Source organism: Camellia sinensis, chromosome 11, assembly GCF_055761805.1.
Source record: "Camellia sinensis isolate YWXY chromosome 11, ASM5576180v1, whole genome shotgun sequence".
Lineage (NCBI taxonomy): Eukaryota > Viridiplantae > Streptophyta > Magnoliopsida > Ericales > Theaceae > Camellia > Camellia sinensis.
The window spans coordinates 41,855,295-41,999,473 of record NC_138971.1 but is presented as its reverse complement, the minus strand read 5'-3'; the positions used below and the strand labels follow the sequence as shown (position 1 = coordinate 41,999,473).

The 144,179-nt window shown below is 37.4% G+C and overlaps 2 protein-coding genes across 11 annotated transcripts; one reads left to right on the top strand and one right to left on the bottom strand.

Annotated features, from left to right (window-relative positions):
* The first annotated feature begins 33,292 nt into the window (after positions 1 to 33,292).
* LOC114255802 (calcium-dependent lipid-binding family protein) lies at positions 33,293 to 114,666 on the top strand. Of its 7 annotated transcripts, XR_014343781.1 has the most exons (67): positions 33,293 to 33,508; positions 34,302 to 34,339; positions 34,437 to 34,520; positions 37,139 to 37,220; positions 40,345 to 40,448; positions 42,647 to 42,742; positions 42,876 to 42,923; positions 46,666 to 46,716; positions 47,478 to 47,581; positions 47,728 to 47,845; positions 48,198 to 48,299; positions 48,463 to 48,663; positions 49,290 to 49,447; positions 49,640 to 49,798; positions 50,318 to 50,410; positions 50,582 to 50,930; positions 51,326 to 51,439; positions 52,848 to 52,943; positions 53,098 to 53,165; positions 57,061 to 57,181; positions 57,265 to 57,465; positions 57,618 to 57,845; positions 57,944 to 58,053; positions 58,252 to 58,348; positions 59,396 to 59,494; positions 59,609 to 59,749; positions 59,903 to 59,971; positions 61,139 to 61,618; positions 61,725 to 62,051; positions 68,996 to 69,127; positions 69,251 to 69,364; positions 70,177 to 70,361; positions 71,547 to 71,655; positions 71,739 to 71,882; positions 75,924 to 76,199; positions 76,342 to 77,016; positions 78,683 to 78,898; positions 82,219 to 82,322; positions 83,835 to 84,130; positions 84,321 to 84,405; positions 85,124 to 85,831; positions 85,928 to 86,246; positions 86,405 to 86,563; positions 86,665 to 86,828; positions 86,977 to 87,157; positions 87,259 to 87,528; positions 87,626 to 87,832; positions 89,850 to 89,904; positions 90,709 to 90,839; positions 90,949 to 91,950; positions 92,062 to 92,138; positions 92,353 to 92,806; positions 92,924 to 93,010; positions 107,841 to 107,996; positions 108,101 to 108,285; positions 108,746 to 109,276; positions 109,482 to 109,659; positions 109,751 to 109,893; positions 109,992 to 110,118; positions 110,888 to 111,109; positions 111,753 to 111,811; positions 111,993 to 112,349; positions 112,981 to 113,139; positions 113,247 to 113,534; positions 113,731 to 113,835; positions 113,944 to 114,018; positions 114,178 to 114,666. XR_014343781.1 is itself a non-coding variant. In XM_028195344.2 (66 exons), exons 3-66 carry the CDS (start codon positions 34,506 to 34,508, stop codon positions 114,241 to 114,243), a joined length of 12,555 nt encoding a protein of 4,184 aa, XP_028051145.2. In that variant the 5' UTR covers positions 33,293 to 33,508; positions 34,302 to 34,339; positions 34,437 to 34,505; the 3' UTR covers positions 114,244 to 114,666. The 7 variants fall into 7 exon arrangements, 6 of the variants coding, with proteins under 6 accessions (XP_028051145.2, XP_028051144.2, XP_082749907.1 ...); XM_028195344.2 differs by lacking the exon at positions 111,753 to 111,811 and having other exon boundaries at positions 86,977 to 87,139; XM_028195343.2 differs by lacking the exon at positions 111,753 to 111,811.
* Positions 114,667 to 117,832: 3,166 nt separating this feature from the next.
* Positions 117,833 to 120,873, bottom strand: LOC114255803 (uncharacterized). Of its 4 annotated transcripts, none has more exons than XM_028195349.2 (3): positions 120,678 to 120,873; positions 119,555 to 119,938; positions 117,833 to 118,610 (listed from the first exon to the last, which is right to left on the bottom strand). In XM_028195349.2, exons 2-3 carry the CDS (start codon positions 119,821 to 119,823, stop codon positions 118,010 to 118,012), a joined length of 870 nt encoding a protein of 289 aa, XP_028051150.2. In that variant the 5' UTR covers positions 119,824 to 119,938; positions 120,678 to 120,873; the 3' UTR covers positions 117,833 to 118,009. The 4 variants fall into 4 exon arrangements, with proteins under 4 accessions (XP_028051150.2, XP_028051151.2, XP_028051153.2 ...); XM_028195350.2 differs by having other exon boundaries at positions 119,555 to 119,933; XM_028195352.2 differs by having other exon boundaries at positions 119,555 to 119,874; positions 120,678 to 120,864.
* Positions 120,874 to 144,179: the final 23,306 nt, after the last annotated feature.

Sequence of the window (144,179 nt, the reverse complement as noted above, 5' to 3'; positions counted from 1 at the left end):
CTAAGATTGTTTATCAATACGATATTTTATATGAATAATTTATATATAGAGATCTATAAGATGACTAAGCGAATTATAAAATGTGGATTGAATAATAATAATAATAATAATAATAATAATAATAATAATAATAATCAACAGTGGTGGAGTGGTTGCGGTTATAAAAGCGTGGTTACGAACCACGCTTTCCTTTAAAACTGAATTTTGGTTAAAAGCATGGTTATGAACCACGTTTTCTGAAAAAACTAAATTTTATTTAAAAGTGTGGTTCCTATCCACACTTTCTATACAAAACAAATTTGCTTAAACGCGTGGTTTCTAACCACATTTTCTTAATTAAAAGCGTGGTTTGTAACCACGCTTTTATGATTTTCCCAATTTTCCGCAGCTGGGCCACAAAAATGGTGAAAGCGTGGTTTGTAATAGCGTTTCAGCTTATTTTGGGAATTCCGCCGAAACTAAGCCTAGTTTGGGAAATAGGTTGCTATTTTAGCTTATTTTGAGAAAAGGCCCAGGGAAACATGTAGTGGGTCCACGACCACAGAATTAAACCAGTCACGGGAGGTGGGACAAAAAAACTATGGTCGCATCTCTAATGTTGTGCCATTGGAGCTATTATTGTCAAAATTATGGCAACAGTTGATAAAAGACATCTTTAATGGCAACTTTTAACAGCTACTAAATTTGGCAAATGTCAAAACTTGTGTCAAATATGGCACAAGCTTTGGCACCTGCCAAAGCTGCCAACCAACCGTTTCCTCCTTTCCTCTCTCCATTTTTCATCATCCTTTCCAAACATAGTTTCAATATTCATACACCAATAATCACAGAAATTTCCAAATTTCCGAACAATATTCACCCAACAATTTCCAAATATCCAAAATCACACAAATTTCGAAATTTCCAAAATTCACCCAACAATTTCCAAACACAAAAAATTAGAAAATCAATTTCACCAATTTGAAGCAAACAAAATTTGAAAAAAAAAAAGAAAATCAACACAGTGAGGGAAAAAAAATACCTGACAAAAATGGGTTGATCTTGTTTGTTCTTTGGATGATCTTCTTTGTGTTCATCATTAGGGTTTCAATCTTCTTCATCGCCAATCCATTGCAGGAGTCAGATGGAGAGTGACAGAGAGGAGTGAGAGAAACAGAGGGTTTTAATCTTCTTCATTGCAAATCGAAGAGAAAGAGAAGAGGGTAAGAGGGATCGAGACCATCGCGACTAGAACAAAGAGAGAAGAGAGATGAATCTGAGAGTGAGAGAGAGAGACACAGAGACTGAGAGGGACAGAGATGAGAAAATGGTGAGAGAGAGAGAGAGAGAAGAGAGTGAATCTTCTTCATTGCCGATCGAAGAGAGAGAAAGAAGAGAGTGAGAGTGAGAATATTCAATCTTTTTCATCGCCGATCGAATAGAGAGAGAAGAGAGATGAATCTGAGAGTAAGAGAGAGAGAGAGAGACGGAGACTAAGAGGGACAGGGAGGAGGAATGACAGAGACTGAGAGGGAGAGAAAGAAAATGTTGGATGATTCTACACAAATCATCTCAACCATTTATGACCAACACGTGGACGGTGGTGATGACAATTGATAGAGCCGTTGTGCTCTGTTTGGCTTTAAAAAAAAATTAATTAAAATAAACACCAGCTTGTGTCAAACGGTCATGTCTTCAAACAACTATTATATTGAAACGGTAATATTTTGAATTTTTATAAATAGAAACTCTTCATCTAATTTTTTTTTCACAGCAACCATTGCACATTTCAATTTTCTTTTCTCCTCTCTTCATCTCAGTTTGATTTCACAATAAACTTTCGAAATTATATTATTTTTAGTTTTTTCACACAATCACTATGGAAGGTTCATCAAAAACAAAGAGAGGAAAATCTTTCACTACTAAAGAAGATGTGGCAATTTGTAGAGCTTAGTGTCACATTACTAAATATTCAATTGTTAGGAATTCGCAATCTCATGCTCATTTTTTGGGAAGAATTTTTGAAAATTATTGCTCGCTACAAAATGATCACTCAAGAACACAAGTGTCAATCTCATCTCTATGGGGTGTAATCATGAAATGTTGCAACAAATTTTGTGGGTGTTTGGCACAAGTCGAAAATCTACACCCAAGTAGAATGTCTCAAGTTGACATAGTAAGATTTCATATTCATTTATTTATGTTAGTTTATTTATTTTGTCTTATTTAAAAATAAAATAATTAATTAATGTAATAATTTATTGATACAGATGTTTCAAGCAAAACTGTTATACCAGCAAAATGAAAACAAACATTTTACTTTTGAACATTGTTGGCCAATCTCACAAAATAATATCAGGTGGCAAGATGTAACTCCTACAAACACAGTGAAGTTAAAGATACATACATCATTTTCCCCTAATTCAGTCCCCGATTCTCCTATGAATAACTGCATTTCTCTTGAAGATGACACCAGTCTAAGTGTTGGTAACAATTCAACTGTTGGTGAGGGCAGTGTCTCTGCAAGGGGGTAAAAGGCCTATGGGTAGGAAAGCTTCAAAAGAATTATTTCGGAGAAATCAAGTCATTGAAGCTGAACTCCAAAAAATGAGCATACAATTTGAGACATTTAACCAATACCTTGCTAAAAAGGAAAAGAAAAAAGATGAAAGAGAAGAAAAAAGGATTCAAGCACTGCAGAAGATGAAAGAACTTGAGATCAGAAAACAAGAACATGAGATAATGACTATGGACATTACTCATTTGGACCCTCAGGCAAAAGCACATTACACAATGCGAAAAAATGAGATTTTCACCAAGTGGTCCTCAAATGTCAGCAGCCCAAATTACGATTTCACTATACTTCCTGATGAATAATTACTGGATAATGTATTTTTTTGCAATGTCATTTATTTTTTAATGTAATTGTTAGTCTTTATTTGCAATGTCATTTTTTTATTTTGTAATGAAATTTCATTTTTTCTTTTAATTTTTGAGTATTTTCTACAACAGAATGTAATATTATTTTTGCAATGTATAATGTTGATTTTTTAGTATAATTTAAAATTTTCAATAAAGTATAATGAAAAAATAAATATATTTTTTGAAATGAAGGCAATAAAAAGATAAACTACATTAACTGACATTAAGGGGTTGTTTGGGGTGTCCTAAATAAGTGCACTTTTTTACTTTTTGGACTAAAAAGTTGAGGAAAAAAATATGATTGTTTGGGTTAACTTTTTGACTTTTTATGAAAAAATGTGTATTAAAAAATTGTATAAATTAGTGTGTAGGAGAAGATTAGAGTGTGAGTTTACGGCTATCATGTTTGCAAAGGTGGAATAGATGCTAAGAAGTAATTGTCTTATAGCGATCCCGGATTTACCCTTGTTGTACAGTGATCCGGACATGTGTCCGTGGATGTTGGTAGCTGATTATTATCTTGTTTACATCCTTTTTACTTCGTATTGAATTATAGGATGTGTTGGGCAGGTTTGTTACAGGTTGGTTGTGTTTGGGAGCCTAGTGCTGCTGCCCAGATTTTTGGACCTTCGCTCGAGCGAGGAGTTGGTCGCTCGAGCGAGATTTGAGTTCGTGTCTGGTGGGTCGAGCCAGAGTGGCTTCGCTCGAGCGAGCGATTGCGCCTGGTTCTGGACCTAAGAGTTGCATTTCTTGGCTCGAGCGAGCTTCCTTCGCTCGAGCGGTCTAGTTTGTTCTTCGCTCGAGCGAGAAGTCTGTCGCTCGAGCGTGCTTCTGGTTGCAGACCTGAGGGTTGGAGTTGTTGGCTCGAGCGAGCATTCTTTCGCTCGAGCGCACTTCTGAGTTTTCGGCTCGAGCGAGAACTTCTTGGCTCGAGCGAGAGTTTTCTGTGTCTGGTCGCTCGAGCGACAAAGGCTTCGCTCAAGCGAGCGTGTTTTATATCAGCGGACAGTAGCGTTTTTGAACATCAGTTTTTCACTTTCTTTTTCTTTCAAACCCTAGATCCGAGACTCTCTCTCTCTAAACTTACACTCTCTCCAAGAATTGATCTCCCTAGAGTGTGAATCTAGCCTAGGGCCTTTGTTAAAAGGATAGAGGGCGTTGAGAGCTTCGATTTAATCTGAAAAGGTTTGGATTTGGAGCACGTTGATCTTCGAGTCTTTATCTCCTTTTTGGCTCAAACTTCGAGGTAGGGATATCCTACTCCTCTCTATGGGTTTTGTCTTTAAATTTTAGTATTTTGAGATGTTGGGGTTGGTTTGGTAATTTTGTGAAAGTTCGGGGCTTTTGTGTAATTTTACAAAAGTTGGGGTTTTATTCATAATGAACCTAGATGCATGTTTGGCATAGAGAAATGGAATAAATGTTGAATCATTAATGAAAATGGGACCTAAGGGTTGTAATGTTAATTGTGGGAATTGACCTAATTACATTGTTTGATTAATTGGGATAATTAATTGTGAGAAATGAGGAAATGAAATGTTGATTGAATATCCATTTGTGCATTTATTTTCTGTATAGAAATAACTGTTTTGGGCTATCGGTGGAGGATAGTCGTGATTGTTGTAGACAATGCATGATGATTAGGCAAACGGAAACTAATCAATGGAATGTGTCAAGGAATTTGACGGTTGATAGAATACATTAACTGTATGTATTGAGTGATTGTATATAGAACCAATGTGTTTGTATACGTTATGTGTAGAGGAGGAGATGGGGGATGTACTCCGCGGTTTAGGGGAAGATGGGGGATGTACCTCTAAACCGGATAGTATTGGGAGAAAATAGGGGATGAACTCCGTAGATACAGCTCATATGCTTGTCTAGAGAAGTGAAGATAGAGCTCATATGCTTATCTTTGTGAAGTGTGGATACAGCTAATATGCTTATCTGTGAATGTGGGATATAGTTTTTATACATATCTGTTGAAATGATGATAGAGCTAACATGCTTATCTGTTGAAAAAGGGAAAATCAAAAGTAACTTGGACTCTTAAATCGTATGACATAAACTGTGATTTATGTGGATGTATCAGTGTTGGCCATCTATCAATTGCTAATCTTTTAGTCATTGTTCATGGTTGGTTTAGTGTATTTCTACTGGGCTGTGGCTCACCCTATATGGGAATATCATTTTCAGGTACAGGTAGCATGCCACCTCCAAGGACATAGCTTGGGAGGCTAGAGGCGGACATACTTTTGTCGTTTTATTTTGATGTATTACATGTAAATTCAAGCCAAGGGCTTAATGTGTAAATGAGTTAGTACTCTTTTGTTGTAACCAAGTGTTAACTTGGAAAGCTGTAAGCCCATAGGGCATGTGCTTTAGTTGTTAACATGTAATACTTTTTGTAATGAAACTCTGATGAATAAAAGAATGTGGTTAGTTCATATGTCAATGCATGTCTTATTTGATGGGTTTAATGTTATTATTTTGAGGGCGTTACATGTCTACTTTTTGGGCATTGCACTGGACGATGTTGTTCGGCTCGTGAGGGCCATCACGGGTTCTGTTTTAATAATCTAAACCGTTCAATGTGTAGAACTCGTTGAGTACTATATGCTATAAAAAATTACGTTGATCGGATATCGATAGCTATCGGATTAGATTTGTTTTCTTCCAATTGTTAATTATAACAACTTTATTTTTTTTATATAAAACTGATTTGATCATGCAGTTATCGATATCCGATCAATGTGATTTTTTACAAATGTATAGTACTTGATGAGTTCTACACATTGAATGGTTCAGATTATTAAAACGGGACCCATGATGGGCTTCATGGGCCAAACAGCAGTGTGTTAAAATTGCACCCCAACTGTGCAATTTTTGTTACACAACGCAGCACAGATCTGAGGCTGTCAGATTGATGTGTTGTAATTTTGTGTGTAAAATTAATTTTTTAATATTTTTTTTTTGTTGTGAATAGTGATAACTTTTTAACTTTTTGAGTAATTTTTTAATTTTTTGTCTTTTTTGTGACATGCCAAACTTGGCCTAAAAATGAAGATAATTTTATTATAATAAAAAGACATTAAATATATTTTTTTCCCAATTTTTTCATTTTTTATATTTGTCTAGTCAGGAATAATATAATATAATTTTTTTTACAAACAGTTAAAAAAAGGTCACAAAAGACAAAAAATAAACAAAAATAAAATTACAAAAAAACCTATATCCAAACAACACCTACAAACTTGGTGGGAAAGTTGGTTGAGATTTGCCAAAATAACAAATGATCATTGGAGCACCATTGCTATAATTTGACAAAATAACACTATTCATTATCAAATTATTGCAATAGTAATGGCAATATAGCAACAATCATTGGAAATGCTCTTTACACTGCGTTTGCCAATAGAATGATTTAGTCAAAAAAAAAATATTCAAAAATTTAAGATATTGCACAAAAAAAAATTAAAGATTTACTTTTTATTTTCTTTACTTTTTTTATACATTTTTTTTTATAAAATAACAAAAAATCATTCCCAAAATTTAAATTTTTTTGCATCATGTTTAACCAAAAAATTACTAAAAAAAAGTCCCTTCTCAAACCAACTCAAAATACAAACCACCCATCATATATATATTATTTAATCAAATGTTTTCTTTTTATATTATAGAATTTTTCATTATTTTTTTTTTCAAAAACAAAAATTTTGATACAAGTGGAAATCATAATTTTTGATAAACTTGATTAATACAAATGAGAATTTGATTTTAGATTGAGAATGCAATTTTTTTAAAAAATTTTGAAAGAAATTATTTTTATGAGCCTTTTACATAAGATCATACGTACAGTGACAAAAAATTTCATAAATCATTAAAATATTTATTTGTATTTGACTTTCAATTATTAAAATTTTATAAACATAAAATATAAAAATTCAAAATCAATTTTCTATTTTCTATTTTCTATTTTAAAAATAAATTTTTGTGCATCTTATGGGTCAACTACTATTCATATATGAAATGAGAAAACTAAGAAAAAAGAACCCACATCCAAATCTACTTTCTTGTCTTCCATGGCACATTAGCCCAGTTTGTTTTCCGGTGTAGTAGTCCGCTCCGGGCTGTGATGCATGAACATTGAGCTTGCTCACGTTTGTTTTGTTTTTGACCCTCCAGATTGATATTCCGTTCGAATTAGGATAGGTAGTTTGGGCGGAGAGGTGGTATTAAGAAAATAGTCCGTCGGCTTAGTGAGTTATTGGTCGTCCGCCAGGACGTCTCGGTCGGGTCAACCGATCAACTACAAATTTATTATTATTATTATTATTGTTATTATTATTATTATTATTATTATATGTTGGGCATTTTTTTTGAACATTAATGTCTAAAGATTTTATATTTTTGGTTAAGTAAAAATCATTATTTTATTATTTTATATAATAATAATTTAACAATCCCCACACTACCAACCATCATCAAAATAAACACAATTTTACTAATTCCCTCACAATCAATTCCCTCCATTCTATCTCTGAAAATAAACGGGACCATTAGTTACACCAAGTTTGGAAGCTTCTTACAATAGTTAAAAAGTTGAACAGTCTATTAAAAAATTAAAAAGTTAAATAATTATTTTTTTCCCATTTTAATGAAATAAGAAATTCTTAGCCTACTTGAAATGGCATCTGGTAGATGCTTAGCTCACATTGATAATGTGTTAGTGATGTAGTATATATTCAAGTTTAGGTTCCTAACTATTATAAAGTTAGATATTGGATATTTTCATTGGTAGTGTTCTTGCTTGAAGTCTATTTTACTTCAAGTATTGCTTAGGGTGCTGCTCGTGCTCTATCATAGTTATACACAAATGATGAATTTTTAGAATTCTATTAAGCCTAAACTAGTTTTAATAAGGCATTTTTCCAATTTTGTAAGTCAAAAAATAAAGTTTGGCCTTTGTTTTTGTATGAAATTGAACATAGTTGAAGAAGAAATTTTGAAATTGGGAGGGCTATATGAAATTGATCTGAGAATAGTATTTAAGAAGTAATTTTGAAATTGTGTTTGGAAACAGCTATAAAAAAGGTAGGAGTTATTTTCTCATTGGGTAGCTGCAATGACCGTGCAAAACAACTTCATGCTTCTCCTAAAGGTTTCTCTTCTATTTTTTCTCCCTTCTTATTCTCATGACTTTGGAACTGAAGGATGCTACTGTTTTATATGGGTAATGCTATTTAACAGTATTATAATTTAGAGTCACAACAGCAAATCATAAGTGATATGATGTTATAAAGTTTCTTTCTGGTATAGTATTAGTTTAAGGGAAATAGCATTTGTCAAAATGTTCTTTATTGTGATTGGCAGTTAGCTCCAACATGCTACTTGTAACGCCCTCAAAATAAACCCAAAAACAGACATCCATGATACAAGAAAGAGATATTACATTTCATAAATCAGAGTATTCTTACAGAATGTATTACATGTTCACAACAAAAGTAAATGCCCTACGGGCTTACAACTTTCCAAGCCAACACTTGGTTACAAAAGGGAGAGTACTAACTCTGCACAAAATAAGCCCTTAGCTTAATATACATGTAATACAAAAAGCAATCAAAAGGTCTCTCAACCACTAAGCCTCCCAAGTTACGTCCTTGGAGGTGACATGTCACCTGTACCTGAAAATGATGTCCCAAATAGGGTGAGCCAACGCTCAGTAGAGATATGCTAAACATAATATGAGCAATAACTAAAACATTAGCACTTAATAAATGTTTAACTCATATAAACCAACATATAGTACAATCCAGTTCCATAATCCTTTACTTATCCAATTCTCAACTTATAAACACAGCTTAGAACCTGGCCAAACAACTTAGATGAGACTACATCTCATGCCAACAATACATCAAACTGCCATTTTACGAAAATTGCGTCTGCGGAATTCGACACCCACGTGTAATTATTTTCTTGTGGCCATTTTACGGAAATTTCATCCGCGGGACTCGGCACCCATGTATAGATATTTTCGAATTGCCATTTTACGGAAATTTCATCTGCGAGATTCGGCACCCATGTGTAATTATTTTCGAACTGCCATTTTACGGAAATTTCATCCACGGGATTCGGCACCCATGTGTTCAAATACTCATCATATACAATGACCAACCAATACACATATTCGTTGTATTATTCCAACCGTCATAGTCAATGACATACTCAAATTGATTAGTTTTAATTCACCTAATCATCATGCAATGCCTACAACAATTAAGACTATCCTCCACCGATAGCCCAAAACCGTTATTTCTAAACAGATAATAAATACACCAACAGATAAATTATCAATAATTCTCCAAGGTGAGCGATTAATCAATCCAACTCCACCAGTCTTTCTCATAACTTCCCAATTTCACTATTTCACAATAAAAGTCATTAATTACACTAATGACCCGCTAAAACCCAAATATGGCATTTCTCCCACTTTTTTCCAATATTGAACCAAAGGCCTAAGTATTATTATTAAACAATTACAATCTCATTTTAGGACCCAAATACACATGTATTGGCCCAAAAGAACAAAACCCCTCTTTAAACAATTGAAACCCTAACACCTAAAATTACCCAACTTCAACATTATATCAAAAATGACTAAACGTTTATGTCAAAGACCATAAAAGTGAGTAGTTATCCCTACCTCAAATTCGGAGCTCAAAGGAGAAGACGAAGAAAACTCGAAGTGCTCTAAACACCAAATTTTTCGGATCAAAATGTAGCCCACACCAAGATCAATACTTTTTACAAAGGCCCAAAGGTAGGAGATTACTCAAACAAGATCAAACCCTAGAGAGAAGTTGAAGTTTTAGAGTGAGGTGCTCTCCAATAGAGGTTTTGAAAAGTTAGAGAGAGAAAGGAAGTTGAAAAGTGATCCAAAAAGTCACTTTTCAGATTGATATAAAAGTCGCCCCGCTCAAGCGTGGAACTCCCTGCTCGAGCGTCAAACACAAACTCACGCTCGAGCGTGAAAAGCGCCGCTCGAGCGTCGATTGCACACTTTCAAAAGTTTTGCAGACCATGGTCCTCACTCGAGCGTCAGAATCCCCGTTCGAGCGGAGGGACAAAATCAAAGGAGTCCGCTCGAGCGTCAAAACTCCCACTCGAGTGTACGACGACCTGTAGAGGAAAAATACTGGGAGGTGAATATTCACGCTCGAGCGTCAAAACTCCCGCTCAAGCGGAGAAGCAAAAACAAAGGGCCCGCTCGAGCGTCAAAATCCCCGCTCGAGCGTGAAGGCCAAAATCTGGGCAACAACCTTTGATTTCTAGACACAACCAACATGTTCCAAACCTGCCCAACACAACCCAAGACTCAAATACAAAGAGTAAAGAATGAAAATGAGAATAAGACAACAACATAACCACGGAACCAAGTCCGGAATACAATAAACAAAGGAAGGGAAAACCAAGATCGCTATAACCTCCCCCCCTTAAGGAATTTCGTCCTCGAAATTAGATACAAGTTTCAAAAACAAGTTTTCCTCAATTCTCAAAAACATTACCAACCAACATTCCATAACCTGACCCATCACCGGTCATCCCATCTCTATCCCAGAGGCAAATTACAATATAATCTCCAACATGCATTATCAACATGCATCTCAAAACATTTTCAATGCCAATATTATATTTTCATTTATAAAACAGAATTAACATATGCAATGTTAAAATAAACTTCCATAAACCGAAACATTTACAATATTTTACAACTTAAGAGATATTCAATGCTCTTAAAGTTCATCAACATTACCGAATTACTGATACATGATTACACATTTACAAACAAGTCTGGATATTTCTCACGGACCTCCAACTCACGCTCCCAAGTGGCTTCTTCCACTCCGTGATGCTTCCACAAAACTTTCACCAAAGGAATGGTCTTGCCTGACAAGACTTGATCCCGCCTATCCAAGACCCGAACCGGTCTCTCCTCATACGAGGCATCTTCATCCACCTCTAAGTCGGTCCAATCCAATAGCGATGGATCTGGCTCGTACTTCTGAAGCATACTAACGTGAAACACATCATGCACCCCGGACAACTGCGGCGGTAAAGCTAAACGGTATGCAACCTCCCCAATCCTCTCAAGGATCTCAAAAGGACCAATAAACCGAGGGGGCAACTTCCCACTCTTCCCAAATCTCATCAGACCCTGCCTAGGTGATATTTTCAGAAAAATATGATCACCCGCCTCAAATGCCAAAGGCCTCCTCCTATGGTCAGCATAACTGTTTAGGCAACTCTGGGCTGTAACAAGCCTCCTACGGATAAGCTCAACTTTTTCCGTCGTTTCCCTCACCAAATCCGGACCCAACAAAGGTGCATCACCCACCTCGGCCCAACATACTGGAGACTTACACGGTCGGCCATACAAGGCCTCAAACGGTGCCATACCGATGTTCGACTGGGAACTGTTGTTGTAGGCAAACTCCACCAAGGGTAAGTGCCTTTCCCACGACCCACTAAAGTTAAGAACACAACCTCGAAGCATTTCCTCAAGGGTCTAAATAGTACGCTCGGACTGCCCGTCAATCTGAGGATGGTAAGCTGTGCTAAAGGTCAATCTAGTGCCCAAGGCACTCTGCAAACTCTGCCATAACCTAGCAGTAAAACGTGGATCACTATCTGAGACGATCGACACTAGAACCCCGTGCAACCTCACTATGTCCCGAATATACAAGATGATCTACCGAATCTCTCACGCGCATAGGAATGAAGTGCGCCGACTTAGTCAACCGATCTACAACCACCCAAGTAGCATCACTACCCCGCTGAGTCCTTGGAAGACCTACAACGAAGTCCATAGTGACATGCTCCCACTTCCACTCGGCAATAGGCAAGGGTTGCAACAAACCCGCTGGCCTCTGATGTTCGGCCTTCACTTGCTGACAAGTAAGGCACTTAGACACACAAACTACCACATCTCTCTTCATACCCCGCCACCAAAACTGGTGACCCAGATCACGATACATCTTAGTGCCTCCAAGATGCATCGCAACGCGCGAATGGTGAAACTCTCAGAGTACCTCCTCTCGGCAAGACTCCGGCACAAACAAACGGTCTCGGTATCTCACACTCAGGTCGGGATACACAGTTAAACCCTTCTCAGCCTTCCCACTGGAAATCTACTCTCGGAGGGATTCTACCTCAAGGTCACCTCTCTGTGCCTCTAACACTCGACTCACAAGTGTGGGCTGCGCAACTACAAAAAACAATGCCTCAGCCTCAATGGATTCACCCAAAAGCAAATCAAACTCGCCAAGTGCACCCAACATCTTCCACTCCCGGATGGCTATACAAGCTACATCACTAATGGATTTCCTACTAAAGGCATCAGCCACAACATTGGCCTTTCTTGGGTGATAGTGCAACTCGAAATCGTAATCCTCAATAAACTCCATCTATCTCCTCTGCCTCAAATTCAAGTCTTTCTGTGTAAACAGGTACTTCAGACTCTTATGATCCGAGAATACCTTGAATCTCTCTCCATAAAGATAGTGCCTCCAAATCTTCATGGCAAAAATCACGGCTGCTAACTCAAGGTCTTGTATAGGGTAATTCTTCTTGTGTATTTTCAACTGACGTGAGTCATAGGCTACTACTTTCCCTTCTTGCATCAACACACAACCCAAACCCTCTCGTAAAGCATCACAATAAACCGTATAACCCAAACCTCTCTCCGGAATAATCAACACTGGGGCGGTAGTAAGTCTAACTTTCAACTCCTGGAACGACTTTTCACAAGTCTCACTCCACACAAATTTGACCCCTTTCCGCGTCAATCTAGTTAACGGTGAAGCTAGTCTGGAGAAATCTTTCACAAACCGGCGATAGTACCCAGCTAATCCCAGAAAACTGCGGATCTCAAAAACACTCTTAGGCTGTACCCAATCCTGCACTGCCTCTATATTGGATGTATCAACAGACACCCCTTCCCCAGAAACTACATGGCCTAAGAACTTAACCTCTCTTAGCCAGAATTCACACTTCTCAAATTTAGCATACAGTCTATGGGCTCTAAGCAACTCAAGCACCACTCTCAAGTGTTTCTCGTGCTCCTCTTCCGAAGATGAATAAATCAGAATGTCGTCGATGAAAACGACTACAAAACGATCTAAGAATTCCCGGAATATTCGGTTCATCAAGTCCATAAACACTGCCGGTGCATTGGTGAGCCCAAAAGGCATCACCAGAAACTCATGGTGGCCATACCGCGTATGGAATACCGTCTTCGGAATATCCTCCTCCCTGACCCTCAACTGATGATAACCCGATAGGGGTGTTCGCGGTTCGGATTTGGACGGTTTGCGAATCGGTTTGGACCCGCCCGCATTTATGCGGTTTGGGAAAAAGACAACCCGCAACCGCCCGCAGTGCGGTTTGCGGTTTGTGCGGGTAGGGTTCGCGGATGTGCGGGCGGTTGCGGGCGGTTTGCGGATTGGACTTTTTGCTTCAAAAAATTATTTTTGAGCCTTATTTTTTTCTCATTTTGTAAATATTTATTTTGGGTCATTTTCTCCCCATTTTCTAAAATGCTCCAACATTAATAATTAATGAATTAAAACTTATAAAATTAAAATACAACAAAATCAATTCGTAATACAAATAAATCATTCAAAATCTTAAATCAATTCATAAACTAACACAAGCATATATTTCAAAATCCTAAACTATAACTCCATATTCATTAAGGAATTTAAAATTTCAAATCACACTTCATCCGAGACAAGTTCAGTTATATAACCATAATAATATGATTAGTATTTATTCAGTTTCAGTTGATATAAGATTATTAGCAAATGTAATGCTAGAGTAAGTTTAAAAAATAAAGGGTGTTTTGTTTTGGACAAAAATATTTAGGTGGGATATAAAAATGTAAACAATAGTTAAGATAAAAAAATAAAAAAAATAATAAATAAATAAAGTGCGGGCGGTTTCTTGCGGGTGCGGGTTAAACCCGCAACCCGCAAAGATGCCATATTTCAAACCGCATCCGCCCGCATTGTATTTGCGAAACCGCCCATTTGTGTGCGGATTGGGCGGGTTGGGCGGTTTTTGCGGATCGGATAAACCGTTGCCCACCCCTATAACCCGATCTCAAGTCTATCTTAGAGAAACAACAGGATCCTTTCAACTGGTCAAACAAATCATTTATACGGGGCATAGGGTATTTGTTCTTAACCGTAGCCCGATTCAATTTCCGGTAATCGATACAAAGTCTCAAGGCACCATCTTTCTTTTTAGCAAAGAGGGCCGATGCTCCCCACGGCAAAACACTTAGGCGAATAAAGCCCTTATCTAGCAACTCCTGGAGTTGGATCTTCAACTCACTCAACTCGACTGGGGCAAAACGATAAGGTGCCATAGAAATCGGTGCCGTGCCAGAAACTAAGTCAATGAAAAACTCGATCTCTCGATAGGATGGCAAACTAACAAGATCCTCAGGAAAGACGTCCGAGTACTTACACACCACTCTCGGCAATACAGCCTGGGTCTCATCACACTCACCACTCATAAAGCTAACGAGAAGACCACTAAGCTCACTCCGTCCTCGCAAGTCATACACCAGTGGCAACACTCTACTAACCCGATCCCCCGAGAAATGGAAACAATCCCCGCTCAAGGTACAAACAGTGACCCTCTGGTGGTAGTAATCAATAACTGCCCGGTATGACAATAACCAGTCCATACCCAAAATCACATCAAAACCCGACATAGCCATAACTACAAAACAGAATGGAAGACGGCGGTCGGCGACCTCTATGTCATAACCTCTACATCCTTGTTTCAAAATCAATTCGCCCCCAACAGGTGATACAACACAAATAGGAGATGCTAACTGCGCCAACTCCAATCCCAAAATAGATGCAAATGCAGCAGATCTAAAGGAATGGGATGCACCCGTATCAATCAACACATTGGCAACTGAGTTGCAAAACAAAAAGGTACCTCTCACAACAGATGGAGCCGGTACTAGATCCTACGCGGTAACAGCATACACGCGCCCAATAGGTCTCTGGTCAATCTGCTCACCTCTCGGAGCAAAAGACTGCTGCACAGACTGAGACGATGAAGCCCCTTGATTGGCCCTAGAGGCCTGAACAGACTGTGCTGGCTGCGAACTCTGCGTCTGTCTCGAACCAGACGCACCGGGTGTACCACCCAACTATGGGCAGAACCTCTTCAGTTGCCCCGCCTGACCACACTGGTAACAGGAGGACGACCGGCCTCTGTCCTGACTCTGGCTCTGAGGTCGAGCTGAAGATGAAGTTGCTCCCTGACCTCCTACCCTCTGCGGGCAAGCTGGAGACTTGTGGCCCAGCTGACCACATTTGAAATAGGTAAAGTCTCTCTAGCTGCCTCTCCCAGAACCTAAATTCGGCATTGGAAAGGTAAATCTCACCAAAGCACTTTGGGACTGCTGAGGGTTAGAACCTCTCTGCCTCCTATCATCCCCCTGGCCATCCTGACTCTTCTTGGAGGCCCTCATCCTCTCTTCCTCCTTCTACATCACAGTCTCCATATGGGTCACAATATCTACAAGACGTCCATACTCCCGAATCATCGATCCCCCAACTCTGGTCTTGAGCCCATGCCTCAACTTCTTCTCGAACTCAAGACAACGGCATTCCTCAGACGCCACAAGCTCAGAAGCAAACCTGGATAAACTGGTAAAAGTGGCCTCAAACTCGGCCACTAGCATACTCAACTGCTTGAGCTGACAAAATTGGTCCCTCAGCTTCTCCCTGACAGCTGGAGATAAGAACTTCTCCTGGAAAGCATTTACAAAAGCCTCCCATGTGCCACCAATACAACCCCTCATGAATTTCCACCACTGACCCGCATCTCCCTTAAGCTGGAAAGATGCCAAGGTCACATTCAAAACCCCGTCTTCGATGCCAAGCATCTCAGATGTCTTAATCATCTGCTTTAGCCACTCATCAGCCTTAAGTGGCTCTTTCGGATCACCGACAAACTCATCTGGATTTGACCAGAAGAACTCCTTTTTTAGAAAAGAAGGCCCTGTATCAACAACCTGGGCCAGGACTTGAGTCTCAGCTCTGAGAACGCCCATGGATTCCCTCAAAGCTCCTGCTACCCCGCAGGCTAAGGCGCACATGGCCTGCTGCCCTGCTGGCTCGGCCACATTGGCCTAACCAACACTCTCCTGCTGTGCCGAAATCTCATCCGATATAGGCATCTCCTGCCTCCTAAGCCTACCTCGCCTACTACCACGTCCTCGTCCTGACATCCTAATAAAGGTAACGAAGAACATTAGCACATTCACAAATGTGCCGAAGTTATAACACTCGCGTCCTAATGCAATGGACAACCGTAATTCACTCCACGTAAGCACATAATCACATAAGCACTTACGAATTTCATTTCTGGATAATGATAGTCCCGAGGCGTTACTAGAGTTCCGGTTAGAAACAGCATTGATCAAGTGCTTTTCCAACAAGACTCACAGAAACCCAATGATCCAATCAACATCCTAGAAACTAAATCCCATACCCATATAGCCACATAAACATGTTATCACATAAGCACATAACACTACATCTAAGTCTCTAACAAATGAGACAAACCCATTGTGATACTAATCACTTCCCACGTACCCAAAGTATTCAAACCTGGTACGCTCTGATATAAAATTGTAACGCCCTCAAAATAAACCCAAAAACAGACATCCATGATACAAGAAAGAGATATCACATTTCATAAATCAGAGTATTCTTACAGAATGTATTACATGTTGACAACAAAAGTAAATGCGCTACAGGCTTACAATTTTCCAAGCCAACACTTGGTTACAAAAAGGAGAGTACTGACTCTCCACAAAATAAGCCCTTAGCTTAATATACAAGTAATACAAAAAGTAATCAAAAGGTCTCTCAGCCACTAAGCCTCCCAAGTTACGTCCTTGGAGGTGACATGTCACATGCACCTGCAAATGATGTCCCAAATAAAGTGAGCCAACGCTCAGTAGAGATATGCTAAACATAATATGAGCAATAACTAAAACATTAGCACTTGATAAATGTTTAACTCATACAAACCAACATATAGTACAATCCAGTTCCATAATCCTTTGCTTATGTAATTCTCAACTTATAAACACGGCTCAGAACCTGGCCAAACAACTTAGATGAGACTACATCTCATGCCAACAATACATCAAACTGCCATTTTACGGAAATTGTGTCCGCGGGATTTGACATACATGTGTAATTATTTTCCTGTGGCCATTTTACGAAAATTTCATCCGCGGGACTTGGCACTTGTAACGCCCTCAAAATAATACGTAAAACCCATAATTTTAGACATGCAATGATATAAGAAAATAACCATCTTTCCATTCATCAAAGTAGTTCTTACAAAAGTATTACATGTTAACAACAAAAGCAAATGCTCTACGGGCTTACAACTTTCCAAGTTAACACTTGGTTACAAAAAAAAAGAGTGCTAACTCAATACATATTAAGCCCTTAGCTTGAATTTACATGTAATATATCAAAAGAAAGCAAACAACAAAAGCAGTCTATCTGCTTCTAGCCTCCTAAGCTATGTCCTTGGAGGTGGCATGCTACCTATACCTAAAAATGATGTCCCATATAGGGTAAGCCACAGCCCAAATGGACCAAATGGATACAATATCAACATTTCAGCTAGGTGACTGATAAATGATCCAACTACACCCTTTAATCCCACACATTCCCAGTCTCAACATTTTCAATTCAATTTCTCATTTCTCAAAATTAATTTCACAAATTAATTTATCCACAATTAGGGCTTTCTCCCATAATTACAACACCAACCCTAAGGTTCCATTTTCATCAATAATCCCGACATCAAGTCCATTTTCCAATGTATTACATACTTAAAGGTTTTAAACTTTGAAAACCCCTCTTTTGAAAATTACCCAATGACCCCAAACTTTCTTGAAATCACCCAACAACCCCCAACATATCGAATTACCAAAATTCAAAGACAAAGCTCATAAGATGGAATAGGATATCCCTACCTCGAAGTTAGAGCTCAAACGGGGAAGTTGAAGAAAACCAAAATGCTCCAAATACCAAGATCCACGGATCAAAACGAAGCACTCGACGATCAACACCCTTTTTACAAAGGCCGAAGGATAGGGGGACACTAACTAGATCAAACCCTAGAGAGAAGGGAGATCCTAGAGAGAGAAGCTCTCAAAAAGTGTTTTTAGAAAATAAGAGAGAGAGAGAATGTAAAAAGTGATTTTAAAACGCCTAGCTGCCAACTGATATACGACATTCCCGCTCGAGCGGAGAATAGAACGCTCGAGCGTTAAGAACAAAAACCTGGACACGCTCAAGCGCAAGGAGTCCCGCTCGAGCGCCAAGAAACAAAAGCAAAACACATCCGCTCGAGCGCGAAGAATCAGTCCGCTCGAGCGTAGATTTTCACCTCTCAAAACTTTTTCAGAAAAGAACTACCCGCTCGAGCGCAAGAAGCCCGCTCGAGCATAGAAAACACACCTGCAGAATTTTTGCAGGGACACGAAATGCTGGAAGGGTGTAAACCCCACTCGAGCGCAAAATGACCCGCTCGAGCGGACCATTCAAAAACTGGGCAACAATAATGGGAGCCAAAGCTCTACCAACCTGTAACAACCAAGCCCAACACATCCTAAAACTCAAACAAATGGATTTAAAGGACGACAACAAGATAGCTACAACTACTAACTCCACGGAACCAAGTCCGGAATACAATTGAACAGTAAAGGGACAACCGAGATCGCTATAACCTCCCCCCCTTAAAGAATTTTGTCTCCGAAATTAAATATAAGTTTTCAAAAACAAGTTTTTCCTCAATTCCCAACAATATTATAACACAACATTAAACAACCTAACCCATTACCGGTCAATCTCATCTCTTTTCAAGAGGCAAAACGCATTATATATATCAACCTGCATTATCAACATGCATTCCCTTGAAATTTACCAATTCCAACACATTTTCTACAATTCTACCACATTTGCAACATTAATGTCATGTTTGCATTTCCACAATATACTTAGCATACACGATGTTAAAACAAACTTCCATTTTAAGGCAAGTTCCACAACATTTCCATAAACCAAAACATCACTATGTTTTACAACTTAAGACATATACAATGCTCTTAAAGTTCAATAATATTACAAAATCTCAATACAGAATTATACATCAACAAACAAGTCTGGATAATTCTCACAGACATCCGCCTCACGTTCCTAAGTGGCTTCCTCCACTCTGTGATGTTTCCACAAAACTTTCACCAAGGGAATGGTCTTGCCTCGCAAGACTTAATCCCTCCTATCCAAGACCCGAACCGGCCTCTCCTCATATGAGGCATCCTCATCAACCTCTAAGTCGGTCCAATCCAATACATGTGATGGATCCGACTCATACTTCCGAAGCATACTCACATGAAACACGTCATGAACTCCGGACAACTGCGGCGGCAAAGCCAAACGATAGGCAACCTTGCCAATCCTCTCAAGGATCTCAAAAGGGCCAATAAACCGAGGGGACAACTTCCCACTCTTCCCAAACCTCATCAATCCCCGCCTTGGTGATATCTTTAGAAAGACATGGTCACCCACCTCAAATACCAAAGGTTGCCTCCTACGGTCGGCATAAGATCTCTGGCGACTCTGGGCTGTAACCAGCGTCCTACGGATAAGCCCAACTTTCTCCGTCGTTTCCCTCACCAACTCAAGACCCAACAAAGGTGCATCACCCACCTCAGCCCAACAAACTAGAGACTTACACGGTCGGCCATACAAGGCCTCAAACGGTGCCATACCGATACTCGATTGGAAGCTGTTGTTGTAGGCAAACTCCACCAAGGGCAGGTGCCTCCCCCACATCCCACTAAAGTCAAGGACATAACCTCGAAGCATATCCTCAAGGATTTGAATAGTATGCTCGGACTGCCCATCAGTCTGAGGATGATAAGCCGTACTAAAAGTCAACTTAGTGCCCATGGCACTCTGCAAACTCTACCACAACCTAGCAGTAAAACGAGGATCTCTATCTGAGACGATCGTCACTGGGACCCCGTGCAACCTCACTATGTCCCGAATATACAAGTCGGCAAGATGATCTACTAAATCTCTCACGCGCATAGGAATGAAGTGCCCCGACTTACTCAACCGGTCTACAACCACCCGAATAGCATCACTACCCCGCTGAGTCCTCGGGAGACCTACAATGAAGTCCATAGTGACATGCTCCCATTTTCACTCGGCAATAGGCAATGGTTGTAACAAACCCGCTGGCCTCTGATGTTCGGCCTTCACTTGCTGACAAGTAAGGCACTTAGATACGAAAACTGTCACATCTCTCTTCATACCCTGCCACCAAAATTGGCGACCCAAATCCTGATACATCTTAGTGCCTCCCAGATGCACCGCAAGGCGTGAATGATGAAACTCTCGCAGTACCTCCTCTCGGCAAGACTCTGGCACAAACAAACGGTCCCGGTATCTCACACTCTGGTCAGGATACACCGTCAAACCTTTCTCAACCTTCCCACTGGAGATCTTCTCTCGGAGGGATTCTACCTCAAGGTCACCTCTCTGTGCCTCTAACACTCGAGTCATAAGTGTAGGCTGAGCAATAACAGAAAATAAAGTCGTAGCCTCAACGGATTCGCCCAGAAGCAAATCAAACTCGCCAAGCGCACCTAACATCTCCCACTCCCGAATGGCTATACAAGCTACATCACTAATGGATTTCCTGCTAAGGGCATCGGCCACAGCATTGGCCTTCCCTGGATGATAGTGCAACTCGAAGTCGTAATTCTCAATAAACTCCATCCACCTCCTCTGCCTCAAGTTCAAGTCTTTCTGTGTAAACAGACATTTCAAACTCTTATGATCCGAGAACACCTCGAATCTCTCACCATAAAGGTAGTGCCTCCAGATTTTCAAGGCAAAGATCACTGCTGCTAGCTCTAGGTCATGTGTAGGGTAATTCTTCTTGTGTATTTTCAACTGACGTGAGCCATAAGCTACCACTTTCCCCTCTTGCATCAACACACAACCCAAACCCTCTCGTGAGGCATCACAGTAAATCGCATAACCCAATCCTCTGTCTGGAATAATCAAAACCGGAGCGGTGGTCAATCTAACTTTCAACTCCTGGAACGACTTTTCACAAGTCTCACTCCATACAAACTTGACCCCTTTCCGCGTCAACCTAGTCAACGGCGAAGCTAGCTTGGAGAAATCCTTCACAAACCGGCGGTAATACCCAGCTAATCCCAGAAAATTGCGGATCTCAAAAACGCTCTTAGGCTGTGCCCAATCCTGCACTGCCTCAATCTTGGATGTATCAACAGACACCCCTTCCCCGGATACCACATGGCCTAAGAATTTGACTTCCCTTAGCCAAAACTCACATTTCCCAAACTTGGCATACAGCCTATGGGCTCTAAGCAACTCAAGCACCACTCTCAAGTGTTCCTCGTGCTCCTCCTCTGAAGACGAATAAATCAGAATGTCGTCCACGAAAACGACTACAAAACGGTCTAAGAATTCCTGGAAGATCCGGTTCATCAAATCCATAAAGATTGCCGGTGCATTGGTGAGCCCAAACGGCATCACCAGAAACTCATAGTGGTCATACCGCGTACGGAATGCCGTCTTCGGAATGTCCTCTTCCCTGACCCTCAACTGGTGGTAACCTGATCTCAAGTCTATCTTAGAGAAACAATGGGAACCCTTCAACTGGTCAAACAAATCATCTATACAGGGCATAGGGTACTTATTCTTGACCGTAGCCCGATTCAACTTCCGGTAGTCGATACACAGTCTCAAGGCACCATCTTTCTTTTTAGTAAAGAGGGTCGGTGCTCCCCACGGCGAAACACTTAGGCGAATAAAGCCCTTATCCAGCAACTCTTGGAGCTGAACCTTCAACTCAACTAACTCGGCTGGGGCAAAACGATAAGGTGCCATAGAAATCGGTGCCGGGCCGGGCACTAGATCAATAAAGAACTCAATCTCTCGATGAGGTGGCAAACTAACGAGGTCCTCGGGAAAGACGTCCGAGTACTCACAAACCACTCTCGGCAACACAGTCTGGGTCTCACCGCACTCACTACTTGAAAAGCTTGCAAGTAGACCACTAAGCTCACTTCGCCCTCGCGGATCATACACCGGTGGCAAAACACTACCAACCTGGTCCCTCAAGAAATGGAAACACTAAGGTGCATACGGTGACCCTCTGGCGGTAGCAATCAATAACAGCCCGGTATGACGATAGCCAGTCCATACCCAAAATAACATCAAATCCCGACATGGGCATAACTACAAAAGGAAACGGAAGCCGGTGATCGGCGACTTCTATATCACAACCCCTACATCCTTGTTTCAAAATCAACTCACCCCCAATAGGTGACACTACACAAATAAGAGATGCTAACTGTGCCAACTCCAATCCCAAAACATATGCAAATGCAGCAGATACAAAAGAATGAGATGCACCCGTATCAATCAATACACTAGCAACCGAGTTACAAAACAAGAAGGTACCTCTCACAATTGATGGAGCAGGTACAAGATCCTGCGCGGTAACAGCGTACACGCGCCCTGTAGGCCCCTGATCCAGCTGCTCACCCCTCGGAGCAAACGACTGCTGCCCTGATTGGGATGACGAAGCTCCCGGATTGGCCCTCGAGGCCTGCACAGACTGAGCTGGCTAAAAACCCTGCGTCTCCCTGGAACCAGACGCGCCCGAAGTGGCACTCAACTGTGGGCAAAACCTCTTCAACTGCCCAGGCTGACCACACTGATAACAAGACAAGGGCTGGCCTCTGCCCTGACTCTGGCTCTGCGGTCTAGCTGAAGATGAACTAGCTCTCTAACCTCCTCCCCTCTGTGGGCAAACTGAAGCCTTGTGGCCCAGCTGACCACACTTGTAACAGGTGAAATCTCCCCGAGCCTGCACTCGACACTGGAAAGGTCGATCCAGCAACACCCCCCTGAGACTGATGAGGATTAGCACCCCTCTATCTCTTGCCATCACCCTGACCATCCTGGCTCCTCTTGGAGCCTCTCTGTCCCTCCTCTTCCTGCATCATGATCTCCATATGGGCTGCAGCATCAACCAAGCGCCCATAGTCTTGGATCATCGAACCTCCAACTCTCATCTTGAGGCCGCGCCTCAACCTCTTCTCGAACTCGATACAGCGGCGTTCCTCGGACGCCACAAGTTCAGTTGCGAACCTGGACAAGCTGGTAAAAGCAGCCTCATACTCGGCTATTGAAGAACTCAACTGCAAAAGCTGACAGAGCTGGTCTCTTAGCTTCTCCCTGACTGCTGGAGATAAATACTTCTCCTAAAAGGCCTCCACAAAAGCCTTCCACGTGCCAGCAATACGGCCCCTCATGTATTTCTACCACTGACTCGCACCCCCTTTTAGCTGGAAGGATGCCAAGGTCACTTTCAACGCTCCATCCTCGATACCAAGCATCTCGAACGTCTTACTCATTTGCTCTAACCACTCGTCAGCCTTCAGCAGCTCCTTCGGATCCCCAATAAACTCGTCCGGGTTAGACCGGAAGAACTCCATTTTCAAAAAGGAAGGCCTTGCCTCAACAATCTGGACCTGCACTGGAGCCTGAACTGGATTCTCAACTCTGAAAATACCCACAAACTCCTTCAAAGCATCGGCTATCCCTTGGGCTAAAGCGCCCATAGCCTCCTGACCTGTTGGCTCAGCCACATTGGCCTGGCCAACCCCCTCCTGCTGTACCGGAACATCATCCGGTAAGGGCATCTTCTGCCTACCACGTCTGCCACGTCTACCACCTCTTCCTCATCCTGACATCCTAATAAAGATAACGAAGAACGTTAGTACATTCATAAATGTGCCAAAACTAAACACTCGCGTCCTAATACATAGACAACTGTAATTCACTCCACGTAAGCACATAAACACACAAGCACTTACGAATTTCATTTCCGGATAATGATAGTCCCGTGGCGTTACTAGAGTTCCGGTTAGAAACAGCATTGATCAAGTGCTTTTCCAACAAGACTCACAGAAACCCAAGGATCCAATCAACATCCTAGAAACTAAATCCCATACCCAAGTAGTCACATAAACATGTTATCCAACAAACACATAATGTCACACATAAGTCTCTAACAAGCGAGACAAACCCATTGTGATACCAATCACTTCCAACGTACCCAAAGTATTCGAACCCGGTACGCTTTGATACCAAGTTGTAACGTCCTCAAAATAATACGTAAAATCCATCATTTTAGACATGCAATGATATAAGAAAATAACCATTTTTCCATTAATCAAAGTAGTTCTTACAAAAGTATTACATGTTAATAACAAAAGCAAATGTCCTACGGGCTTACAACTTTCAAAGTTAACACTTGGTTACAAAAAAAAACAGTGCTAACTCAATACATATTAAGCCCTTGGCTTGAATTTACATGTAATACATCAAAAGAAAGCAAACAACAAAAGCAGTTTGTCTGCCTCTAGCCTCCCAAGCTATGTCCTTGGAGGTGGCATGCTACCTGTACCTGAAAATGATGTCCCATATAGGGTGAGCCACAGCCCAGTAGAAATATACTAAACCAACTATGAACAATGACAAAAATAACAGTATTCGATAGATAACCCACACTGATATTCCCACTTATAACATATCACAGTATCATGACACTCAAGTCCATGTTACATTTCACTTCTCACTTCCTTTCAACTTTAAGTTTGAAAACAAGGCTCAGAATCTAGCCAAATAACTCAATGAAATTATGATCCATCGTTAAAACACTTTTGGAATTCATGATGGATACACATTTTGATGCTGTATCAATAACACATAAACCACTTCCGTCCTTCACGAAGGATACACATTTTGGTGCTGTATCAATATAACATAGAAATACTTCTATACTTTACAATTGATAACGATATACATTTTAGTGCTATATCAAATCAATTTAAACACTTCCATAATCAACACTTGATACACATTGTAGTGCTGTATCAATTTCACACACAATCCGGTTTATAGGTCCATCCCCCATCTTCCAATAAACCGTGGAGTACATCCCTCATCTCCTCCCACACAATACAATGTATAGAAACGATCATCATATACAAATTCAATCAATCAATACACATTTTAGTGCTGTATTGTACCAACCACCATATTCAATGGCTTACTCAATTGATTAGTTTTAGTTTGCCTAATCATCATGCATTGTATACAACAATCAAGACTATCCTCCATCGATAACCCAAAACGGTCATTTCTAAACAGAAAATAAATGCTCCAAATGGATACAATATCAACATTTCAGCTAGGTGACTGATAAATGATCCAACTACACCCTTTAATCCCACACATTCCCAGCCTCAACATTTTCAATTCAATTTCTCATTTCTCAAAATTAATTTCACAAATTAATTTATCCACAATTAGGGCTTTTTCCCATAATTACAACACCAACCCTAAGGTTCCATTTTCATCAATAATCCCGACATCAAGTCCATTTTCCAATGTATTACATACTTAAAGGTTTTAAACTTTGAAAACCCCTCTTTTGAAAATTACCCAATGACCCCAAACTTTCTCGAAATCACCCAACAACCCCCAACATATCGAAATACCAAAATTCAAAGACAAAGCTCATAAGATGGAATAGGATATCCCTACCTTAAAGTTAGAGCTCAAACGGGGAAGTTGAAGAAAACCAAAATGCTTCAAATACCAAGATCCATAGATCAAAACGAAGCACTCGATGATCAACACCCTTTTTACAAAGGCCGAAGGATATGGGGACACTCTAACTAGATCAGACCCTAGAGAGAAGGGAGATCCTAGAGAGAGAAGCTCTCAAAAAGTGTTTTTAGAAAGTAAGAGAGAGAGAGAGAATGTAAAAAGTGATTTTAAAACGCCTAGTTGCCAACTGATATACGAAATTCCCGCTCGAGCGGAGAATAGAACGCTCGAGCGTTAAGAACAAAAACCTGGACACGCTCGAGCGCAAGGAGTCCCGCTCGAGCGCCAAGAAACAAAAGCAAAACACATCCGCTTGAGCGCGAAGAACCAGTCCACTCGAGCGTAGATTTTTACCTCTCAGAACTTTTTCAGAAAAGAACTACCCGCTTGAGTGCCAACAAGCCCGCTCGAGCGCCAATAAGCCCGCTCGAGCGCAAGAAGCCCGCTCGAGCGTAGAAAACACCCCTGCAGAAGTTTTACAGGGTCACGAAATGCTGGAAGGGTGTAAACCCCGCTCGAGCGGACCATTCAAAAACTGGGCAACAACAATGGGAGCCAAAGCTCTACCAACCTGTAACAACCAAGCCCAACACATCCTAAAACTCAAACAAATGGATTTAAAGGACGACAATAAGATAGATACAACTACCAACTCCACGGAACCGAGTCCAGAATACAACTGAACAATAAAGGGACAACCGGGGTCGCTATAACACCATGTATAAATATTTTCGAATTGCCATTTTACGGAAATTTCATCTGCGGGATTCGGCACCCATGTGTAATTATTTTCGAATTGCCATTTTACGAAAATTTCATCCGCGGGATTTGGCACCCATGTGTAATTATTTTTGAATTGCCATTTTACGAAAATTTCATCTGCGGGATTCGGCACCCATGTATTCAAATAGTCATCATATACAATGACTAACCAATACACATATTCATTGTATTATTCCAACTTTCATATTCAATGACATACTCAAATTGATTAGTTTTAATTCACCTAATCATCATGCAATGTCTACAACAATCTGGACTATCCTCCACCAATAGCCCAAAGCAGTTATTTCTAAACAGATAATAAATGCACCAACAGATAAATTATCAATAATTCTCAAAGGTGAGTGATTAATCAATCCAACTCCACCATTATTTCTCATAACTTCCCAATTTCACTATTTCACAATAAAAGTCATTAATTACACTAATGACCCACTAAAACCCAAATATGGCAAACTTCTAGTTTATGACATAGTAATATTACTTTCTTTTTAATTATTAACAAGAAAAGCTTAAAGGAATATTTAAATCTTAAGCTTAATATGCCATGAACCAATTTGATAATGGCATTGTTGATAGGCTAAAACGTTCAGGGAAGTTGAAAGCATTTAAAAGAAAGGATCGATTGACCCACAAATTTTTGAAGGTGGAGTTAATTTTTAAATGCATGTGGTGTAGTGAAGAACATAGTAATTGATTTGGAGTGTGTAGACGCGCCCCCGGGGGGCTTCATGCTACAGTTCGGACTCAAATGTCACGGTTCTGAATCTAATCCCGCAAAGTGCAATGCGAGACTGATAAATCACCAAAGAGTCCAAATTCGGCAAATCGTTTTGGAAAACTGATTTTTAAGAAAGAAGTGCCAAACATGGACTACTTTGCCAGATATAGAGCCACCACCTAAATATTTTATTTTTAGGAAAATTTAGGAAACCCTGACTCGTGCCAGGCCACGTGTCCGTCATCACCAAAGTTGCCTCGGCTCGGGAACTTGGATACGATTGGGGAAGGTCAGCTATGAGCACCCCCGCTCGCCCGATCAAAGATCGGCCACTACTAAACAAGATATTTTGTTTTGAAGACATATGTGTTCTTATTCCGGTTAATTAGCTAGAAATACTATGTGATGCGCACAACACACAAGTATAGACTAAATCGCCTAATTTGGAATATAACATCGCATATCCGTTTGTTTGGAAATGGTTTAGAGTTTGTTACTCGCAAGTAGGCTAAAACACGAATTTTAATGAATCATTCCAATCTAGGCAATCCAACCTTTACCCATAGGCATTTAGGCAGTTATATCACATAAGCAGATAGCCTCATGGTAAGCATGCTATCATGGCAATACTCACACTTATGCAAGATGCTAAAGCATAAAAGCTTACCTAGTACTCCGAGCCAAAATAAGAAACTAGCTAGAAATTATGCGCGATCCTAGTTCATGTTAAGATGGCTAATACAACACATGCAAAATGCAACTAGAATACGCTCGGCTATTCTAAGAATGGCATGTGAAATGCGACAACTCGATACACGTATTCAAGTTGGAATTGAAATACTATGCGATTAGTATGATGCGCTGAGCCCGGTGCGTGCAATACGAATGAATGTCTGCAAACATGCTAACATAAGGTATGCTAATTGAAACATGATCTAAAACTAACCACCAAAAGCAGGTAAGTAAAAGGGAGAAAGACGTGGGGTTGGAAGACATTCACACACGAATGCACACTTATTACAAATTCGCCCTCTCGACGGAGGGTCCGAATAATACAAACTGAATAATGAATCAACTATCCTAGCTAATTAATTATTACAAACTCTTAATTAATTAACAAATTAATTACAAAACAATCTAAGTATGAAACTAAAGAGGCCGCCGCAGCTCTGCCTCGGGATGGTTGAATGATGCATGCTTGGTCGCCTCGCTCGAAAACCCGTTGCCATGTCGCATGTTGCCTCTGCTTGCACTGTTTTGCATCTCTGAAAATTGTGAAAATCCTTAGAATGCTTCTGAACCACTCCCTGAGCACTGTGGGAGGTCACCGGCCAAGAGATAAAGCCACCAGCCAGGGGAAGCTGATCATTGACCAAAAGTGGAGCTCTCGGCCAGGTTAAATTAGCCGGCCAGCACTGAAGATGGCCGGCTGGCCATCTCTTATTGCAGAATACTATTTTTGCTGCAGTAGAGGACATACAATGCATGGCAAGGCGTTTACGAGACAATGTGTGCACGACCACCCCTCCCTATCATACTATGAACTCAAGGGAGTATGGCTCTTGACCCTCGGACCACCAATTACGCATTTCAATGCATGATGGCCAAAGGTGCCAAGTGTGCAAATCAATGTGGAGTGAATGCAACAAAAGATATGAATGCCTTGAACTCTATCATGTTTGATCAAGAGCGTCGGCGACCAAGGATTGAGGTACGTTTCGTTACTTCAAGTATGAACATCCCTCATTGCTCATGTTTGGTTTGACACCCCAAAACCAAACACGATGCAATGTGCGTATGCCAAATGTAATGCAATATGGAAAAGCAATGCTATGCAACCTGAGCATGCCAAATGCAATAGGACTTAAGTATACACACAAGACTAAGATAGCAAGCATGCCAAATGCAATGCAACCTAAGCATGCAATTTTAAGCTAATGTGACATGGGTACGCCAAGTATACAATAATGCTATGTAATGCAATTAGCTAAATGTCATGCGATATACCAAACATGCAAACATGATACAATACAAGCATGAAAATACCATGAAAGCAAACATGCTCAATGGACTTAAACTAAAATGGGCAGACCTCAGTCGTGCTAAAACAGTGGCCAAAGTGCCAAGAAATGGTGGACAAAACACACCCAAACATGCGCATGTAAAAGTCCGACACTTAGGCACAAAAGGTCGACTCTTAAGCACATTTAAAAGAGACAAATATGGACAAGTAACAAGCATGATAAGCTCTGAAAATATGCAAGGGATGATGCCAAATCAACCAAGCCATGCAAGTAAAGCATACAAAGGAGCCTAAAACTTGAGACTAGCCAAGGGGCCCAAGCTATGGCTATGTGAAGCAAGCCCCAAAGGGCCAAGAGGACCTAAAATAGTCCCGAGGGAGGTCCAAGCAAGACCAAAAGTGAGCTCAAAGCTAGCCAAAACAAGCTAGAATACAATGCCAAAACAAAGGGGCATGCAATGCTATCAAAGAGGTATTATACTACGTCTAACACAACCAAACATGGCATGATTTTAGCAATGGAAAACAGAGTCATGGCATGTTGAAACAAACTCAAAACCCACTTAGATGGTATCTAAATGGTCTAAGCATAGAGGTATGCACAAACGGCCCAATCTTGAAGCATAAAACACAAACCTTCTAATGCATGGAAAATATTATGAATGTGAATGCATGACCACATTATATGGACTGAAATTTCATGTGAAATGATGCCAAATCATGAAAATAAGCCAAGTAATGTAATCATGCGACTTAGGCCTTCAAAGCTAACAAGTTAGGATGAACTAAGGCTATACAAAACATGACATATATGATCAAAATGACACCAAACAGAGTTTTAACATGCTGAAATATGACTAAAAGTTCCTTTGGATCAAGTCAAAATACGCAAGCATGATAGTCCAAATGTAAGATACATGTTATGGAAAATGAGAGGATTGCAAGGCAAATGTATGGTGTATGCATGAGGCCATCAAACCAACATGAAACAGAGGTACAACATGACCAAACACCAAATACTTGCTAAAAAGGAGTTAAAACAAACTAAGTAAATATACTACCATTATGAGCCTATAAGGCAAGTAAATAAGACATAAGGAGAGAGGGGTGTTCCTCCCCTATTCAAGACCTTAAAACCACTTCTCCACCACTGAAAATTCTCTAGATTTCAGTGGTGAGAAGGTTGAAACAAGAAAGGTTCCAAAGCCAAAAGGAAGAGGCACAAAATGAGGGCAAACAAGGCCTAAGGGGGGGTAGACAACCCTCAACACAAAAGTGACCTTAATGAAACATCTCAAGCATGAAAATGCAGAATTTTTTTATGTAGGACACTAAGCTTAAAACAGCATGCAAGTATTGCTAAAAGCTTAAGCAAAAATGGAGAATAAAAGAGTAGTTTCTCACCCTTGAAGAACACCTCAAGAACACCAACTCCAGCACCTCATTTTGATCAAAACCAACTCTGAAAACAACTCATTAGCACCTCAGTAACCAAAGGATAGTGTAACACTAGGTGCCTTAGTACAAAAATATGAACAAAAACACCCTTTAGAACACTATTACACACACAACTATCTAGAGAGAGAGAGAGTGATATATATGCTCTATATCAGATTGCTCAACCTCTGGAAAGGGAGGAGGGGCCCTCCTCTTATAGAAAATCCAATTCCAAGCTTCCAAGGAAAGCTAAGTGTAAGGATGAAATCCCTCCATACACGTGTATGGAGGGCAGAGTCTATGCTTACCAGCTGGCATAGCTGGCATGCATAATGCCTGAAAAAGGCAAAGAAAATGCCTCGGCCAGAAAAAGTGGCCGATCGACCAAAACAATGGCCGCCCGACCAACTAAAGTGCCGACCGACCAATACACTTGGCCGGTGAAAAGAAAACAAGGCCGGTGGCCTCAGGCCATGGCCGGTGAGTTGAGGGGATGGCTAACAGGCCACTTCCTACCCTTAGAAGCCAAAAACACAAGTGTTTGGTCCACAACCAATCACAAAACAAACAAGTTGAGAGATCTTGAGGCAAGGAGCGCAACCGAGACTTCCGACAACTCAAAATGAACACAAACATGGATAATCATTGAGTGTTCAAACAATGATGTCCAAATCTTGAGGACGATCAAAAATGGGGTGTCTGCAGAGTGGTTAGTGATTATTCGTAGACAGAGCTGGCATAATCTTTTGATAACTTTCCAAATTATGCAACTTGTGTTTAAGCTCCAGATAATAATTATTTTCATAGGTTACATTGCAAGGTTTTAACCCCACTTTAACATAATTTTTTTTGCCTGGCTGCATTTTTACCTGTCCTGGATTTGAATCAGTTAAAATATATAAACCTTCGGAAAGATTGAGTAAGGGGGTGCTCAAGTTAACTCCATTTTTAAATTTTATCATTCTGTTGTATGTAGAACAGAAGGATGTATGAGCTTGTCTCCCTGCCCTACCATCCTTAAATTAAAAAGGCTTTCGACTACTGCAGAACCCTACAAAGTACAAACACTCAGCTGAATACTAATTTCCTTCCAAACCAATTTAACTGATTCATGAGTGACATGTTTGATTAAAGGAAAACTCTTTTCAGAAATTTACCTATTGGCATACTTTTGTTTGTGTTTTTCAAAGATGTTAAAAATTTAACATGCATTGTTTGCCTTTATCTTTTATTACATCTTACCTTTCTAATCTATATCTGTTGTGCATTTCTTGTCTTGCACTTTTATGCGCTAAATACAGGAAAGCTGCTAACTGCACTGATATGTGAATACTTGTACTAGGCACAACTGGGCCACACACAAAAACTTTATTTGCCAGAGTGTAATTTAGTAATCATGTACTGTCCAATAATGTTGCCAATTTTATTACAATAATTCTTATATGTGTTTTAGTCACCTTCTAATTTTTCTTGTAATGGATTTTTATTAATTTTAACTTCAATTGCAGCAAAAGGATTCCTGGAAAGCTGAGTTAAAAGAATTTAGTAGCAACAACGGATATGATCTTAACAAGAATGGAGATAGTGCCCCTTTGCTTTTGGATGTTCTTGAAGGATTCTTGAAGTATGAGGTTTGGTATTAACTCATTCTTTTATTATTATTATTATTATAACTTTCATTTTGGATATTAGATTTTCTATGATAAAGTCATAAGTTAATGTGCTTTTGGTAGAGTAATCTTCTAATTTGATCAGGCCATTTGGTGAAATTGTTTGCTCTTTAGGCATATATTACCTTTTATGCTTCACTACTCCCCAATTTGTACTTTTACTTTTATTGAAGTTATATTCGACACATTCACTTTTAACCACTTATTTTAGATCCTCTGATTCCAAAGCTTCACTTTGAACTTATAATTTTAAAATTTATACATTCTTTATTTGATTGATTAAGACAGTATTATCAGTCTCTTATGATTCTGAACATTCATTTTTTGTTTTTGTTTTTATTTTTTATTTTTGTTTTAAATCAGTTTAATGGCGTGGTTGAATAACTCAAAGGGGTTTTAAGGACCATAAGAGTTTCAGAGGTAGAACAATTTGATAAAATTTGGGTTATTTTTGGTAAAAGGACATTTGATATGCCACCAGTTATGGCACAAAGTTTTAGAGCAGGCAGATCATCATTAATCTCTAGTAACGGATATGACATTATTAGAAATATGATTTTTTGTGTTTATTTTTTTGTGATTGATTGTTTGACCGTCGCAAAATATCATTTTTTACATCAAAAATCTCATTTTACTTGATCCAATCATATTCTTAACTAAGGTTTCATTTGGCAAGTTAACATTTTAGTTAAAAAGTGAAAAAGTTCTTAAAAAAGTCAAAAAACCTATAACATATACCAAAAATTTAAAAATTCTATTTTTTTTTTTAACTTTTTACATATTTTTTCGTAAAAAAATTAAAATATTATTCCAAATATTTTAATTTTTTTATAATATACTTTAATTACAAATAAAAAAATAAAAAAATTACTAAAATAAATTGTTTATGTAAGAGGCCTAAAATTAAAAAAATAAACCAAATCAGGGAAAACTTGACCTATGTCCATTTTTTTTTAATGCTTATTTCCCAAATCTCTCTCTCTCTCTCTCTCTCTCAAAATCTGTCTCTCGCTCGACTCTCGCTTTGATGAAGGTTTGAAGATTTTGATCGATTGTTGACGAAGATTTGAAGATTTCAATCTGCTGTTGATGAAGATTTCGATCGATTCATAAACGAGATTCATAATCGGTAAGCCTAAACACTTCTCTCTCTCTCTCTCTCTCTTTATGCATTTCATATTTTTATTTTAATTTATTTTTCAATTTAGTGTTTGTGTTTTCATTCTCCGAACTGTTTCTATTTTTGATTTTGTGAATCACACTTAGATGTAGAACTATTTGATGCTCCAAACTCTGTATTTTGCTCGAATTGATAGAATTTTGTACTTCCAATTGATTCTAAGTGATATCATGTACAACTCACATATCACATATATGCATATGCATATGTATTTACGTGTTTATGCGTTCATATGTACGAAATTTAAAACTGAATCGATATTTTATTTCTTTACTGTTGCCTTCGGATATTCAAATTAAGAAATTCAGAGTCGAATGGAGGTTTTAAATGTGTTTTCTGAATTTAATTTAAAATTTTAAAAAACTGAGAAGAGGAGAAGGAAATGATGAAGAATTATTGATTTAAACTTGACATCCTTGATTTTTTGTGAAGGTTGACCTGTTAGAGATGTTTTATGTGGAGCTCTGTATGCATGAGCTTTGAATTTTTGTATATAGCTCTTCTTTTTGGCCATGAGAATGCTGTTTTTGGTTTGGTAGCCTAATTTCTTCTTGTCCTCTGTTTTTTTTTTTTGTGCAAGTTTCTTTCATTATTTTAAGCTAATTTTTTATTATTTTCTCATAATTTTATAGACTTATAGCTGTCTAATTTGTATTCGTTATTGATCCATCTAAACTCCTTTTAGGCTATTCAGACAATTATAATTAAATAAAAACTCAAAATTACTATCTCTGGATTGCAGCTCGCTTTGAAGTTAATCGATACTGAGCAGTTTCGAAGGTAAGTCTGATTTTGACAATGTAAATTATTTTATTTTATTTTATTTTATTGTTGTATATATTGGAATGTATAAATTGGACTGGACTTTGTGAATTAGAATTATTGAACAATGAAGCTGGGTTGAATTTCAACACACAACGATCGCACTTTGATCCATCAATTCACCATGTTCGAAGCTCACGTAAGGGATTTTAATTCCAATTATTTGATTCCATTTCTTGCTGCACTTTTCAAATGTTTCATTTATGATTTATAATTGCGTAAAAGAAATTTAATTTCATCAAATTTTTTTTTTGGGAGATCATGCATTATTATTGCATTGTTGCAAATTCAGTCTGGTGTGTTTGTTATGTTTTGTTCTTTTGGAAATATATGCATATGTATAATTGACTTGTTAATTAGTTGGTTTTGTGTACTGTTGGACACTGGTTTTAAATTTAGGGCAGTAACTATATTTGGTGAGGATGTGTTGTTTCCTATAGTTCTTACGGCCAATGTCATTGAAAGCATAATGGCTGTTGAAAATTTTCCCATATTTTTGGTAAATGTTAACTTGAAGTGATGGAATTGGAATGCTATACTTTTCCTCATAGTCCATGTCTCATGTTGCTCAATGCTCATCTAGTGGGTTGAATATGAATCTTTGGAGATTTATGTGTCCTATGGTGTGTGCCTGTAGAGGGGTATTAGAAAAAGTTGGGATGATTTCTAGTGTCCTTTGAGGTTTGTGGTGGGTGACGGGTAGAACCAGCTTCCGTCATGAGCTGCATGATTGGGAGGTGGAAGTGTTGGTGAATCTTCTTGGACAGCTTGATGAGATGAATATTCCGAGGTAGGAGGAGGATGCCCTGTTTTGGGTGAGGTTGAGCCCGGGAAGTTCGAGGTAAAATCTTACTATGGTGCTTTATTGGGCAATAGAGATGGTCCTTTCCTTTAGAGAGCCACAAAAGCACCATCTAAGCTGAATAATTTTGTCCGGAAAGAGGCTAATGGCAAGACTTTCACAATCGATAATCTAATTCAGTGGAGGCAAGTCCATGTCAATTGATGTTTCATGTGAAAGCAAGATGGTGAATCGGTGGATTACCTTTTTAATTCACTGTTAAGTGGCTGGGAACTTTGTTCTTTATTTTTGGGAGTGTTGCCAAATGCCCCCCACTTTTTTTTTAGGACACCCACTTCGAATCCCCGTCACCAACATTTGCACCCACCTTCTTCTTCTCTGCACCCCCACCATAATCTCCGAAATGCCTTTGGACCCCCACCCGTTCAGCCTTCCTCCAGCAGCCCCCACCCCCACCTCTAGTGACCTTCCAATAGCCCCCCTTCCCCAACTCCTTTCTCCCTTTAACAACCCCTTCCCCCTCCGGCTACTCTCCTCTAACCCCTCTCCCACATCGGACACCCTCTTCTCCACTTCAACCACCACCTCCATTGGTGTCACCAACCCCTCTCTCTCTCTCTCTGTCCGTCTTGTCACTATGCCTCTCATTGTCAATCTCTCTCTATCCTAATTGGGGGTCGTGGGAATTGGATCCCAAGGGTTAGGCGTTGTGGGTGGCAGCTTCTGGGTTGGGCTGGGTCGAGGGATGCTGGGGGAGGGACAAGGATGGCAGGTTTGGGCTAGGCTGGACTGGGATAAGCAATGGTGGGGAGGAGGGTGCCAACCGGAGTTGGTGATGGTGGGGGAGGATGCCAACCGAAGTGGGGGTGGGTTAAAGCTAGGCTTTGGTAGCATAGGAATGGGGACAAAATTGGAATAAAAAAAATGGAAAGGGTGGGGTGGTTCTAAGAAATAAGTGAGGGGCATTTAGCATCACGCTATTTTTGGCCGTATTTAACATGAATTGGGTCTTCTCACCTATAGTTTTGGAGCTCTTGTTTACTTGGAAGGGAGCTAGAGTCAATGGGAGGAAGAGGAGGTCTTGGTGTTTGGCCCTTTCCCCATTGGTTCTGTCACTCTAATGTGGAGCATTTGGAGGGAGAGTGATATAAGATGTTTTGATGAAGTTGAGACTCCTATTTTTTGTTTGAAGAATTAAATTTTGGTAATTTTGTATGATTGATTTTCGGGTGGGGTTGATCCATCCTTGAAGTAAATTTTGGATTTTGTTGAGCATTTGGATTAGGCTTTGTATAGAAGTCTTGTTGTTTGCTTTGTATATGGGTGGCACCCCCTTGTTGCTCCTTTTTTTTTATTTTTATTTTTTATATTATATTTTATACTCTTTACTGATAAAAAATCGTTTGGCATACTTTATGGGAACAAAAAATATAAATGCTCTTGCTATTCATGGACAAAATCAACAGAAAAAGAGTTGACACTAGTCAAACGTTTTCCTCGTAAGTTTTAATTTTCTTTTTGCTTAAAGCAGAAACGGAAGAAACAACCGTAGTATATTGGGCCCTCGTATTTAATTACGTTATTATTATAAGTTGATGCAAGTTGATGAGTACATTTTTGTTGGGCATTTCCTGTTTTGTATTAAATGCTGATGACAGCTACACATGTTGACAATTGATGCATTGTTATTTCGGATTGTGGTGGCCAGAACTGATGGAATCATGTGAGACCTTCCTTGTGTTTTGATTAGATTGATTTTTTTTGGAACTAAGACAGTTGATTTTGGGTAAATGCTAAAATCTGCACTTATCTACTATGTTAAGAAATGTTCATCAAGTAGCTTGCCATTTGGAAACTTATGTATGAATGCTGGTTTTTTGTTGAATGGTATGTTTTGAAAAAATAATTCCTATATTATGAAAATCAAGCAGCTTTTGAGATTCAAATGATTGTAGGTTCTGCATTTGCTTCGAAGATATTTGGGTGAATATGTCCATGGACTTTCAGCAGAGGCTCTAAGAATCAGTGTCTGGAAAGGTTTGCTTATTTGATGTTTGTTCCTTATTTTATGATCCTTTTATCCTATCAATTTGAGCTTAGATAGACACATTATTGAGAATGATTTTCTATAGAAATGATCTGCATTTTGAAATCCACCATAAAAAAGTACTGCATTTCAGAAATGTGAATTTATGGGTAAAAGATGTTTGCTATTTGACTTACTGAAATGATTTTGGTGAATGATCCTTTTATCCTATCAATTTGAGCTTAGATAGGCACATTATTGAGAATGATTTTCTATAGAAATGATCTGCATTTTGAAATCCACCATAAAAAAAGTACTACATTTCAGAAATGTGAATTTATGGGTAAAAGATGTTTGCTATTTGACTTGCTGAAAGGTTTGCTTATTTGATGTTTGTTCCTTGTTTTATGATCCTTTTATCCTTTCAATTTGAGCTTAGATAGGCACATTATTGAGAATGATTTCCTATAGAAATGATCTGCATTTTGAAATCCACCATAAAAAAAGTACTGCATTTCAGAAATGTGAATTTATGGGTAAAAGATGTTTGCTATTTGACTTGCTGAAATGATTTTGGTGAATTTCCAAAGCAGTTGTTCAAGCATTTGTTTTGTTTTGTTCTTTTAATTTTCCTGTTGATGGGGGTGCTCATATTTCACTTTGAATTATTTATGGGTTTTATAGGTAATATGAATAGTAACTAGGGGTTTAGCTCTCTCTCTCTCTCTCTCACACACACACACACACACACACACACACACACACATCTCTACACCATCAGTCCACTTGGGACCATATCTTCTTAAGAATAAAGAGAGGTTCAAATGGCATATGTTGGAAAGTGGATGGGCTACTTTGTTTTTACTTTTTATGTAATGTGAAACATCACACAACACCAAAACCACTGGTTTTGAAACACTGATGCAGGAACTTCCAAGAGTTATTGAGAAAACCATGAAGGCCCCTCGCTGCTTGATCTAGCCATGTTATCATTCATTTTTGTTGGTTTCTATGTGTTGCTTTTTAAGTTCTAGTATTTATCTAGATCAAGAAAAAAGATCATGTCATGTGAATTTTTTTGGTTTGGTTGTATTTTTTTAAAAGTTTAATTAAGGTAACACAAAACTGATTATGGGAGGAGCCTGTTGTTATTCTTATTTGAAAAGTTCCACTAATAGACTTTCTTGGTTCTTGTTTAAACCATATAAATGTATATTCTTGGTTCTTGTTTAAACCATATAATTGTATAAAATCTTGTTCCTATTATACTAATTTTTGGGATTTTGACTGTTTCTAGATATCGTGACCCATTTTTTTTAAGGAAAATTGTATGGCACACCACAGTACATACCATTCATGCCATTCGGATATAAAGTTCTGAACAAAAGTCAAATGTTCGAACATATACTTCTGAACGAAAAACAGTTGTTCGAATATAAACTATTGAACGGAATGTCTATTTGAACAATTCATTTTTGTTTGTCTGAATCTTTGACTTTTGTTCGTAAGTTTATACCCGAACGTCACAAATCGTGTGTATTGAGATTTTATGTGGTGTGCAAATATATTAACCTATTTTGTTTTGGCTTTTAGGTTTTTTGCTTATCGGTAGTGAAGCTTTCAATTTATAGTAGTGGTTGTGAAGACTTGTGGGATCACTTTTTTAAGATCAAACACCATTCAGTGTGGTTCGTTTCAATTTTCTGGATTCAATTTTCTGGAAATTATGTTTTTTATTTTTCGTGTTTTTCTTGTTTTTAATGAATATTTTTAAAATTTTAAGCATTTTTTTAAAAATTTTTTTAGATGCACCTTACTTAGATGTATCTAAAAAGTAAAATATTTGTAAAAAAAAAATATTTTAAAAAATCAATAAATACATAAGAATACGAAAAATGTACTGAATTCTCGTTTTTTTTTTTTTTTTTTTTTTTGTATTTTTGGTATTTAGAGAATTTTTTAAAGATTTTTTTTTTCACAAACAGTATACTTTTTAAGTGTATTTATGTTAGGTGTATCTAAAAATTAAAAAAGTTTCTTAGAATATTAAAAAAATTTAGTGAAAACAAAAAAATACGGAAAACAAAAAAATTCAATTTTTTGAAAAGTGAATCCTGAAAATAGGGACCAAACAAGCTTATTTTTATTACAAAATGCTGTAATTACTCAAATTATATTCAGTGGTTCTTCTAGGTAGTACGGATTGGGGGTCAGGGATTAACTAGAGAGTGGAAACACACATTGCCGGCATCGAGGACAGCAAGGATGTCCAGGTGAGAGACAGTAGCCTAGAAGAGAGAGGTAGTAGAGCGCTGTGATGTTAGTACATAGTCTATGGAGCTCATGAATGACCTTTCTAGGGTTCTGTGTTTAATCTTATCTGAATGTAAGGGAGGGGGTACTACCTCCTCTTTTATAAGAGGTAGGTCACGTGACCTGTAACAAATTTTTTAGATATTCTAGAATTTTGTTAGAATATGTCATCAATGTGTTAGAGAATATCATTCATTTGGATTTTTCTCAATCTTTGAGCATTCGTGAAAAGGTCCATGGGTGTAGTCTCTCTCTCAGTAAGGCTGGCTTGAGGTAGTAGCATTAGGCCAATGCCATGTCAAGTGATACCGTTGTCTCTAGCCACCTTTGAAGCATGGGTACTCCAAAAATTATGTTGTATGAGTACCGGGTATGTATTCGGTATGGGTATGAGTACTGGTATGGTTGTATATGTACCAAATACGTGAAATATGTGTCCAACACATACCAAATGTTGGGTATGACGTGGGTATTTTTGTGGGTATGTTGAGGCATTAATGGAATGCTTTAACAAATATAGGGGTATTGGAATAAATATGTTGTGTCTTATTTTGAAAACTCCAAAAATAAAGGATATTTTTGCAAATATCTCAGATTTGAGAGAACATTTCAGGTTCTTTTCAATCTTTATAGATTGAGCAATTGTATATTTTTCTGTTGGTTGAGCCTCTCTCTCTCTCTCTCTATTGGTTGAGCCTATCTTAACAATGTTGGATTTAGTTGTTGTAGTGCTTTCTGATTTGGTGTCTAACACTAATATTCCTTGTATTTTGTTGTTAAAAGATGTTTAAATGATTTGCTAACTGGTCCTTTTTCTTGTAGGTGATGTAGTTCTCAAGGACTTGAAATTGAAGGCAGAGGCACTAAATTCACTAAAACTTCCTGTGACAGTCAAAGCTGGGTTTGTTGGTACCATAACATTAAAGGTATTTTTGAGCTACTAAGTTCACATCCATTTGGTGTTTTACTCCTGTTGGGGTGGTTTTTTTTTAATTTTTATTTTAAATTTTTGTGTGTATGTATGGAGGATTAAGTACTGAGGTTTCTTGTCCATTAGGGCTTCATGACATGCCTCAAGTATTAATTGTCCTTTCTATCCTATATTTGTAAATATATTCCCCTTTAAGTAAAGGATCATTGAGATTAATATGGAAAAGCTAAATTTTATGAGGAGTTGTCTTTGTGTTTCCTGACAGATTGATTTGGAAGTCATTTTAGGCTTGTTCATTGACTTTGCATGCTAACATATTAGCTCTTATTACCTTCTTTGAGAAAGCCCCACTACCATGATGAAAATTACTCAGCTCTCCACTCTCAGAGTTTGTTTTAGTACAACAAAGTTAACAAAAAAATATAAAATATTCCATTTATCATCACTCTTAAAACAATCATTTTGTAACAAAAATCTGAATTCACGTAATTACCATCTCTCTTCTCTACTTCTCTTGCTTTTTTTTTTCCTCCGTCAGATTCTATTCTATATGCCTCCTTTTTCCTTTCTCTTTAGTCTCCATCTCTTTCTTGTATGGTCGTCACCCTCTCTCTTCCCTCAACCGCACAGTGTACAACTAGCCTTTCCACTACCATTCAACTAGATAATTGAAGATTTTTTGGTAGTGTTTGGTTTAGTTTTAGAAATCATCATTTGAGAATGGAGTTGTATTTTGAGTTTGTGAGTTGTTGAATCATGATTTGAAAAGAGAAAATTTGTTTGGTTATGACTTTTGAAGCTAGTGCTTCAAAATTACTTTTGATTGTATATTTGATTGGGAATTTTTTTTTTAACTGTTTTGTTTAAAAATATTATTATTTTTTTAAAATTTTTTTAAAAATTACTGTGACAAATTAATTTTTATTTAATTTTTTTTTGTTAATTTTAAATAAATGGCCAAATAATTTGTCATTTTGGTCTAAAAAAAATAATTTCTATATTTAAAAAATATAAAAAATATATATAATTTTTTTTTTCCAAATAACAGGTGGCAATTGCAAAAAAAGAAAAAAAAAAGAAAAAAAAAAAAGAGCACTGTTCCGGTCAACAGGCTGGACGTCCGGGCTGACGATCGAGTAGACCCAAAAATTCAAAAATTGTCCGGGAGGATGTCCGAGCGGACAATTGGGTAGACGCAAGAATTCAAAAACTCTCTGGTTACCAAACATGTTTTCAAATGTGTTTTGAAATGTGATTTGGAATCATATTTTAAAAACTATAATCAAACAAAGGGTTGGAATATGAGGGTGGAATCATGATTCCAGAATGGAACCAAACAAAGCCTTTATTTTATTTATGTTTTGAGTTCTAATTTAATTAGGTTTTTATTTCTTGGTATTTGTTTACTTGTGGTATTTTATTAGTGCATTTAGCCTATATATGTGCCTTTTTATTAGACTATGATTTTGGGTATTGATTATTGAGATACTGATTTGGGAATAGTTCCTGTGGCCCAGTGATGGTATCTATTAATAGGATTTATATATTCATTCAATGATCTGAACGCAATACTTGAACTTATAAGCAATTTTAAGGCATGATCAATTTTGATATATGTTGATTGATCTTATGGACCAGTTTTCCCACGTTGATACATAATGAAACATGAAATAAACCTATTGCCTACTAAATCAGTCACCCATAGTTCAACGTATGCGCCTTTGCCACAATCCAGTTGCACCTTCATCATATCCTCATCTTTGAAAATCTTGCTACCCATATGAGAAACAGGTTTTTGGTCATTGGAACTTTAGAGGAATGTAAAAGAAATCCCACTGCCTATAAAAGAAGCCACCTATATTCATCCTGTTCCCATCTTTGAAATCTTACTAACGGTATGAGAAACTTGTACTGAGTTAGATTTAGATTTGGTCATTTTTGTTACCCTTTTGGCTTTTGCTTGACCTAAAATTTGAATTGTCATGAACTTTAATTCACATGGAAGTTGAATTAAATTAATTTATGGAAGTTTGTTCATGTTTAGAGAGATTGAATCCGTATAAGATTTAGTTCATTACTTTGCTAGAAAATACAAATATAAGAACAAATTTGTGGATTGTAGTTTCTAATTGCTGTCAATCATAAATTTATGCACTAATTGTTTGATTTTCTGTCATTGATTCTAAACAATAGGTTCCTTGGAAAAGTCTGGGCAAGGAACCTGTGATTGTGCTTATTGATCGTGTTTTTGTTCTTGCTCAACCCCCTCCTGATGGAAGGTCTCTTAAGGTAGGAAGTACACATTTTTCGTTTTTGGGAAGGGTTAATTTCTATTGGTGATTGTGAAGTAATATTTGCATTTAATGTTATGGGGTCTTGAAAGCAGCTCATTGTCATTATTGTCATTCATTTCTTGTTATAGGAGGAGGACCGGGAGAAACTTTTTGAAGCTAAACTTCAACAGATAGAGGTTCAATTTCTTACACTTATTTCTGATGCTTGTTGCAGTATCATGTACTTTGTGCTCTAGTTCACCATGAGATGCTGTCATATTTTTTATGAAAAATTGTGTTTATGCGTGTTCCACAATTTGGTTACGTGAACTTTCAACAAGTTTAACTTGTTGACCAAAAAGTTCTATGATGTTGAAGCATGTTAATTTTAGTAATAATTCTATTATTGATGCTATTTCTATGTTTGTGTGTGTGCATTTTGTTTTGAAAACAGGAAAGAGTTGTGAATCCATTTCTTGTATATTCCTCATTTCATCTTGCTGATTTCTTTTGATAGCTTGCTTTGATGGTCCTGCGCGACTCTTTTTGGTTGTTTTTTGTGTGTGTGTGTGTGCACCTTTGTAGCTCAATCTTAATTGCATTATTTATTAGCACTAGTTGTTCCCAACAAGACAACAAGGGCTATCTATCTAGGGCCCCGGACATCAAGGTGGACAAAAAACCTGTTCTAGATCTACAAGGCTAGTGGTTGCATTATTTTTATTACTATAATTACTATTTCTTCAACTTTTTCAGTCACAGTGAGTTTACTAAATAAATGGTTAGGCAAGAGCAATGCCCACTACGCTGCTTTTACTCATATTAACTTTAAGCCCCGAGATCAATTTCAAAAACCATCAACAAGGATAACAAACAAGAAACCTTTGGCCTTTTGGGTTAGGATATATTACAAGATGCTTACTGCTTAAGCTGGGAAACAAATGATCAATGCTGTTGGTGCATGAACCCCTTGTAGATTACAAATCAGCCATAAATTGTTGAAATGTTTACGATTGTGATGATTCAAGAATCCTCTTGGAAATGATTTTTTTTTTCTTTTTTAATTTTATATGAAATATGAATTGGAAAATGCATGTCCAAACTATAGAAGATCAAAAACAGGTATCTGGAAGCTATAAATATTTAAAATTATAATGAGCATACATTCGTTAGTTATTGTGGAAAACTAAAAGGAATCATAGCGTTTCATTTAATAATGCACGCTCAACCGTTTTAAATTTTATGCATTTCTAGATTTTGAAACTATGGTATAGTAAGAAAAAGATGCTAGAACTGAGGAAATGACGCTAACACTACGTGGAACTCGATAGCCAATTGTATGAGGAGAATCTCAAGAGAAGTTCTTAGAGAGTCGAAAGGAAAGGGACCAAATTCTAGGAAAACTTGGTGGTGGAGGGAGAAGATTCAAGCAGTAGTAAAGACAAAAAAAGAGTGCTTTAAAAAGTGGTAGAAAGATAGAACTGAGGAAAACCTTAAAAGGTACAGATTGGCTAATAAAGAGGTCAAAAAAGTAGTAAGAGACACTAAGTTGAAAGCCTATGATGACTTATACACTAGATTAGATAGTAAGGAGGGAGAGAAGACGATATACAAACTTGCTAAGATAAGAGAGGAAAACAAGAGACTTTAATCAGGTTAAGTGCATCAATAGTGAGGACTCGGTGTTGGTGAAGGATGAAGAGATTAAGGAGAGGTGGAAGAATTATTTTGAGGAGTTGTTAAATGAGGAACATGTAGGTAGGTCAAAAGGGGATGAAGTAGGCAGTGATAAGGAAAACCAGGACTATAGGTTCTATCGTAGGATTAGGAACTTTGAAGTGGAGATTGCACTGAAGAAAATGAAATCAAATAAGGCTTTAAGACCTGATAATATCCCTATTGAAGTTTGGAAAGGGGTGGCTTGGTTGACTAGGTTATTTAACAAGATTTTGTTGACTAGGAAAATGCCAGAGGAGTGGAGGAAGAGTATCTTAGTGCCAATCTATAAGAATAAATGAGATGTCTAGAACTGCAACAACTATGGAGGGATCAAGTTAATGTGTCATATAATGAAAGTGTGGAAAAGAGTGATGGAACGTCGATTGCGAGATATAACAGAGGTGTCAGAGAATCAATTTGGATTTATGCCTGGTAGGTGAACAATAGAAGCGATTTATCTTTTGAGAAGAGTAATAGAAAAGTATAGAGAAAACAAAAGAGACATTCATATGGTTTTTATTGATCTTGAGAAAACATATGATAGAGTATCTTGGGATATAATCTGGTGGGTGTTAGCGAAGAAAAGGGTGACAAAAGGTTATATTGATGTGATTAGGGATATGTATGAAGGTGTAGTGACTATTATTAAATTGTCAGCTGGAGAGACAAGTGAATTTTCAATTATTGTAGGGTTACACCAAGGATCAACTTTAAATCCTTATCTTTTGCTTTAGTTATGGATGAGTTGATGAGAAATATTCAGGATGATGTGCCATGGTGTATGCTTTTTGCAGATAATATCGTGTTAGTGGATGAGGCTAGAGAATGAGGTAACACTAAGGTGGAGACTTGATGAGAAACTCTTGAATTTAAAGGATATAGGATAAGTAGAACTAAGACAGAGTACATGGAGTGTAATTTTAGTAACAGTAACAATGGAAACAAAGGAGAAGTGAAGATTGAGGACCAAACACTACCTAAGAGTAAACATTTTTGTTATTTAGGATCGATTATCACAATGGTTGGGGAGAATGGAGCAGATGTGGTCCATAGAATTAAGGCGGGATGGCTTAAGTAGAGGACAGCGTTTGGAGTATTGTGCGATAAACGAGTACCCACTAGACTAAAGGGGAAGCTTTATAGAACAGTTATTAGACTAGCGAGATTGTATGGGACGGAATGTTGGGCAACTAAAAAACAACAGGTAGATAAGATGAGTGTCACTGAGATGATGATGCTTAGGTGGATGTGTGGCAAGACTATAAAAGACAAAGTTAGGAATGAGTATATTGGCATGTACATAGTAATAAAATAACACACAAAATACGGATGATTATAAAGACAAATATATGTTTAACCAAAGAATATTAACTTCAAATGACAAATGATTATTTTGTAGACTTAGGTCTCGTTTGGGAACTCTCTCTTTTAGCTAAAAAGTCAAAAAGTTACTAAATTAGCCAAAAAGCCAACAACCCATACCAAAAAGTCAAAGATTCTCTTTTTTCTCTACTTTTTGCACATCTTTTCGTAAAAAGTCAAAAAGTCATCCCAAACATACTAGTTTTTTAAGCTCATATTTTAGCCAAATAGCCAAAAAGTTACTAAATTAGCCTGTTCTCAAACGAGGCCTTAATAGAGTACTAAAATTAACATGGGCTAGTGTAGTAAATAGATATATGGATCTCTTTAATTTGACTAACGATAGGGCCTTGGATAGAATCAAATGGAGAAAAAGGATTCATGTAGCCGACCCCATTTGATGGGACTTAAAGCTTGGTTTGGTTTGGTATAGTAAGAAAAAGATAATTAATTTAAACAGTGAAATTATCCTGGCATGAAAATAATAGAAGAACCAGACAATAGGGTCATTTTAAACTGCAAAACAGAAAACTGAGTGCTAGGTTTTATAGGAGCAGTGCTAATGGGTCTGTAAGTTGCAAATAGGGTCTCTCTTATAGAGCACGTACGATTTGATATCTTACAAACTGTTGTTAATTTTGTTAAGTTTTTTATTTTTTATTATTGCATCCTGATTTTTGGTTGTCCTGTTTTTCAGAATTTAGATGATTGCATCATTTCGTTCTTTTATATTTACAGTACTATTTGATTTGTTTAGATGCTACATATAAAAGATGCCTTAACATGCTTAGGCTTGCGCCTTGCACCTCGAGGAAATTCTTTTTTGAAAAAATAACTTTCATTGTCTATTGCTTGCAGGAAGCAGAATCTGCAACCCTTGAAGCAATATCAAGATCAAAGCTGGGAAGTGTATGTCTTTGAATTTTACTTTTAATTTTAGTACTCTATTAAATCTACATAATAATCACCTGTCATTTGAAGTTAATATTCTTTGGTTAAACATATTTTTGTCTTTATAATCATCTGTATTTTGTGTGTTATTTTATTACTGTGTACATGCCAATAAATCATAATAATTAATACAAAAGGTGCTTAAGAAATACACAAATAAGTCAATGAAAGTAACACAAAACATGATGATTACAAAACAAAAGTCAATGGTGGGTTTTACTATTTCATATTTTGATAAGGCAAACTCTTAAGTGTATTAACGACTTGAATTTGGTGATTTTGAGAAGGGTGTTTGTGATTTTTCATTGTGAAATTTTGTGTGTTATTTTATTACTATGTACATGTCAATAAATCATAATAATTAATACAAAAGGTGCTTGAGAAATACACAAATAAATCAATGAAAGTAACACAAAACACGATGATTACAAAACAAAAGTCGATGGTGGGTTTTACTATTTCATATTTTGATAAGGCAAACTCTTGTGTATTAATGACTTGAATTTGGTGATTTTGAGAAGGGCGTATGTGATTTTTCATTGTGAAAATTTACTCAGCATGCTCTCTTTAGAAGCAAAATGTTATTGTCTAGTAAATTAATGAGTTGCCTTGAGCTTTTGTGTATGTGTGTGCGCGTTTTTTTTAGGTTTTTTGCGTGAATCTAGGGAAACTTGTTGATAGTTGCTTGGTGATTTAAGTGATGCTTGATTCTTTTGCAGCCACCTGCTGGAAATTCTTGGCTGGGTTCATTAATTGGTACAATTATTGGAAACCTTAAGATCTCAATTAGCAATGTTCATGTCAGATATGAGGATTCTGTCAGGTTGGTTGATGTATGCTTCGTTGGATGGAGCTCTTTATTTATGTTTTTTGACCTCTGAATGCAAGAGAACTTCTTTGGTCATACTGTTGCATCTTCCCTGCCAGTTTGCTTTCTCATAATTTTGAGTACAACTGTCTGTTATTCAGTAATCCAGGACATCCATTTTCTTGTGGTGTTACTCTGGCAAAGCTTGCTGCTGTTACAATGGATGAGCAGGGGAATGAAACCTTTGATACCAGTGGTGCTTTAGATAGATTACGAAAGGTACGAGTAGTCACTAAACAGTTGTGCCAAGAGTGTGGAAGATTTTCACAGAATGGAACACAGATGTGAGATAAAGGATGGACCCTTCATGTGGGTTTCATTGATACAAGTATTCACTAAACAGCTATGCTAGGAGCACAAAAGATTTTCACAAAATGGGACACAAATGTGATACAAAGGATGGCACATGTGGGTCCCACACCTTTGTCTCACATCTGTGTCCCATTTTGTGAAAATCTTTTGCTCACTTGGATTTATTTATTTTTTGGTGGGTATCTTACTGTCTGCTGTTAATCATGGTAGCATGACATTCCAAGATATTTGGACTGAATTGTTTTAGTTGTTATTGTAGTCATTGCAACTTGAGCGGCTTGCCATGTACCATGATTCTAACTGCCTCCCATGGAAGTTGGATAAAAAATGGGAAGATCTTAGTCCGAAGGAGTGGGTTGAGGTATGCTTTCACATTGTTACGTTAGCTACCACTGGGTAATTTATGCATTTGCATATGATACTTTGATAGATTAGCTTTTGTTATTTTCTTAATTTTTATGAAAACCATCTTGTTAGATATTAATTGTTTATGTATTTCATTTTACCCTCCTTGACTACTCCAGATTTTTGAGGTTGGTATTAATGAGTCAGCAAGTGATAATGATGCAGTGTCTGTATGGGCTCAAAATCGCAACTATTTGGTTTCACCAATCAATGGAGTCCTTAAATATCATCGTTTAGGAAATCAGGAAAGAAATGATCCTGGAATTCCTTTTGAGAAGGCTTCTCTTGTCCTCACTGACGTTTCTTTGACAATTACAGAGGTGCTAAATCTTGACTTTCTTAGATAACTGCAATGTGATTGTCCTTTTGGTGCTTTCCCATCTGCGTTTTGCCTGTGGCCTTGTTCTGGTTATTCTTTTCTTTCTTTTAACTTATTTTTGGGTTGAGAGAATTTAAAAGAGAAAGGTAATTGGTTTACATTTTCTCCATGAACAAAACTATTTTAAAAATTGTGGCACCTGTGCATTTTCTGTTGCTGCCATTGTCCACCTGAACCTGGTCCTCGTTCCAGGACCAAAGAGAAAGCTTTTGAAAGGAAATTGTTGTTGGCCTTGTCATTGCGACCAACTTTAAAATCTCTTTTGGACAGCTCCACTTCCTCTGACATATGGCCGCTAGTTTCACCTCCTGAACCTTTGGCCACCTGGACATGGTTCCTCATTTACATGGTTTGGTCCCCCTAACCTTTGGCCGCCTCTCTCTCTCTCTCTCTCTCACACACACACACACACACACACACACACACACACACACACACACTCACACAGGTAAACAGAAGAAAAAGAATTGGAGGTGTTAATTTGTTTCTTTTGATTTTATTCTCTGACCTTTGTTGGGAATCAAATGGAGGGCTAGATGTGATTCATCACTTGTATTCTTTTCACAGGCTCAATACCATGATTGGATAAGACTTTTGGAAGCTATTTCAAGATACAAAACTTATGTTGAGGTTTCCCATTTAAGACCTGTGGTTTCAGTTTCGGAAGCTCCACGTTTATGGTGGCGTTATGCTGCTCAAGCCACCCTGCAGCAGAAGAAAGTGTGGTAATATATATCAATTCAGTTGGATATTATTTATAATTGAAGAGAAGACAAAGTTGGAATTTTTTTTTTTATACCTGATTTTAAAATTTAAGTTCACTGTGCTAATTGGCACTTTCTTTGATCAACAAATAATGGTCATTATATTTACTTGTCTGTTGTTTTATCTAACTTCTCACATTCTTTCCTTTTCAGCTATCGATTCTCATGGGATCAAATACACCATTTGTGTCAGCTTCGTCGACGATACATCCAATTATATGCGGGCTCATTGCAACAATTATCAAATGTTAATATCTCAGAAATTAGAGATATTGAGAAAGATCTGGATCCTAAAGTAACTCTCTTATGGAGGTATGAAGTTCTAGTTTATCAAGGGGTGTTCTCTTATAATATTTTGTTGCTACGGCAGCGAAGTGTGACTATTGCTTTTGCAACACCATGGTTGACTACTGCGTTGAACATGGCGAAATGAATTCTCTTTCTTGTTTAGTTTGCATCGAAGTAAAAGATGAGATATTCAGTTTGGATCCAGTTACTAATTTATGCAAAGTCGGTTTAGTTCTGGTTTAAACTTTTTGACAAAGTTGAACTAGAATGATCTGTTATCAATTATCTTACCAAGGTGTGAATACGAAATGTTTTGGGGACTGCAGCAAAAATTATAATATGCAAATCTTTACAGATACTGGATATTTACGCACCCATTAAGTCCCCCTTTCCAGTTCCTTTCTTCTCTTCTTCCCCCAGATAACCTTATACATTCCTATGTGTCCTCATATTGAACTTTGTAGATATCATGGAGTGTTGAGGATACAAATATTTGAACTGCTGGCTTTTCCTTTTCTGACTGATGGTATATTTACCTTTCAGGTTTCTTGCACATGCCAAGGTTGAATCTGTAAAATCTAAGGAAGCAGCTGAACAGCGGATGCTTAAAAAGAAAGGCTGGTTTCCTTTTAGATGGTCTGTGAGAATGTTATGGCCTTTATCAATTTCTTTCAATTGAATTACCTCCTTTTGTTTTTTCTGTTTTTCTTGTGTGCTTAGATCCTTCTTATCTGTGCTTAAGTGGTTATTCTTCTTGTTGTCGTCCATTTGCTGCTGTCACCTTATTGTAGTTTCTTTTCTTCTCAGGTATACTCCTGGAGATGCCTCTGTCATGGATGCTTCTGGGGGATCAGAATCTGTGCAGGAAAGATTGACCAAAGAAGAATGGCAGGCAGTCAATAACCTATTAAGCTACCAGCCAGCTGAGGACTTGACATTACATTTTGGAAAGGACTCGCAAAATATGATACATTTTTTAGTAAATATATCTATTGGTCAGGCTGCTGCCAGGATAGTCAATATCAATCAGACCGAGATTGTTTGTGGTAGATTTGAGCAACTCCTTGTATCTACTAAATTTAAACATCGGAGCACCCACTGTGATGTGACATTGAGGTTTTACGGATTGTCTGCTCCAGAAGGTTCACTTGTACAGGTTCATTTTTTCATTGTGCTGTGATTGTTATGTTCTCCATGGCAAGGTTTTGATTCACTTATGACATATATGTTTTAGAATGTGATGGAATTTGTAACTTAGGTGCATGTAAATTTCACAAACTCAACTAGTTTAACTGTATTTAGTTTTGATGAGAATGTTGATGCTTTCATAATTGTCTAGTTGTATTGGAAACTTCTACATGTACTTTTAATTGTGGTATATTTCTGTAGGTGTAATAGATTCTGGTAATTTTCTCAAAGAAGGTTGATGTTCAAAATTTTTCTCTAATCTATTTGCGCCCAAATTCATACTATAATTTGAACTTGGAATTCCTAGTTAACATTTTTATTTTGCAAGTTGGCTTATATGTTTTAAAAAATATGTTTTGACAGAGTGTCTCAAGTGAGCAGAAGGTGAATGCATTATCTGCTAATTTTGTACGTTCACCAGTTGGGGAAAATGTAGACTGGAGGCTTTCGGCGACAATTTCTCCCTGTCATGTCACGGTAATTTGTTGATCTTTTTATTTACTTTGTAGATATATTAAATCAATTTTTGAAATATTTTATATGTTCTAACCACTATACGTCTAATATACCCTTGCTTTGTCACTTATCGTGCTCTACTTTTTTCCTTCATTTTCTTTTGAATTTTCTTGTGTGTGCAAATCCTGTGCCTTGGTTTGTGTGCTAGGAGCTCTTACTGAATTGTCTTGATGAAACAAAATTAAACAAATTTAATTGCATAAATTGTTGCCTTAGTAACTCTTTTCGGGTACTGAGTTGGAATGACATGACTACCAAGATTTATGAAAATGACCAGTTGAAATTAGCGGAAGTGGTTATCTTCTTGAGTACTTGTTTTCTTGAGGAAGGAATAATGAGACAGTTGATAATTAATTTCTTGGGTCTTGGGTTATCGAATTACTTCTTCTGGATCTTGGACAGTAAAAGGTGCATACACCCTTTGACAACACCTTTATTTATTTTTAAGGATTTAGGTTAAGAAGCTTGAATACAGGCACATGACTCTAATAAAACACAATATGGACATGCCAACAATACGGCCTTCAAAAAATCAGGACATGAACATAGCATGGACGAGGTGTTGAAAAAATATTTACATATGTTTTGTTATTTACTTGTAACCTTAACGTTCAAAATTGTAACAACTAATATTGCATAGAACTATATATAGTAGAAAGAAGGCAAAATAAATTGACCCCTAGCAGGAAGACAATAACTCCAACCCCCCCACCAAAACAAAAAAAAAAGAAAAAAAGAACCAAATTGTAAATTACATGTACACCTAATTATTTATTATTGGTTCACACGTGTCACTCTTAAATTTATGTACACAAAGCGTGATAAATTTGTGATGTATCACTTGGACTTGTTAAAGTGTTAGACCTGTAGAGATTGGTAAAGAGAGGGGATTATATTTTAAAAGAATGTAAACCCCAACAGGTTGGCTTGGTGGCAAGGCTTGGGTCTTGGGGGTGTGCTCCGCCCCAAGGTTTAAGGATCGAAACCTCTTAGGTGCTAACCATTCTTTGGGGCCATTGGACTGGGGGAGAACCCTTGAATTAACTGTAGTGCACTTGTGGGAAACTCCTTACCGAGGGCCTGTGCACCCGTGGGGATTAGTCGGGTTTTGATCCGGACACCCCAGTGCCAATCAGGAAAAAAAAAAAATTCAAAAGAATGTATAAGAGCTCCTTGTCTTTCTTCTCTGATCTCGTCACAACACTACTTTGTGAATGTTGTCTGTCCTTTCCCGCCCCATCCCCCTCTTCTCCTTGCTATTCTTGTTCTCTACTTTTTTTTTTCTTTCTTCCTTTCTTCTTTTCCACCGAGTGTGACCTGAACTTTGATAATTTTGTGATTATTGTCTCTTAATAAAATGGTATTGCAGGTTTTGATGGAAAGTTACAATCGCTTTTTGGAATTTGTAAAGAGGAGTAATGCAGTTAGCCCTACTGTTGCATTGGAAACTGCAACTGTTTTGCAGGTAATGATGTGGTTGCTTTAGATTTTACTTCTTACAATTAGAAACAAATATTTTAATATTTGATGTTGAGTACAAATTAAGATTGAGAAAGTAATCACGTTGTTACTTTGGATATTGCCTTTTACTTACATCTGGTATTTCATGCCGAGTGCAGAATAAGATTGACATGGTTACTCGTAGAGCTCAAGAGCAATTCCAAATTGTATTAGAAGAACAAAGCAGGTCCACCTTTTAACATATTTTTCCCATTTCGGATTTACTTTCTTGCTTTGATTATCCATTTAGTTGTTTGGATTTGACCAAACAAAATTTCATTCTTATCACCTGTGTATTAAAATTTTTGTTGTGTCTTATGTTATAGTATGACCATTATGACCATTCATTAGTAGAAATTGGAGTGTAAATACCTGTATATTTTGCCTTATGAGGTTATAAAGTTATGACTCAAATTGTTTGGTTTGATGTGTTTTCGGTCAAGGGTGACATGTCTTAACTGCTCTCTTCATCCCAATTGTTATCCATATGGATTCCTTAGATGCCTTTATATTATACTTGTGAATTCAAACTTGTTTTGTGCTGGATGGATAAGAAGTCTAGTCTGTAGATTCACTGTTCCAATGTTTAGGCACTGTCGATTCTTGAACAAAAAGAGGGAAGTGCCCATAAAGTACAAGCATTTCATACATTGGATGTTGAGATGGATGCGTGATGGGACAAAGAAGTGTAGAATAAATCTTGTTGCATTTATGATGAGTTGAAGGTTGTACTATTGAGAGAAAATGGCTAAGGTGGATTATTCACTTGCAATACGTGCCAGATGTAGATAGTATGCTATTAAAGAGCTGTGGTTTGGATCAGTTTTGTGTATGGATTGTGCTGCATGAGGTTCTTCATGCCCCCAAGCAAGTCCAGGTTTTGAGTTAATAACATGCCTATTAATTTAGGAGAGCAACAGGGAAATTGAGAATTATGCTCCTTGAAATTGGTTTTATGGTGGGATTACCATAAGCTTGTGGGTCTAGGTTTCAACAAGGTAGAAGGAATGGCCTAGATATCAAAATAACAGGTTACACGATTTTCAGTGTTTGTATTGCTAGTTTTGGGTACCAGATATTTTAGGATTTTGGTGCCAACTTAGAGACCATAAGCTCATAGAAAGAGTTGGGTTAATTGGGGCTTTTGGGGTTATAAAAGGAGCTAATATAAGGTCATGAATTATAACTTGTGAGCAATTACTTAAGCAAAGAAGAAGTAGAATCAATAAATTATACTTAGAACCTATGAAGCACGGACACCTCTTTGGAGTTTGCATATCTTTGTTTGATACGTGTTGGACATATTGGAAGGATCAGACATGTTGGGTATATGCTAGGACACTTTGAAGACTCGGTGGGGCCTGTAAGTTTCTGAATATTTCTGTATATTCGACTGAGTAATTGATACAAAGATTACATCACTTATATAGAACTCTAATCCCTAAGCCTAAAAAGGAAATACGAATTACACAGAATATTTACATAATCACAATCATTCCAAATCCCTAAAATACAATAATTCCTAAAATTATAGGCAGTATAAACAAATGTATTTTCACGCCCCTGCTCAAACTCAAGGTGTTTTAGCAGAAAACACTGAGAGTTTGTTAAGAAGAAACCGAAACTGAAACTGAAATCGAGAAGTGGTGTGAGTCTTGGTAAAGAAGTCAACAAGTTGTAAAGTTGAAGGCACAAACAGAAGCAAGATAGAGCCAGACTGCAGATGTTGGCGAAAGAAGTGGTAATCAATCTTAATGTGCTTCGTTCGTTCATGAAAGACAGTGTTATGGGCAATTTGAATAGCACTTCGGTTGTCGCAATAGAGAGAGGTCGAAGAAGACTGAGGGATGCCCCAGTCATATAAAAGACTACGAAGCCAGATAATTTCAGCAGTAGCATGAGCCATAGCACGATACTTAGCTTCGGCGACGAGTAATAACAATTTGTTTCTTGCTTTTCCAAGAAATCAGGGAATCGCCAAGAAACATACAAAAACCAGAAGTGGACTTGGGATCATTAACATAACCAGCCCAATCAACATCAACATAGGTCACCAAGTCCAAGGAAGAAGTAGAAGATAAGAGCAAGTCTTGAAAGATAGTACCGCGAAGTTAGTGAAGAATTCGAATTAAAGCAGCCCACTGTGTAGAACGAGGAGCAGAAACAAATTGACTAACCACATGGACAACGTAGGTAAGATTAGGGCGAGTAACTATCTGATAGACTAAGCAACCTACAAGCTTTCGATATATAGTAGGATCTTCCAGAGGAACACCATCAGTAGTGTTAAGCTTCACATTAAGCTCAATGGGGGTATCAGAAAGCTTAGTGTCAGTAAGACTGGCACGATGCATAACCTCGTTGGCATACTTGGCCTAAGACAGAAAGTAGCCATTGGGAGAAGAAGCTATCTCAATGCCAAGAAAATACTGCAATGGGCCTAAATTCTTCATTTCGAAGGTGCGAAAGAGATGCTGCTTGACTTCGGAGATAGCAGAAGAGTTAGAACTGGTGATGATCATCTACGTACAGTATGAGGGCAACAAAACTAGTAGAGGTGTGGAGGAGAAACAAGGCAGAGTCGTGAGCACAAGGATGAAATCCAAACTCAGTAACAACTGTTTGAAAGCGATCATACCAAGTATGAGGAGATTGCTTCAAACCATACAGAACATGGTGAAGTCGCTAAACTTGTCCAGAGGAACGCAGCAGGCTAGGGGAGGACGCATGCAAACCTTTTCAATGAGATGACCATTAAGAAAAGTATTTTTAACATCCATCGGATAAAAAGGCCAATGACGAATAGCAGCGATTGAGATCAAAGTGTGGACAGTAGTCATCTGGGCAATAGGGGCAAAAGTCTCCTCATGATCAATGCCATACTCCTGGGAGAAACCTTTAGCAACCAGATAAGCTTTGTAGCGCTCGAGAGAACCATCAGAATGAGTCTTGACTTTATAGACCCATTTACAACCAACCAAATTCTTACCAGCAGACAAAGGAACTAGCTCCCAAGTAGTAGTTTTCTGCAATGTAGACAACTCATCCTCCATGGCTTGAATCCAATTAGGATCCTGACAGGCCTCGTTGTAAGATTGGGATTTTGAAAAAGAGTGAATAGCAGACAAAAAGGTGCAGTAGAAAGGAGAAAAACATATTTTAGCAAAACCAAGTTTGACTATCTGTTTAAAGTTGTGAAGGGGATACTTACAATGGGCAAGATCAGAGTTGTCAGAATTAAGGGGATTAGCAGTAGGGTAGAGACAACGAGTGGAGAGAGAGCCTTGCGACGAGAATAGACTAACAACGGAGGAGACGAAGGAGCAAGAGGGGGTGCAGGAGGACAAGAGGGAACAGACTCATGAAAAATTGGTCCACAAGGACAAATATATTCTCACAATATAGACAAATATATTCTCACAGGGACATGTCTCCTATTTATTTATTTATTTTGTTTTATTTTTAACCACATTGCTTGCGTACTAAAGTAATGTTAAGCATATAAATGTGAGGGCACCCTCACTTCAATAACTAGCTTTGGGGTTGCGTTCTACCGAAGACCATGTAATGTCTGCTTGTTTTTATGTTATTTTATTTTTTTAAAGTTTTTTAACTTTCTTTTTTCTTCTTATTTATTTATTTTAGGTGTTGGGTCTTAGGATTTGAGCATCCAGTTTACATGGTTGGCATTTTGGAAGTTTAGAAGTGATTGCCACGGAATGTTAGGTGCAGGATGATTGCAAATCATTGGTGTCCTATTTGCATATACTGAAGTGCTATTGGTCATTTAGTTGCTAAAGCACCATTATTAACTGGAGTGCTAGTTTCTTTATATATTGTCTAACCTTCAGGGCACACCAACTTCCAAGGATGTCATGAACCTATTAGGAGATGTTGAGTATCTATTGGTTTTAGGCATCTTTAATCATTTAGTTGTTTAAGCTGGGTTAATAGCTACGAGGAGCTATTGGCATATCCAACCATAAGTATTGTTTCCCTAAATTGTGGCTGAATGAGGAAAGCTAATAAGTTTACATTATTAACTCTCATCCTTATTTATTTATTTTTTTTTGTTCTCTCAGATTTGCTCTCGACATCGATCTTGATGCTCCAAAAGTTAGAGTTCCTATACGAACGTGTGGTTCTTCCAAATGTGATTGCCATTTTCTTTTGGATTTTGGTCATTTCACATTGTATACTAAGGTATGATCCTTTAGTTCAATCTTTTACTTTGTTTTTATATTGCATTGATATTTTTATTTTAAATATATTGGTCATCATTGCAGGGAGATCAGCTTGGTGATCAGGGGAAACGTCTGTACTCCCGTTTCTATATTTCTGGAAGAGATATAGCTGCCTTTTTTACTGGTTGTGGTTATGACAGTCAGAGTTGCGCTTTGGTGTCTCCTGTATCTCCCATGTTGAAAGATTCTGATAACCTCTGGTCTCTGATTGATAGGTGTGGTATGGCAGTTATTGTTGATCAGGTAATTTTTCAGCTTGTATTTGTACCTATGTATATATATTATCAAAATACTGGTAGCTCTGATTCACGGTACAGGTTGTATTCTGGGTTCTGGCTGTTATCATGATTTACTCTATTTTGTCCTAATCTTTCCCATTTGTTTGTTTATTGAAGATCAAAGTACCTCATCCAAGTTACCCATCAACGCGTGTTTCTGTCCAAGTGCCGAGCCTTGGCATACACTTTTCTCCAGCCAGATATTGTAGACTTATGGAATTGTTTAATATACTCTATGGCACAACTCAAAGTAGTGGTCAGCCTGAGTTAGAAAATTTTCAAGCTGATTTTGTCCCTTGGAATCCCCCAGATCTTGCAACTGAAGCTCGAATCCTTGTTTGGAGGGTATGATGTTTGTGCCAAAGAAAATCATCTGATATCCAAATCTGCTGTCACTCTTTTCATTGCGTCTGATCTCCTTTTGTTATGTATTCTGGATTCAGGGAATTGGTTATTCTGTTGCTGCATGGCATCCCTGTTTTATTGTGTTGACTGGATTATATCTTTATGTGTTGGAATCAGAAATGTCCCAGAACTATCAGAGATGCTCTAGGTGCACCTATTTACTTTTTTGTTGAACTTGTTTTGTGCTGCTTGTTCTGTTCTACTGTTTGAATGATAAGAGATTCAGCTAAGCTGCTGTTGAAATATAACTGTTATTTTCTAGGTTGTTGTCTCTTTGATGAATGCCATATAATTGAATATTCTCTCTACATGCTTGACTTAAAAATTAAATTTTGTGTTGCTGCAGCATGGCTGGCAAGCAAGTATATGAAGTTCCCCCAATGAATGTTGGTGGTTCAGTCTCTTGTCTTGCTGTTAGTGTTAGGGGTATGGACATTCAGAAGGTAAATATTTTATATTTTAAGTGGGTTTTGTTGATTTTATTTTATCATATCCTAAGTACTAATCATACTCTTATTACCTTTCTGGTATGCTTTAATTTTATCTTTTCTGATAGAATTTATGGTGATTTTTACTTCACATGCTTTCATATATAGTCATTTGAAGCTCTTTGCTTGATTTGGTTAATAAGCATGTGTTTATGTCGTACATTTCGGCACTTATCAAGGTGTACCAATGACCCACGTGTCACCTCACTATGTTGACACATGGAACTTCGTTAATAAAGATGCCACATGGTGGAGCTAGATGCTTGTACCTACAATACACCACATGTCTGACTTGGTTAGCTTTTTAATAGTTCTATTTAGATCTGTTTCAATGACGCAAATCAATTATATTGGGATGGTTCAAAAGATGGTTTGGAAATGATAGATAACCACCTGTCTTTTCATCTTCTATATTTGGTCTCATAACATATTTCTTGAGATCTCAAATGTATTTTGTGTCTTTGAGATATGAAATAGAAGTGTGGTTTTTAAAGTTTGGTAAAGAGTTTTTGGGGCAAAGTACATGGGATAAAGTGAAGTTTCTCCATTATTCATCCTCCTACTCAAGGTTTTAATATTCTAAATTTCTTAATCCTATTGTTTTCTCTCGTATTGCTCACCAGTTATCTCACATACTTGCTTTTGCTACTTAATTTTTAACTTCATTCTATTTGTTGTGTAATTTTATAAACTCTTTTTGTTTGAAAGTTGTTGTGAAAAGATAAATAGGTGTGGTGCATTAGGCTTGCTTAATATTGTAAGTAAGTATTCAAATTTGTGATCAATCAGAACCTTCTCTCAGGGTTTAAAGTTTGTGGGTATCAATTGTATTTCTCAATTTGTTAGTTGTCTTCTTTGAATGGGCTCTTCTTTTTCTTTTTCTGTTTTTGTTTTGTTTTTTAAAATTTTTATTTTTATGGTGATGGATGATGCTTCTTTTCTGTTATTTATGTGAATAATATATTTGTTTTCCTTTACTTATATATATTTATTCTTTTGAAGGCTTTGGAATCATTTAGTACCCTGGTGATAGAGTTTCAGGATGAGGAGGAGAAAGGCACTTGGTTGAGAGGACTCATGCAAGCCACTTATCGAGCTTCTGTATATACGAATTATTATTATTATTATTATTATTATTATTATTATTTGTGCATTCTTCATTTCTAAAATGGTTAGTAATTAAGACGTGTGCCTTTTGAATATGCTGGTTTATAGGCTCCTTCTTCAGTTAATATACTCGGAGATTCAGGTGATGGTCTTGCTGAATTTTCCAAACCTCATGCCGCTGCTTTGAAGCCAGCTGACCTTGTTATTAATGGTGCTTTGGTGGAAACAAAATTATCACTATATGGAAAGGTAAGTTTTGTTTTTCTTTAGTCATTTTTTCTGCCAAATGTAGTTCCAAGACTGTCATTTATGCTATCTGCTTATTTTAAATTTTGTCAATTATGTCATATTAAGAGCAAATTTTTTATTTTAGTTATTTTTATTATTTCTATTAATTTGCAGATCGATGATGAGGTGCAAGAAAAACTCGAGGAGACTCGAATTCTTGAGATTCTTGCTGGAGGGGGAAAGGTCTGTCATGCTTGTCTGCAATCCATTACATGGAAGTTAAATAAGAAATAACCAGTGTCAGATTGATGCAAATGTAGTTCATAGTTGTTTTGTGCGTAAAATTCTGAGAAACTGGATATTGCGCAAAGCTTGTATTGATTTTTATGTTCAATAGTGCTGTAGTCTGCTTTTGGTATTTCAATAGTCTTAAGCTCAAAGTTCAATCCGCATGAAGGTTTTATTCTGTTTTTGTTTTCTAATTTCATTAATGTATATTGTATGGTATGTGCCAGCCAATAAGTTGCAATCGAGAAAGTTTTCTTTTAAGGTTGAAGTGTTTGCATGGACTTTGGCTCGCATGAAGCTTAAAACTGATGACATAGCTCAAAGAAGAAGGCCAAATTGTTACTTGCTTCCATAATGGCGTGTTATGTGTAGGGGGGCTGGGGAGAGCGTGGATCATCTGTTCTTGCGTTGTCCTTTAGCTCTTTCTTTATGGGGGAGATATATATATATATATATATATTTTATTTTTATTTTTTTCTGGTGGAGGCTGCTTAAGTTATTCCATCTTCCTGTGAGCATTTGCTTTCTTTGACTTCAGAGGTTTTGGATCAAATGGTAAGGGCTCTTGGAAATGTGTGGTTTGTGCAGTTCTGTGGGGTCTTAAGGATTGAAAGGAAGGAATGCTAGAATTTTGAGGGAAGATATGAAAATTTTGAAAACATTTGGGAAAGGATTTGTTTTTGAGCTCCTTTTTGGGTGTCAGTGGCTCCTTTTAAAGGGTTTCCTCTTTTTTAATTTCTAGGGATTGGAGCGCCATTTGTAGAATTTGAGTATGTTTTTTCTTTTCCTTTTTTTTTTTTCTCGGTGTACTTCTTTTCTCCCTCTTATACTTGATTCTTCTTTGTTCTTTTTAATGAAATTTTCTTTGTTGCTGACCAAAAATAAAATAGGAAAGCTATCTTTTTGTCATTGAAAGTGGTTTGTGTGGTACAATGGTGAGTTTTTTGCAATTGGATTGATATTGTTCTTAGACTCTTGTGCTTTCGAGAGTTCATTGACCTTTTATATCAACCTTATGCAGTTTCCTTTGTGGAACACATGTTCTTGAGCTGAAGATTCTTCCAGCTATTATTTTCTCAGTTATATTCATTGACGTTTAAATTGTAATATGTTGCTTTGCAGGTGCATGTTATTCGGTTGGAAGGTGATTTGACTGTCAAGATGAAGCTACATTCATTGAAAATCAAGGATGAGCTTCAAGGATCTTTATCTTCAGGTCCAAAGTATTTAGCCTGCTCTGTGCTGAAGAATGACCCTTTATTTGCTTCCCCTAGCACTTTAGATCCTCTGGTGAAGGAGGTGCCCACAGTAATCTCAGAGGAGGATGATATTTTCAAGGATGCTTTGCCCGATTTCATGTCTTTGCCTGATTACTCACAAAATTTTGATATGGCTTTTGCCTCAAGATCAGGTGATATTAGTGAATATGCTGAGTTTGATTCTGTTGGAGACATAGTTCGTGAGAAGGAGGTGGGAAAAGGTAAAAGCACAACTGGTGATGTTTTTTATGAAGCAGAGGGCAGTGACAACTCAGATTTTGTATCTGTTACATACTCGACAAGGAATCCTAGTTCACCTGATTATGATGGTATAGATGCACAGGTATTTGACTTAAGCATCATTCAACTGATAAGAGAAAAAAATTGGACTAAGAAATCCATATCCCTACTAAGCTATGTTAATTAATTCAATAAATATTTTTTTCCAGATGAGCATTCGCATGTCGAAATTGGAATTCTTTTGCAACAGACCCACTGTTGTTGCTTTAATTGGTTTCGGCTTCAATCTAAGCTCTGCAACTATTGGGACAAGTGATACAAGCGTGACAACAATTTCAGACGATCAATCTTTAGTGAACAAAGACAAGACGGAAGAAACTGGGCATGCTTTTGTTAAAGGCTTGTTGGGATATGGTAAAGGTCGTATAATATTCTATTTGAACCTGGATGTTGACAGTGTGTCCGTGTTTCTAAATAAGGAGGATGGTTCTCAGCTTGCAATGTTTGTGCAAGAGAGTTTTGTCTTGGATCTCAAGGTGAGTAGAACAGTTTAATTCCACTTTGTTATCCTTATTTTTCTTTTCCATTCAGTTAATCAGTTTCGTAGATATGAATTGGTTAAACAAAAATAGAAAAGATATGGTTCCAATTCATAAAAATTGTAGGCTTTTTTTGAATACTCTAATTTTGTATTTCAATAATTCATTTGCAGTCACAATTAATAAGGTCCTTTATAGTTGATTGTTGTTCTTATTATAACTGTGTTTGTGTCTTTTAGTAAGTGTAGAAGTTGGTTTTGCTTTGCTGTAAGTTTTAACTGTATTCTAGGGCCTTTCTTTAGTATTAGGCAGTGCGTGATTCAATTAAGTCTTTGGGGGACAATTTATTCTAGTTGGTTCCCTAAGGCTTAAGAGTATTTTGATGACCCTTCAAGTGCATTGATCTAAATTTTTATAGTGGATCTGGATCTTTGTTAAAAGCATTTGATAATGCTTGATTCACAGATCCCTTACTCATGATTAAATGCTAAACAGACTACCGGTCAATGTGTTCAATTTTAATTAATAATTTTAGATTTTAATGGCTCATTTAAAAAATTTTAGTTCAGTACTTAATCTTGAGCCTTATCAAACAACCCCTTAGATTCACTTTGGGCTGGTTGTTTTCTGTTTCTTGTGGATGATGTGACTAATCCAATCTTGTGGGTTGCTCAAAACATAATATTGTGAATGATTACTTTGGGTCCTTTCTGTATTTTCTGATTGCTTAATAGGAAAGTCAAAAAGGAAACCAAATGTTGTAGCCAAATTTTCTGCTTTATGAATCTCAAGTTGTATATCATCTCATGTCTTTTTTTATCTCTGTTTTACCTACGAATTATGCTGATTTGTCTTTCTCCTATAATTATGAATTATCAATCTTTTGTTGGGGCTATATGATGTGTGACTCCAATTATTGCCTTTCTGAAAACTCCTTTGATGTATTTGGCTACACAAGCTTCAATAATGTTATTTCCATGACTAAAGAGGATTCTGGAATTTTATTTTAAATTTGTAGAAGGCTTTCTGAATTTTTGCTTTCATGTCTTCAACCAAGGACTTTAATTTTGAAGTGAAAATTTGAGATATAAAATGTTATTTTTAAAGAATTAGCTGTTTTACTTTTAAATGTAATATATTCAGTCTTTTCAAACCCAAATCACTTGCATCTTTTTGGGTTGAGCTTTTTCTCAAGTGCAAATCTGAACTTGAGAGAACTTGTGCCCATAGGGCCCCTCTCGATGATCCTGTTAGAATAGGAAAGAATATTTGTTATATTTTATTCTTTATATATTTATTTTTCCCTTTATTGATGTAATGGGCTGGCCCATAATTTATGCCTTATGGCACTCTTGTAATTACTTAGTATTATAAATATAAAAGGGAATGAGGTCTAACCTATTCCCTATCACTTTCTCTTCTCTAAAATCTTCATGGTATCAAAGCCAAACAGGCCCTAGCCATTCTCTTCTAACACTCCGGCAATCTCTCTCTTCTCCGGCAGCCTCTGAGCCACCGAAACCCAGCACCCAGCCTCTCTTGCTCACCCAGGTCTCTCGTAACCCTCGACCCAGGCCTCGGCAGCCCCCCTCTCGTCTTCTAGGGGTCTGTCGAGAGCCCTCCCTGGCTCTTTAGGCTGTGTCGTAGGGTCCTCTTGGCTCCAGAGTTGCTGTCGGCACCCTCCAGGGCTCTTCACCTTCAACGATAGTCCCTCTGGCTGTCTAGACCTTCCACGACAGTCCCTCTGGTCTTCTGTCTCTGTCGGCCAGTCTCTAGGTCTCTCATTCTATGTTTTAAGCTCTCTGTTTTCTGTTTTAACCTAAACCCCAAAAAAAAATGCAGTGGGGAAAAAAAAAAAACATACTGATGAGTTCTTAATTATTCTTTATGCTGTCACAGTGGTAGTTGTGTCTTTCCTTCCACTTTTATCTTCTAGGTTTGTGATTGGCCTTGTTTTTTGAGAGTTAAATAGTAAAGTATCCATGGCAGATTCCCTTAGTGAATCTACTACTTCTCAGCCACCTCAGGGTGAGAGTTCCATTGTACCTCCTACTATGACTGATAACCTCAACCTTGGCCTCAAGATCACCACCTCTCTATTCAATGCTTAGAACTATCTAGCGTGGTCGCAAAGTTTGACTATTTTGTTTGAAGAGCAGAGGGAAGATGGGGTAAGTTGATGGCAGGATACCGGCACCAACCACCACAGACTCGACTTATGATCAGTGAGAGATCACTAACTCTCTTATTATGGGTTGGTTGATCCATTCTATGGTTCTAGAGATTGGAGAGGGCTATCTCTCTATGGACACTGCCCAGGATATTTGGGAGGCCGTGGCTACCACTTACTCCCGGAAGGGGAACTTCTCCCAGGCTGTTGAGTTACGTCGCTCCATTGAAAGGTCGGTACAAGGTGAGATGACTATTCTCTAGTATTTTACCTTTCTTAGCAATGGGTGGAAGAGGCTTGATCATCTTCAGGATTACAAGTCTGTCTGTTCCACTGATTCTGCTGGTTATCGGAAATTTGTGGCACAAGAGTGGGTCTTCAAGTTCTTGGAAGGCCGAAATGTGGAGTATAACCCTGTTCGGAGCCGCGTTCTTGGCATGGATGTGCTTCCTTCTCTCTAGGAAGCCTTTGCTTTTGTGCAGAATGAAGAGAGTCGTTGCTCTGTGATGCTTCCTTCTACCACCACTGATCGTTTTGCTTTGGTTTCTGTACCTTCCCGCGCTGGCGAGCATATGTCTCATTGTTCTCGTCCTTCTGAGAAGGATAATCTTTTTTGTGACTACTGCCATTGACCTCGACGTACCCGAGAGACTTGTTGGAAGCTGCATGGGACTCTTGGTGGTTGCAGAGACTGTCCTGGTACTCGCGGGGGTAGATCTGGCCCGTCTAGAGGCCGAGGGGCCATTGGTCGGGCTCAACTTTCAGACACGGTTGAGCCACCACCTTCATCTCCCGTTGTCTCATCGGCTGCTAATGTTTCGGGGTTATCTACCTCTTATTTTGAGATCGCTCTTTGCCACTTGCTAGACCGTCGCGCCTCCACTTCTGCCACAGGTGCACCCTCTTCTTCCTTTGCCAATTCAGGTAACTTGGCATCCTCTTCATATGTATTGCTATCTCATACCATTGTGCCCTGGATAATTGATTCTGGTGTTTCTGACCATATGTCTGGTTCCTCTCATTTATTCTCCGAGTATAACCCCTATTTAGGTCAAGAAAAAGTACGTATTGCTGATGGTACTATGTCGTCTGTATTTGGGAAAGGTTTAATTCATGTCACACCTTCCCTTCCTTTATCCTCTGCTCTCCATGTTTCTAATTTTAGTGTTAATCTTTTATCTTTGAGTCGTATTACTCGTGATTTGAATTGTAGCGTGACGTTTTTTCCTGATCGTTATCTTTTCCAAGACCTTATCACGAGGAAGAAGATTGGCAGTGGTAGAGCAGAACATGATCTCTACATTCTCGGTTAGACAGATAGGCTGGCTCATTCCTCTGCTTAGTTACCATCCACCAAGGAAGACCTCTGGCTGTGGCACCATCGTTTAGGAAATCCCTTTTTTTTACTACTTAAGCATTTATTTCCTTTTGGGTTTGAGAATAATAGTGTGTCTGATTTTCAATGTGAATCTTGTCTACATGGGAAACAACACCAAGCTTCTTTTGCTCCCTATATTAATAAAAGTTCAGTTCCATTTACTTTGATTCATTTTGATGTTTGGGATCCCTCACGTTTTGTGTCTTTAAAAGATCAAAAATGATTTGTTACTTTCATTGATGACTGTTCTAGGGCCACTTGGGTCTATCTGCTGAAAGATAAAAGTGACATGTTTTTTGTGTTTCAAACCTTCCATAAAATGATTTGCACTCAGTTTGGGGGCGGTTGTCAAAATTTTGTGTTCTGATAATTTGGGGGGGGGGGGAATATCTTGACTCTGGTCTTGCCAGTTATTTTGTCATTCATGGCATTATTCATCAAACTTCCTGCACCAGTACCCCTTAACAAAATAGGGTTGTTGAAAGGAAAAATCGTCATTTCTTTGATGTGGCCCGTTGTCTATCTTTTGAAATGCGTGTTCCTAGATCCTATTGGGGGGAGCCAGTTCTCACTGCCACTTAATTGATTAATCGTCTTCCTACACAATTCCTTCACGAGCAAACACCTCTCAAAGTTCTGTTCGAGTCCATCTCTTCTGGGTTCTCCCTTTCCCCTAAGACCTTTGGCTGTGTTTGTTTTGTCCATAATCATTTCCTTACTCGTGGTAAATTGGATCCTAGGTCTCTTAGGTGTGTTTTCCTAGGTTACTCTGCCACACAAAAGGGTTATAAGTGTTATCATCCTCCCACTCGCAAATGGTTTGTCTCCATGGATGTCACTTTTTTCACGTCTCAGTCTTATTTTCTACCCTCTCCAGTGTCCCAGTCATCCCTTCAAGGGGAGCCTTGGTGTAAAGAGATTCCTGTTCCACCTCTACCAGTGGTTGCACAGATAGAGGATGATAAGCCAGCAACAGTTGTTGACGCAGGCAAAGTTTATGTCAGGGACAAGGACAGACAACAAGTCACCTGGATGCAGGAATCTACTTTCCCTCCTCTACTGCCAACTACTTCCTCGGATGAGTGCCCAGAGTCACCCCCTTTCCTGAGAGTCCAGGTAATTCTGATCCGAGTGCTCCCATTCCTGAGCTTTCAGATCTTGATGTTCCCATTGCTAATAGAAAGGGGGTTAGGTCATGTACTCAGCATCCTATTACGAATTATGTCTCTTATTCCAATCTGTCTCCCTCATATAAAGCCTTTTTGTCTAAGATTTCTTCTATGAGTCTGCCTAACAATTTTCAAGAGGCTCTCACTATTCCTGAATGGAAACATGCCATAATGGAAGAGATGAGAGCTCTCAGCAAGAATGGCACTTGGGAGTTAGTGGAGTTACCTAGAGGCAAAAATCCAGTTGGATGTAAGTGGGTGTACACTGTAAAACACAAAGCAGATGGTTCCATGGAACGGTACAAAGCAAGACTGGTTGCTAAGGGTTTTACTCAGACGTATGGGGTAGATTACCAGGAGACATTTGCATTGGTTGCTAAAATGAACTCTGTGAGAATACTACTCTCTTTTGCTGTAAATCTGGATTGGTCACTTCATCAGTTTGATGTGAAGAATGTCTTCCTTCATGGAGACCTAGAAGAAGAGGTTTATATATGGATATTCCCCCTAGTTTTGAGAATGCTAGGTTCAAAAGTAAAGTGTGCAGGCTTCGGAAGTCACTCTTTGGGCTAAAGCAATCCCCTAGGGCTTGGTTTGAAAGGTTGCTCAAGCTTTGCTGACATATGGGTTCAAGCAAAGTCAAGTTGATCACACCTTATTTGTGAAACACTCCTCACTTGGTATGACCAGAGCTCTTATTGTCTATGTTGATGATATTATTTTGACAGGAGATGATGTTAAGGAGATTCCTCGGTTGAAGGAATACTTAGCCAAGGAGTTTGAAGTCGAAGACTTAGGCAATTTGAAGTATTTTTTGAGCATTGAGGTAGCTCGGTCCAAAGATGTCATCTTTATATGCCAGAGGAAGTATGTACTTGACTTGCTTAAGGAAACTGGAATGCTTGGAGGTAGACCATGTGATACACCTCTAGAACCGGACCAGAAACTAAGTGAGGATCAAGGGGGAGATCCAGTGGGCAGGGAGAGATATCAGAGATTAGTGGGTAAGCTCATATACTTATCCCACTCCTGTTCAGACATTGCCATTGCTGTAGGCATGGTTAGCCAGTTTATGCATGTTCCAAGAAATTCCCACTTAGAGGCAGTTATGAGAATCTTGAGATATTTGAAGGCTTCTCCTAGAAAGGGTTTCTATTTCTCGAAACATGGACATCTCAGTGTGGAGGCATTCACTGATGTGGATTGGGCTAGATCCGTCACTGATAGACTATCAACTTCTGTATATTGCACATTTGTTGGAGGCAACTTAGTCATTTGGCGAAGTAAGAAAAAGAATGTGGTTACTAGATCTAGCGCTGAGGCAGAATTCAGGGCTAGGGCTCAGGGTGTATGTTTGTTGCTATGGATTAGACTATTATTGGGAGATTTGGGGATCCATCAGACCGATTCCATGAGATTGTATTGTGACAACAAAGCCGCAATCAACATAGCTCATAATTCAGTTTAACATGACAGGACTAAGCATGTTGAGATTGATAGGCACTTCATCAAGGAAAAACTCACAAGTGGCACCATATGTATTCCATTTGTGAAGACTGGGACCAACTGGCAGATGTTCTCACCAAGGGTATAGGAAACAAACCATTTCATGGCATTCTCAACAAGCTGGGTATGAGAGATGTCTTCGCACCAGCTTGAGGGGGAGTGTTAAAATAGGAAAGAATATTTTTTATATTTTGTTCTTTCTATATTTATTTTTTCCTTTATTGATGTAATGGGTTGGCCCATAATTTATGTCTTATGGCACTCCTGTAATTACTCAGTATTATCAATATAAAAGGGAATGAGGTCTAACCTATTCCCTATAACTTTCTCTTCACTAAAATCTTAGATCCGAACCGTTCATCTTGTAGGTCCCTCTGTGAATATCGTCTATGAAAAAAAAAAGGTACGATTATTGGATCGACTTAATTTTTTTCATGGATGATTTACATGGAAGGCCCTAAAAAATGAACATCGAGATAGGACCCATTGTGGGTCCTACCACTCAAGTTCAAAACTTGAGAGAAGCCCAACACTTTGTATTCTTGTTGAATGAAACATTCTCGCTTGTTTTAGGGAATTAATTTGTCGTCTGCTCGCTTGTTTTAGGGAATTAATTTGTCGTCTGCATTTTTATTGGTGTGTGTTTTGGTCCATGAATTTGAGCCTATCATTCTGGTGTAAATTTCGTTGTCTGATAGAGTTTATTTAATTCTTTCAGCTTCATCCTAGTTCTATATCCATTGAAGGCACATTAGGAAATTTCAGGCTCTGTGATATGTCTCTTGGAATGGATCACTGTTGGGGGTGGCTTTGTGATATACGCAATCAGGGGGCTGAATCTCTTATCAAGGTACCTTTTAATTTGTTTGATTAGAAGCTGATGCCTCACAGGCTTCTTATCTATTTTTTATATTTATATTTTGTCATTTTTTTTTTCATTGTTCTAATATTGCTCTCTCTCTCTCTCTCTCAGTTTACTTTCAATTCTTATAGTGCTGAAGATGACGATTATGAAGGATATGATTACAGCTTGCAAGGCCGAGTTTCTGCAGTTCGCATTGTCTTCCTCTATAGGTTTGTTCAGGAGGTAAGTCTGATTGATGCTGTTAAAAATGGAAACTCTTCTTAATGTTAATATTGGTGAAGCTGCTGGTGCACATATAGCATTGGTAATTAGTGAACTAATCAACTTTCTTTTTCATTTACTTCATACTAAGTAGCATAGATACGGGCACGTGACAAGATATGGACACGACACTGACATGCCGACACGTCAATTTTAAAAAAAATGCACAACACGACACGTCTAGGACACATTTCAAATTTATATTTTTATAAATTTATTATATGTGATATATACAAATAGTTTATTGAGAGGTAATGAAAAAAATAAACAACGTAACACTAATTAAAATTAACTTAAACATCAAAATATCATTCATGTAACAATTACAATATAAAGAATGAAAAATAATTATAGAATATAAAAATGCACATAATGTATTTATCTTATAAAGTGTTTCAAAACATATTTAGAGTGAATAAGTTGCATTCCAAAGAATACATAACATTATTACTATGAATTGATTCATCACATAGGCTGTGTTTGGAGGTTTTAAGAAGTGTCTGATATTATGAGATTACATTTTTAAATAAGACACATTGAAGAAGTGTCGGATTCGCTTTGTTAGAGTGTCCATAGAGTGTCTTTGCTGACACGGGTGTCCGACACCACACGCCTCCTCTATAGTTGTGTCCGTACTTTTTAGACTTCATATAACTGGTTTTTTTCATTGTTGGTGTTAGTTGAACTGATTTTGTTTTTGTTACTTCTTGGGTTCAATTCTTGTTTCAGTGTTGTGAATTTCTGACATAAGATGTTGATACATGCTTCTGCAGATAACTACCTACTTTATGGAACTTGCAACCCCGCATACTGAAGAAGCAATTAAACTTGTTGATAAAGTTGGAGGCTTTGAGTGGCTGATTAATAAATATGAGATTGATGGATCCTCGGCATTGAAGCTGGACCTTTCACTCGATACTCCAATAATAATCGTACCAAGAAATTCCATGAGTAAAGAGTCTGTATTTCTCAAAGAAATTCACGTCATTTAGTATTCAGTTGGTTAATTTAGTTCTTAGTTTTTTTGGCAGCAAAGGAATAATAAGTTTGTGCAGATAAGGTGATATATAGAATTTTATTGATCTTGAAAAGTTTTTTTTTTTTTTGATAAATAATTTAAAGGATAAGGATAAATAATTTCATGCATACTCACTTTTGTGTTAGAACACTCTTCCTTGTGTACTTGTGTTCTCTTCTTACCTTTATCCTTTTGGGACATGTGTCGTGCTGGGTCCAAAAATTACATAAAATTATCTAACTGGATGTTTTGTATAAAAACATATTTGAATGCTTTGTGGGATGGGAATAATAGACATTATATGAGACTTATGCTGGTTTGGTATCTAAATAGTTCTGACATGTCTCTTAAATGTAGTCATTTTTGTTTTTCTTCTTCTTCCTCTTCTTCTCCAAATTATTATTTTTTGCTTAATGATTCCTGGAATTTATTCTGTTTTACTGTCTTGTTGCTCCCATCAATTGAGATGTTCTTTCAATTTGTTGAGGTTGACTTTTGGTTATAGTTGCCCTTCTCTTTTGTTACTTTCAAAAACTAAGTGACAATTATAATGTGGAAAAAGTATTGTTTTCCTAGTAGTATATGGCTCGTAGTTGTAGGAACCTCCTACTAGGGGTGACAAATCTGCTCTAGAATTGTTTTTCAGAGTAAGAATCAAGTTAGAATCTCGTTCCTATCAAGAAAGAACCACGTTCTCAACTGAGATGAAACTTCTCGAACATATGAATCCCAAAGAAACAAAAAGAACAGTTATCAAGCAAGAGAAAATGTATTGCAACCATTAGAAGGAAAAAATTAACTTAAATTTATACTACTACTCTGTATTTACAATTTATTTATTTTTTATTTTTTATATTTACAATAATAACAATTTTCAGTTGAAAACTTGACAAGATTCTCCAATATTTATTCATAATTTCACATATTTAGTACAACTAAGCAAATTTTTTTTCTTACAATATACTAATATATTTAGGCATTCCCAACCTTGGACACTTTTATGAGCCGTAGCTCCCCCATCTCCGCCCCCACCCCGTCCTTGCTTCTGTTTCGTGCAACTGAGATATATCTTTAATATTAAGTATTACTGGGTATTGATTAACTTTTTTGTATTTATTGTTGCAGCTTCATGCAACTTGATCTGGGCCAGCTGCAAGTGAGAAATGAATTTAGTTGGCATGGATGCCCAGAGAAAGATCCTTCAGCTGTCCATCTTGATGTTCTTGATGCAGAGGTATTTCTTTATGTTTGAAGTCTTGGTTCAGACATTAAACTTGAAGTAGTGAAGTAATGTTAACTTCAGCTGTAATATTGCAGATTTTGGGAATCAACATGGCCGTAGGAATCAATGGTTGTATTGGTAAGCCAATGATACGGGACGGACAAGGAATTAAAGTTTATGTACGGCGTAGTTTGAGGGATGTCTTTCGGAAAGTTCCAACATTTTCATTAGGAGTGAAGGTATTTTCGGTGACGGGAGATCTACTTCTGATTTTGCCATTCTTTCTTCTTCCATCGTTTGGATTTAGCAATCTTTATGATTTGGGGCATTTGCATGGATACATGGGTTTCTATTTTGTTCCTTGGCATGGACTTTTATCATTGACTTCTCATGTGCATATTAGCAAGAAATGCAAGAACATCAATTTAAACTCTCTAACCCCTACATTCATCCTCACATTTACATGCATCCTTAGTTTAGATGTATAATAAGTGGATACAAGATTTAACTTCGTTGGACAAGGCCTACCTTGGAATTGACATGGACACACATGTTTAGTTTACTATCTCAACATGTGCTTGGAATGTATGGCATCTCTGCAGATGGCTGTAAGTGATGTAGTTAGAATTAGTATGGTTGTTATGTTTTAGTACCATCAGAGTTAGAGTTAGTTGGGTCTTTTATCCTATAAATAGGTCGCTAAACCCCTTTAGTATTTAGTTAATGATATTTTGATATTGAATATTTCAGAGCTTGAGAGCTCTTGTACCCATTTTGGGATTCTTTCTCTCTAAAGAAGTCTCTTTCTTGATTTGGTTCCATCAGTAAGTGAAGATAGAAATAGAAATGGAGACAAAGTGAGGTCTGTCAATTTGAAGTGGTAGAGAAAGGAGAGGAGTGTTCTTTTGTTTGATGAGTATTCAATATAAGAAAGAAATGCGGTAGAGGAAGAAGAAAATGACCTTCACGAATGTATTCTTCCATGAAAATGACATTCAAGAATATGTTCTTTTATTCTTCCATGGAACATCTGCTCCAAACCCATCTTCTTCTTCTTTTCAATTTGAAGTGGTAGCAATCTTATATATATATATATATATATAATTTTTATTTTTAAAGAAGAACATTTTTAGCCAATTAAACCTTGCTCCTAGGAGGAACGTGCAGTGTCAGCATTCATGCCCCTTGACGACACTGTCCATGGAGCTCCCTCGAGGTTGCCCACATCAGGCCCACTCTGGGTGTGGAGGTAGGTAGTAGCACACCATACCCCCTTAATACAGCATTTGAGCCATTTGTTGATTGACAAGAGGAAACATCAACCTGAATGAGGAGTCATAATGATTTTCCAAAATTCATAAATATCGGAAAATCACAGGGTGTGTTTGGTTTGTGTTTTGAGATAAATTTTCAAAAAAAAATTTGGGAGAGAGTTTAGAAATTTTTTTGATTTGTTTGGTTGTATATTTTGAAAATTGTTTTAGAGTTTGGGAGTTTGGGATGATTTGATATTTTGTTGTAGTTGAATAGATATGTGTGAGAGAAAAAGTGATTGAGAATGAGAGATGAGAGAGAAAAAGTGATTGATTGATGTGTAGAAGAGAGAAAATGATTTTGGGAATTTTTTTCAACAAATTTGAACCAAATAAAATTTTGAAATTTTTTCTCAAAAAATGTATCTTGAGATACAAACCAAACAAGCTCACTATCTTCAAAAGTGGGAAACTATATATCTTCATGAGTTCACAATAAAAATCTTATCTTAAAACTGCATCGTTTGAACCAGAAACCATATGCCAAACATTTAGCCAAATTGCCATGTTATCTGACATTTTGAGTTGGCATGTAAATCTTTACTCAAATCATCAACGTCCTTCCGAGTAAAGATTATCGGGCATTTTGAGTTGCCCTGTTATCCTTTCTTTGGAAGGAAAGGGGAAGGGTAAGGAAGTTACCCCTGTAGCTGCAGTTTCCTTCTGCCCAAAAGGGGGGACAAAGAAGAGGGAAAGGATGATATTCTACTGCAATTTTGCTGCCTTAAATAACCCTCTTGTGGTAAGATGTAATGGTATGATGGTAAAATAAAGTTACACTTCTTTCCATGTCCATTTCCGTTAATCAGCCAAATAGATGGGAATGAAGATGGTTTTGTTTCCAAAGGTTACATTTCCGCCCCACCTACCTTCTTCCTTTCAATTTTCGATATCTTCTAGAAAATGAGGCATAAATGTTCTCTTTGGTTATGAAAAAGAGATTCACTATTTGACTAATGAACCTTAAGGTTCAATATGCATATGCACACACAGGAAGGGGGACAAGCGGTGATATGGATGTTCTTATGGACGGTCTACTATTTACCTCTGTCAACAAACATAATATTAAGCTGCCTTGTCTTTTAAGCTTCCCTTTACTTCATGAGGCAAGGTCATCCAATCATTACCAATATTTTTGGCATTTTTCAGCTGGCGCCCACATCTTGTTTCATATATTCATGCAGCATAGGGTGGTGCAGTATGAGTTGGCAGACTGATTTAATGGAAAACACTGCTGTTTTATTTTGCTCAAGTTACTTTTCCACCCTGCTTACCTTCGTTTCAATTTTCCATATCTTGTAGCAAATGGGCATAAATGTTCTCTTTGGTTACAAATAAGAAACCTGCAAGGTTTAGTATTGGCACGGACACGCACACACGGAGCGATGGTCTAGTGTTGATTAAATGTCTCAGTCAGCGCTTAACATAATCATAAGCTTGATTAACTTAAACAGGCTTGTCTTCCAGTCTTCCTTCCACTAAATGCGTCAATGCTTATGACTAATATAACTTCAAGGTTGAATAACACAATACAGACATGCCGCTGCAGTAATTTTCAAAAAATGCCGAACATGGCGCATTGGAGATGCTCAAAATATATAGTTTTGATGTTTATTATATGATAATTATTTATTTAAAGATAATAAAAATATACAAAATAACCCAGTTTTCTAAAAAGGATAGATTAATACGTATAAATCTACATTGTTATTTTTTCATTGGATTCTAAATTATTTTGTTCAAATTTGAAATGTGTTTTATGCACATCTAAACATTGGATACATGTGTTCCCCAACTCCCAAGTGTCCGAAGCATGTTCTGGCCTGATTAAATTTGAAAATAATAATAATAATAGTAGGACATGTGTCGTGTGTTTTGGTGTTCGACACATACGGACACACCCCATTCTTAGAAGTGATTGCTCATTATACAACACACACAGGGAAAGCTGCAACTGGTGAGATAGATGTGCTTATGGACACTCTAGTGGACCAGTGCTGATTAAATGTTCTCATCACTGCCTAACATAAGATTGATATGTTAGAAACATTTGAGAACATTGAAGCGCAAACACCTCTCCACAGGCCAAATATTGGTGGCTGACATGTGTCGGACATGGACATGTGCTGGGCACGCTCTGAACACATGTCAAACATGCTGTAGGAAGTGTCCTATTTTGTTTTTCACTAGGACACGTTTAGGACATGGTGACATGTTGTTCCATTATACATATATATATAATTCATCGGGGTAGCATACCCAGGTTGATGAATTTGATGAGAATAAATATTTAACATGGCATAAATGTATAATATTCAAATATAGGAAATATAATAAATATATAGAATTATATGTTTTGCACATGTACCCTATGTGTCACGTCCTACATTTTCAATTTTTTTTTGTGTGCACTCCTATATATAATATATGCATATTTCCAGTTACAGTTATAATAATATTTAACTCGGGCGTTGATGTCACACTAGTAACATATAATATTTATATTATGGGTTTTAAATTAACTTTTTTATCTTGTTTTTAAAAAAGACCTTATAATTGTAAAACCTCAGTTTTGCGAATTCAATACCCTATTCTCAACCTTTTTTTTAGTCCAGACATGCTTTAACTTTGGCTAAAGCCATTATGGCAATGTTTAGGGGGCTAGTATGGCATTTGAGCAAATGGATGGGATTAGGCATTTGATTCTTACCATTGACTTAAAGTGTTGTTTTACTTTGCTTTTCGAAATTGTGGAACCACAAAAGTGAGTTGGTGTTGGTTATTGTTTATTTTCAAATTTCTCGTTCTTATTTATTTAATTTTATCAGGATTTCTTACTTTATAATGGCTAGTTTTCTTCTTTAACTTTAATAGCCTCAGTCTAATTCTTTTGTTATGCTTCCAATCAGTTGCTTATCCATATGAACTATGAGGACCTTTAGTTGATTCCTACGAACATTTTGATAGGTGGGTTTACTGCATGCTGTGATGTCTGATAAAGAGTATAATGTTATTCTGGATTGTTTCTATATGAACTTATCTGAACAACCAAAACTTCCTCCAAGTTTTCGTGGAAGCAAGTCTGGTTCAAAAGAGACAATGCGGTTGCTAGCTGATAAGGTCAATATCAATAGTCAAATCTTACTCTCACATACTGTTACAATAATAGCAGTGGAAGTGGACCATGCATTGCTAGAGTTGTGTAGTGGCGTTCATGAGGATTCACCTCTGGCTCATGTTGCTGTGAGTATCTATTTTTTTTTACTGAATCTCTGATCTTAAAATTTTCTTCCTTCATGAGGGTCAGTTCTATATTGACAGTTTACATGCTTATTTCTAACATGAAGCAGTGTGAACTCATTTTACTTGTTTCTTCGTATTGCAGCTAGAAGGTCTTTGGGTATCATACCGGATGACTTCTTTATCCGAAGCAGACCTTTATGTGACCATTCCCAGATTTTATGTTCTGGATATTCGCCCTGATACCAAACCTGAAATGCGGTTGATGCTTGGATCCTGTACTGATGTTCCAAAACAAGCTTCAACTGGGAAATTCCCTTTTTCGTTAAATAAAGGTGGCTTTATGAGAATGGACTCTCAAGCTGCACCATGCATCGATGTTCCAACTTCAACTATGTTCTTAATGGACTATAGATGGCGATTGTCATCACAATCATTTGTGGTCCGGATTCAGCAGCCTCGTGTTCTTGTTGTTCCAGATTTTCTTCTTGCTGTTGGTGAGTATTTTGTTCCTTCCTTGGGAGCAATAACAGGGAGGGAGGAATTGATGGATCCAAAGAATGATCCCACACGTAGAAACAACAGCATAGTACTCTCTGCTCCTGTTTACGAACAGATTGAAGATATAATGCACTTGTCACCAAATAGACAGTTAGTTGCAGATGCCTTAGGGGTTGATGAATATACATATAATGGTTGTGGAAAGACTATTCACTTAAGTGAAGAACCATATTTGAAGGAAGTCCGTTCATCAAAATTTCGACCTATCATCATCCTTGGACGTGGAAAGAGGTTACGATTTGTAAATGTGAAAATTGAGGTACCTATCTTGCACCTTTTTTCTTTACTTGTTTATGTTAATGCTTTAAACAACTTTTATCACCATCCATGACAAAATATTCTAATTAGGGTTAACTCTCAATAGCAAACGATAGGCTTGTGTGTGTGTGTGTGTGTGTGTGAGAGAGAGAGAGAGAGAGAGAGAGAGAGAGGATCCATTACATGCCGTGTTTGCTTCAATTTGCCATAATATGAGTGTGGAATCATTTTGGGTAGGTAGTAGATTTATGTCCTCTTTTCTTGGACAATATGCTGAACTTTGTGTCATGAAAACTGTGTTAATATGCTTGATATGTTGTTTGTTCTACTTTGTGGTGCTACTATTGCCTATAGTTAGATTTCTCTCATTCCACTTGCTTTGTTTAATAATACAAATTAAAAATAACTGTTTTTCCTGTGAGTGATGGTTTGTTACTTTTCCTTGTCTTCTGAAACCTGAACAGTGAGCTCTTTGTCTGTTCCTCTGAACTTTATGCCCTCTGCCAATCCTTTTACTTTATCTTTCATGCACCCGCCAAACTGCAATGCAGTCTCCGTTGGTAAGGCTTGCTGTTCGCTTCGCTTGTGGTGTGGGTTTGAATCACATAAATGACCTCTCAAAAATGGGGTTAAGGCTGCGTACATCTTATCCTCCCCAGAGCCTGCTTTAGTGGGAGTCTCATGCAATGGGCCGCCCTTTATTTCTTCCTAAGTGTCCAAATTCCTATGTCCTTATATTTTTGCTTTGTTTTTGTTTAGTTAATCTTGAGGGACTCTATAAAAAAGGCCTTACTGGTCTGTGGATGGTTATCTGTTTTAAGTTTCTGGTTTCAACATGGAGAGCCACAGTGCAAGATTTTTATTGTGGAGTTTATGTTCCTCCAATCCTTTATGTTACGGTGGGCTTTATTTTTCCATTTATTTTTCTTGTTTTTTGTTTTTTTTTTTGCCAGGAGGGTTTCAAATTGTGGTTTTGTGTATACCCATTTTATCAATTATCTTACCAATCGCACTGAATTAGAATTTTTGTGAGCTGCATTTGGTTTTGGAATTTTTTAAAGAAAATAATCAGTGTGTTTGGTTTGAGTTTTCTGGATTAAGTTTTCTGAAAACTGACTTTTTTGGTTTTCGTATTTTTTTATTTTTAGTGAATATTTTTTAAAATTTTAAACATTTTTTTTTTACTTTTTTAGATGCACCTTATTTAGATGTATCTAAAAAGTAAAAAAATTGTGAAAAAATATTTTAAAAAATTAATAAATACATGAAAATACAAAAAATGTATTGAATTCTTGTATTTTTTTTTGTATTTTTGGTATTTAGTGAATTTTTAAAAGATTTTTTTTACAATTTTTTTACTTTTTAGGTGTATTTATGTTAGGTGTGTTTAAAAAGTAAAAAAATTGCTTAAAATATTAAAAAAATTCAGTAAAAACAAAAAAACACGAAAAATAAGAAAGTAAAATTTTTTGAAAAGTGGAAACAAGCAAGGTGAATGCTATTTATCCTCATTCTTTTAAATATCCACTTATGTTAGTTCAGAACAAATGATTGTCGTTGGTGTTGAAGTATGAGGTTGCTCATGACTTATTGTAGTATAAATGGCCCTCACTCTTTTAAATATCCACTTATATTAGTTGATCCTTTTTTTTTGGTTCATTCTTCAGAATGGTTCTCTTTTGAGGAAGTATACCTACTTGAATAATGATAGCAGCTACTCGGTCTTGCTTGAAGATGGTGTTGAAATTTTGTTGCTGGACAACTTTTCTTCTAATAGTGATGAAAAGAATCCAGATTGTATGGAAGAATTATCATGTAGCTCAAATACTTCCACCTATGACAATGATTCATTCAAAATGCAAAGTTTCACTTTTGAAGCACAGGTACATATATCTGTCCTTACCGAATTTCTTGTTTGGAAATTAATTTACTTGGCATTGACGTATTTCTTTTTTTTATTTTTTATTATTACATAAATTGGTGTCTTTTTTTTTGTTTGCTTTGCAACAACATATTTTTTGAAGTTTTATTTATTTATTTGTATGTGGCTGCGCTGGACCATTTTTTATTTTTTGTTTAAAAAAAAAAAGGAAATAGATTCTAAGATCTTTTCTTGCCAACAATTTTTGTGGAATGAACTTGGTCCTCTACTTTTGTACAATTCATTTCAATTTTTGTAGAATTGAATGTAAATGGAAATTTAATTTGTTTCCCCTTGGCGCTTCTTTTTACATAATTATATTGCTTTCTCATGAAGCAAAATGCTTTAATACTATCAATCAGTGAAATGATCTTACAAAAGCTCTGGGTGGGACAGTTATGTAAGAGTATAACATAGTTCATGATGACCCAAATTCAGGTTGCTGGTGTATTAATCTGGCACTGTTATGATGTTGTAAGGCCATAGTATATAGCCTTTTGTAGGGCACCGTGAGGGGCTTTGAGTATGAAGTTGTGCAAGAATCTTAGAATAATTATCTTAAAATAGTGGAAAGTGCCCTTTTGAAGTGAATTTGTTGCTTATTTCTGCATATAGAGGCTAGTGTCTGGTCCATTATATACTACCCCCTTCCATTCATGTGTCTCACTTTCCATTTTTTACTTGTCAAAGTTCAAAATTAGAAAATTTAATCATTTCTTATATTACCCTTCTTTATGTTTGCATTTCAGTACATTATTAATTTTCTAAAAAAGCTATTCAAATGGGACCAATGGTGTTTTTGTAATCGTCTTATTAAAAGAAACCGGTCTCAGACTCTGTACATGGTCGGCCATGCTACACAAAATGGGACACAGGCAGTATCTATGAAGGGTAGTGAGGAAGGTCGGTGCCAGTGGTAACTAAATCCGAAAGGGTTATTTGCTGTGTCTTCATTGTCTCATTGATGCGTTACTCTATTGATAATTCTCTCCCAGCTAACAAAACCCGGAGCTCTCATGTTTCATTCAAAGTTTGCATCTTTACTTGGTTGTCTGGTTGTCTGGTTGTCTATGCCAGGTAGAATAGCAGTTGTGGATCAGTTCAGTAGGCCAGGTTTCTTGTTTGTCAAGTCATTATGTGCTTTTATGTGGCAATCAATTGATTACGTTTGCAGTGCTTATCATTTTGTGAACTCTCCTTTCAGCATTGTTACTTGGAGGGCTTTGTAGGTTTTTCTCGTGCAATGGGACTGGAATTCTAGGCTTGCCTTGAATATGGGGGGACCTTTTATTTGCTAGACTATTGAGGCTCTTGGACCTAGAATAAAGGTTCTATAGAAGTTGATTTCACTTGCAATTTTCTGAGGAGTCGAAAGTCGAATGCAGCACTAGTTTGAGTATGGTTTATGCTTGTCTTTTGGGTTGGGCTCTTGTTTTTGTTGATCTTAAAGGAAATAGTTGGAGATTCTTGAGGATTGGGTATATTTATTCTACTTGAGGGACTGAGCAGCTATGAAGCACGGGTACTCCAAAAATAGTGCCGTACGAGTACCGGGTACTTACCGGGTGCGGGTATGCGTACCGGTACGGCAAAAGGGGGTCCGGTACGTTTGGTTCATTCGGGTACGGCGTGGGTACGGCAAAAAGGGTCCGGTACATTTGGTTCATTCGGGTACGGTGTGGGTACGCCGGGGCCAATTTTTTTTTTTTTTTTTTTGTGCCCTCGCAAATCAGCAATTTTTTTTTTTGGTGCCCTTGCAGATCAGCAATTTTGATGTTTCTCCATTATCCTGTCTATTTGTATGAATTGTATAAGTATATCAACAAATGATTTTGATGTTTTTAAAAAGCAATTTGAACAAAAAAAAAAATAACAAGGCTTATAAAGGGCAGTTTTGTGTATGACTATGCATTATGCTTTTGCTTCAAATCCTCCTAGAATTTCTTTATAAAATCTTTAATTATAACAAACTTTTAAAGTTTATGCACAAAATATTAAAAATTGATACGGTTTTAGTTGATTAGTAGTGGTTGGGAATGATACAATTTTATGTATTATGTAAATTGCAATTGACAATCTGCCTCAATTGAGAATTTGGTCCCACCCTATAAAAATAGCAAATTGATGAGCAAAAAGAAAGATTTTAAAAATAAATTATGATCACAAATTCACAATTCGTAACATGTCAAAGCGAGAGATTTCACAAATATTATTTTTAACACTTAATGATTTTAAATTATAGGAAAATGAGTAGTTCTCTTTTTAGTTTTGATATTTAATTTTAATTTGTAGGTTGAACCCTTTAACCATAATTATATAAAAATATATATATATATATATATCGGTGTACGCAGCCGTACCCGTATCATACTTTTTTTGAGTTTTGCCGTATCGGCGTACCCGCACCCGTACCCGTACCGTACTCATACCCGCACCCGTGCTTCCTTGCTGAGCAGTCTTCTAGAGTGCTTTCTTGCTGTGTTACATGGACTTGGGTACGGGTATCGGGTGCGGGTATGCATCTAGAGGTTGGATTCATCAAACCATAAATTTAAGGGTACGTGGACTTGGCAAAAAAATGTCATATTTTAATATTTTTAATCAAGTATGTGAGAAAATGGTGCTACATGTAACTTATAGTGTTAAAAAGACATTTATAGCAATTATACAACAATATGTACATATAATAATAGTGTTGTATACAATTATATAATAAGTATCCATTGAAAAGTATCCGACACATATCCCATACCCTTGTCCGAGTGTTGGGGTATTTGATTTATTTTGAAGAGTCGTGTAACATAGCTTTCTTGGCACTGCTTTTATCCTTTTCTCTAGTGTAATGGGTTTTTTGTGGTGCCACAACCCCTCCATCCCTTTGTATTTTTGCTCTCTCTCTCTCTCTCTCTCTGTCTGTCTGTCTGTCTCTGGGTGGGGGTGTGTTCATAGAATTTACTTGTCAAAAATATGAAGAAAAAAAAAAAGAAAAAAGAATACCGTGTGAATAATTTACCAGTCACTAAGCATGTCCTGGTGAAACTATGTCACACAGGTTGGACACAAGCACTCTTTGGATGCTGATAAAAAAAACAAAAACACACACTCCTTGGACATCCTGGGAGACATGTCTGACACTTCTTATGCAAGTCCAATAATGTAAATTAAATTCATAATTTCACACGCTTTGACACCTTTCAAGCAATTTGTATCACTTGAACTATGTAGCCTAAAATATCAATCATCCTTTTCTATTTGTAATCTTATTTGTTTTCTACCACCCAGGTTGTTTCTCCTGAGTTCACCTTCTATGACAGTTCAAAATCATCCCTTGATGATTCCTCTCATGGAGAAAAGCTTCTTCGTGCGAAAATGGATTTTAGTTTCATGTAAGATTAGCTGCTTTTCCTCAGGCAATTATTAGTTTCCTTGTTATTTATTTATTTATTTTGTAATTGCATATTTATAACATTGAAATCTCTTTTTTGTTTAAGGATTTTCACCAATTTTACAAGTTTAGTTTCTTTCTATTCCGTCTTTGAATTTATTGTGTGAATTAAAAGGCCCATACTGCGAGTATTAACATAACAAAATCTGGACCTCTTCTTGTTGGCCTTAAGGCAGCAATCAATAGTGTGTTTTAATCGTCACAAAGAAAGTAACCAAAGAATTTTTTTTTTTTTTTTTAAATCTGCTGGACGTGATCAGTTGTTCTCTCTCTCTCTCCCTTTTCTTTGGGTTTAGTAGGAAAGAAATTTGGTGAAGCACAAACATTTTGTAGATGTGCCCTTTCACAAAGACCATAGGATCAACTCTAGCTTATGCTGTATTTTCTCCATCCCAAACCATAACAATATTTGTCCACTTTGGGTTAGGTCTTCACAACTTTAAAATGCAATGTTACGTGAAAGGGATTTTGAACTCACTTATACAGAGCCCAAGAACCTTTCTTACCTAAAAGATGTGTGATAGGATATTAAATTTAATTTACGCCTCCTTAGAACCACACCTTCATGTGTGGTGCGTGATGTAGCATTTAGTTTTGCACAATACTTAACCCTCAATCATGGGACTCGAGAGGTGTCTCATCTAGACTCTAGAGATGATTCCCACCACGTGTGTTAGATCACATTAATTAACCCAAAAAGCTGTTAGGAAATTGGTCCAATAGTATATCTCAAGCTATTCAACAGCATGGACCACACATATGATAAAGCAGTCCCACTCTGATACCAATGGTAACGTCCCTATCCCAAACCATAATGATATTGTCCGCTTTGGGCTAGGCTCTCATGATCTTGAAAACCCTTATTACTTTGCTAACACTCTCAAATCCTCACTTATTGTACACTTGGTATGATTGAAGTCTCATGTTTTTCTATCTCAATTGAGCAAAGTTTATAAATATTCTCTTATCCATTTTTATTGTCTAATCTAGTATAAAAATTGCCGTAGCCTTTCAACTAAGCATGTCAAACTGTTATTTTAACCTTCTAGTTAGCCCATATATATATATACTATTAATATGTATATGTATGTTGAAACTTTCCTCGTGTTTATGCTTTTGCCACTTTTTAAAGCATTCCTTTTGTTTTTACTATGACTTGTATCTCATCACAACACCACCAAGTTTTATATAGATGAAGGACCTTTTTTCTTCGAACTCTCCAATGACTTTTTTTTTATATATATATTTTTTATTGCATTCCTCCATTGTATTCCATGTATTTATTAGTTACATCTAAATTCCACGTTTCTTGTTTAAATGTTTTGTCCTTTAAATATTTCTAATTTCTCACCTTTAGATTCCACAATCTGATTTGTGGGTTTATGTAGATAGCTATTATTATTAGCCCTTTGTTATGATATTGTACTTTGTCACCAATTTTTGTTTTGAACAGGTATGCATCAAAAGAAAATGATACTTGGATTCGGACACTTGTGAAGGATTTAACTGTTGAGGCTGGTTCTGGTCTTATTGTTCTTGATCCAGTGGATATTTCAGGGGGATATACATCTGTTAATGATAAAACTAATGTGTCTCTGGTATCAACTGATATATACATCCATCTTTCTCTAAGTGTAATTTCTCTTCTACTGAACTTGCAAACTCAGGCAGCTTTGGCGTTGCAATTGGGAAACACCGATCCCATGGCTCCTTGTACCAACTTTGACCGACTATGGGTGTCCCCAAAAGGTTTTTCTTATTTTTATTGGATCAAATTGTGATTTGTGGAAAATGAAATAATTCTTTTGATTTGTTTTTCACTTTTAGTGTTTGTCATTTTGCTATTTACATTTGAAACTGAATATTTTATGTGTTGCATATTTTTAGAATTATCTAGGTCTTTGTTGAGTTTAAATTGGGTTGTATTTTTTGTTTGCAGAAACTAGTTGCCATAACAACCTTACCTTTTGGAGACCACGAGCCCCTTCAAATTATGTGATATTGGGAGATTGTGTAACATCAAGGTAAAACCATGTCTATATGCTGAGATGAGATATGTGCCCATTAGCGAGAATATTTGATGATTCAATTTTCTGCTGTTGCAGAAAAGGAAAAAATAAAAATAAAATAAACAAAATGTTCTCTGCTGGACCTGTTAGTATTGTGGATTGTAATCATGGGAAATCCTGATGAGGCACAAACTTGGTGGGACATGATTAAAGTTAAATAGTGGCTACAAATAGTGGTTACAAATAGTCATCTTTTCTTTCTGGTACAAATAGTGGTCACAAATCTTTGTTAAAGTTAAATAATTAGAACTAGTTTCATTTGAGGTGTTTCTATAGCATATGTACTCATCATAAGTCCCCTTCTTGGAGTACTTGGTGTAGAACTCGCTGCAAGGGAGAATTTTATTTTGTGCTTGACTAAAACTCCAATCAATTTTGACTTGATATATGGGTTGTTCTGTCTGATAAGGTTATATTCACTGCCATCACAGGCGGCATGATCAAGTATTGGAATTGCAAAAATAGAAGTTCTATATAAAATTGAATTGTATTGTGTTGGGTTAGTCGAATGTCATTTAAATTCTTATGGTTTCATCTATTGGTACAGAATTTTTCACTCATCCTTGCAACATGTTTTCTTTTGTTGTTTTTCGACATCTTCCTATCAACTGAAATATTAACTTATTTGTTTAATTAGTTTTCTTAATTATGTTTAATTGTAATGTGTCTTCAGGCCAATTCCTCCTTCACAGGCAGTACTGGCTGTGAGTAATACTTACGGACGTGTAAGAAAACCTCTTGGGTTCAAGCTTATAGGCTTATTCTCTGATATTCAAGGATTGGAGGCAGGTGAAGGCCAATCCGATGTTGATGGTGGTTGTTCTCTTTGGATACCAGTTGCACCGCCAGGATACTTGGCATTGGGATGTGTTGCACATAAAGGGAGCCAACCGCCGCCTAATCACATTGTCCATTGTATACGTTCTGATCTTGTAACATTCACAACATATTCAGAATGTATTTTCAGTGCCTCCTCTAATCGCTGCTTTACATATGGATTTAGCATATGGCGTTCAGACAATGTTCTAGGGTCATTTTATGCCCACCTTTCAGATGAATATCCCCCAAAGGACAGTTGTTATGACCTGAATCATCTTCTTCTATGGAACTCAAGTTGGCATTCTTCATCGACAAAAGAACCTACCTCAAATCAAACCACTCAGCATGAGTATGTAAGTCAACAATCAAGTAACCAGAGTGCAAGTTCATCTGGATGGGATGTACTCCGTTCTTTTTCAAAAGCAACTAATTGTTACATGTCAACCCCAAACTTTGAGAGAATTTGGTGGGACAAGGGTTGTGATATCCGCCGACCAGTCTCCATATGGCGACCTATACCACGTCCTGGTTATGCTATACTCGGTGACTGCATTACTGAAGGGTTAGATCATTTTGTCTTCCACCCTTCTATATCTTACTTTTTATAATTTCTTGTAGTATTATAATTTATTGCTATTGTGTTACTTTTCCGTGTCAGGTTAGAGCCACCTGCTCTGGGCATAATTTTTAGGGCTGATAATCCAGAAATATCTGCAAAGCCTGTACAGTTTACTAAAGTTGCTCATATTGTGAGGAAAGGTCTGGATGAAGCTTTCTTTTGGTACCCAATTGCTCCTCCTGGTTATGCTTCTCTGGGGTGTGTAGTCTCCCGAATAGATGAAGCACCACTCCTGGATTTATTTTGCTGTCCAAGGATGGATCTTGTTCACCAAGCTAATATACTTGAAGTGCCGATTTCAAGGTCTTTGAGTTCAAAGGGATCTCAATGCTGGAGCATTTGGAAGGTTGAAAATCAGGTCAGGAAAACCATCCACTTTAGCTCTTCTGTTTTTTGTTTTTGTTTATTTAAAAATTTGCCTATTATTTCTTAACTCATATTTTCTTCTTAAATGCTTGCATGTGATATGCTCTTATTTACTTTAGGCTTCTAGACTTACTAGAGTTATTTATGTAGGCTTGCACTTTCCTTGCACGCTCTGATTTGAAAAAACCTTCAAGCCGATTGGCATTTACTATTGGGGATTCTGTGAAGCCAAAGACACGGGAGAACATCACTTCTGAAATGAAAATAAGATGCTTCTCTGTGACTGTGCTAGACAGCTTATGCAGAATGGTATGCTTCAAAAGAATAAATTTGAAAAAAAAAAAAAAAAACACGAACTTTTTATTACCCTTTTTCTTTGTTATTAATATGTGTAATCTGGAACCTCTCAGATGACACCACTTTTTGATGCCACAATCACTAATATCAAGCTCGCAACTCATGGTCGACTAGAGGCAATGAATGCTGTTTTGATTTCTTCTATAGCTGCGTCAACATTCAATAAACAACTAGAAGCATGGGAGCCACTTGTGGAGCCATTTGATGGAATATTTAAGTATATCTTGCTCTTCTTTTTTTCCTTTATATTGTTTAAGATTATGAAGTGCTGTTTTTGTTACCATTATTTTTATAATGTCAAACCAGTTTTTTTCGATATGGTGCCTTGCGTAATACTCTTATTTTTATTCTTTTGCTTTTTGGAGGTTTGAGACATATGATACTAATCTACAACCACCATCAAGACTAGGAAAAAGAGCACGTGTTGCTGCCACCAGTATTCTAAATATAAATCTCAGTGCAGCCAATCTTGATACATTTGCAGAAACTATGGTTTCTTGGAGAAGACAGAGAGAAGTCGAACAAAAGGCAATGAAATTTACTGAGGTCATTTAAAATCTTAACATTTTATATGTTTCACATAGGATGGTTTTAGACTAGCGTATATGCTGATATGCTGTTAGGTGCGTTGTGCATTCTCTTTGCAGGAAGCTGGTACTCTTCATGGCCATGGTGATAATTTGACTTTTGCTGCATTGGATGAAGATGATTTTCAAACAGTGATAGTAGAAAATAAACTCGGATGTGATATTTACCTGAGGAAAGTTGAGCAAAATTCAAACACAGTTGACTTGCTATGTCATGGTGAATGTGCTTCTGTCTGGGTTCCACCTCCAAGGTATTCCGACAGGCTAAACGTTGCAGATGAATCTAGGGAAGCACGAAGATATGTTGCTGTGCAGATACTTGAAGCCAAGGTTTTAGTATGCCCAATTTAATTCAGTAGTTCTTCCTAAAATTTAGGTGTCATTTTTTTACTACTGACAAAGAATGATTACTTTTAAATTTGTGCAGGGTTTATCCATTATTGATGATGGAAATAGTCACAATTTCTTCTGTGCTTTGCGCCTGATTGTTGATAGTCAAGAAATGAATCAGCAAAAGCTTTTTCCTCAGAGTGCAAGGACCAAATGTGTTAAGCCATTAACTTGCAAAACTGATCATCTGGATGAAGGCACCGCCAAATGGAATGAACTTTTTATATTTGAAGTTCCTCGGAAGGTACTTCTAATATTACTTTCACATCCAGTCTTTTTATAAATGCTTATCTTCTTTTAATTGAAATTGAAGGCAGTATTTGTAATTTTTAGATAAACAGTCAGAGAACAAAAAAAAAAAAAAACAATGCCCAATTAGTACACATTAATGTGTGTTTGGGAGGAAAAAAATTGGATACACACCTAACCTTTGTCATAATGTACAAAGTGGTTGCCCTGAGACTTGAACCCATAACCTCAAGGTTATTTTGCCAAGATTTTACCATTAAGCCAATGGTCATCCCTGTAATCAGAGCTATATATTAATTGCTAAACTGTAATCATTATGATGTACTGAGTAAGTTGAAAGATGTATAGGAGTTTCTTGGGGAAATTATGGAAAACCCCCCCCCCCCCCCAAGGTTTGACCCTTGTTACAAATTAAAACCCTATGTTTTTAATTTTTCAATTTAAACCTAGTCTCCTAAATTGATACCAAGAAGGTGGGGAGTGGCCACTGGTGGTGGTGAAGGAACATTAGCATATAATGTATGTAAATGTATATATTGTGTAATGCATAATTATGGTGAATAAAATTACAAATTTACCCTTTTCCATTTGTGTCTTCAAACGGACATAAACTATAGTTTAAATTGGTATTAATTTAGAAGGTTAGGGTTTAAATTGAAGAAATTGAAAATGCAGGGTTTAATTTGTAACAAGGGTCAAACCCTTGTCTTTTTTATATATATATATATATATTTTTAATTTTCCCTAGTTTCTTTGAATTCAAATTAGCAATGCCTTCATTTTCAATTATTTATCCACTCACAATATGCTGTTAAAATGCAGAGTCATGCGTCTACTTGTTCATGTTTTTATGGTCTTTATTGCAGATAATTCACTTCCATGCTATTTTTGCCAAAGGTTGTATATTGAAAACCATGGTTGATAAGTATTAAATATATTGTCAATTCAGGAGTCTATCTAAACCTCAAAGTTGTTTAATTGCCTACCTAAGTTGGCCATTCAGAATTTTGTAACATTTTCCTATTTTACAGCATTTCACCAAATTCTTACCTATTTTTGTAAATTCGTACTCTAAGCTGAATTGGTTTAGAAATTTATTAAGCTTGAGATTGTTGTCAGAATTCTGAATGTAAAATTTTTCAGCTTGACAGTTTTCCCGCCCATATTTGTCCATTCATCTTCTGGGTATCCAATCTGATATGGATCTTAGTATTTTTTAATGAATTCAATATCATGAGTAGGACTTTATATGTTTCTTTTGTTTGTTTCTCTTTTATTTTTTCCCCTTCTTTACTAATAATTTTTTTTAAAAAAAAATGTATCTGTACTTGAAAAGTCTCTTCTAATATCTCTTGAGCAAGGGTCTATTCTTGGCCTTCCTCAGTTCTGATTATTTGTCATTGCACCCATGACTGGCGGAATAGATATGAAGCTGTTTTTTGAAGTGTCGAGCTTGTTTGGCTCATTGGAGGAACTGTTTTATAATCAGCATGAAGTCCCATCCCCAGCCCCACACCCCTGCTGGAAGGACAACCCTCTTCTCTCAAGTTCCTATTGCTAATATTCCTGCAGCTTCCTTTGTGCATATTTTTCCATCTGTGTTCCCTTTTTCTTATTCTGAAAATGTTAATTTGGTGGATAACAAGGAAAGGTAGTTATAAAACTTGCAGAATGTACAAAGGCGAGAAAAGCCAACTATCTTGAGAAAAGTTCATGGATCAATGCTAGAAAACTGATGTCATAACTTAGAGCATTATTGATTAACGATTCTAGATTTTTTCTTTGAACTCATAAGAAGAAGCTCCTCATGTTCAAGACATCTTGTATTCCACTCTTGCCAGAGCACCTTTTTTAAAGAGCTGAAATTATCTGTGAAGATAATATTTGAATCATGTATATGATACCTAACACAATTGATTTTCCTTAATCTTTTAATCAGTTGTTAACGGGTTCTTATTCAATCTGAAATCCGAATTTCATCCTACACAATTTTTTGTTTATAAATTTTGCAGGGGATGGCAAAGTTGGAAGTGGAGGTGACAAACCTTGCAGCAAAAGCCGGAAAAGGTACATGTTACTTGGAAGATTAGCTTCTAATTGCATAAAATGCATAAATTTGCTGCACATGCCTTTACCTAATGAAAAGAATATAAACACCATGTACAGTAGGCTGAAAACAAGGTTCCATACTTCTCGCAAGAAAATATTCTGAATCTTCTTTCACTGAGGACTCAAGTCAACAAAACCACCTTTTGAGTTTATGTTGGTTTTGGAATCATCTGTAAAAAGTTAGATAAATATTTCCATTTATGATTGTAAAGCTGTGCTTAATTTGTTTCTGAAAATGATCCTTCGCACATTTGTCATGAATATGTGTAGTTTCCAGTCTAATTATAATCATTTAGTTAATTTCATGTTCTTTTATGATGTGGTGTACCATTGGTGTCAATCTTGGAGTTTTCCTGTGTCACATACTGTATAGGATTTACTGTTCTTTCAACTGAATGCTTAATTCCACTTAGTTACACGTGATTCTTTCTTTGGATGCAAACTATATCATATATTATGGCGGTGTTTGGCAACTACGTTTTTGGGTTTTTATCTTTTTTATTTTTCTCACTACAAGACAAATGTTTTACAAAACCAAAAAAAACCAATCCAAACAAAATATCACATCAAGCCCCATAATCATTTCATTTTTTCTCTCACAAACATCACATCCAACCATAAAAAAACCCAACTATCTTCCCAAAAACAAAAAAAAAATTTCTCCAATAATATCCTACAACTAAAAAAACCTACAAAAAAAACCATTTCCCAAACACCCACTATACTTGCATTTGTATCAAATTTTCTTTTTGGTCAATATAGGTGAAGTTGTGGGTGCATCTTCGTTTTCTGTTGGACATGGTGCAAATACCTTGAAGAAGGTGGCTTCAGTGAGAATGCTACATCAACCACCTGATGGCCAACATATTGTGTCATATCCACTGAAGACAAAGGTTAGTGATTCATTTCAGATCATGTAGGCATGCTTTTGTGCAATTATGTATCCATTCTTTTCTCTTAGTATTCTATGAATTCTTGCATTTTCTTTGTTCTTTGTTTCAGGGTCAGCCTAACTGTGACGACATAAATTCTGGTGCATGCCTTCTAGTTTCCACATCTTATTTCGAAAGGAAAGCAATTACGAAATTTCAAAGTAGTGTGCAAATTGGAAATGACGTTGATAGAGATGTAGGTTTCTGGGCGGGGCTCGGCCCAAAGGGTGAATGGGAAAGTTTTCGTTCATTCCTTCCTCTGACTGTGATCACCAAATCACTGAATGATGATTTTGTTGCTGTGGAAGTTGTAATGAGGAATGGAAAGAAGCATGCAATTTTCAGGGGTCTCGCTTCTGTTGCAAATGATTCAGGTGTCAAATTAGATGTGTCAGTCTGCCCTATATCTATGATTAATAGTCATGATCTCTCTGAAGCTGGAAAGAAAAAAGTTATGGGGCAAAGCATAACAAGCATGAATGATGTTGTCGGTACCATAAGTCCTGGTTCTTCTTTTGTATTACCCTGGAGAAGTATGTCCAAGGATTCTGACCACTGCTTACAGGTTCGCCCTTGTTTTGATCATCCTCAGCCCCCATACTCATGGGGATATGCAGTTGCTGTAGGTTCTGGTTATACATATGGAAAGGACCAACCCTCCGTAGATCAAGGTCTGTTTTCTAGACAAAATACATTAAAGCAAGGAAATAAAATGCCCGTCTCTTCATTGAAGTTAAATCAGCTTGAGAAGAAGGATATACTTTTGTGTTGTCCTAGTACTGGTCGTAAGCAATTTTGGCTTAGCATCAGCACAGATGCCTCAGTTCTTCAGACAGAGCTTAATGCTCCTGTCTATGATTGGAAAATATCTATTAATTCTCCTTTGAAATTGGAGAACCGACTTCCATGCCCAGCAGAATTCACTGTATGGGAAAAATTGAAAGAAGGTAATAGTGTTGAGAGACAACATGGTATTATTCCATCACGTGGGAGTGTACACATATATTCTGCTGATGTCCGGAAACCCATATATCTTTCATTGTTTGTTCAAGGCGGCTGGGTTTTGGAAAAGGTGAGAATTTCAATATAATGTGTGTACTGACTCGTCAGATCTATAGCACCCGCATTCATGGTTAAGAATTTGAACTCACAAAGGTCTTCCTTTTTTCCTCTTTCATATCAGGATCCTGTTCTTGTTTTAGATCTTACATCGACTAACCATGCCTCATCATTCTGGATGGTTCACCAGCAGAGGAAAAGGTCTGCTCTCATGTTCTAATGTGCACTTCCTTTTTATATATATCTTGTTAGCTGGACAACATTTGAAGGAATCATATTGAAATTTATTTTCTGTTCATAACGCAACAATGAGCAGTGGGCTGGTGGCTACCAGTACTCCTGTTCTAGTTTTGCATCTTCATGGTAAATTAATTTGATTTTGTTACCCAGTATCTTCATGACATTGTGTGTGCAGGAGATTGCGTGTGAGCATTGAACGTGATATGGGAGGAACTGCTGCTGCTCCCAAAACTATAAGGTTCTTTGTACCTTATTGGATCAGTAACGAATCCTCTTTATCTTTGGGATATAGAGTGGTGGAAATTGAACCTCTGGAGAGTGTGGATGCAGAATCCCTTCTGCCCTCAAAATCTTTTAAATCTGCAAAAACAGCACTGAGAAGTCCTACAAATTTAATGGACAGGAGACCTGTTGGCCTGAGGAAAGATGTTCAGGTACTAGAAGCAATTGAGGATACTAGTCCAACACCTAGCATGCTTTCTCCACAAGACTACATCGGTCGCGGTGGGGTGATGCTGTTTTCAACACGAAATGATGCTTATCTGTCACCACGGGTGGGCATTGGAGTTGCAATTCGAAATTCCGAATTTTACAGTCCTGGGATATCTCTGCTTGAGCTTGAAAAAAAGGTGATATGATAAACAATTATTTAGCCTCTTCAGTATGGCTTGCGGGTTTTTTTTTAATTTTTTTTTCATGTGTTCACAATTCTGTCTAACAATTTATGGCATTAATTTCTCTTTCAGCAACGGGTTGTTGTCAAGGCCTTTAATTCAGATGGTTCTTACTATAAGCTTTCAGCCATGCTACAAATGACTTCAGACAGAACAAAGGTACTTTATTGTCATCTTAATTTTTTAATTTAAATTTTGCAATTGCTGATAAATTGATATTTTTTCACTAGTTATGTAACTACATTAACTTGATTGTATCATTTTAATTTTTCTCATCTAGTGTTGAGTTTTTTATTTTTTATTTTTTTATTTTTATATCTTGGTTAATTAATTTTTTCCTTACGTGTTATAATAGTCTGCTTGCACAACATGATTTGCACGAGAAACATCATCCATCTACATGTGGTTTTATCTTTGTCATCTAACTCATTTTTCAACTTTTTCGGTTCCTTTTCATTATGGAGAAATTGTTAGATTAGTATATTATTAGTTGGGTTATTATTCAAGTGTAATTATTCTATGCGTTAGGGCTTTCTTGTAATTATTAATCTTCATTAATATAAAAAGGGGATGATATCACAATCATTTCCTTATCTTGGTATTCTCTAAAATCATCATGGTATTAGAGCCTAACCCTAAAACCTAAACCTATCTACCCATACAGTTCCTGTTACCCACTAGAGCTACCAGCTACCAGCTACCACCGGAGCCACCAGCCGCTAGCCGGAGACAGGTTCTCTCTGTCGGCTCAAGCCGACTCCAATCTGAGGGGCTTCGGCTCAAGCCAAGAAGGACCCAGGTGGTTTTGGGTGGGTTGATGTCTGTCTAGGGTTTTGGCTCACCCTTGTTGGTCGAAATCAGCAACTCAGATCACTATAGGGTTCAAAACGCACCTGGGTTGGTCGAAGTCCTTATCGAAGGCCCATCTTGGTCTCTCGTTGGTCTTTGCCGCTAGTGTAGGCTCGTCTTGCCTGGCCAACTGCCACTGACAGTCCCTTTGACCTAGTTGACTACCCTATGCCTTCTTGGCTTCATGCGATCGTCTCTCTGCTGTCTGCTTTTGTCTTCCTTTCTGTTTCTTTAGATTGTTGTTGACTTCGTTTCTCTTAAAACCCAAAAAAAAAAAAAAAAAAAAAAATCTACGAGTTCTTAATTCGTTATGCTTTTATAGTGGTCGTTGTGTCTTTCCTTTCACCACCACCTTTCGGGTTTGTGATTGGCACTAGTTTTGTTGAGGGTTCGGTAGTACAGTATCCATGGTAGATTCCACTAGTGTGTCCACGACTTCTCAGACACATAGGAGTGAGAGTTCCATGATACCTCCGACTATGACTGATAACCCTAACCCTAGTCTTAAAATTACCACCTCTCTATTTAATGGTCAGAACTATCTAGCGTGGTTGCAGAGTTTGACTATTTTTTTGAAGAGCAGAGGGAGGATGAAGTATGTTGATGGCAGGATGCAGGCACCCAGTGTAGAAAAACAATGTATAAAGAGAAAAATACAGAGAGAATAAATGTATCTGATGATCTTATTATTGATTGATGTACATTGATTGATTAATTACAATTCCTATACAATCTATATATAGAAGAAAATGTGATAGTAGGTGTAGTGGAGGTGATAGTGGGTTAGGTGAAGTGGAGTGTGTGGTGAAGTGGAGGTAGGTGAAGTGAAGTGTGTAGTGGAGTAGGTGAAGGTAAAGATGGGAAATTCTAACAGCCCCCCGCAAACTCAAGGAGGAGAGAAACTAACCAACTTGAGTTTGGAGAGAGTAACAAAACAAGAAAATACATAAAAATAAAAAAGGATAGGAGACACTGTATGGTCGTGTCAGACCGTTGGTGAAGACACTGTATGGGGTGTCATAACGTTGTAGAGGACACTGTATGGTGGTGTCAGACGATGTAGAAGACAGTTTATGGGGTCATGTCGGACCGTTGTAGAAGACAGTTTATGGGGTCATGTCGGACCGTTGTAGAAGACATTTTATGGGGTCATGTCGGACCGTTGTAGAAGACAATGTTGTGACAATTTACGGAGTCTTGCTGGACCCTTGTAGAAACTAACCGGAATCAATGTCGGGACAGTTTACAGAGTCGTGTCGGACCCTTGTAGAAACTAACCGGAATCTATGTCGGGACAGTTTACAGAGTCTTGTCGGACCCATAAAGGAGCTAACCGGAATCAATGTCGGGACAGTTTACAGAGTCTTGTCGGACCCATAAAGGAGCTAACCGGAATCAATGTCGGGACAGTTTACAGAGTCTTGTCGGACCCCTGAAAAAGTTGCACCCTCAAAAGGTGTGCCCAAAGTTGTCAAAAAGGCGTGCCCAATTCATCAAAAGGTGTGCCATCAAAAGGCGTGTCCATTTTATCAAAAGATGTGCCATGAAAAGGCGTGCCAGTGTGTCGGGCGGCAAGAGGCACGCGATGCGCGTGGCTGCCTCGGCTATTTAACCATGACAGAGCCTGAGGCCGAGGCAGAAGCAAAAAAACTGCGAAATCCTCTGTAAAACTCTTCGTTGTGCTGAGAGAGAGAGGCTGTAACACTGTTGTGCTGAGAGAGAAACTCTGTAATACGCTGTAACACTCTGTTGCCCAGAAAAATGGCCTCGTCCTCGTCTTCCCGTGGACTGCTCACCCTCTTTCCCGACCTCAACGAGTCAACGAGAGAGAGAACTGGTGCGGTGGCACTGGAACCTCAACCAAACACCGCTGGGTATACTCCGTTGAACTTTCCGATGCGGTCTGTGGAGCAAAGAATGGCAGTGCTGTCGGATGTGGAGGCCAATCAGTATACTTTGAAGGTATGTGTGGAAAGCATGACGGCGGTTACAAACTTGTCGAACCGGCTGCAGAGTAGGACAAATGAGGTGCAGCATTTAAATTCCCAGCTGGCTCTGCTCCAACGCATGTATAAGGATGCGCGAGCAGAGATAAGTGTGCTGAAGGCAGAAAATAAGGAGCTGAAGCGGAAGGCCACCGTGATGTTCCGTTTTGGAGGTCCTCCATATGCTGCAGTGGAGGAGTATGGGGGAGTGAACGTGCTCGGTGGCGTGGAAAACACGGAGGCAGCACCGTCAAGGGCCGCACAGGATGGAAGCAAGAAGAAGAGAACGGCGGCAGAGTAAAGAAGAAAAATCCCGCCTGTGGATGGGGTTGTTTGGGTTTTGTTTGTGTTTTTTTTTTTTTTTTTTTTTTTTTGGTGTAAAATGGTGATCGGGGTGAGCCCCGACATGAATAAAATGAGTGTGGTATGTAGTTCGTCTTCTGCCTTTTTGTTTGTTGTGTTTTTTTTTTTTTTTTTTTTTTTTTTTTTTTTTTTTTTTGTGCAAAGAAATAATAATAAAAAAAAAGATGAAAAATAAAGTGAAAGAAAAATAAAAAAGAAAGAAATTAGAAGAAGAGAATCACGTGGGTGGCTTGTAATGGAATCAGAGAAATGATGAAAGTGGGGTGAGTGGATAGAAAAAGGGATGAGAGAGAGAGAGGGAGTGGATGGAAGTAAAACATAAAAAAATAAGGAAAAAGAATGTTATTAGAAAGGGCATGTGCAAAGCAAGGTCTGTGTCGTGTGGTTTGCAAAAAGTGTGGTTTATAATAAAAAAATAAAGTGTGGGAAATGAAATAAAATAAAATAAAGAGTTTTCCAAGCACAAAACATGAAAGTTAAGCAATAGAGATAAATAAAAAATCAAGACCACCCATAAACCACGTGGGTGTACCTATCCTTGAGCCACTTGAAGCTCTTCCTCAGAGACGCTTTGACCTTCCCTTCAACAGAATAAACCTTATAGCTAGCCACCCTCTTCTTCCTCATAAACTCTGGATCATTCAAACCCCAAGATTTTGAAGAAGACGACGTCGTCTCGGTCAGATGCCTTCCGATCTCCAGTTTTCCGGCCAAAAGTCGTGAGAATCATACTGGCCGACGCCGACGCCACTGACTCTTCCAGTGACGACGAACCACAGGTTGTGAGAGTGAAGAGACACATCAGAGAGATCAATTTCAAGCAATCGCCTAAATCAGTAGCCAATCCAAGCAGTAAGAAGCGAAGCCACAGGACTATACGGTCGCCGGAATCTGACGTCACTCGCCAGAAAAAAGTTCCGCGGCGTCCGCCAGAGGCCATGGGGGCGTTGGGCGGCGGAGATCCGAGACCCGACCCAGAGAAAGCGGGTCTGGCTTGGGACTTTTGATACGCCTGAGGAAGCCGCCACGGTGTACGACGTTGGGCGGCGGAGATCCGAGACCCGACCCAGAGAAAGCGGGTCTGGCTTGGGACTTTTGATACGCCTGAGGAAGCCGCCACGGTGTACGACCGAGCTGCCTCCGTCGGATGGGGACACCTGGGCAAAGTGGAACTTGCTCTCCCGCCATTGCAGCAGGCTCTGACCATACTGCTGATGTCCCTATGTCTGAAGTAATTTCAGATGAGTTTGCTTTTGGAAGCCACACAGTAGAGAGGATTGTGGTGATGATCTTGAGCTTACTCTTGGGAGCTCAAGGACCAGGTAAAGAAATGCTGAGCAGAAAAGATGGCGTGGGTTGACGTTGGCCAGAACACGGCGTCGGTGGCTGTCGTGTGGGCAGACGGAGGGAAGGTATGTGTAGAGGTCCGGCGGGCGGTCAAGGCGAGGCTGCCGCCCGCCGGTAAAACAGAATGACTAGGTTGTTAACCTAGCTCTGATACCATGTAGAAAAACAATGTATAAAGAGAAAAATACAGAGAGAATAAATGTATCTGATGATCTTATTATTGATTGATGTATATTGATTGATGTACATTGATTGATTAATTACAATTCCTATACAATCTATATATAGAAGAAAATGTGGTAGTAGGTGTAGTGGAGGTGATAGTGGGTTAGGTGAAGTGGAGTGTGTGGTGAAGTGGAGGTAGGTGAAGTGGAGTGTGTAGTGGAGTAGGTGAAGGTAAAGATGGGAAATTCTAACACCCAGCACCACTGACCCGGTTATGACCAATGCGAGATTACCAACTCTTTGATTACGGGTTGGCTTATTCATTCGATGGTACCAGAAATTGGTGAGGGCCTAGGAAGCACGGATACAGATACGGGATACGGATACAATACAATACGGATACGGCGATACGACAAAATTTGAAAAACTAGGATACGGGTACGGCGGGAATACGTTCGTAAAAAGTATTATTTTAACAATTTTTAGTAATGCAGTATGCATAAAAATAAAACCTAAAGCAAAAGATAACTTGATAAAGAAGAAAGATTCCTATAAAACTAAGACTCTTCAAGGTCAATAGTTTCAACTTGTTCCCCTTCATCAGTGAATATCACAAGACCTTAGCTAAAGCCAAAAAACTATTTTTAAATAAAAATTTCAGCAAATATACTTTTTTAAGTCATCAATGATAACCTAGGAAACACGGATACGGATATGGTGATATGGGGATGTAGATATGGCAATATGTTAAAATTTGAAAAAGTATGATATGGGTACAACGGGGATACATTCGTAAAAAAAAAAAAAAAAATTATAATTTTAATAATGTAATATGCATGAAAATAAAACTTAAAGTAAATTAATGAATAAAGAGAGGGATTCCTATTAACCTAAAAGTGCTCAAACATTCATAAAACATCCAAAACTAAAAGCAAAAGCAAATGCAAATTAAACATCATCCTTACATGCCAACACCAAAAAAAGAATGAGAGCAGAGAGAAGAAACGTGAGAGAGTGAGAAAGTGAGAGAGAAGTGAGAGAGACAACAAGGATACATCAATTTGACAAATTCTATTACTTTAACTCTCACTATATTCCTCTTATCAAAGAACTAAACAAAATATTATAAGTAATATGTAACTGTGAGTATCCGATACTTCAAAATTAATAAAAAATTAATTAAGAAGTATCCGATACTTTTAAGAAGTATCCGATACGTATCCGCGAGTATCTGAGGAGTATCGGTATCTGATAAGTATCCGATACGGATACGTCACCCTTTTTGAAGTATCCGTGCTTCATAGGTGAGGGCTACTTGTCTATGGAGATTACTCGATATTTGGGATGCTGTGGCCGCCACCTATTCCCGCGAAGGGAATTTCTCACAAGCATTTGAGTTGCACCGCTCTGTTGAGAGCTCTATTCAGGGAAAGCAGACTGTTCTTCAGTACTTCACCTTCCTTACCAACGGCTGGAAACGCCTTGATCACCTGTAAGACTATAAGCCTATTTGTACTGCTGATTCAGTCGGGTACAGGAAGTTCATTGCATAGGAAAGGGTCTTTAATTTTTTGCAGGTCTCAATGTGGAGTATGGTCCGGTTCGGAGTTGGGTTCTGGGTATGGACACTCTTTCTTCACTTTAAGAGGCATTCGCCTATGTACAGAAAGAGGAGAGTCACTAGTCTGCTATGATGTCACCTGTCTTTATTGACCGCTCAGCGTTACTTACTGTCTACCCCTAGAGATGGCCTCAGTCTGACTTCCATCCCTCCGTCTGTCGCCAAGGAGTCTGTCTTTTGTGATTACTGTCGCAAGCCGCGGCATACTCGTGAGACGTGTTGAAAACTTCATGGGACTCCATCCAGGGGTCGAGGTGATTGGTCTGGTTCTAGAGGAGGTCTGTCAGGCCAGTCTAGAGGACGGGGCTCTCATCTGCAGGCTCATCAGTCTAGTGCCGTTGATACACTTGATTCTACTTTCGCTTCCGTTGGCCAGGCTTCTGATGGTCTCTTTGGCATGACTACTCATGAGCTTGAGGATGTTTTGTGTCACTTGCTGGACCGCCTGTTTTCTACTGCTCTTAGTACATCTTCCTCGTCGTTTGCCCGCTCAGGTAACTTAGCCTCTTCTCCTCGTGTTTTCATTTCTTATAAGTTTTTGCCCTGGATTGTTGATTCTGGTGCCTCCGATCATATGTCTGGATCCTCTGACATTTTCTCTACCTATAAACTCTTTTCTAGTTAAGACAAAGTTAGGATTGTAGATGGTACTATTTCTTCAATTTCTGGAAAAGGTTTAGTCCATGTCACTCCTACCATACCTCTATCTTCTGTTCTCCATGTTCTGAATTTTTCTGTTAACCTGTTATCCTTGAGTCATGTTACACAGAATTTGAATTGTAGTGTGACGTTTTTTTCTTAATCATTGTCTTTTTTAGGACCTTGTCACGAGGAAGATGATTGGCAATGGTAGTGCAGAAAATGGTCTCTACTTCCTGGATCAACCGGACAAGCTTGCTCATTCTTCTACCACAAGTCTTACTACTCAAGATGATTTATTGTTGTGGCATCGGCGTCTTGGGAATCTTTCTTTTTATTTACTTAAGCATTTATTTCCATCTGTTTTTGCAAACAATAATGTGTCTGAGTTTCTTTGTGAGTCTTGTCAACTTGGAAAATAACGCAGCGCTTCTTTTGCTCCCAGTTTTAATAAAAGTTTAGTTCTTTTTTCATTAATACATTATGATGTTTGGGATCCATCTCGTGTTATGTTTGTGAAAGGTCATCGATGGTTTGTTATATTTATTGATGATTTTTCTCGTACTACTTGGGTGTATCTCATGAACGACAAGAGTGAGGTTTTCTCTGTGTTCCGCAATTTTCATAAGATGATTTGTACTCAGTTTGGGGCCACTGTCAAAATCTTCCGTTCTGATAATAGGGGGGAATACATAGATTCTGGGTTAGGGCAATATTTTTCTGCTCATGGCATTATCCATTAGACTTCTTGCACCAATACCCTTCAACAAAATGGGGTGGCAGAACGCAAGAATCGTCATCTTCTCGACATGGCTTGGTGGATGTGTTTTTCTATGAGTGTGCCTCGGTCCTACTGGGGCGACGACGTTTTCACCGCTGCCCATTTTATTAATCGTCTTCCTACCTAGGTCTTGCAAAAACAAGCTCCTCTTGAAGTCCTCTTAGGTTCTGAGTCTTTATTTTCTATTCCTCCAAAAATATTTGGTTGTGTATGTTTTGTCCACAATCACTCTCCTACTCGTGGTAAGTTGGACCCTCGCTCCTTCAAATGTGTTTTCCTTGGGTACTCTCCTACTCAAAAGGGGTATAAGTACCCTTCTTCTCGTAAGTGGTTTGTGTCCATGGATGTCACATTTCTTGAGTCTCATTCCTATTTCTTGTTCTCTTTGGTGTCACAGTCCTCCCTTCAGGGGGAGTCTTGCTGTGAAGTGATTCCTGTGATTCCTATGGTGGAACCAGTTGTTCCTGCACCATCACCTCTTACTGGGACCATAGAACCCAATGTTACCAAGGATAGGGAAGGGCAAGTTTATGTCAGGGACAAAGACAGACAAAAAGTTAACTGGATACAAGAGACCACTTTTGTTCACCCACTATCATCTCCTACTTCTGATGAGAGTCCAGATAACTTTGAATCTCAGTCCACTGATCTTGATACTCCTATTGATCTTGATGTTCCTATTGCTAAGAGAAAGGGTGTGAGATCTTGTACTTAGCATCCTATCTCCAATTTTGTGTTCTACTCTCATTTGTTGTCCTCATATAGAGCTTTTGTGTCAAATATTTCTTCTGTTAGCATTCCTAACCATTTTCAGGATGCTCTTGCTATCTCTGAGTGGGAACTTGCCATGATTGAGGAAATGAAAGCACTTAGGAAAATGGCACTTGGGAATTGACTGAGTTACCCAAGAGCGAACAACCTGTGGGATGCAAATGGGTGTATACGGTGAAACACAAAACGGATGGTTCTATTGAGCGTTACAAGGCTAGACTTGTGACAAAAGGGTTCACTCAGACATATGGCGTTGACTATTAGGAGATCTTTGCACCTGTGGTTAAGATAAATTTAGTCAGAGTACTTTTCTCTCTAACAGCTAATCTAGATTGGCCAATTCATCAATTTGTTGTAAAAAATGCCTTTTTTCATGATGACCTAGAAGATGAGGTATATATGGACATTTCTCCTGGTTTTAAGGATCATCAGATAGAGGGTAAAGTATGCCGGCTTCGGAAGTTATTCTATAGTCTCAAACAGTCTCCAAGGGCTTGGTTTGAAAGATTCAGGTCCCGTTTGGTGTAACTATTAAAACAGATTATAGATTATGACTTTAATCAGAAGCTGTTAATCTGTTTGGTGTAACTATTGGATTATAGATTTAAGTTGCTGAGTAGTATTTGTAAATAAACTGTGAAGTAGCTTTTTCAATTAACTTTTATTTTTTATTATTCACTACTTGTCTACATTTCTCATAAAAAAAATAAAAATAATAATAATCTATAGTTCATTTGGGTCTATTTCTATTTTTAAAAATAAAAATAAAAATGTAAGAGTATAACAGTAAATTAACGGCTCTGTTTAGAAGGATTTTCAAATCCTGATCTACCCCCACATTGGAATATCATGTTTGGATAGAGTTTTGGAACTAGTTTTCCACAACAAACACAAAATTCTGCAGAAAACTCACTGTAAAGCGCGATTTTTGATTTTTTTTTTTTTTTGAAATTTGGCCTAACCGGTCGTCCCACCGGATGTCCTACCGAATATCCCACCGGTCGTCCAGCCGGTTGACCAGAATAGTGCAAATTATTATTATTATTATTATTATTATTATTATTATTATTATTATTATTATTTTTTTTTTTTTTTTTTTTTGCAATTGATATGCTAATTTTTATATATTCAAAAAAAATATTTTTCGATTTTTTTAAAATTTTTTATGTGCTTAAATAGAATTTTGAGTTGTATGTTTGGTTATGAGCTATAAGTTTTTGTATCAAATATTAAGTGTCACATCAAAAATTCCCCACTCAATTCAAAACACTTTTCAAAACTCTTTCACCAAACAAATTTTTCACTCTCAAATTATAATTCCAAAACTCACAAACTCAAAATACAACTCATACTCTTAAATCGTAGTTTAAAAGCTCTACCAAACGCAACCAACATGTCCACAGTAGAAGCTGATAACCAGAAACAAAGGGTGATCAGCTTCTCAGAATCAACTTTTTTAAGTTAAAATAAGTTGTTAGAATCAGAAGCTGTTTGAAATAAGTTTAACCAAACAGTCTAAAATAATTTTCCAAAGTTAAAAGTTATAAGTTGGCTCAAAAAAGCCCAAACAAACCCTCCCTCACTCAGGTTATGCTTAAATATGACTTCAAACAGAGTCAGGTAGGTCACACATTATTTATGAAACGTTCCTCACGTGGTAAGATTATAGCGCTCATTGTTTATGTGGATAACATAGTTCTTACAGGCGATGATAGTGAGAAAATACCTCTGTTGAAGAAATATTTAGCAAGTGAGCTTGAAATCAAAGACTTGGGGAGCTTGAAGTATTTTCTGGGAATTAAAGTTGCTCGCTCCAAGGGTGAGATATTTATCTCACAAAGGAAGTATGTGCTTGACCTGTTGAAGGAAACTAGGATGTTTGGCTGGAAGAAGGCCTGCGACACTCCACTGGAACCCAATTAGAAACTGGGGGATGATGAAGGAGGAGCAGCTGTTGATAGGGGGAGCTATCAGCGATTAGTGGGTAAGCTCATGCACCTATCTCACTCCTGTCCCGATATTGCTGTTGCTGTCAGTGTGGTTAGTCAGCTTATACATGCTCCTCATCAGATTCACTTCGAGACTGTTATGAGAATTTTGAGGTACTTGAAGTCTGCTCTTGGTAAGTGTCTTTATTTTTCAAAGCATGATCATCTTCATGTGGAAGCTTATACAGATGTTGACTGTGCTGGATCAGTAACTGATAGGAGATCGACTTTAGGGTATTGCACTTTTGTTGGAGGCAACCTAGTTACTTGAAGGAGTAAGAAACAGAATGTGGTTGCTAGGTCAAATGCAGAAATTGAGTTTAGAGTTATGGCACAAGGAGTGTGTGAGCTCTTATGGATCAAGCTATTGTTGAGTGATCTAGGTATTGATCAGATGGACTCCATGCGGTTATACTGTGATAATAAGGCTGCCATCAATATCGCTCACAATCCAGTTCAACATGACAGGACAAAGCATATTGAGATTGATCGTCACTTCATTAAGGAGAAACTCACTAGTGGCACAATATGTACTCCATTTGTGCAGATTGTTGAACAACTTGCTGACATCTTCACAAAGGGCGTTGGGAGTAAGCCATTGTATGACATCCTAGGCAAGCTGGGCATGAGAGATATCTTCACACCAGCTTAAGGGGGAGTGTTATAGTAATATATTATTAGTTGGGTTATTATTCAAGTGTAATTATTCTATGTCTTAGGGCTCCCTTGTAATTATTAATCTTCATTAATATAAAAAGGGGATGATATCACAATCATTCCCTTATCTTAGTATTCTCTAAAATCATCAGAAATATCGATTATAATCAGAGCATGAGGACAGTGTTTCCAAGAACTTCTCCTACGCCTGTGTGTGTGTGTGTGTGTGTGTGTCCTCTTGCTATAATAGTTTGCTTGCGTAACACCTAGGTTTTAAAGTATGGTACTGTAACAAGATAAATTTTAAGGTGCAGGGTTTACATCAGATAATCTATATTTCTTGTTAGAATTTACCATAATATACCATCACCTACCACCTCCACTCAACTCACCTACCACACTTACTCACCTACTCCCCAATCCTCTCCTATATAATTAGTACCTCACCATCTGTAATTTACACAACAATCTTGTAATCAATATCAATCAATCAATATTACATCATTTTTTACATGGTATCAGAGCAATAAGATTTAGGCCTATACTCCTTTCTTTCCGGCGGGCAGCCGGCCGGCACCTTTGCTTTCGCTGCCCGCGGGAGTTTTTCAACACATATCACATACACATACCTTACTCCGCTGCCACTAAACCCACCCACTGAGTCGTGACTCAGTATCTTAAATTGAGGCACCCAGCTCGTCCACACCACGTCGCGTCCTCAGAGCCCAAACTGGTTCTGCGATCTCGGTTTAAGCCATCTCATCATCACTCAGATTTCGAAATCCTCTTGACCCCCCCTCTCCGAGCCAGGCGCCGAATCGCCGGTTTGTTGATTCCCTGGCAGTTTGTTGCCCTGTTTCTGAACACAGTAAACATTCAACCAACAATATTGCTCCCAAATTAACACCGGTTCCCATAACAATGGCTGCCAAAGCAGCTAGTTAATTCTCTAAAGAGGTTGAACATCAACATCAACATCCTTCCTCAACCACGGCCAGCAGATCACCAGCTTTACAAAAGCAGTGCCTTCCATCTGTTCCCAACTCCACCTCATAAGCACTTACGTCGGAGAACAGAACCTTCTTCCGGTTCCCCGACGACATCCTCCTTGACGACGCCGACTATGGCCCTCGGGGGGCTGTTTGCTGTTCCTCTCTTGACATGGCCCTCTTCGCCTCCACCGTTCTACCATCGATGCGATGTTTATCCTGAAGAACCCTCTCGAGGATCGAAGGATCTGCAAACCCAAAAACAAAAAAAAAAAAAAAAACCACAAACCCACAACCCCTCGGCCTTCCATTGGTCTTGTCTCTCATCACCACAGTCTGCAAAACCTCACCATCGGCCTCGAAATGGTCCTTGAGCTTCTCTTCCGTCGTCTCCCACGAAATCCCGCCGATGACGAGCTTCCCCTGATCCGAATCCATTACTTTCTCTCTCTATAAGTGAGAGCTTTCTGTATCTCATATCACCCACTATGTTTGTCCTCCACCATGGGATTTTTAAAATCCACCTCCCCACTTTCCTTTCCTTTCTTTTTCTTTTCTTTTCTTTATTCTCCACTCCCAAAACATTATCATCCACGTTGCTCCACTTTTTCTCTTTTCTTTTATTTTTTTATTTATTTATTTATTTTATTAAACAAAAAAAAAAAAAAAACAAAAACAAAAAAAAAAAAAAAAAAAAAAAAAAAACAACAACAACAACAACAAACAAACCAACACGGAGGAAGAAGACGAACTGCAAAATTTTATTCATATCGGGCCTCACCCCGATCATCATTTTACACAAAAAAAAAAAAAAAAAAAAAAAAAAAAAAAAAAAAAACAAACAAACAAACAAACAAACAAACAAACAAAACAACCACACCCACAGTGGGATTTTTCTTTTCCCTTCTCTATTCTACTGCAGGTCTCTTCTTCTTACTTTTATCTTGGGTGTCCCGTGCCAGTCCGGTCTCCGTGTTTCCTTGTCCACTGAGCACGTTCACTCCCCCATACTCCTCCACTGCAGCATATGGAGGACCTCCAAATCGGAACATCACGGTGGCCTTCCGCTTCAGCTCCTTGTTTTCTGCCCTTAGCACGCTTATCTCTGCTCGCGCATCCTTATACATGCGTTGGAGCAGAGCCAGCTGGGAGTTTAAATGCTGCACCTCATTTGTCCTACTCTGCAGCCGGTTCGACAGGTTTGTGACCGCCGTCATGCTTTCCACACATGCCTTCAAAGTATACTGATTGGCCTCCACATCCGACAGCCCTGCCATTCTTTGCTCCACAGACCGCATCGGAAAGTTCAACGGAGTATACCCAGCGGTGTTTGGTTGAGGTTCACTGGCCACCGCACCAGTTCTCTCTCCTGTGGACTCGTTGAGGTCGGGAAAGAGGGTGAGCAGCCCGCGGGAAGACGAAGCCATTTTTTGGGCAACAGAGTGTTATAGAGAGTGTTACAGAGTTTCTTCTCAGCAAAACCTCTCTTTCTCAACAAAACGAAGAATTTTTCAGAGGTTTCTCTCAGTTTTTCTGTCTCAGTTTCTGCCTCCTCCGCTTCGGTTTATAAAGACCATGACACAGAGCCAGCCACGCGCATCGCGCGCCTCTTGACATCCGACAAACTGGCACGCCTTTTCATGGCACATCTTTTGATAAAGTGGGCACGCCTTTTGATGGCACGCCTTTTGACAAAATTGGGCACACCTTTTGAGGGTGCGACTTTTTAAGGGTCCGACAAGACTCTGTCAACTGTCCCGACATTTGATTCCGGTTAGCTTTTCCAAGGGTCCGACAAGACTCTGTAAACTGTCCCGACATTTGATTCCGGTTAGCTTTTCCAAGGGTCCGACAAGACTCTGTAAACTGTCCCGACATTGATTCCGGTTAGCTCCTTTATGGGTCCGACAAGACTCTGTAAACTGTCCCGACATTGATTCCGGTTAGCTCCTTTATGGGTCCGACAAGACTCTGTAAACTGTCCCGACATAGATTCCGGTTAGTTTCTACAAGGGTCCGACAAGACTCTGTAAACTGTCCCGACATTGATTCCGGTTAGTTTCTACAAGGGTCCAGCAAGACTCCGTAAACTGTCACAACATTGTCTTCTACAACGGTCCGACATGACCCCATAAACTGTCTTCTACAACGGTCCGACATGACCCCATAAACTGTCTTCTACAAACGGTCCGACATGACCCCATAAACTGTCTTCTACAACGGTCCGACATGACCCCATAAACTGTCTTCTACAACGGTCCGACATGACCCCATAAACTGTCCTCTACATGGTTATGACCCCACCATACAGTGTCCTCTACACCGTTATGACACCACCATCCAGTGTCCTCTACACCGTTATGGCACACCCATCCAGTGTCCTCTACCACGTTATGGCACCACATTTCAGAGTCTTCACCAACGGTCTGACACGACCATACAGTGTCCCCTATCTTTTTTTTTATTATTTTTATGTATTTTCTTGTTTTGTAAACTCTCTCCAAACTCAAGTTGGTTAGTTCCTATCCTCCTTGAGTTTGCGGGGGGCTGTTAGAATTTACCATAATATACCATCACCTACCACCTCCACTCAACTCACCTACCACACTTACTCACCTACTCCCCAATCCTCTCCTATATAATTAGTACCTCACCATCTGTAATTTACACAACAATCTTGTAATCAATATCAATCAATCAATATTACATCATTTTTTACATTTCTTTCACAGGATGACAATTTATGAAATTAAGAACCTATTGAATGATGCTAGTGGCTTCTGAATAATTGTTTTTTTCAATAAATAACAATTGACAAACGCATTTTTTTGCAGGTTGTTCATTTTCAGCCACACACTTTGTTTCTTAATAGGGTAGGCCGCCGTCTATCTCTGCAGCAGTGTGATACTCAGATGCTGGAATGGATTCATCCCACTGATCCTCCAAGACATTTTGGATGGCAGCCTTCCACAAAACTTGAGTTGTTGAAGGTCAGTGCAAATTGATTGTTTCTTATGGACTATACACAGTTTCACTTAAAACAGGACTTTGTGTGTTCTTCCAGTGTGTGATTTGGTTTTACTGTCATTTGTAGGTGCGGTTGGATGGTTACGAATGGAGTACACCTTTTAGTGTTGAGACAGAAGGTCTGATGTGTGTCTCCTTGAAGAATGAAACCAAAAGTGAACAAATACATTTGAGGGTGGAAGTAAGAAGTGGAACAAAGTGCTCACACTACGAAGTTATTTTCCGTCCTAACTCATTGTCAAGTCCTTACAGGTTTGATTCTTGTCCCTTAATTTTCTCTTTTAGAATTTTTTATTTTTGTGTCTTTGTTTAAATTATGGAATCCTTTAAACTTGGAAGGAGATAAGAATATGTGCTAAAACCTTATTTTCTTTAATCATAGCTAAATAATTTTTTCCCTTGAAGTGCTGGAAAACTATGAAACTTATCTCAAATTGTTATGCAGTAGCTGATTTTAAAAATCAATGCAGAATTGAGTTTATGATTGAATAATGAACTTCTTGTCAGAATCAAACTTGTCATTTACCTTTTTTTCCCTTCCCTTCTCCAGACAGCACTAAGAAATTTTTTTGTAGAATGGAATGGAAGATACAGTATTTATAATATGGTGCATAAACATTGTCTTACTGCATTCTTTTTCTTTGTCATGTGTATCTATCTTTTCCTGCAATTTCTACCGAAAAAGAATGATTAATTAATTATGTTTTGACAGGATTGAAAATCGTTCATTGTTTTTGCCCGTAAGTTTTCGGCAAGTGGATGGCACCAGTGATTCATGGCGATCTCTTCTACCTAATTCAGCTGCTTCATTTTTATGGGAAGATCTTGGTAGACGAAGGTTGCTGGAACTATTGGTGGATGGGACTGACCCATTGAAATCACAGACGTACAACATTGATGAGATATCCGATCATCAGCCTATCCATGTGGCAGGAGGACCTTCTAAAGCTTTACGTGTTTCCATTCTCAAAGAAGAGAAAACTAATGTCGTTAAGCTCAGTGATTGGATGCCAGAAAATGACGCAATTGTCAATCAAAATGTTCCATCATCTTTATCTCAACTTTCTGGGAATGATTTTCAACATCGACAGTCAAACACCTCAAATTTTGAATTTCATGTTATTATTGAGCTTGCTGAGCTTGGATTGTCTATCATCGATCATACACCCGAAGAGATCTTATATATGTCAGTGCAGAATCTACTTTTATCATATTCCACAGGATTGGACTCTGGAATCAGTAGGTAATTTTCTTTATCAATGGACACTAGCATGTTTGATGAAATTTATCGTATGAATTAGTCAATATGGATACGTGCACATCATTCAGGGAAGTTGTTGGATCATGTGCTTGTTTATCATATTTGTTTGTCTGATAATGGTAGTGGTGATGATCATGATGATGACAATACATGGTTAGTGATTAAACAAACTTAGTTTGTGTTGCAGGTTAAAAGTAAGAATGCGTGGGATTCAAGTAGATAATCAGTTGCCTTTAACCCCAATGCCAGTTCTTTTTAGGCCACAAAGAGTTGTAGAGGAGACTGATTATATCTTGAAATTTTCCATGACACAGCAATCAAATGGATCACTGGATTTATGTGTCTATCCATATATTGGATTCCAAGTGAGTATATTAAAATTTCAAACTTAAACCAGAAACTTGATGGCTTATGCTATGCTTAATAACATTTGTTTTGATTGCTTCCTACTCACAGGGACCAGAAAATTCTGCCTTTTTGATAAACATTCATGAACCAATCATTTGGCGCCTTCATGGGATGGTCCAGCATGTAAATCTTAATAGGTTATATGATTCTCAATCTAATGCTGTTTCATTCGATCCGATCATACAAATTTGGTAATGACTCAAAGCATAACTTTGCTTTTTTTATTGTGGCCTGTTTCTGCACTTGCTCTTTTTAACTTATATTTGAATAATATGTCCTTCACTGGCAGTGTCCTTAACATCTCTGAAGTTCGTTTCAAAGTGTCAATGACTATGTCGCCAACTCAACGGCCTGTGGGTGTACTTGGGTTTTGGTCATCCTTAATGACTGCATTGGGTAACACTGAAAATATGCCAGTAAGCCTTTGTTCTATCTTCTTATTATACCGTAATTTTGATATCTAATTCTTTGCAAAGAACTTCAATATTTTCTGGCTAGACAGAAAGTAACACCAGCTTGTGTATTGGAATCAGAGTTGGGGCATTGATTCTACCATTTGATAATATTTGCTAAGAGATCACCGTCCCCAAAAGATTATTTTGTCTTGATTTGTTTCACTCCATTTCTTTGACGTGTGTTCAGGGTATTACCGTACAAGAAAAATATTCAATTTATGTGGTGGTTGCATTTTGCTGACATGACCCTTTTTCAGTGTGGTATTGCATGGCAGCATCATACTATGGGTTCATGACCCTGCATAGGAACACATCCAACTATTATTCCCTTCCATTTAGCCGACTGTTTGAGTGGTTGGTCAGTGGGTTTGCTCCCCATATGACCAACTAGGATTTGACTCTTGTCAGTCCCTCCCGTTTGCCCGGATCATGCAATTAGGGGGTTGTTGCTTGATCCTCAGGTTTATGCTCATGGGGTGGGCCAAAAGGACCCTGCCTGGGATACAGTTGACTGTAGTGCTCAATTTGGGACACAACTGAATTGCCATAGGCTCACTAGTTCTTAGTGTTAGGTGGTGCATGAAACATTGGTTGTGGTTTATGATGCATCAGAACCACAGGTCAAGGATCAAATAACTCTGCTGATTTAACTCATATTTTTGCAGTACCTTGTTTTGGGAGAATATAGTAGAAATGTCAGAATGAGTAATCATTTCATTGTGCTATTCAGGTACGGATAAATCAAAGATTTCAGGAGAATGTGTGCATGAGGCAAACTGTTCTTATTAGCAATGCTATCTTGAACATTAAGAAGGATCTTCTCAGTCAGCCTCTTCAATTGCTTTCGGGTGTTGATATATTGGGCAATGCAAGCAGTGCACTTGGACATATGAGTAAAGGTGTTGCTGCCTTATCAATGGACAAGAAATTCATTCAAAGCCGACAGAGACAGGTTTCTTTAAAACTAATATATGCTCTTAGTTTTTGCATTAATGTTGTGAATTGGCTACTTTTTGCATTGCAAGAGATCTCCAACCTTGTAGTGCAGACCTATGTTACATGTATGGGTTAGACACCCAACACCCGGATAAAGGCGTGGTATATGTGTCTGATAATGTTTATCGGACACATATTTCGTCAGACACACCTTATATGTTTATATTTAATACTATTATTATATGTATATATTGATGTATAATTGCTATGTAATGAGTAAAATGCTTTTATGACATTGTATGTTACATATAACACCATTTTGTCTTATATGATAGATTGGATCATGAAATAGACACTGCAGGTTTTGCCTAAAGAAACCATTAACCATTAATTTGATTAGTACTGCAGAAAGTTTACTTGAAAGGTTCAGCCCATTTTTTAACCAAGAATATAGGAAGTTTATTTCCAGAAAATGGCTAACAAAAAACCCTTCATGCATCAGCTTGGCCTCATTTTTCGACATCAATGCTGGTGGTCACTGTGACCCACCCTTTAGTTGAAGGTGGTGTAAAGAATTGCTTGTTAAATAATTCAGCTTCTTTTACTTTGAAAGATTAGCCTAATAGCCTATAGGTTGGTTAACTTCTGATTCATTATAGGGGGGAAGAGTGAAGAGATGGGATTTGCGCTTTATTATGACTTTGATTATCTCTGCTATGTGAGTTATTCATTGATAAGCCATCTTATAGCCTTTTATATAGTATTCAAGTGTAATCTATATATTTGTATGTATGCAAAGATATTTGTTTTGTTTTATTTATATACATGCACAGATATATATATATATATATATGTTTTGGGATATATTTATTTTCTTTTACATATCCTTTCTCATGCAGGAAAATAAAGGTGTAGAGGACTTTGGTGATGTTATCAGAGAGGGAGGAGGAGCATTAGCAAAAGGCCTATTCAGAGGAGTTACTGGAATTTTGACAAAGCCTCTTGAAGGTGCAAAAGCTTCTGGTGTTGAGGGTTTTGTTCAGGGTGTTGGAAAAGGAATAATAGGTGCAGCTGCACAACCTGTGAGTGGGGTTCTGGATCTTTTGTCAAAAACAACTGAAGGTGCCAATGCTATGAGAATGAAGATAGCATCTGCTATTACTTCAGAAGATCAACTGCTCCGCAGGAGGCTGCCACGTGTAATTAGTGGTGATAGTTTGCTTCGACCATATGATGAGTACAAAGCAGAAGGACAGGTACTTGTTGCACTTGCTACTATTTGTTACCTATGGACCTATGGTACAGTTCTTATGGGACTCCCTAGTACATGACTTCTGACAAGGGGGAATGTAATAATTTCAGGCATCATAATTATGTTGCTCAGTGGTCTGATTATTTTTTCGCTTAGTTATCTATACTTCCAAGCCCTTGGACCAGATGGTCCTCTTACACACATCATGTGTGTGAATACCATATTGATTGAAACTTCGAAGCTAAATACCCATCCAACCTATGGACTGGACCGTATTTTTTTTCTTAGAAAATTGAAATGAAATTCTATTTGCAAGTTCCACATGGATGAGAAAGCTGTCAGTGCTCTTTAAAGTAGGATTTGGCATGCATGATATGGATGGATGGGAAGTAAATTAAGTAATTTATTGAACATGAGCAGGATAAAACATTGGAAGTGACATATGTAGAAGCATAATGAATCTATTATTTGAATTGATAACCATTTCTAGTGAAGTTTTTTTTTCCCCCTCTACACTTGCAATTATGTCCTCTCTCTATATATATCTATACATACATACATACATACATATATGTCCATGAACATGGAAAATGCAACTCTAATGTTAACCTACTGACTGTATTGTTATCTTGAAGGTAATACTGCAACTAGCAGAATCAGGATCGTTTTTTGGCCAGGTTGATCTATTCAAAGTACGTGCAAAGTTCGCCTTATCAGATGCATATGAAGACCATTTTTCACTCCCTAAAAGCAAAATCCTTGTTGTCACTCATCGAAGAATCATACTGTTGCAAGTGAGTCAATTCGGTTCGACCTGAGAGACTGGTGCTAACCATTTTCCAATTATGTTTGCCCTCAACTGCATCCAAACTGAAGTGGTTTTGTGTTTTTGTCATTTCAGCAAACTTCCAACATTATTGCTCAGAAGAAGTTCAACCCAGCAAGAGATCCCTGTTCAGTATTGTGGGATGTGCTGTTGGATGACTTGGTGACAATGGAATTGACTCATGGAAAGAAAGACCAACAGAATGCACCACCTTCACGGCTTATTATTTATTTACAAACTAGATCAGCAGAGTCAAAGGAATCAGTTCGTGTCATAAAATGTTACCCTGAATCCAATCAGGCTTTTGAGGTTTATTCTTCAATTGATCAAGCAATGAACACTTACGGGCCAAGCCAATCAAAGGTTGGAGTGTCTAATGCTCTTAATTGTTTCAATCTTGCATAGTTCTTGTTTATTGTGGCCTCTATGAATGCTGTAATGCATCATGCTTGACACCAAACACTGCTTTCTAAAACCCTTATGATGCATGGTTGAGAACCAGTTAAAAGGTTAGGTCTTGAAATTTACGATTTTGTTTTATTTTGTGCTGGTCATTCAGGCAACACTGAAAAGAAAAGTGACAAAACCATATTCACCAATTGCTGATATCAGCAGTGCTGAAGGAATTCCAAAAGAAGTGACTTTTATGTGGCCACCCCAGCAGGTGCCTGCATCGGTTCCACTAAGTTCAACTTTTGGCAGCAGCGTAAATTTGATATGACGATGACATTAGAGTCTGATGAAATTTGGTTAGTGACTTTGTGCTAAGCAGGAATCGTTTTATGTCAAAAGCTTGTTCAGTTTGCAATTGTCAGGGTTTTTCCTACGTACTCATGCTAGCAAAAAGGTATGGCAAATGTATCTTTGGTTTATGAACATTTCATAAGCACTAATTTAAATGGACCTTCATGCCACAAAATCATGTTTGCAATTTCTCAGGTTCTGTTTGGATGAAATTTCTTGCTTCTTAAATTGTTTGAATATGACAAATTAAAATATATTGCAGGTGTACCAAAGAAGCATCAAACAGTACCTTGAAGGGGGTTCTATAGAGCCATTCAACCAACTTTAATATAAGTAGGATTTGTCGGCATATTTCTTCTTCAAGAAAAGGATATGAAGGCCGTAAATGTGTACATATATATGATATTTTAGCAGTCGTGCTCACTTCCATCGCATGTGCAAAAATTGATGACGGTTATAACCATCTCGAATGTTGGCTTTGTTTGGAAGCAATTTTGGAAAATCAAAGAAGTGTGACAGAATTTGTTTTCACACCAAACTGGATGTGTCGCATTATATAATAGTACAGATATTTGTAGATCTAGAGCTCTAGAGAGTCTGTATTTGCTCAATCGGTAATTCTTGGGAACTGCACTTTTGCCCAGTTTGTATACATTGTATATGTATGATTTACAGACAGCAGCCCATTTTTGGGTGTAAGTTTTTTGATCCAGGTAGATTTAAATCCATATTTGCTTGATGGAGCTAAAAAGTGATTACTGATCTTCCCTCTGGCATATCAACTAATTTGTGCAGATGGCACAGTTTGGGTGCTGTTTGGAACATCAATAAGTGGTTCCTGGCCTACTCTCATTTATTTATTTATTTAACTTGCAATTACTATTCCCCTTTTCTATTTATTGAAATTCCCCTATTATATCCTATGCTGTGTTCAACCTATTACAAAACGAACAACCTGTACCAAACATAGACCAAGATGAACCCAGTTGTGACGTGGATCGGGTCTTTTTTTTTTGGGGGGGGGGGGTAAAAAAAACGGAAAATAAAAAATCAACTTCCTTGATCTTTTTATAACATACTAGACATTTTCAATTGCACATATTAATGTGCTTATCTTTCTAATTATAATTTAAAATTACAACTAAACACTAAATAAATTAACTTGTAAATGCTAACAAGAGCTCACTGAAATCACAAACATTTTATTTAGTGTACCTTTTTGCAATTCGTAAGCTCATAATTACAAAATAGAAGTTAAATGTATCACCTCTTTAATTATACAATAGGAAATATCAAAAAGTGAAAATAAAGAAAAATAATTTCAAATTCATGAAAGTACAATATTCATTTGCACAAATCTAGTGCATAAATTACTTGTGCTTTCTCTGAGAGTGAAATTTTCATTCTAGTTCTCACTTTTCTGATATTCTCCCATTTTATAACACAATTAATTTGTTTACATTATGTTTACTTCATAAATTATAATAAAAAATTGCACAAAAATCTCAATAATCGACTACAAAAAGTTATAAGGAGCTTTATAAATTACTCGAAACATATGTTTGGTACAATTTATTATAAAATTTATTTTTTAAATAAATAATTATTTATTTATTTAATCTATTTCAACTTTAATTAGTTGTAGATAAAAATGCACCAAATAATTTTACATAAATTCACAAAATTATAAAAAAAATAAAAATAAAAAAAATACAAGCAACTCTATAAAAAATACATCAAAAAGTCACTCCATAAGTAAATAATTAATGTAATGATAATAATAATTAATGTTATGCCACATCATCTGTTGGTACAATAATTGATATATCAATTAGTGCATATAGTATTATTCATAATAATATGACATCAATAATCAATAATAAATTTATAAAATTTAATGTATAAGTGGATGGTGAACTCCACTTTATAGATATAATTACTTTGTTGTCACCTTGTAAAATGTAATTCGGTGGTGTTACGTGCATTAATTAGTATATCAATTAATATATCAATACATGTTATAATATTAGTACTGATTCCACCCATTGTTCATCCATCATCGCCCCAAAATTTTATTGATGATTAATTATTGTATACATCTCAAAAATTACTGTGACTACTTTTTAACTAGTTACCCATGTCATTTTGGGGAGCACCTCACTTTCGCTTAATTGCTAATCCAAATTAAAGTTACCTGATTTAGCTTTTCTATGTTGTTAAGAACATGTTCTTGACCCTTTTTCTAAATGTTGATTTTCTGGTAGTGTGTTTCTATAATAATTATGTTTGGTCAGGGGCTTGATTCCGAGATTGGTTATGTATATTTCTCTAGGAGCAATCTTCTTTGCATCATATTTCAAGAGGTTATTTTCTTTGGAGGTCCCGCAACTTTATGCTCAAACAGTCAAGTCTATACAAAACATGGAAGATGAGGCTCCATAGTTCCATCTGTAGTTTAGCCGAGAGCAATTACTGAAAAGAGTTTTGTGTTGACGACCTGGGTTTAAAGGATTCGGCCTAATTGTTCAACTTCTTTGAGAGAGCTTCTCTGGATACTGTTGATTAGCTATATAAATGCAGATTACTTGATTTAGACAAGTTTGAAACTCTGAACTCCAGACCAGTTTATCGTTAATTTGGCTTCATTTTCTACCGAAAATGTGAATTACACTGTAAGGATTGCATCAGTGGCAGCTTGTATGCACTTGAGAACTTGGGGATGTATAAAAGAAAACCAGTAACAAGGAAGCTGTATTCAAAGAGATATGTGATCCAAGGTAAAGCAACTAAGGTGGAAGAATGTTATAAACTGATCATATTACCGTGCTCTCCTGTGACAGTTTGACCCATGATAGATCGTTTGAAGTTGGAATAGTTGACTGTATGAGCTTTTCATTTCACAATGTTGTATGAGTTCTATTTTTCTGTTCTGTTGATTCAAGTAGGTTGTCTTTTAAAGCTAGGTTGGCTTGGAAGAGTCTTGTGGCGTGTGAAGGGTGGCCATGTCGCTTCCTTTGGCTATATGTACTACATTTGTTTTACATAATTCAACCACCATTTGTTCAATATGCATTGATCTTTAGCAAAATTTGATACTCTTTTGTACACAGAAAGGTGGTTTGTGAAGCTATTTTCGCTGGATTTCTTTAAGCTATTGTAGTGAGACCTAGATCCAGATGGCGTGTACTTACTATGTGTTCTCTTCTTGCAGCCACATTTGAATGGCAGGAGACGCTCTGCTCTGCTCTAAAGTATTGATTTTTGGAATACCTGTCATTGATTTTCTCCTCCCTGGTTCTTGGTTACAAATTATGAAAAAAACAGGAATTATCACATTTCTTGTCCGATCCAGTCCACTGATCCCACATTTATTCATAAACGAGATGGCTCTGTGGAGATTTCTTTCAAGAAAGAAGATGCAACTGCTTTGGTTTTTACTGGCCAACATTTGATATCTTGTGTAACCAAGAATCTCTTGCAAAATGCACCCATTTAGGCTGTCACAAAAGAGTTAATACTATGATTGCAACAACTCACATTATGAGATGAACAAACATATTTCTGTCTCTGATACTGTTAAATTTCACAGAACAAGAAGAAGATTAAACCATTTCCATTATAAAGGAAAATGTTGAATCTCAGCAAATCATACACACTTTTAATCTGAGAGTTAACATAACAGAAAAACTATTCATAGAAATCCTTTTTGGCAAAGAAACTAGAAATCAAAAGAACATAGATGGTTAGATTAGAAAACAATCTAATTCCAAAATTTTAACCCCCCCAAAAAGAAAAAAAAACATGAAAACTGATACGAAAGAGATTGATCAAACAAAAAACAAAGATAGAACTTTTGCAGTGAACTCTAACATTTTCTTCCCTAAAAGATTTCAGTGGAGTATTAAAAGAATGAAAAATGTTATAAAGCAATGCTTCTATTATAATGCAGAGACTTCCATACCTCAATATCAGAATTCTCTTTCAACATTCTATAAATTACAAAATGGAAAATGCCCAAAGGTACCAACTTTTGCAGTTTCTTCAAAATCGTAGTAAACTAATAGCAATCCACATAATAAAATGATTAACCCTCTTTATATGAAAAATGGGATTGTCAAGTTTGAGAGGTTTTGGCTATTACCAAGCTCACTGCTCTCAGCAATTTCCTTCAGACTGGTCCAAGATTTTCTCTTCCGCTTGTTTGCCGCACTGACAGAATTTTCTGCAACAGTCGTAGCGGAATTGCTTTCAGATTCAGCTGCTTTCTTAGCCCCTGACCTATTCCTCTTTCTTCTCTTGGCCTCCAACAAAGTTGGCCCAGTTCTGACATATGGCGTTGCTGGAGCTGGGCTGTCTATGACAGGATCATCGGTGGTTATTGCTGGAGAAGCAATCTCGTCCACCTTTTTCACCTCTTTATTGCCCGTTGCACCTTCCTCTAATTTGATAGACTTGATAACCATGGAGTGTGAAGATTCCAATTTGAAGGAAGGTTTGGCCTTAGAAGGACATATCTCTTTCGTATGACCTCGAGGAGTCCCTCTCTTCAGGTTTCTATGTGAGCAGAAGAGGCATTTGTAAACAACACTGTTCTGAGTGGAAACATTTGAACTTTTATGCCTACGCCTTGCCTTTGCTGTATTCTTCTCAATTCTAACAGTGCAGTTGTAACCAGGCTGAAGAATAGATTCACATCTGTAAACAGTAAAATTGTAACCAACATTCGAGGACGCTACATATTTCCTATGGTCTTAAAAATGCAGAACAAGTTATTCTTAGTGATATTACTATGGTTAGGCAAGAAAATGTACAGCTGGTGAGAAACAAACTATATATCCAACAAGTAATCGGAACTAGAATTGATGCCCTTTCACGTTTGTGCTTTCATGTCACATGTTCAACTCAGGATCGTGGCATGTATGGGTACTCTATCCTCACCAACTTTGACATCAGTCCATGTTATAGTCTAGCCATTAAGATGCCATTACTGGCCATGCATTCAACTTACCAAAGATCCTAATATTTGCGCCAGAAAGCCCTTCTAAAGGTGTGAAAAGGTGCATAGAGATGTAGAAACATAAAATGCTTGACATTTACAAGGTACATAATTTTTTTTTTTTATCAACAACAAAATTAGTTACTAATCAAAAGGAAGAAATGAGGATAAGGCATCCTCTACAAGGTACATACATTTGTGCAAAACTAACATACTTAGCTTCTCTAATGCACCATTCTTCATATATCTGTTCGTTGTTGCAGCTTACAAAGTTGCAAACATTATTTGATATGCAAAAAAGTCCAAAAGAAGAATGACACCATCTTGAGAAAGGTTGAGCAAACCAATCACTCCAAAACATAACGAACATGTTTCATATCAATTTGAAGGTCCATCATTAGTCAATATACTAATACCACAAATACATAGTCAATCTATACAAATACATACAACTACGAAAACACAATCAAATATAAATGGATTTAACTAGTGTCTCTACTACGGTTCCTCTAGTTGATCAAATCCCATGTTCCAAATTGTTTCAAATAGCATAAAACACTCAACATGCAATCACAAACACATCAGACGCATGCATGGGGCACATAGACACATGCATATATATAGAGAGAGAGATTAGTTGCACCTTTGACAAGGAAACAGTGATGGATTAGATGATGACCCCAGGGACTCGCCAAGAGCAGCCAATTGGTGCCCGAAAAAGGCACCTAGAGAAGGTATAGAGGCTTCACCATTGGCCCACACCGCGAGGTTCTGTAGATGCTTTAACTTCAACATGGACTTCCCATTGATGTTGGGTTGTTTCTTCCCGCTAGATTCTTCTCTAAGTGTGATTGAAGCCTGAGATCCAGAAGTAAGATTGGGTGCTTTCTTGTTTGCTCCCTTCTTGCCCATGTTCTTGCTCTTTGTTTTTGGGGTGCTTCTCTTGGAATTTTTGTCGAACACCTAGAAGGCATGAACTTACATGAACTACGATAAGTGAACCACTTTGGTTGACGTTTGCTCTGCACTGATAAAGTAATAATACCACTTGTAAAATAGAATGATCAATGCCAGGCCAGTCAACGTCTCAGATTCGGATCATATGTGGAAAAATCAGACCCCGGCTCAATTAAATATTCATTTGAATCCAAATGCATCAAATCGGATAATGTCAATCTGAATCTGAATCTGCTTTACACAGAAATCCAATCTGTGTTTTTTATTTTAGCAAAATACTATTCATACAGTCATTCTTTCATGCCAAACACAACTAACAAAAACAGTAAGGTTCCATTTGAATTTAGGGATTTAAAATGCATTTAAGTTTGACAATTCATCTATGAACGTCAAAGTTGAATTAGATAGTTTTATCATGATGGATTTAAAGTAGTTATTTTAAATCATGCTAAGAATTCTCCTTCTAGCTACAATGATACTGCGAAAGTACATTTTTTAATCTCAATTTATCTTCTTCCATAGTTCTTCTATCCACCTATAATAACTTTAAGTCTCCAATATTTTTATAAAATCCAACCTCAAATCCCTTGATTTTAAATCCACAACCACCCAAACAAACCCTAATATCAAAATTTGCATACTTTTATCCGACTCATTCAATGTATAAACCATGGCAATTCATAAGCAAAAAACAGAGTTTATTCTCAAGATGTAATCTACAGAGAATTAACTAGCAATAAGGCTTTCAATTGCTTATGATGAACCATAATCAAAATTGGGAAAAAAAAAATAATAATTGAAAACCTAACCTTGAGACTGAAAATACGAACGTTAAGTCTGAAATCAAAAGTTTACAGAAAATTAGTCTTGTGTCGTCGCCGGAGCCGGAGAAGAAGTCCGTCGCCGCCGCGAGAAAGAGAACAAGCTGCGAAATCAGAATTTGGTGATGTGAGAGAGAGAGAGAGAGAGAGCCCGATTCATATTCGCATCCAATTAGGTGGATTCGAATATATTCGGTCTTGCCAGGTCGGGTTTGGGTACTACCCCGTTTGCATAACTGACTCCGGTGCTTACAGTTAAAAATTAGTAAGAAAAATAATAAAAAAACTCTAAAGTTTGATTATTATAACAAAATAAAATTTTAATTTAAATTATTTGTTTATTTCTGTCAAATAAAATCTAGAAAAAAATATTTGAGCTTCGGAATGTTGTCCTCGGATCCCATAAAGGCTTTCATATAACATCTTTTGTAGTATTATAGAGTAAATATAAGACACCTCATAATAATATTGTTGCCCCGATCGATTGGTTGGACCTGACATTTGTGTATTTTGAATCTCTATGGTGTTTTAAGAAGTTGGTAAAAAATTAATTTTTTGACTTTTTATGACTTTTTAGCTTTTTTATATAAAAAAAGTAGAGAAGTGATTTCACTTTAAAAAAAAATAAAAAATTGACTTTTTACCGACTTGCCAAAATGTCCCACTATTTTGAATTCATTTATAACTTTTCGAATCTTTGTATTTAAGGGATTATTTTTGGATTATGGAGTTGATGATCTTAAGATTTTTTGTAGAGGAGAGTTGTTGAGAGAGCCACCTCATTTGCCGGTTGATGTATAGTATACTTTAACCAAATCAATTAAGGCTTGTCTTGGGAATATGGTTAAAATAATTTTTGATTTTTAAAAAATGTTAAGGATCTCAAATGTTTTACTGATATTTTTATCAAATATCTTACATGGATGTGTGACTCACACTATGTGGGTTCCGTGTGGGTTCCACACCCATATGAGACATTTGGTAGAAATATTAGTAAAATATTTAAGGTTCCTCGCATTACTCTTGATTTTTTTGATTTTTTTAGGTCACATCTCTTCTTTACTTTTTTAAGCATTTAAAAAAAAAAATCAAAAAATTAGCTTTTAATCTACTTCTTAAAACAAGCCTAAATTCTTGTAAACTTATATATTTGTTTTGGGTCAGTCTTGTCTTCAGTCCACTTTGTGGATTGGATGGTGTTGTTGGGTCTATAAAGCCCACCATAAATCCGATTTTGATAATTTAAACCGTTCAATGTGTAGAACTCGTCGAGTACTTTATCTTTGTAAAAAATTACGTTGATCGGATATCGATAGCTATTTGATCGGATCAAATAGTGTCAACAATTCGAATTATCGAAATAGAACTTTTGGTGGGCCTTCACAGGCCTAACAGCACGCTTCAATCTAGGGGTGGTTTGGGATAATCTACATAAGTGTATTTTTTGACTTTTTATGAAATATAGATTGGGTATGGGTTGGATTTGAAATGATGAATAGAGAGGTGATATGACTTAAATAAGATGATGTGACTTAAATAAGATGGTAACTTTTTGACTTTTTTTAGGTTATGACAAATAAGGCCCTAATCTCAAACTGGGGAAAAGCTACCCATTTGTTTTATTGACAAAATGTTTTGAAAGCAAAATTTTAGAAAGTGAAACTCAAGTTCATTTTGTGTTGTGCCTATATTGATAGTGATTGTGCTTCAAGAGTCATACAAACTTAAATTGAAATCCATATTAGCAAAAAAAGGAATATTATTTACCCAACATTCATGCACTTTTTTGGTTTTGTGGTTGTAGATTAGGGATGGTAATCTGAACCCGACTTGACGGGGACTCGAACCCTGACCTCGATTTGAGCAGTTGTAGCACCACTGAATTCTTATTGCTAGAATTTGAGGTTTTTGACTAACTTGTGAACTTCACATTGCCATTTTAATTTTATTTGGAAAAATTACTATTGTAGTACATGTACTTTAGTTTTTGTGTTATTTTAGTCCATGTAATTTCAATTGACTCAATTTGACTTTGAATTCAATTTTTTTTTTTTTGGATAAATAATTTGACCTTGAATTTAATTTGGTCAAATTGATTACAACTTTTAATAATTATTATGAAAAATACACACATAGCTGGCATGTGTGTTATTTTTTAAGAATAAAATTATAAACTTACTCAACTTTTCATCAAAAACACTAATGACATTATTAATTAGACCAAATTGACACAAAAATCTAAAATTAAGAGTTAAAATTGAGTCCATTGAAAGTGTAAGGACTAAAATGACACAAGAGATAAAATGTAGGAACCACTAGTATAATTAGCCCATTTTATTTGGTGGTTGTAAATTGGGCTAATGGGCTTAGTTTGTCTTTGTAATGTGAATAACTGTTAAACCAAATTCAATTGAATGATTTCACTGCCTAGTTCTATTAGATAGTGTTTGGTTCACTGGAATATGGTGGAATGGAATGATGATTCCATCAAAATATTCATACCCATGTTTGGTTGTTTAAAAAACAATTAATGAAAAATACATTATAAATGGAATTATCATTCACTATTGGAAATGAATGATCATTCCATCTCATTCCAATAAACCAAATAGAGTATTAGTGTTTATTATGATTTGCTAAAAATGAATTTGAATGTACTTCTTGTTGGTGAACTGATTGTGGATAGTTTTGGCTTAATGAATTGTTAATAGAGAGCATGTGTACGATTTTGCAGGGGCATATGGCGCATCTGTCCCAAGTGGGTCCATCACACTACATTCATTATGAGAACATAGGATCTAAAGTGGGCTACAGTCTTGTTTTCAACATAGGGACAGGGCCAGCCCTGGCACCAAGCCAACCAGGCCATGGCTTTGGGCCCCCCAAAATAGGTCCAAAAAAGGCCCCCTCCTATTATGGGTTAGTGTAATATACAAGGTGTCTTTTAAGCCCCCAAAAAAATTAAAGGACCCCAACTAACTTAAAATAAGCTGGCCCATTTGAAAATCTAAGGGCCCGTAAGCCCAATCGGCCTAAAACGGAAGGAATTTTCTTAAAAGAACTAAAAAAAAAAAAAATTGAAAACTAAGAAAACAAAAGGGACAAAACCCCAAACCCAAACCTAATTCTCTCAGCTCTTTTTCTCTTTCTTTCTTGCTGTAGCCTGCTGCTACTTTGCCCTGGTTGTGTTTTCCTTTGGGTTGTTTATTTACTTTGTAAGAACTATGTTTTACTCTTTGCTTTAGTAGTTTATAAATTTCTGTTGAATCAAAAAAAAAAAAAAAAAAAAAAAAAAAGAAAAAAAATTGTGAAGAGCCCCAAATTATCAAGTGATACTTATTAGTTGATTGTGGGCTTCGAGCCCCGAAAATCTCAAGGCCGGGCTTGCATAGGGAGCGGTATCGAGGCATCCAAATTTAAGGAAACTTGCACAAGTTTTCTATCTTTATCATCGAATTATACAACGACAATGCATGGTTTACATTTAGACAGTGCAAGAGTATCATACAAACGAGGACACCGAGCAATTGTTAATGCAAGCCCCCCTACAGAGGATGCTGTGATTGCTACAGAGCCATTGACGAAAGAGGATCTTATAGCATATCTTGCTTCTGGGTGCAAGCCTAAGGAGAAATGGAGGTTCAACTTCTAACTCTCATTGGTACTTAGATTCAAGTGGCATCTCTTGTTGTGTATTGTACTTGAAGATATGTTGATGTTTTTATTTTTTATTTTTATTTTATTTTGATTAACTTCTAACTTACCAGATCACATGGTTGGCTAATAACTTTAATAAAAATGAAATGAACCTAGGAGGTATTTTGGTTGCCTGGACATGAAGCTCCAATATTGCAATTGACTAAACATTGAATTTCATTGTCCACATCAATTATTATTTATTCTGGACCTGTTTGCAGATTCCAATTCCATTTTCTGGTGTCACAAAATAATTTCATAATCCAATTACTACTGCTAATTGAATCTTTTTCTCTATCTTGTTTTGAATTGTAAACTTCATCGTGTAGATTCTGCAGAATAGGTACAGAACATGGGCCTTGAGAGTGAAACTTTAAGGCCCATGAAGTACGAACAGATAGCAGAGTTGCTCAATGGTATTGCTGAGAGATTTGACTGGGATAAAATAACGGAGGGTGACAACATTATTGGACTCAAACAGGTAGACACTCTTCTATCTTGTTTTTCCAATAAAAAATAAAAAATTCTTATCTAAATCCTTGGAACGTTTTTAACCGTTTTCTGGTTCATGTATTACTTCTTTATGGACAATGATGCCCTACTTTTTTGGTTCAAAAGCAATAAAAAAAATTCATTCTTGCAGCAAGTTTTACCTTTTGCTTTTGTTGTATTTTTTGAGAGCAACTTCACAGACTTCACATTACTATCTGTTGGAACAATCTTCTGTGTAAAATAAATAACTTAGAAACAAAATCAAACAAACAAAATAAATTACTTACAAAATTTATTTACCGACGCAACTTAACAATAAAAATGATCAAGTCGAGTATCTGACACTCTGTTCTTAAGACAGATTAGCCCCGCTTTGATGCTTACGGATAAATGGTGCCTATCTCCCAGGATACAATGATCTTACAGAGATTGTAGTAGCACTCCAAACAATCTGTACAGCGAACTAGAACCTATGTTCTATATTTTCAAAATTATTTCTTAAAAAAACTAGTATGTAGAATAATGCAAAGAGAGAGCAAAAACGGAAGAGAAATGAATTTTCTGGATGTAGAAATATGCTGGAATGATTCCGTATTTATAGGCAAGTTGGTGGCCATAGGACTGATTCGAACAGATATGAATTCGAAATGAACAGGTATGGTTCAAACTGAACAGGTATAGTTTGAAAATGAACTTGTTCGGTGCACTGTTTGAATTTGTTTGCTGGACTACTGGAAATTGGACTGGACTGTTTAAATTTGGACATAAGGGGCACTGTTTTGGACCGGAAATTTGAAGTCAAATTTGGCGCAAAAAATTGAATTAATTTCATTCAGAAAAAATAATTTTCCCGCAAGAATTTTTGGAAACAATTCAAATAAATTTTGTCCAAAAAATTAATATTAGACCCGACTCACACTCACTTCCGGTCAGACGAACGGCGGTGCGTGTGCGTGTGTGGTGGGTTGAGCCAAAGGTCACTTTGTCCATAACTCCTCATTTTTACAAACTTGGGATGCCCCTTGGGGCCCAACCCAAGTGTTGCCACTTAGAACTTATATACACACATAAGTTTTCTTAAGTTTTCAATGTGGGACTACCATTACAAAAAAACCGACATTTACTTCTTTAATAGTCCATTCCATGAACCCGAAGACGACGTCAACTTTCCATTCACTCATAAATGATTTTGACAAATCGTCTTCACGGTGTGACTTGCCATGCGGTAAGGAACACGTCACCTCTCTAGATCCATTCCAAAAGACGTATGGGACCCACTCAAATTTGGGCTCAAAGTTAGCTCAAAATAAGCCTATAAAAAATCATAAATTCCAATAATTCCCCACATAAATGGAATTTGACGGAGAAAAAATGTAATAACATGATCTAACTACAGAGAGTACAAAAATCGAAGATATTCTACAAAGAATATGTAGCTTTTGGCTTTGAATCTTCCCTTATGAGACACTATCGGATTTACTAGCTAACTAGTGAATATAATGTCTTGAACTGTTCATCCATTTGTGTAAACCAAGACAATGGAACTCACTCAGTATATCACTAAACACAGTTTAGTTCTCACTATTGTATTCATTTTGGCCCTGAACAACCTGGTATAGCCCTTCACAAATCTTTATAGAACTGGCCCAGTTCACACTCATATAGGTGATTCTTATGAAAAGTATCCCGCCATACTCCACTAAGTATTCCTAGATATAAGAATCATTAAAAGTATTACTTAACCTAAAACGCTGCAAACATCACTATTTCATCATAAAGATGGGTAGGAGTTTGACTCTCCAGTGATCCTTATGAGTCATACACAACTCGATTGTCCCTTTGAACCTAGATTTTGGGATTTCCAGTCAACTAGGTTGGGTTGTCGTTGTGGTGACTCTTATTTAATAAGCTTAAGTCTCATTCTCCTCAATGAATTCTCAACTAACTCTCTTGATAACCCTGCGATGTTGTCTGTAGACTTCACATATTCAATGGAAATAATTCCATTATAGATTAATTATCTTATGGTGTTATGTAGACGACGAATGTGTCACGACTTACCGTTATATATATGACTCTGTGCTCTACCAATTGTTGATTAACTATCATAATATATGCATATAGCAAGCACCGGTTTTGGCCACATTAGAATATCTTTAAGGAAGTGGCGAAGCTATTCTGCTTCTTCCCCAGCTTTATCTAAAGCTATAAATTATGATTCCATAGTAGACTTAGCAATGCAAGTTTGTTTGGAAGATGTCCAAGATACAGCTGCCCCACCAAGAGTAAAGACATACCCACTGGTGAATTTTGAGTCCCTAGTATCCGATATCCAATTTGCATCATAGTATCCTTCAAGTATTATTGGATATCTAGTATAATTTAGCCCAATGTTACGAGTAAATCGGAGATATCTTAGAACCCTTATAATTACTTTACTCCTGGATTACTCGTATATCTACTTAATTTACTTACTGCATAAGCTATATCTGGTCCAGTGCAGTTCATCAAGTACATTGAGCTTCCAATAATTTGGGCATACTCTAATTGAGAAATACTTTCTTGTACATTCTTAGAAAGAAATACATTAACATCCACAGATGTTCTAATAAGATGATCATCATCTTTGCTAAATTTGTCAAGTTTTTTTTCAATATAATGTAATTGTGACAAAGTATAACCTTTTGATGTTTTGGTAATTTTAATACCAAGTATTACATCAGCAATCCCCATGTCCTTCATGTCAAAATGTTTATTCAACATTTTCTTGGTAGTTTTAATCATGTCATTATTACTACCTATGATGAGTATATCATTCACATAAAGACATATTATAACATAACCCTTGCTTGTGTTTTTAATATAAACATATTTATCACATTCATTAATTTTAAATCCATTTGACATCATTGCCTTATCAAATTTCACATGTCATTACTTTGGCGCTTGTTTTAAACCATATAATGATTTAACCAATTCATGGCATAACCAATGAATATGCAATCAACAGTTTGAGAACCTATTTTAGTTTTTTTAGGACTAGAAATAGCTACTTTAGCCAAACACCCCCACACTTTTAAGTATTTGTAGGATGGTACGCTCCCATGCCACATTTTATAAAGTGTTTGATTCACTTTCTTTCAGGATACTTTATTAAGTATATAATTAGCAGAAAGTATTGCTTCCCCCCACAAGTTCTGAGGTAATCCAGAACTTATTAACATGACATTCATCATTTCTTTTAAAGTCATATTTTTCCTTTTAACAATTCTATTTTGCTGAGGTGAGTAAGGAGCGGTAGTTTGATGAATTATTCCATGTTCTTTACAAAACTCACCAAAAGGTGATTCATATTCACCACCTCTATTACTTCTAAAATTCTTAGTTTTCTTACCAAGTTAATTTTCAACTTCATTCTTATATTGAATGAAGTTTCTAAAGCTTCATCCTTGGTTCAAATTAAATAAACATAACTATATCTGGTATAGTCATCTATGAAAGTGATAAAATATTTTTTCCACCTCTAGTTTGAATTGATTTGAAATCACAAATGTCACTATGAATTAATTCAAGTGACTCCGTACTGCATTCAATTGAATAAAAATGAGTTTTAGTTAATTTTGCCTCAATACAAATTTCACATTTATGATTTAAATCAATTTCAAATTTAGGTAAACATTCCATATTAATTAATCTACGCAAAGATAAATAATTAACATGTCCTAGTCTACTATGCCAAAAATTTGAAGACTCAAGTAAATAAGAAGAAGATGTATTATTATTAATAACATAGGGGACAATAGTTATTACATTTAGTTTGAAAATGCCATCAGATATGTAACATTTTCCTACATACATCTCATTTTTTGTAAGTACAAATTTGTCACTTTCAAAAACTAGCCTAAACCCATTTTACGCAACAGAGATTCGGAGACTAGATTCTTGCGAATGTTCAGTACATGCAGCACATTATTGAGAGTGAGTTCCATTCCAGATGTCATCTTCAAATAATATTTCCTTGTCTTTAAACTTTAGAAGTTGAGGAGTTGCCCATAAAAAGTTGTTCACCGTTGTCCACCACGGAATAAGATATGAACATCTTTTTGCCCGCATAGATGTGGCGAGTAGCACCAGTGTCTACCCACCATTCTTTAGGATTTCTGACAAGGTTTGCCTCAGAAACAACTGCAGAAAGATTTATGTCATCTACACCATTGGAAATTTTGTCCACTTCGGTCATATTGGTTTGAGCAGACTTCTTGCTTGATCTTCATTTGCCTTTGCATTTGCTACGACAATCTTTGGCCCGATATCCCTCTTTTTCACAGATGTAACATTTGTCATTGAACTAGTACTTCTTAGTTTTCCATCCGTTAGAGCCTTGTGCGGAACTTTCTCCAGAATAATTCCGTTTCTTTGCTTTTGGAGCATGTTCCACCACATTTGCCTAAGACTCCATTGGATGCTTACCAGCCCATTGCGGTTGTCCTCCTCAATCCTCAAGCACACATTCAATTCCTCTAAAATCATTTCTTAGTGCTTGTATTTAAGGTAGTTCTTGAATTTCTTCTAGCCTTGTGGTAATTTTTCAATTAAGGCAGCAACTTGGAAGGATTCACTGAGAGACATGCCTTCTGCATGAATGTCATGCAGAATGAGTAGGAAATCTTGAACTTGGCTGATCATAATCTTAGAATCAACCATCATAAAGTCCAAAAATTTGCCTACTATGAATTTCTTCGAGACAGCATCTTCTGCTCTGTACTTTTTCTCCTAAGATTTCCAAAGTTCTTCTGTCATATTGATAGGATTGTAGACGTTGTATAATGTGTTGTCAAGTCCATCCAAGATGTAGTTCCAGCAAAGGAAAACAACATGTTTCCAAGCATCGACCGCAGCAACCATTTGCCGGCCGGTTTCATCCTTGTTCAGAGTAGGAACATTCTCACGGAGGAAACACCCTAGGTTGAAAGTAGTAAGATAAAATAACATTTTCTGCTGCCATATTTTAAAACCAATTCCTAAGAACTTCTCTAGCTTTTCACCGTGATTGATTGACACAGTCACAACAGGAGGAGGGGTTGGTGCAATTGCAGCCACCATACCAGTACCTGTTTGAGCATTAGTTTCAGTAGCCATGAATTCTAAATTATAAAACAAAATTATAATTAAAATTTTATACTACACAGAAAATTTAAACCATAAATACAGAATTTAATTCTATAAAAATAAAAGAAACAAGAAATGTAATTTTTATTTCCAATTAATTTGAAAATAAAATATTTATTTAAACAAATTAATTTCACACAGAAAAATATTTCTGTAACACTTCAAAAATTAAAATACTAAAAACAAAATTTTAATTGATGAACACTCAGAAATTATTTCTTAAAACCAAAATTAATTTCTGACCAACTTCATAAATAAATATTCTGAATTGTTAATGACTACTAGTATATTACTACTAGTTGTCAAAGAAAATAAACAGTGCATTTCTATTATTTGTCAAATAGTATATTACTACTATTTGTATTTTTTAACCAGAATATTATTTTGTAAACGTACAGAAAATTAATTTTTGAAAGAAGATGAAAAGAAGAAAAGGAAACAAACGAAAAATTCTGTTTAAATAGAATAATTTGAATCTGTCCTAAGAAAAAAAAATTAAGATTGTTGGAATAATCTTTTGTGTAAAATAAATAACTTGAAACAAAATTAAACAAATAAAATAAATTACTTACAGAATTTATTTACCGCCGCAACTTAACAATAAAAATGATCAAGTCGAGTGTCTGACACTTTATCCTTAAGATAGATTCGCCTTGCTTCGGTGCTTATAGATAACTGGCGTCTATCTCCCAAGATACAATGATCTTGCACAGATTGTAGTAGCACTCCAAACAATCGGTACGACGAACTAAAACCTGTGTTCTATACTTTCAGAATTATTTCTAAAAAAAACTAGTATGTAGAATAATGCAAAGAGAGTAAAAATGGAAGAGAAATGAATTTTCTGGATGTAGAAATCTGCTGGAACGATCTAGTGTTTATAGGCAAGTTGGTGACCATAGGATAGATTTGAATAGATATGAATTCGAAATGAACAGGTATGGTTCAAACTGAACAGGTATGGTTTGAAAATGAACCTGTTCGGTGCACTGTTTGAATTTATCTACTGGATTGCTGGAAATTGGACAGGACTGTTTGAACTTGGATAGGAGGGGCACTGTTTTGGACTGGAAATTTGAAGTTAAATTTGGCGCAAACATTTGAATTAATTTCATCCAGAAAAAATAATTTTCCTGCAAGAATTTTTGGAAACAATTTAACTAAATTTTTTTCAAAAAATTAATATTAGACTCGACCCACACCCGCGCCCAGTTTCAATGTGGGACTACCATTACAAAGAAACCCACATTTACTTCTTTAATAGTCCATTCTACGAACCCGAAAACGATGTTAACTTTCCATTTACTCATAAATGGTTTTGATGAACCGTCTTTACCATGTGACTTGTCATTCAGCAAGGAACACGTCACCTCTTTGGATCCATTCCAAAAGATATGTGGGACCCACACTAGAACCAGGAGGCCAATTTGAGCTTAGTGGTGCACCTCTCAAAACTTTATATTGAACTTGTGCTGAGGTTAATTCACATCTTTATCAGGTTTGTCTGAAACTGTAACTTTAGCATACAGATGAAGACGTGGTTGATATATAATATGTTAGGAATTCTTCAATTATGATTTATGAGAAAATGAATGTATGTGATTCTCAAACCATACATCATGGTTTTAGTTTTTATATGGTTCTGACGAAGGTGGGATTTGATCTCAAGTCTGTGTTATGATAACCAAGAACTATTAGTTATGCTAGATGGTATCATGAATCACACATGATGTTATGGAAGGCCAAACTTTTCATATTTTAGGATCACATGTGAATTGAAGGAAGTCGAAAGAAGAACACATACTTGAAGACATGTATAAAATCATAAGTTGTAGATGGAATTTTAGGAAGATGTACTCATTATATATAAGTAAGATGTGATGAATTGTCCGAGCTTGATGACTTGGACCAGGTTTATGGTATCCTCCAAATCAGAGCTAGTTGTTTGTGCTGTAGATTAGTTTCCTACCCAATTACCACCGGTTGAGCATATCTTATGACCTGTAGTACGTATGGCTGGCAAAGACTTAACTCGCTCATACAATTGATTACTTAGTCATGGATTTGAATCAGTTAGGACTAAAAAGGAATTTAGATACCTCAAATTTTTTAAAATTATGTCACATCATCTATTAATATATTGATTGGTATACCAATTAGTGCATATCACATTATTCAATGTAATTTGACAAGAATTAATTGAATGGTAATACTGATGAGATATATTTACCTTTTTTTTTTGAACAGTGATTAGATATATTTACCTTGTATTGGTAAATTTGGCCAAAATTTTTCTAGTGGACTCTTGTTTGGTGAAAAAAATAGCCTAATTGATTTTGTTTCATAAATTTTCTAAGGAGAAGGCGTATAATTGAGTAAGGACAAAGTAAAACATATATATATTTTTTTTTTCTTGAATAATATTGCCAAAATAACATATTACTGTTTATATTAATTTCGACGGTATAATTTTTTTTCCTAAGAATTTCATAATCAACATAGATATTATTTAATAGATCTTAATAAAAAAATTTAAAATATTAATTTTATTAAAGATCGACATTTTAGATCAAAACCTATATTATTTTAAAATTTAATATTTTAATAATAATAATAATAATAATAATAATAATATGTACTATACTTTTAAAGTTTTATTATAAGGTGATTTTAACCAAATACCTATATTTTTTTGCGTCTAAGCGAATGATGAGCCGTCATATCAAATGCTTCAGCCATTTTTGTTGGTTTTGATCCCACCTCTCTTCCCGTGTCTCGTCCCCATTTCTACTAGACTCTGTCCATTGCACTTCCTTCCTTCCTTCCAAAGGCTTATAACCACAACAAAAACCCTGCAAATCTCTCTCTCTCTCTCTCTCTCTCTCTCTCCAAGCTCAAACCCCTTGAAACTAGGTTTGCTTTTATTTTTCTGCATGTATATATATATATATATATGTATATATACGTGTAAATATGCATGTTTATAGTTTATTATCATCCTGATGCGAATCAAATGTTTTTTTCTTTTTATGTTTTCCTTGAGATGAGATTTTGGTTTAGGTTTGGGTTTTGGTTTTAAAACTGGAATCGCTTATCTAATGTTTATATTTTCACTTGATGAGAGAATGGGTTTTAACTGTTTGATGGCTATTGTTAGTGATACCAGCGGATCAGGACGTTGCTGATGCTAACAACATTGAAATGAATGGCGATGATGATTCTGATCATGAAATCAACGGTAGTAATTTACCCTGTAAGATATATATACTGAAGTTAATCACTGTGTTGTGATTCAACTTTCATTTTATTTTTTTTTTAAATAAAAACCTCGCTTCATATAGGATAGATATGAACATGTATGCCTATTATGTACGTATATCTGGATTTTATATACATGTGTATATATACAACAAATGTTGTCCATCTAACAAATTCTCTTGATTTGTTTTTTTGGGTTGGATGTAATGGAATGGTATCTATCTTCATGTTTGGTTTGGTAGAAAGAAACGATTAGAACATTTAAAATGGAATTACTATTCAACAAATTTTCAAGAATGTTTATTCCATTGAAGAGTATATGAATAGTCATTATATTCATGTCTAAAATCATTCTAGCAAACTATATAAAAAACTACCTTAATCTTTAAGTAATGTGCATGTACATATATGGCCTCAATGTTATGATTCAACTCTCATTGTCATCATATATAATACATATATGCAACTATGCCCATTATGTCTCTTGTTATGGTAGGATTGTCTTTTGTTTCCCCTAATCTCTGAGTTCAGATTTATGTGCATGTATGTATAGTCTAAATGTTTTGATTCAATTATCATTGACATCATAAATAATATGCATGTATGTATAATCTAAATGTTTTGATTCAAATATCATTGACATCATATATAATACATATAGACATCTATACCCATATGTCTCTTCGTTTGGGTGGGGTGTATTTTTTTTTTTTTGGTAAAAATGGGAGTGGTGTCTTTTGTTTCCATTTTAAATTTGAGTTACGGTTTGGAACTTAGATGTGACATCTGTTTCAATCATTTCGTTTGATGGTTCAGGGGGTTTTTAAAGAGACCATGGAGATGAATTTTTCATTGGTGGGAATGATTTGGATTATGAATTTGGTGGCAGCAATACCATATCGGGGTTAAGGGAGACTGAAATAAGTCTGTTTAATGATAAGAATGCTTTCAAAGAACAAGAAGCCCATAAAGCCATTGCAAAGCTTTTCTGTTGTGCAGCACTGCCACCAGAGACTGTTGAAGAGTTCTATTATGTTAAAATTTTTTATAACTACCTTAATCCCAAATTTCGCGTTAGTGTTGATGATGTTGGCCATTATTTCTTGGAAACTTATGAGGAGGTGAAAGCAAAAGTTAAACAAGTTTTGAGAAATTTGGATGGACATATTAGCCTCTCAGTTGACATATTGAGGTACGAGAAGCGCTATGAATATCCACAAGATTATCTGTGTCTAATTGCCTATTTCATTGACAATAATTGGAAGTTGAAGAAGTGTTGGGATGGGTTCGGTGAGTTACCTCACAAAATCATACTGAAGTCTTTGAAAGATTGGGACATCAAGGAAAAGATATCCACAATTACTATGTTAAATGACAATCTGTATCGCGAAACATGGGAGATCGTTAAGGATCACATTCAAGGAAAGAGGGAACTCCAACTTAATGGTCGTCTATTCAAAGTGCGTTGTTGCGGTGACATCGTTAGTCGGATGGTGCAAGTTGCATATAAAGCTATAAATAATATTATTGACAATGTTCGCGAACTATGTTCCTTTGGAAAATCATTACCACTTTGGTACCTCACTAGTGCCTAGCTCAAGGATGCTTTGGAATTGGAGTCTGGAGGTGAGTTTTCCTCACAAGATGTGCGGGATAATTATGAAGTACCTTCTGTAGAAGAATAGGAGAAGGTTAGAAGTATATGTGAACTTGTGGATAGCATTTATGAGGTAACAGAGGCATTATTTGAATCAAAATATCCAACTACTAATGCCTATCTTTATCATCTTCGGGAGCTTCAGGCAATACTGACTGAGAAGTCCACAAGCACCCATCGTTTCATTCAACGTGTCACGAGGGCTTAGTCTCAAGGAGGTCATGGGTTTAATTCTCCTTAGGGGAGTTGAATTAAGGAAATGCAAGCACTTAGGTGCTTTGCCAAGGGTTAGGAGATTTTCTCTCATAAGTGCTAATCTAACAACTAACAACTAACATTTGCCGATAAAAAAAAAAAACGTGTCGCGAGGAAAATGCTGAAAAAATTTGACAAGTATAGAAAGGACATGTACTTGGTATTGGTGATCACTACGGTAATGAATCCTCGATTCAAGATGAAATATCTGGAGTTTTCTTCTTCAAAATTTGATGATAGTGACGGAATCCCATGTGTTACAACTATTTTGGAGGCCATTCCCAGCCTTTTCAACAACTACTATATGTCATCAAAATTCTTGAAAGAGACAACATTTCGAGTGATTGAACTTCATCTTCTGAGTTAGAAGAAGAAGAGGACATAGAGGAGGATTCTTACAAAATTGTTGAGGAAGAACATTGTAGTTTGGATGATCGTTATAAACTTCTGCCAGATTACATTTAGTTCATCCAATCTACTCAAGCCCCCCAACCAGAGTCGAACTAGATTGGTATTTGGAGGAACCTGTCTTTGTTGGGTTGGGTTTCCATCCTATGTGGAGGAAGGCCCAAAACATTTAGTAAGCCCATATGAATTCCAAAGCCCACATGGAGAGGTTATGTTTTTTGAAAAGATCTGGCCCATAAGTTTAGGGTTACAAACCTTTTTTTTGTACACAAAAAAGAGATATAGAAGCTGCCACCAAAACAGAGAGGAGAGGAGAAATTCTGTCCAGCAGTGATCAAGCTATCCGATCAACAAGAATCTATGGTCCGATTGAGTTAAAATATGGTAGGCGAGTTCACAACTCAAGACTCTAAATTCTGGGCGGTGGAGATCAGATTTGGAGTTTTCTACTGCTGGTTTTTGGCCTGTGAACAGTACCGTTTTTGGTGAGATTTTTCCTAAACTTTGTAGTTTGATCTTTGGTTGCCAAGGAAGCTTATTTGTAAGTTGTTCTTGATTGTTTGCCTCTAGTTCTATCTAGAGAGAACTCTTGTATACCCATTATTTGTTTATAGTGAAGATATTTGGTGGACTATGGTCCCGTGGTTTTTCCTTTCCACATTGGGAAGGTTTTCCACGTTAAAAATTTGCTATCGTCTTGTTGCGTGATTGTTGGATCATCACTTTCAGATTATTTTCAGAATATATTGTGCTCTATTAAATTACTTCCTAATAGGTTCACACAAAGAGGGAGAATAAACTACTTCCGCTATTTTTGTGCCGGATTCAGATATTTCGAATTGGTTTTTGTTTTGTTTTCTCCCAACATAGTGGTATCAAAGCTTGGTTCATATTTTTGTGCATCTTGTGTTGAATAATGGAAGCAAATTTGAGTAGAATGGTTACCTTGAATGGTTCTAATTATCACACATGGAAAGGAAAAATGGAAGACCTCCTTTATGTGAAACAATTTCATCTACCGGTGTTTGCTACTGAAAAACCAGAAAATAAATCTGATGAAGAATGGACATTACTACATCGACAAGTGTGTGGGTACATTAGGCAATGGGTGGATGATAATGTTTTAAATCATATTAGTGGAGAGACACATGCCCGTACACTCTGGAACAAACTTGAACAATTGTATGCTCGGAAGACTGGAAACAATAAAATGTTTCTAATAAAGCCATTGATGACCTTGAGATACCAAGATGGAACCCCATTGACAGATCACTTGAACACTTTTCAAGGAGTAATTAATCAGTTGGCTGGAATGGGTATCAAGTTCGACGATGAGGTACAGGGGTTGTGCTTGCTTGGTACATTGCCGGACTCTTGGGAGACATTTAGAGTGTCATTATCTAACTCGGCTCCAGATGGTGTAATCAATATGGATCTGGCTAAGAGCAGTATTTTAAATGAAGAGATGAGGAGGAAATCACAGGGATCTTCTTCACAGTCAGAGGTTTTAGTTACAGAAAGGAGGGGGAGAAGAAAGAGCAGAGGTCCGAAGAACAGAGATAGAGGTAGAAGCAAGTCCAACAAGTTTGCTAATGCTGAGTGTTATCATTGTGGCATGAAAGGGCACATCAAGAAACAGTGCAGAAAATTGAAGAGAGAGAACAAGAAGAAAGGGATTGAGCATGATGGAAAGGATAATGATCAAGTTGCCACCGCTACTTCCGAAGACTTTCTCATTGTTTATGATGAAGATGTTATTAACATAGCATGCCATGAGACCAACTGGGTGATTGATAGTGGTGCCTCTATTCATGCTACATCTCGAAAAGATTTCTTCACATCCTACATACCTGGTGACTTTGGTTCAGTAAAGATGGGTAATGATGGCTTGGCCAAAATTATTGGTGTTGGAGACGTGCAGTTGGAGATGAATAATGGCACGAGGTTGGTTCTTAGAGATGTAAAGCATATTCCTGATATCCGTATGAATTTGATTTCTGCAGGTAAACTTGATGATGAAGGGTATTGCAACACTTTCAGTAATGGTCAGTGGAAGCTCACTAGGGGTGCTATGGTTGTTGCTCGAGGCAAGAAGCATTCTACTTTGTACGTAATGCAAGCAAGGCTCCCCAAAGAAGCTATTAATGCAATGGATAATGAGTCTATAGTGGAATTGTGGCATAAAAGGCTTGCTCACATGAGTGAGAAAGGCCTGGCAACATTGGCTAAAAAGAAATTTCTGTCTGGAATGAAGAATGCACTTTTGAAAAGGTGTACTCACTGTTTGGCAGGAAAGCAAAATAGAGTTTCCTTCAAGAGTTCCCCTCCTTCAAGAAAGGCAAATATACTTGATTTGGTATATTCAGATGTCTGTGGTCCTATGAAGACAAGAACACTTGGTGGCTCCCGTTACTTTGTGACCTTCATAGATGATTATTCAAGAAAGTTGTGGGTCTACACTTTAAAAAGCAAAGATCAAGTGTTGGAGACTTTTAAACAGTTCCAAGCCTTAGTTAAGAGACAGACTGGGAAGAAGCTCAGGTGCATCAGAACAGATAATTGGGGAGAGTATTGCGGTCCTTTTGATGATTATTGCAGACAACAGGGTATTCGACATCAAAAGACACTCCTGAAGACTCCTCAGTTGAATGGTTTAGCTGAAAGGATGAACAGGACACTAGTTAAAAGAGTTAGATGCTTACTTTCACAGGCACGGTTGCCAAGATCCTTTTGGGGTGAGGCTTTGAGTACAGTTGTACATGTTCTTAATCTCACACCATGTGTTCCTCTTCAGTTCGATGTACCAGACAGAGTTTGAACTGGCAAGGATGTTTCCTATGATCACCTGCGTGTCTTTGGATGTAAAGCATTTGTTCATATTCCCAAAGATGAGAGGTCTAAGCTTGATATGAAGACCCGACAGTGTATTTTTCTAGGCTATGGCCTAGATGAGTTTGGCTACAGGTTATATGATCCAGTTGACAAGAAACTAGTGAGAAGCCGAGATGTTGTATTTATTGAAGATCAAACTATACAAGATATTGAAAAAGCAGATAACACAATGTCCTGGCATAGTGATGGTTTAGTTGACTTGGATCCTGTTCCTCTGACAGATTTGCCTGCACAGGTTGAACATGATGTTCAGAATGACCAACAAGGTCTAGGTGATGCCGATGACCCCTTACAGATCGAGACAGGTGATGAGACTCTTGAGCAGTTGGCAACACCAGAGATACCACCAGATGTTCCAACCAGGAGGTCAGCTAGAGATCGACATCCTTCCACTTGGTATTCTGCAGATGACTATGTGTTAATGACTGATGGGGGAGAGCCCAAGGGTTATGCAGAAGCCATGAAAAATGATCATAAGCTGGAATGGGCTGATGCGATGCAAGATGAGATGCAATCATTGTATGACAATCACACTTTTGAGTTGGTGAAACTGCCTAAGGGCAAGAGAGCTTTAAAGAACAAGTGGGTGTACAGGGTGAAACATGATGAACTCACTTCACAACCACGATACAAAGCTAGACTAGTTGTTAAAGGGTTCAGTCAGAGAAAAGGTATTGATTTTGATGATATCTTCTCACCAGTTGTAAAAATGTCTTCTATTCGTGTGGTTCTTGGCTTAGCCGCTAGTCTAGACTTAGAAATTGAGCAAATGGATGTGAAAACTGCCTTCCTTCATGGTGACTTGGAGGAAGAGATTTACATGGAACAACTAGAGGGTTTCAGGGTGAAAGGAAAAGAGGATTATGTGTGTCAGCTAAAGAAAAGTCTTTATGGTCTGAAGCAAGCACCCAGACAGTGGTATAAGAAGTTTGAGTCAATTATGGAGGAGCAAGGCTACATGAAAACTACTTCTGACCATTGTGTATTTGTGCAGAAATTCTCTGATGATGATTTTATTATTTTACTGCTCTATGTTGATGACATGTTGATTGTTGGCAGGAATCCTTCAAGAATTGACAAATTGAAGAAGCAACTAAGCAAGTTCTTTGCCATGAAAGACTTGGGGCCAACAAAGCAAATTCTTGGTATTCGAATCTATCGAAACAGAAAAGAGAAGAAATTGTACATGTCACAAGAGCAGTACATTGAAAAAGTGCTTGAAAGATTCAATATGACCAATGCTAAAGTGGTTAGCTCACCTCTTGCTACTCATTTTAAGTTAAGCACTAATCAAAACCCTTCTACAAATAAAGAGAAGGAAGATATGGAAAGAGTTCCATATGCCTCACCTGTGGGAAGCTTAATGTATGCAATGGTCTGCACAAGGCCAGATATAGCTCATTCAGTTGGTGTGGTTAGCCGATTTCTTTCAAATCCAGGAAGAGAACATTGGAATGCAGTAAAGTGGATAATGAGATATTTTAGAGGCACTTCCAGGTTGACACTCAGTTTTGGAAATGGACAACAAATTTTAGTTAGCTACACTGATACAGATATGGTAGGAGATGTGGATACCCGTAAGTCTACTTCGGGTTATTTGATCACTTTCTCAGGTGGAGCTGTTTCTTGGCAGGCAAGGTTGCAAAAATGTGTTGCACTCTCTACAACAGAGGCAGAGTTTATTGCGGCAACAGAAGCTTGTAAAGAGTTGCTATGGATGAAAAAGTTCTTGACGGAGCTTGGTTTCAAACAACAACAATATGTGTTGTTTTGTGATAACCAAAGTGCTATTCACTTGGCTAAGAACTCTACATTCCATTCGAGGTCGAAGCACATTGACGTGAGGTACCATTGGATAAGAGAAATTCTTAATCATAAGTTCTTGGAACTTCGAAAAATTCATACTGATGATAATGGTGCTGACATGTTGACAAAAGCTTTGGTAAGGGAGAAACTTGAGACGTGTTGCTCAATTGCCGGGATGGAGAATCCCTCCACCTAGTCGGAAAGGGGGAGATTTGTTGGGTTGGGTTCCATCCTATGTGGAGGAAGGCCCAAAACATTTAGTAAGCCCATGTGAATTCCAAAGCCCACAGGGAGAGGTTATGTTTTTTGAAAAGATCTGGCCCATAAGTTTAGGGTTACAAACCTTTTCTTTGTACACAAAAAAGAGATATAGAAGCTGCCACCAAAACAGAGAAGAGAGGAGAAATTCTGTCCAGCAGTGATCAAGCTATCCGATCAACAAGAATCTGTGGTCCGATTGAGCTGAAATTTGGTAGGCGAGTTCACAACTCAAGACTCTAAATTCTGGACGGTGGAGATCAGATTTGGAGTTTTTTACTGCTGGTTTTTGGCCCGTGAATAGTACTATTTTTGGTGAGATTTTTCCTAAACTTTGTGAGATTTTTCCTAAGCTTATTTGTAAGTTGTTCTTGATTGTTTGCCTCTAGTTCTATCTAGAGAGAACTCTTGTATGCCCATTATTTGTTTATAGTGGAGATATTTGGTGGACTACGGTCCCGTGGTTTTTCCTTTCCACATCGGGAAGGTTTTCCACGTTAAAAATTTGCTGTCGTCTTGTTGTGTGATTGTTGGATCATCGCTTTCAGATTATTTTCAAAATATATTGTGCTCTATTAAATTACTTCCTAATAGTTTCATACAAAGAGGAAGAATAAACTACTTCCGCTATTTTTGTGCCGGATTCGGATATTTCGAATTGGTTTTTGTTTTGTTTTCTCCCAACAGTCTTGCCATGAACCCATGAGTTCAATGCATTGAGTTGGTGGAGAAATGCAAGTTCAAAGTATCCTACCCTATCGAGGATGGCTCGTGATCTTTTGGCAATTCCTGTATCTATTGCTAATTCGTATAAGGCATTTTATACTGAACCAAGAGAAGCTGATGAGAGGATAATTTCCTCAGGCTCTGACATGATGAATGCCTTGATGTGTACAAGAAGCTGGTACCCATGGCCCTAAATGTTAAAACTTACCATCACCTACCACACCTACTACACCTACTACCACTTACTACCACCTACTCCTCCACCTACTCCACTACATCTCCTATATAAGGAACCCCTCACCATTTGTAATAGACAGAACAACATCAATCAATAATACAATTCTCTATTTCTTTTTATACATTGAATTTTAACATGGTATCAGAGCAAGGTTAAAGATCTTGGTGTTCTTTGCCTTCCGGCGGGCGGCAACCTTGCCTTGACCGCCCGCCGGGTCTCAACCAATTCAAACCTCCCTCTCCCTCTCGGCACCTCACTGAAACACACCAACATTGCCCCCCCCCCACACACAAATATATATATATATATATAGAGAGAGAGAGAGAGAGTGAGAAGATGTATAGGTGCAGTAGTTCACATTGTAACATGGTGGGATCATGTACATGTGGTGGTGTGTTTCACAGTCAAAGCAATTCCTTCTCAATGCTATTCAACCACCACAGGCCCTTTGATGAAGCTGAAATGTGTTCATTCACACCATCCTCCTCTTCTTCTTGTTCTTCTGTGGATTGCACTCTCTCACTTGGAACTCCATCCACTAGACTCATCAACAACGACGAGACTGAAAAGCGAGTCCACCATGACCGTCGCTCTAGCTCTCGCATGTCCAACTTTTGTTGGGATATTTTACAACAATCCAAGCACACAGCTTCTCCGCCGCCAGCACACAGCTTCTCCGCCGCCAACTCACAAGGCCGGCCGTGGAAGCAATACCAACAACTCCGGAGGCGGTGGCGGCGATCCCCTCCTTGCTCGCCGCTGTGCTAACTGCGACACCACCACTTACGGCAGAGCTGGGTCAGGAGAATGAGGAGTAATGGAGCCTCCTCAACACATGATGAACAATCCATGGGTCATCCACCAGATTTTGGGTCCTGTCTCCTTTGAACACAAGGATTCAGAAGTACGATCCTGCCTTTTACTTCCTTTTCCACCGCTCACCCATGTGATCCCACTATCCCTTTTATTTATTTTATTTTATCTTCCTTCTTTAAAAAAAACAAAAAAAAAAAAAAACAGATTCATCTCATCTCTCTCTCTCTCACTTTACACCCACTCTTTCAATCCAACAAACAGATTTTCTCCACCAGCGTTGTTCTAATTTTTTTTTTATTCCTTTTTTTCTCTCAGTGCTTAGTCCACCAACTCACTCTCTCTCTAACATCATAATTCTCCACTGAATTGGCCACCCAATGAGGGAAATATATTGTATTTAAAAAAAAAAAAAAACCTTTCCCACCACCCCACACCAGCACTCACTTCCCTCTTTTATTTATTTATTTTAAGCCCTTTTCCTCGGATAGTGCGCAGGCCCTTTTCAACTAATTTTCCATTACATTTTTATTTAAAAACAAACAAAAAAAAACAAACAAACAAAAAAAAAAAAAAACAAAAACAAAAATACATTCATTCCAGTTGATTTTTCTGCCTTACCACACCTCCCATTCGAGTTTGCAAAACACACTTGTTTTATTCATATCAGGGATTCACCCCCGCTCACCATTCTACACCAAACAAACAAACAAACAAAAAAAAAAAAAAAAAAAACAACAACAAAAACTACCACAACAACAGATTTGTTTTCTTTTCTGCAGACGGCCGCCGCCGACCTACTCTGCCGCTGGTCTCTTCTTTTTGCCTCCATCCTGGACGGCCCTTGCCGGTGTTGCCTCCGTGTTTCCCACTCCACCGAGCATGTTCACTCCCCCATACTCCTCCACTGCAGCATATGGCGGACCTCCAAATCGAAACATAACGGTGGCCTTCCGCTTCAGCTCCTTGTTCTCTGCCTTTAGCACACTTATCTCTGCTCGCGCATCCTTATACATGCGTTGAAACAGAGCCAGTTGGGCGTTTAACTGCTGCACCTCATTTGTCCTACTCTGCAGCCGGTGCGACAAGTTTGTGACCGCAGTCATGGTTTCCACACATGACTTCAATGTATACTGATTGGCTTCAATATCCGTTTGCACAGCCATTTTTTGCTCCACCGACCGCATCGGAAAGTTCAATGGAGCAAAACCAGAGGTGTTTGGTTGAGGTTCACTGGCCACCGCACCAGTTATCTTTCTTGTTGACTCGTTAAGGTCGGGAAAGAGAGTGAGCAGCCCACGGGAAGACGAGGCCATTTTCTGGGCAACCGAGTGTTACACAGTGTTTCAAGATTTGCAGCTCTTAGAGACAAGCTCTCAAAGAACGAAGACGTTTCAACTGATTTGTTATGCTTCCAAGCCTCCGCCTCCGTTTCGGTTTATAAAGACCATGACGAAGAGGCCGACACGCGCTCTGTCGATCACGTGCATCGCCGCGTGTCTGGCGCGCCTTTTGATGGCTCGCCTTTTGATGCACCTTTTGAGGGCGCGACTTTTGAGGGCTCGATATATATATCCATGTATATATATTTGGGCAGTCTATCTACACCATCATACAGTGTATTCTCCAACGGTCCGACATGACCCCATAAACTGTCCCTACATTTGATTCCGGTTAGCCTTTCCAACGGTCCGACATGACCCCATAAACTGTCCCGACCTTGATTCCGGTTAGCTTTTCCGACGGTCCGACATGACCACATAAAACTGTCCCGACATTGATTCCGGTTAGCATCTCCATCGGTCCGGTGTGACCTCGTCAA

Excerpts from the sequence above, each read along its gene's own strand:
- LOC114255802 (XM_028195343.2), top strand. Across the intron at positions 42,743-42,875 it reads CTGATGGAAGGTCTCTTAAG|GAGGAGGACCGGGAGAAACT; the intron begins GTAGGAAGTACA and ends TTCTTGTTATAG. Across the intron at positions 70,362-71,546 it reads AGAAATTCCATGAGTAAAGA|CTTCATGCAACTTGATCTGG; the intron begins GTCTGTATTTCT and ends TTATTGTTGCAG.
- LOC114255803 (XM_028195349.2), bottom strand. The coding sequence starts at position 119,823 with ATGGGCAAGAAGGGAGCAAACAAGAAAGCACCCAATCTTACTTCTGGA. Across the intron at positions 118,611-119,554 it reads TCACTGTTTCCTTGTCAAAG|ATGTGAATCTATTCTTCAGC; the intron begins GTGCAACTAATC and ends TACTGTTTACAG.